We start from the raw sequence: 127,191 nt of genomic DNA on the forward strand, positions 1-127,191 counted from the left end.
AACTATGGTATGTGCAGAAAATGCACTAATGAGTGTTAAATAGCCCTTAAAACGTATCAGACATGATTCTAAGTTTTATACATATATATAAAATATTAACTTGTAGTATATCTATTAACTTGTATCATCCAATAACCACGTGATGTAAGTACTATTGGATTGACCAAAAAGTTCGTTTGGGTTTTTCGTAAGATGTTACGGAAAAACCCGAATGAACTTTTTGGCCAACCCAATATTACTATGCCCACTTTAGAGATGGTAGAATTGGAATATTTTCTGTGATTAAATTATTCAGAGTCAAAGAGCTAGTAAGTGATGAAACCACGATGCAAATTCAGGCAGTATGTCACCCACACCTGTCCCCACACTACTACAATACCTCATTAAGGACAGTGAATGACAGGATGATCCCTTAGGGATAAATTTGGTATTTGAAAACTAATAAGCACCATTTATAGCCAACTCTTGTAAATAAGGTAGGGGATAATCCTTTGGAGTCAAAAGTCAAATATGACTAAATATGAGAATAGAATATTGAGAACGATTTGCTGGTAACTTCAAACCCCATAAATTAACTTCGAAAGCTGTTCCCATAAAGGAGTGGCCAAAGTGTTTTGAGCAATGGCAGTGGCCTTGAAACATGCAAATAAAGAGTCTACCATGGCTAGTTGAGAAGGACCAGGACCCACCAACCTGTGTTGGGCAGGTGCTAGAAGGCAAATCCAGATGCAGTATGGACAAAAGTGTAGTCCAGCAGGCAGTCCACTATCTCTAAGGGATCAACAAGTGGCCATTCAGACAAGCCGTTGGCATTCTTGATCCAGAAAATAGGGTATCCAAGATGGTGAGGCAGCCAACATTGGGTCAGTCTGTCCATAGGTGAAGAACCCAGATCACTGGATAAAGGGACAGATCCACCAGAGCTTTCCACTGGCCAAACCCAAACAGAAGCCAGAGCAACAGGGAGCTATTGATGCAGCCCAAAGAGGCCAGCCTCGCAGGGCACAGGCAGGGTGGGGAAGGTACAGAGTGGATCTGAAGAGGGAAACAAGATGTCCAGCCCCCATGTCTTCATCAAAGCTGGACAGGGTCAAGGACACAGTCCTGAGGTCCAACCAGAGACCTCAGTCTGGTTGACATCTGGTACTCAACTCACTCTGAAACCATTACCAATACTATCTGCCAAGCCATGCTTCACAATTTCAGGCATAAGGATATCAGGGAAAACAAAATGATAGTTTGCTGAGGCAAGATAACTCTGTGTGAGGAGGCTTCTTCTGACCATGTAAGCCTATTTAAACTGGTAATGATTTTAGGAAGGTGAAATGTGTGTTCTGTATCCATCTTGGCTCCCAGTATCATTAAATTTAATTTCCAAATGATTTAAAGGAGATTAAGCTTTAATAAACTCTAGTCTTTTTTATTTCTGTCTTTTATATGTTACTCTTATAAATAGATGCATTGTGTTTAGAAGAGCTGATGATTTGAGTAGGGTTCTTGATGTCCTTTGGATTCCCTAGTAGATGTTTTATGATTGATCTAACTCATGGAAGGGAAACACATTTATAGGCTAGGGAAGGTAGATAAGAATACCTGGGTATTCCTATTCTGTCATCTTTTTTTTTTTTAATGAGAACCATTAATCTCCCAGCCTATGCAGATTGCGTGTGTGTGTGTGTGTGTGTGTGTGCACGTTTGCATGCCCACTACATCCAGGGCATAATCTTGTTTGGCAACCACAGCTTTTGTTATGGAAATTAATAGTCTCAGTGTCATAGACGGCCCCTCCAATGGCTTGGTGGCAGACGTCATGTTGACTGGAACAGTATGTGTGCAGGTGGATTAGGATAGGCTGCAGTCCCAAGAAATAGGACTTGCTTCCAACTCCAGCAGGGCAAGACAAGCAACATTCAGTAAGTCCACAGGAGGTAGTTGTACTACTTTAAATATATGCAAAAATATAAAAACTTATATAAATGGAATCATATTGTTCATTCTAGTTTTCTCAGAGGAGAGAATGGCTAGTACAGACTTTCTTCTTCTTTTCCCACTTCATGTGTTTTCCCTACACCTGCATTACTACCCCACCCCCTCCCCATACTCACACAATACTCTCCAGGTTAATAATCTGGTATCATTCTTTTTGTTCTTTTTTACATTTCATTTTGTCTTCAGTCAGGCCCTTCTAAAACTACTTCTCAATGTGTTAAAAGGAACAGTCTATTGGAAATTGTTATTAATGACTACTTAAGGACAGATCAACCAAAGTAATTATAGCCTCCCCTTCTATTCATGCCAAACCAACAGGAGCCTCAGCTAACATTATGAGCTACCTGGATTCAATTGCTGAATCATGAAATGTTTTATTTCTAAATGGTGCACTGCAGTGGAGTTCCCTCCCTTTGTTCACTTTTTCCAACTCAGCTGTGGAACATTCCAGAACCAGGAGCCAGAAAGCCACCTGGCTTCACCACAACCTGGATTCCCTCACTTCTGCATCCAAGATGCCATAGCACCTCCTTTTCATGTTGTGTGGCTGCTCCTGCAGAGGAGACTCTCTTGCCTGTGTCTTCCAGGTCATCCAGCCTTTTTGTAGAAGAGGAGGGATTTTCCTCAATCAGCTGTAACTCCTCCCTTCTACTTTCCCAGCCTCCGGGGGCACATGGGTCATAATCAAGAACATTGGCTGGATGATGGCACTCCTCTCCTAGGCCTCAGTTCCTAGGATGCTTACGAGCTATGAAATCCAGAACCTATAAGAACACTAGCATTCACATGATTCACAAAGGTGATGCAGTTGTTGTTTTAACTCTAGCTTCTTTTTGTGGCTGGAACCTATTTCTGTTTTGCATTCATCACCAGGTATTATAATCGCCAAAGCTGTCTGCCCTTGAAGGCTGGGATCATGGTTTAGAAACTTGCATCCCCCTTGCCTTGCACAGTGCCTGGTACATATCCAATAAATGCCAACTGGATCAGCGCCCTCAAATGTAGGCAGAGGTTGAATCACTGGAGTTCTTTGGGCGCTTAAAGCATCAGAAGAAGGTGGAGAAGTTTGCAGGGGCAGATGAGGGCAGTAAAGATTCAAGGTGGAAAGAAGAAATGAGTTCTCCAAAGGCTGGGCATGCCAGTGTCCAGAAGGCCCCTGATATTGGGAAGTGGGAAGATAATTATTTTCTTTCTAATCACTAAAAATTTACTGACTACCTACTATGTTCCCTCTGTACTTGGCACTGGGGAATCAAAGATAAATGACATGTCCTCTTTTCTCAAGGACTTCATATTTATAAAGAATTGCTACTCAGAATGACAGGTGCCATAATATGATAGATAGATAGACAGATAGGTAGATAGATAGATAGATAGAAAGGGGCAGCGAGGATGATGGGAGGGGTTAATCAGGCTTTATTACTGCCCTGCTTAAACCCCCCCAGTAGCATACCAGTGCACTTGAAATAACTCTTTACCATGAGGTACCAGGCCCTGCCCTGCTAGCCCCTTCCCAACTTCCCATCCTCATCTCCTACCACATCATCCCTTACTCAGTTCACAAACATTATTTCTGTCTTTGAACACAGCAAGTCCTTTCTCACCTCAAGGCCCTGCTCTCAGATCTTTAGTTGGCTGCCTCTTTCTTTATCATTCAGACCTCAGTGCCCATATCACCTCCTCTGACCACTATAGGAGGCCTTCTCTCCTAGGTCAGTTTCTCTGCCATTACCCTGTTTCATTTTCTTCATAAGACTTTTTGTTCCCTGATGTTATTTTATTTGTGTATTAACATAATTATTGTCTCTTCCCCTCTCCTTTCCCTCCACCCCCATGAGGTACAATGGTGGCTTCCTGAGAACAGAGCAGCCTGTCTGACTTGGCCACTGCTCTGCCTCTATGCCCAGAACATTGCCTGGAGGCTGGCACGTAATAGACATTCATTAGGTATGAACTTGCTTTGGGGAAGATAAGACAGATTTACCAAAGAAAAGTTAGGTGAAAAATATGCTGAGGATAGGGAAGGCAGTTAGGGCCAGTGTCAGGACTCTGGGGTGTTAGAACACAGGGTGGAGGTGAAGCGTGAAGATGAGGCTTGGAGGAGTGATGTGGCCCAAGGGCTCTGTTTGTCAGGAGTAGGACTCAAGCAGCAGAGCCTAGAGGCAGGGGCAGGGGCGGGGGTGGGGTGGGGGGGGGGTGACACCAGTTCCGCCAGCAGGTGTGTGACCTAGGCAATCACCTAACACCACCCGCCTCCATCTCCTCATTTTTAAAAGAGCTGACAATAATCTCTCTAAAGACAATAGAAGAGTATGCTCTTCATAGGATAGTGTGAGTCATTATGTGGCAAATGCCTAGTAATGTCTGGTAGATAGTTCGCTAAGCAGTTGTACTATGTACTGGAGGGAGATCACTGAAGAGTTTGAGAAATAGGGCTACGGGATTCAGATTTGTATTTAGAAAGGTGAGCAGGTTGGCTCATAGTGAGGTGAGGATCGACTGGAGGGGACTGAGAAATTAGTCAAGGAAATTTTGTAGGCGAGAGGGACCGAGACAAGGTAGTGGCAGTGAGGATGATGCGAGAGTTATAAAGACAATGGACTTGGTCCTCAGTCTGGGGAAGGAGGTTAGAGAAAGAGACAACTCAGTAATGATTCCTGGACTGGGGACTTGGTGGTGCCTTTCAGCCATGCAGGAAATACAGGAGGCGGGGCCAGGTTTGGGAGCTGAGATGGGGAGGGAGGATAAGGAGGCATGACTTGTTCAGCTGTGGCAGGTTGAGATTGAGTGCTGTGGGAACTCCAGGTGGAGCTACCCAGCCAGAAAAGCCCCACACCTTCCTGAACTGCAATATGATGCTAACACGCTTATTAGCACTGTACTTATTCGTACTTAATGTTAGCGCTTAGTAGTTAGTGTTTATAATCTTTACTTTTAAAGCAAATACCATGAGAAACATCTTTGTCCACATCTGAGTTTTTCCTTTGAGATTTCTATAAGTAGAGTTACTGGGGCAAAGGTATATTACCTTTTTAAGATTTTAATTCATCTTGCCAAATTGCTTTTCAAAAAGGTGGTACCAATCTCTATACCCACAATAACCTTGGATTCTTTCAAATCAGCCTTAGTGGGGTTTTTAAATAAATATCACCCCCAAAGTTGCCAGGGTACAGGGAACCGTCCTCTCATGTGCTACCGATGGACCGGACCACCAACGTCAGCTCCATCTTTAAAAGTTGGTAGTTGCCTTTGTCCTAGAGAAATCCCTCAAATCGATGTCTGTTATTAATTAACATGCCACAAACACCACAACCCAAACTATATTCTTGAAACCACGGTGGTGAGTGAAATAGAAATACTCCGTGCGTGCGGGAATACTCCTCTGAGGCCGGGGGAGGGGGTATAAGGACAATGCACCCAGTGAATAGAAAGCTCCACTGTACCAAAACTGCATTATTTTGACAGTATTTTTCCCTAAAGAAGTGGTTTCTTGTAACTTTCTTTACCATAACTCAGTGTATGGACATGCATGGAAATCTCATTTCCTTTGGATCAGTGCTCTATGAGACGGCACCATTTGCTGGTCAAATACAATTTTAACCCAGAATAAACTCAGATCTCTTTCTGACTCATATATCAATAGATTTTCATCAAAGTGAAAAGGGAAAGTGCCATTTTCACTGAAGAGTGTTTTGATCAGTTCTGCACATGGTTATCATGAATTCTTGGCTTATTCAGGTGTTTTGGATGGTGGTTGTTGCATTGCTAACACTAACCACACACAGCTGACACACCGCAGGGCAACAGTACCCAGCGAAGTATCTGGCATGTTTGGTATCCCTCCCTGTGAATGCTTTCTTTGTGCTCAGCAGACTTAGATTTGCACATGAGTGTGGTTTTTATCTGTTGTCTTTTCCAGAGAGTCCTTATAAAGGAAACTTGGATAGACTGTTGTTGTCCATGTGTTGTATTGAATTGAATATTTGTTTTGTATTTTGCATGATCCACTGGAGGCCACCTAACCTGGGGGCCCTCAGCACCAGCATTTGCCTCTTCTGTTCAGTGCATTAACCATCCATCTGGTCTGAATGGAGGCTCGTACTTGGAAAACTTTCTTATACCTAGTTCACAGTCACTGTTCTCAGGGGTTAAATGAGAGGAGGCCACAGTTTTTCAAAGAAGACAGGGTCTAATTTGTATGAAGTGGGACTCTTATCAAGGAAGGAAGCAATAAGGATTGATCATCTCTGCTAAACCACAATTGTTTTCTAGTGAGTATTAGTCAGTGGTGGATCCATCAGAGAATGGGAGAAAGATGATACTTCTGCTTTAAGATGAACTTGGTAGCTCCAAAATGGCCTCCTTTACTACTGGGACTGTCATAGTGCCTGAAGGAAATTACTTTCATTGTGGTGGCAGTTGAGTAGAATATAATGCATCAAAACATTAGAGAGTCCATCAGACGTTCCTGGTCCTCCTGGAGCTTTCTGCTATTACATTAAAGAGTTCACTTCCCACTTTTGTCCATTTGTAAGATGAGCTCTCCAAAAGAACACTATGAGAAAACTTTACACATTTTTAAAAAATATTTATTTTATTTATTTAGGTCGTGCCGGGTCTTAGTTGCGGCACACGGGATCTTTAGTTGCAGCATGCGAGATCTTTTTAGTTGCGGCATGTGGGCTCCTTAGTTGTGGCATGCATGTGGGATCTAGTTCCCCGACCAGGGATCGAAACCAGGCCCCCTGCATTGGGAGCTCAGAGTCTTACCCACTGGACCACCAGGGAAGTCCCTAAAAGTTTACACATGTTGAACCTATTTACCATAAATGTCTTGAAATCATAGGGATCCTGCCTGTTTTTGCTGTTCTTTACATCCTTTGTGTTTATTTCCATACACTGTACACAGATTATGCTATAAAGCTATTTTGTGATAAGAAGAATTGAGAGAGGTTGAAACCAAAGCTATCTCTCTAGCTGCAAGTCCCTCTGAAAATATGGAAAGAGACCTAGCCATATTTTAATGAAATAAGCGTGTTATCCAATATCAGCTATAATGCTAATTCATAGAATCAAAGAATTTTAGATCCAGGGTGTATGAGGGAAGTGAGTATTAGAAATTAGCTAGTCTGTATTTCTTTAATGCATTTGTCAGAACACTGGCCTGTAGGAAAAAAGTGTTTCCCAGTCAAACAAGTTTGTGAACCCAGCATCCTGTATCTTCCTCCCCTTGAATATTCACAATGAAAAGTCAACTCGAAGTCAGCATTTCCCAGACTTATTTGACCACGGAGTCTTTTCTTGTCTAGGTAATAGCTGTTAACATCCTGCTGTAGGAAATGAGTCCAGTCTCATGGTGGAGGTCCGGAAAATTGAGCCACTTAACCAGAGGCAACAGAGCCAGCAATGCCAGGACGAGAACCCATTGATGGTTGATAGCCTCCCTCAGAATGGCTGCGAATTTGTGTTGACAGCAATGGATTCAAAACATTCCAAGATTATTTTTTTCCCTTGAAACTTATTTTAAAAATCGTTTCTAGTATAACTTAGATTTATCCCTTAGCAGAATGGAAAATGTGTCAGTTGTCTCATTCAATTTGGTAGTACTCTCTATTCATATGCATCAGAAACAGAACCTGAATAGTAAGCGTGGTAGGGAACTAAAGGCTCAAGAGGCTCTCAGTCTGAGGGGTGGGGAAGGGAGAAAGCCAGTAAGCAATTACACAAGGAGATACGTAATTACAAATTACGACACGTGCTACGAAGAAGATGAACTATGTGCTCTCAGACTGAGCTTAAATTTGCAATCACTTTTTAACTGACCGAGATTCAGATGGGATCAATAACAGCTGTCTTTATGGTTATCTTGGTACTCAGCTCCCGACTACAGTCTGAACCACGTAATAGCCCCTCCCCCTTCTTGTTCTTCCAGCCGGGTGGAGCAGAATGAGAGCGCGGTGAGCCGGCCCAGCCTCTCTCCCAGCCGTCCCCGACGCCCACCATGAACCACTTGGAGGGGGCCGCGGAGGTGGAGGTGACGGACGAGGCGGCAGGCGGGGAGGTGAACGAGTCGGTGGAGGCCGACCTGGAGCACCCGGAGGTGGAGGAGGAGCTGCAGCAGCACTATGCGGGCCGCCCCCCGCGCGGGCGCGCCGTCGAGGACCTCCGCGCCCAGCCCGGGCAGCAACAGCCGCAGCCGGAGGAGGAGGAGCGCGGGGAGTGCCTGGCGCGCTCCGCCAGCACGGAGAGCGGCTTCCACAACCACACGGACACGGCCGAGGGCGACGTGATCGCCGCGGCGCGCGACGGCTACGACGCCGAGCGCGCGCAGGACCCCGAGGACGAGAGCGCGTACGCAGTGCAGTACCGGCCCGAGGCCGAGGAGTACACGGAGCAGGCGGAGGCCGAGCACGCCGAGGCCACGCACCGCCGCGCGCTGCCCAACCACTTGCACTTCCACTCGCTGGAGCACGAGGAGGCCATGAACGCTGCCTACTCGGGCTACGTCTACACGCACCGGCTCTTCCACCGCGGCGAGGACGAGCCCTATGCCGAGCCCTACGCCGACTACGGGGGCCTCCAGGAGCACGTGTACGAGGAAATCGGGGACGCACCCGAGCTGGACGCGCGCGACGGCCTGCGGCTGTACGAGCAGGAGCGAGACGAGGCGGCCGCCTACCGCCAGGAGGCCCTGGGCGCGCGGCTGCACCACTACGACGAGCGCTCCGACGGCGAGTCCGACAGCCCCGAGAAGGAGGCTGAGTTCGCGCCCTACCCGCGCATGGACAGCTACGAGCAGGAAGAGGACATTGACCAGATCGTGGCGGAGGTCAAGCAGAGCATGAGCTCGCAGAGCCTCGACAAGGCGGCCGAGGACATGCCCGAGGCCGAGCAGGACCTGGAGCGCGCCCCCACCCCGGGCGGGGGCCGCCCGTACAGCCCCGGGCTGCAGGCGCCGGTGGGGCAGCAGAGGGCGGCTGGCGGCGAGGCGGTGCAGCGGTACAGCAAGGAGAAGAGGGATGCCATCTCGCTGGCCATCAAGGACATCAAGGAGGCCATCGAGGAGGTGAAAACCAGGACCATACGTTCGCCTTATACCCCCGACGAGCCCAAAGAGCCCATCTGGGTCATGCGCCAGGACATTAGTCCCACCAGGGATTGTGACGACCAGAGGCCGGTGGATGGAGATGTAAGTGTGTGCGGGTTCAGGCCCGCTCAGCTCCACGCGCGGCCAGGAGGGGAGACGGGCGCTCGGTGGCCTCATTTGTCTTTGGGAAATGACTTGATGAGAGAAACGATCTGTGGGGATGCTCAGAAACAGCTTGTGCTTAAGCGCCCCTGAGTGAAACACAGGTGGGAGGGAGTTAAGTGTTGAGAGGTTGCCGTAAATCAGTGGTTCTCAAACTGTTCCTGGAGCACTTGTTCAGAAATTGATTTCCAGGCGCACCGCTTCCCATCCCCTAGTTTCCCACTTAGAAGGTATGGGGCGGGGCCTGAGAATTTGTATTTCTAACGTCAAATAAAAAACAAGTCTGGATTAAGGAGAGACTTTATTGGAAAGGATTATTGCAAAGGGGAAAGGTCCCATTGTAACAGGGGAAGGGGGACTGTTGCAGTAGCAGAACCTCTGTAAGATCTGCAAGCGTCTCTAGAGTTAGGCACAAAGGGGGTTCTTTTGGAGGGAGGAGTAAACAAGGCTTGGAAGAACAAGGTGTGAGGAAGTGGGATGAAGCATGGCTTAAACGCATTGCCCATGATAGAGTGTTTTAACCTGACACCAGCCTATTCCCAGGAGGAGCTGTTGAGTAGGGGTGGTAAGCTGGCCAAAGTTCAGGGACCTGGAAGAAAGCGAGGAGCTTAATCAAAGGCTGGTTAATAAGCATTTTGTCTTGATTAATCAGCAGTTCAACTAACCATTTGTCAGGCAAAGAATGTAAATTTGGAGGGTCTGTGTCTGGCCTTGTCATAGGTAAACAAGAGGGCACCTGTGAGCTACTCAAGTCTTATGGGAAGGTAGGTTCTTTGCCTAAGCCATTTCCAGAACACAAAACGAAGGGAGGGGAGCCCTTAACCTTTGCTGTTTTCCAGGATCTCGGGGCTCAGGTGAAACTCAACGTTGTCGCTAATAAGTTCCCAGGTGATGTTAATGCTGCTGGTCCCAGGACCACAATTTGAGAACCACTGCCTTAAAGCAACCCCTTAAAAGTTTGGGATGGATAGTGTGGCCTCTTTGGAGGAAATCAAGGAAATCCTTCTGGGCCCTTTCCGGGGGTGTCTGCAGTTTTTTCACTGTGACTTTCAGGAAGGGCTTAGTTTTCATCTCTGGTGGTGCCAGAGTGTCCTCACCTCACAAAAGACATGTTTTTGAACTGAAATATACTTTCTTGTGAAGAGCTACAGAAAGCTATTGCTGCCCTGTCTGCATTTTATTTTCCGTTTTTGAAATACCTAAGAAATTTGATAACTCAGCAAGCTTGAGTGTCACAGTCTATTCAAAATAAATCAAGAAGGCTAACCTTTACCCCCACTACCTGGCTCTAAAGATTCTCTTTCTCCTCTGACTCTCACTTTTCCATTCTCTTGAATAATTTTTAAGCACTTTCATTTAAAATGCGAGCTTGGGGTAAAAGAAGGGTCAAGAGGTTAAATTCCATTTCATTTAATTCTGCATTTTATTATTGCGCCAGCCTATTTCTCGGTATATCTTTTGGAGTGAGAAGCAATTATTGGAAGCTGTTTGTTCATTTTACTTAAATAGGTAAAGGGCTATGCAGGTCAGAAAGGTATCATTCGCCTGCTCTTTTAGTAACAAGTCAGCATTGGCTGTTAGCTGATTAAATCGCGGGCACCTTTAAGGCAAGGTTGGGAAGGGATCTGCATCCTCCCAGCCAGGGGGCGGCATTGGGTCAGTTAGTTTAGCATGCTTGGTGTCTCCCTCTGCTTTCCAGCCTTCACAGTCAAACAGTTAAAAATAGGTGCGCTCATGTGCAGAATTCTCGGTGACCTCCCGCTGTCTCCAGGTTCCTTCTTGCTTGGAGGGATGGCGTGCAGCAAGTATTTTGCAAATGTAGTGGAAATGGAGCAGGTTTTTAAAAGTAGGGAGCTGTCAAGAGGCCGGGTTCTACATCCTTTTTAGAAACTTGGAAAGCCATCCGAGAAAAAGATGCAGGAGCATTTGGTCCAGATGCTGGCCTCTTCCTTCAGTTCTCTCACCTGCACCAGCTCCATGAAACTACCGGCTTAACTACCTGGTCCCTGCAGCCTCACGATGAACCCATCACCCAGCCTCCACTAGGGCTGGGGGCTTGCTTTTATCCGTTTGAACTAGGAAAACAGCTTAACCCTCTTGCAAGATGTTTCATTCAGGAGGTAGAATTGATTCCAGAATATTGGGTGATGCATTAGAAACCCATCCAGTCAGAAATTCAACTTGACACTAAGAAATTGGTTAGTAGGGCTTTCTGGGTTATGAATAGTTAATACAAAGCAAACCCCAAAACCTGTGCTTTAAAATATTCCACCAGTTGTCTTTAAGCCATTTGAATTTGTGGGTTACATTTCATCTGTCATGCCACATTTACAGGAAAGACCTTCATTTGCTACCTCTTTGATGGTATCATGGGGGGAAATGCATACATTCTGTGGATTCCTACCTCAGCATCAAAAAATATTTACTGAATGCTCATTCCATGTATACTGTTGTAGAAAATGGAAAAGCACTATTAAAAGCCATGTGGCCTGAAGTCTTTCTGGAAGGTACTTGTTAAAAATACAAATTACTACCTTTCTTTTCCAAACCAGAATACCTAAGATGGGGTCCAGTGATCTGGGGTTTTGTTAATTGGGTTTGTTTTCCTTGTTTGTTTTTGTTTTGTAAATTCTCCCTGTGATTCTTGAGTATGTAAAAAATTAAGAACCACTGATTTAAAGGACAAGTATCATCTGGGTAGTTTCCCCGTGTTAGCTCTATGGATTAGAGACCTAGCTAATTAGAGACCTAGACCTAAACCACAGGTGTGGTTTCGTTGAAGGGGGCTCTCCCACTGTGGTTTTGGTCAACAGGCCTGGAAAAGGGGCGCTGGAATTCTTGTTACAGAAGCAGCACGTTCTCAAAATAGCAACATCAGAAACTACAGTGATGCAAATAGATGGAAATAAAAACCACCTGTACTACTACTTGCCAGAGATATCTGCTGATAGCTAAATCTGCTCTAAACACTACTTTTAATTCACTCGGAACTTTAGCATTTTTCTCATACTTGGAGGAAACTGGCATCTGTTTGCAAGTGAATCCTACAGAATGCGAAAATAGGATTGCTCGTTAGCAAGGACTTATTGAACGTAGACTAGATGCTCAGCAGTGAGTGAATATAATTGTTTTCTGAAAAAAGTACTTATAAATGCTTTGCTTCTAGTAAAGGCTCTTTTCTAGATATATGTTTGAAAACTACCCCCCAGCCCCCTTCTTGAAAAGTATTGTTAATGAATGACCAGTTCTGAAAAGTTCCGCAGCCTACCCGTCTCTCTTTAGGCAACAAACTCACCCTGGGTAGAGAACAGAGCGGGGGTGGAATCAGAGAGATGGATGGGAGCAAGCACACAGCGTGATGGGAGGGTTTTGGGTACTTGGAGTGGTGTGTTGTACGGTTTGAATTGGTCTTTATCACTGGTCCCTCTTAAAGCTACACTAAACATACATACACTAGTATGTATAAAATAGACAACTAATAAGAACCTGCTGTTTAAAAATAAATAAATAAAACAAAATTCGAAAAAAACTACACTAAAATGACAGTAAAATGATAAAAATACGTAAAGCCACAATCACCAGGAGACAGAGGAAACAGCAGCAGATGAGAACAACAAAATTCTGGGACACCATAGTGGTGACTGGCTGTGGTAGACATTAGTGCCCCTCCCCCATATTGCCAGTTGTCCTCTGCTTTCAAGCCCAGGGATGACTGCACTGCACCTCCTCATCCCCTAGGAGCAAGACAAGGCCAGTGAAATGGGAGCAGTGAAATGTGATGTTGCTTCTAGGCAGGAGCAGCTCAGAGCACCTTCTTCCCCTGAAGCCTCAGGTTAAGATGGCGGTGTCACAGGATGGCAGAGCCTCTGTCCGTATGGGTCCCAAGTGACCGTGATGAGCCGGGCTCTCTCCTGCCCCTGTGGACATGTAGTGTGAGAGAGGAAGCAACCTTTGTTGTTTTAAGCCTTGGGGATTTGGGGTGGTTTGTTGCCACAGCACAGCCTGATCAGTTCTCACTCATACACTGATGAGGTTTCTGTGTTCCCTACTCTGCGAAGTGTCTGTGAGGATTTGTGCCGTGGACCCCCAAGAAAGGCTGAGGAATTTGAGACACCAGATACCTCCGATGGCAGGAGTATGGCTGAAAAAGAAAAGAGAATTGTTTGAAGGTGTGTCACAGGAGAAATTAGACTCCAAATCCCTTCTCCAGCCCATGCCACCAAGTTTCCACTTCTCCTCCACCCCCCACAGAAGGTGGGAGGTTTACTGTAAAGAGAGGGTGAACCAGAGAAGTGCTGGAACTGGGGACACTAGCCACAGCTGAAAAAGGGGGTAAGGGGTGCCTTACAGAACACAGGGCCCACTAAGCAGTGAGGCTCTGAGAAGGCCTTGGAATTCTTAGCCATCAGGCTTAGAACCTACCCCCTCCCAGCCCGCAGCCCCAGCCGGAGATTAGAATATTCCTCTCTGAGGAAACAGAAAGACCCAAGAGTAGGTACCTACAGTTACTCATGTTTGGGGCTTTTCCAGCATAAAATCTGGTTCCCTACCTGATCACCACACAATGAAGGTTACTGCTGCTCATGGATCTTCCAACAGGCTTTTGGGGACCCACTGTTAAATTATATGAGTGGATATCCAAGGATCTCCGGACATTTGACGAACATCTCTTAACATGAAAGACAAAGACACAAAAAAAGCAAATGGAAAAGGAACTTGGAGAAATAAAGGCAGTACTCAGAGCAGGAAAAAACTATAAAACACTCATCAATATCCTCAGAAGGGTATGAGAAGATAGGGGAGCCACTAAATTAGAATAGGATGCCATTTTAAAAGAAGAACATTCCAAAAATTTTTAATTAAAAAATGGCAGCAGGAATTTTTTAAATCCTTTAGTAAGAAGGTTAGAAGACAAAGTAGAGGAAATCTTCAAGAAAGTAGAATAATTAAGGCAATGGATAGAAAGAAGTAGGAACATAGATAAAATTGAGAAATTGTGAAAGACTGTTTCCTAGAAGCAAAGGACATGAGAGTTTCCTGATTAATAGATTCCATTGGGTGCCTAGAACAATGAAATAAAAAAGATCCACAGAAATTTCAGAACAGAAGGGAGAAAGAGAACATCCTCCACGCTTTCAGAGAGGTAAAAACAGGTTACAAATGATCAGGAATCAAAATGGTGATGGACTCCTCAAAAGCAACACTGGAAACTGGGAGGCCTACACCCAGTCTAATTTCCAATTAACTGTGAAGGTGGAATAAAGATGTTTTCAGTTACGCAGAGTCCCAGAAAATTTACCTCCCAAGCACCTTTTCTCAGGAAGCTACTAAAGGATTGCTTCCCCAAAATGGGAGTGTAAATCAAACTCAAGAAAGAAGATGGGATCCAGGAAACGGAATCTAACAGGGGAAACAGGCAAAGCAATGCCCAGGGTGATGGGGGAGGAGATGACAACCATGTAGCAGGACAAGGCAGCAGCCAGTCCAGGGTGGACCAGAACTTGGAGGGCTCCAGGTAGGAGGTTTCCAGAAATAGTGGAAATGAGAGATTTCCTAATATTTTTTTTTAATATTTTAAATCTATATTTAATTAGAATTTTTTTATCTTTGAAGGATATATTACTTCTTAAAATTTTTTATTTTATATTGGAGTATAGTTGATTAACAATGTTGTGTTAGTTTCAGGTGTACAGCAAAGTGATTCAGTTATACATATACATGTATCTATTCTTTTTCAAATTCTTTTCCCATTTAGGTTTTTACAGAACATTGAGCAGAGCTCCCTGTGCTGGACAGTAGATCCTTGTTGGTTATCTATTTTGAATATGGCAGTGGGTACATGTCAATCCCAAACTCCTAATCTATCCCTCCCCCACACCCTTCCCCCCTGGTAACCATAAATTCATTCTCTAAGTCTGTGAGTTTTTCTGTTTTGCAAATAATTTCATTTGTGTCATTTTTTTGGATTCCACATATAAGTGATATCATCCGATATTTGTCTTTCTCTGTTTGACTTATTTCACTTACCATCCATGTCACTGCAAATGGCATTATTTCATTCTTTTTAATGGCCGAGTAATATTCCATTGTATATATGTACTACATCTTCTTTATCCATTCATCTGTTGATGGACATTTAGGTTGCTCCCACGGCTTGGCTGTTGTAAATAGCGCTGCAGTGAACATTGGGGTGCATATATCCTTTCCAACCATGTTTTTCATCAGATATATGCCCGGGAGTGGGATTGCTGGTTCATATGGTAGCTCTATTTTTTAGTTTTTTAAGGAACCTCCATATTGTTCTCCATAGAGACTGTACCAATTTACATTCTCACCAACAGTGTAGGAGGGTTCCCTTTTCTCCACACCCTCTCCAGCATTTATTGTTTGTAGACTTTTTGATGATGGCCATTCTGACCGGTGTGAGGTGATACCTCATTGTAGTTTTGATTTGCATTTCTCTAATAATTAGCAATGTTGAGCATCTTTTCATGTGCCTCTTGACCATCTGTATGTCTTCTTTGGAGAAATATGTATTTAGATCTTCTGCCCATTTTTTTGATTGGGTTGTTTGTTTTTTTTTTGATATTGAGCCGCATGAGCTGTTTGTAAATTTTGGAGAGTAATCCTTTGTTGGTCACATCATTTGCAAATATTTTCTCCCATTCTGTGGGTTGTCTTTTTGTTTTGTTCATGGTTTCCTTTGCTGTTCAAAAGCTTTGAAGTTTCATTAGGTCCCATTTGTTTATTTTTGGTTTTATTTTCATAACTCTAGGAGGTGGGTCAAAAAAGATAGTGCTGCAATTTATGTCAGAGTGCTCTGCCTATGTTTCTGTTTAAGAGTTTTTATAGTATCTGGCCTTACATTTAGGTCTTTAATCCATTTTGAGTTTATTTTTGTGTATGGTGTTAAACACTGTTCTAGTTTCATTCTTTTACATGTAGCTGTCCAGTTTTCCCAGCACCACTTATTGAAGAGACTCTTTTCTCCATTGTATATTCTTGCCTCCTTTGTCATAGAGTAATTAACTATAAGTGTGTGGGTTTATTCCTGGGCTTTCTGTCCTTTTCCATTGATCTATATTTATCTTTGTGCCGGTACCATACTGTTTTAATGACTGTAGCTTTGTAGTATAGTCTGAAGTCAGGGAGCCTGATTCCTCCAGCTCCATTTTTCTCTGAAGATTGCTTTGGCTATTCGGAGTCTTTTGTGCTTCCATACAAATTTTAAGATTTTTTGTTCTAGTTCTGTGAAAAATGCCATTGGTAATTTGATAGGGATTTCATTGAATCTGTAGACTGCATTGGGTAGTATAGTCATTTTGACAATATTGATTCTTCCAGTCCAAGAACATGGTATATCTTTCCTTCTGTTTGTGTCATTTTCAATTTCTTTCATCAGCATCTTATATCAATAGTTTTAGGAGTACAGGTTTTTTTGCCTCCTCAGGTAGGTTTATTCCTAGGTGTTTTATTCTTTTTGATGCGATGGTAAATGGGGTTGTTTCTTTACTTTCTCTTTCTGATCTTTTGTTGTTAATGTATAGAAATGCAACAGATTTCTGTGTATTAATTTTGTATCCTGCAACTTTACCAGATTCATTGATGAGCTCTAGTAGTTTTCTGGTAGCATCTTTAGGATTTTCTATGTATAGTATCATGTCATCTGCAAACAGTGACAGTTTTACTTCTTCTTTTCCGATTTGGCTTCCTCTTATTTCTTTTTCTTCTCTGATTGCCATGGCTAACACTTCCAAAACTATGTTGAATAAAAGTGGCAAGAGTGGACATCCTTGTCTTGTTCCTGATCTTAGAGGAAATGCTTTCAGCTTTTTACCATTGAGTGTGATGTTTGCTGTAGGTTTCTCATATATTGCCTTTATTATGTTAAGTTCCCTCTATGCCCACTTTGTGGAGAGTTTTTATCATACATGGGTGTCAAATTTTGTCAGAAGTTTTTTCTGCATCTCTTGAGATGATCATATGGTTTTTATTCTTCAATTTGTTGATGTGGTGTATCACACTGATTGATTTGCAGATATTGAAAAATCCTTACATCCCTGGGATAAATCCCACTTGATCATGGTGTATGATCCTTTTAATGTATTGCTGGATTTGGTTTGTTAGTATTTTGTTGAGGATTTTTGCATCTGGGTTCATCATGATATTGGCCTGTACTTTTCTTTTTGTGTGTGGTATCTTTGTCTGGTTTCAGTATCAAGGTGATGGTGGCCTCACAGAATGAGTTTGGCAGTGTTCCTTCCTCTGCAATATTTTGGAATAGTTTCAGAAGGATAGATGTTAACTCTTCTCTAAATGTTTGATAGAATTTGCCCATGCAGCCATCTGGTCCTGGAGTTTTTTTTTTTTTTTTTTGGAAGTTTTTTTAATCAGTGTCAATTTCAGTACTTGTAATTGGTCTGTTCATATTTTCTGTTTTTTCCTGGTTCAGTCTTGGAAGGTTGTATCTTTCTAAGAATTTGTCCATTTCTTCTATGTTGTCCATTTTATTGGCATATAGTTGCTTGTAGGTAGTCTCTTATGATCCTTTGTATTTCTGTGGTGTCTGTTGTAACTTCTTTTTCATTTATAATTTTATTGATTTGAGCCCTCTCCCTTTTTTTCTTGATGAGTCTCGCTAAAGGTTTATCAACTTTGTTTACCTTTTCAAAGAACCAACTTTTAGTGTCATTGATCTTTGCTATTGTTTTCTTCCTCTCTATTTCATTTATTTCTGCTCTGGTCTTTATGATGTCTTTCCTTCTACTAACTTTTGGTTTTGTTTGTTCTTCTTTAGTTGCTTTAGGTGTAAGGGTAGGTTGTTTGTGATTTTTCCTGTTTCCTGAGGTAAGATTGTATTGCTGTAAACTTCTCTTAGAACTGTTGTTGCTGCACCCTGTAGGTTTTGGACCGTCATGCTTTCATTTTCATTTGTCTCTAGGTATATTTTAATTTCCTCTTTGATTTCTTCAGTGATCCATTGGTTGTTTAGTAGCATATTGTTTAGCCTCCACGTGTTTGTGTTTTTTAGTGTTTTTCTTGTAGTTGATTTCTAATCTCATAGCATTGTGGTCAAAAAATATGCTTGATATGATTTCAATTTTAAATTTACTGAGGCTTGATTTGAGCCCAAGATGTGATCTATCCTGGAGAATGTTCCATGTGCCCTTGAAAAGAATGTGTATTCTGCTGCTTTTGGATGGAATGTTGTATAAATATCAATTAAGTCCATGTGGTCTAATGTGTCATTTAAGGCATGTGTTTCTTTATTGATTTTCTGTCTGGATGATCTGTCCATGGATGAAAGTGGGGTGTTACAGTCCCCCACTATTATTGTGTTACTGTCGATTTCTCCTTTTATGTCTGTTAGTATTTGCCTTATATACTGAGGTGCTCCTATGTTGGGTGCAGATACATTTACAATCGTTATATCTTCTTGGATTGATCCCTTGATCATTATGTAGTGTTCTACTTTGTCTTGTGACAGTCTTTATTTTAAAGTCTATTTTGTCTGATATGAGTATTGCTACTCCAGCTTTCTTTTGATTTCCATTTGCATGGAATACCTTTTTCCATCCCCTCACTTTCAGCCTGCATGCCTCCCTAGATCTGAAGTGGGTCTCTTGTAGACAGCATATACACAGGTCTTGTTTTTGTATCCATTCAGCCAGTCTGTATCTTCTGGTTGGAGCATTTAATCCATTTACATTTAAGGTAATTTTATCAATATGAATGTTCTTACTGCCATTTTGTTAATTGTTTTGGATTTGTTTTTGAAAGTCTTTTTTTCTTCCCTACCTCTTCTGTTCTCTTGTGATTTGGTGGCTAACTTTAGTGTTGTGTTTGGACTGCTTTTTCTTTTTTTGTGTATCTATTGTAGATATTCCATGAGGTTTTGATAAAACAGTCTATATATAAACAAGATTGTTTTAAGTTTCTGGTCTTTTAATTTCAAATGCATTTCCAGTATCCTGCATTTGTGCTCTCCTTTTCTCACAATTGCTAGTTTTGATATCATATTTGTGTGCGAATGATTTCCTGCCTTTATATTTGCCTTTACTGGTGAGGTTTTCCATCCGTAATTTTCTTGTTTCTAGTTGTGGCCTTTTCTTTTCTGCCTAGAGAAGTTCCTTTAGAATTGGTTGCAAAGCTGATCTGGTGGTGCTGAATTCTCTTAGCTTTTGCTTGTCTGTAAAGCTTTTGATTTCTCTGTCAAATCTGAATGAGAGCCTTGCTGGGTAGAGTAATGTTGGTTGTAGGTTTTTCCCTTTCATCACTTTAAATATATCACACCACTCCCTTCTGGCCTGCAGAGTTTCTGCTGAGTTATCAGCTGATAACTTTATGGGAATTCCCTTGTAATTTGTTGCTTTTCCCTTGTTGCTTTTAATATTTTTTGTCTTTGATTTTTGTCAGTTTGATTACTGTTTGTCTCAGTGTGTTCCTCCTTGGATTTATCCTGCCTGGAACTCTCTGCACTTTCTGGACTTGGGTGACTGTTTCCTTTCCCATGTTAGGGAAGTTTTCAGTTATTATCTCTTCAAATATTTTTTCAGGTCTTTCTCTCTCTCTTTTCCTTCTGGGACCCCTATAATTTGAATATTGGTGCATTTAATGTTGTCCCCAGAGGTCTCTTAGACTGTCCTCATTTCTTTTCATTTTTTGTCTTTATTCTGTTCTGTGGCAGTCATTTCCACCATTCTGTTTTCCAGCTCACTTATCCATTTTTCAGCCTCAGTTATTCTGCTATTGATTCCTTGTAGTATATTTTTCATTTCAGTTATTACACTGCTCATCACTGTTTGTTTGTTCTTTAGTTTTCATAGGTCTTTGTTAAACATTTAGATCTGTGCCTCTATTCTTTTTCTGAGATCTTCAATCATCTTTACTATCATTACTCTGAATTCTTTCAGATAGATTGCCTATCTCCGCTTCATTTAGTTGTTCTTCCTGGGGTTTTATCTTGTTCCTTCATCTGGGACATATTCCTCTGCTGTCTCATTTTGTCTTTCTGCGATTGTGGTTTCTGTTCTGCAGGCTGCAGGGTTGTAGTTCTTCTTGCTTCTGCTGTCTGCCCCCTGTTCTAAGAGGCTGTGCAGGCTTCCTGGTGGGAGGAACTGGTTCCTGCCCGCTGGTGGTTGGAGCTGGGTCCTGTCCCTTTGGTGGGCAGGGCTCTGTCAAGCAGTGTGTTTAGCAGGAAGCTGTGTGCTTAGGAAGACTTTAAGCAGCCTGTCTGCTGATGGTTGGGGCTGTGTTCCCACCCTGTTGGTTGTTTGGCCTGAGGTGTCCCAGCACTGGAGCCTACAGGCTGCTGGGTGGGGCCAGGTCTTGGTGAGAAAATGGCGGCCTCCTGGTGGGCTCACACCAATGAGTACTCACTAGAACTATCGCCGCCAGTGTCTTTGTCCCCACGGTGAGCCATAGCTGCACCCTACCTCTGCAGGAAACCCTCCAGTGCTAGCAGGTAGGTCTGGCCCAGTCTCCTGTGAGGTCACTGCTTTTTCCCCTGGGTCCTGGTATGCACGAGACCTTGTGTGTACCCTCCAAGGGTGGAGTTTCTGTTTCCCCCAGTCCTGGGGAATTCCTGTGATCAAACCCCACTGGCCTTCAAAGCCAGATTCTCTGGGGGCTCCTCCTCCCACTGCCAGACCCCCAGGCTGGAGAGCCTGATGTGGGGCTCAGAGTTTTCACTCTTGTCAGAGAACTTCTGTGGTATAATTATTTCCCAGTTTGTGGGTCACCAACCTGGTGGGTATGGGATTTGATTTTATTGTGATTGCGCTCCTCCTAATGTCTTCTTGTGGCTTCTTTGTGTTTGAATGTAGGGTATCTTTTTAGGTAAGTTCTGGGGGGGTTTTTTTGTTGTTGATGTTTGTTCAGCAGTTAGTTGTGATTTTGGTGTTTTTGTAAGAAGAGGTGAGCTCAAGTCCTTTTACTCCATCTTGTCTCCATCTGAGATTTCCTAATATGTTTGTACTGAGAGGAATCTTAGATTGTCTTAGAGAGTTTGGCATAAATTATTGATCAGTATACAGAAAACTAAGCAAATGGAAAAACAATGCAGCTATTTACCTCACTAAAAACAATTGTTATGCAGGCACGAAATGCAATAATATAATGCATGTGTCTCAGGGAATACCACGTGCATGGTCCTCAGCGTGCAAACACTGAGTATTGATTAACCAAAAATGGTAATATTGAGAGGATAAGGGAAGGTATAGTATAAAATGGGTAAATCCTAGTCTTTTATAGTAGAAGCCAAGAAATAATGTCTGCAATTGAAAAATCAAGGAGAGGCAGTGTAAACATGCTATTTATGATGTGGAAGTAAATACCAGAAGAAATGCTAAAAGGGAGTGGGGATAAGTAGGGAAAAGGGCTTCAGTTTTTGCAAATAAGCCATATAGTACTGTTTGACTTTTAAAACTCTATTTCTTTTTTTTTTTTTTCACACACACTGTATTTTATTTTTACAAGAGATAAATAGACTGACACCAAGCATTGTACATGGATGACCACAACAAAATCAACAATGATTGCAATTACCAAACATGAAACACACTCATACTATGTCATAATATTGACATTCAGTCCAGTAATCCTCCACTGTAACAGCTCCTTTACTTTGCAGTGAAAATTGATTTGTATATTCTTTGCCTCTGAGTCCTTGTGGGATTTTTTCTTTTTTTAAATTCAAACAGAAAGTCACAAAAATTATACTCATCCTCATCAGTTCACTCAGTCCCATGTAATTAATTTTTTTTTTCATCTTGATCTTTTGTTAGCACTTTTATGAGCTCATCAGTTTTTCATTAGAGTTCTGAAAATGCTTATTCATTCAGTTCAGCAGTACAGTCCGGTACCAGAAACCTGTACTTGTCAGAGTCTTTTCCATGAATTTCCTGAAGATGAAACCCTTTTATAGGAACATATTTACAAAAGCATCAGAGTACACCGAGAACTGTCTGTAAATGACAAAAGACTTAAAAATGACCACGGTTAAAGATTGGATGAAAGTTCATAATAATGCAGTTGACAAGAAAATTAGTTATTTCTGAGATATACATTTTAAAGTAATAACTAGGATTATGACTTATAACATTATACCAGAACATATAAGATTTTTAGAAATTTCATGTAATGTCTGAAACATTGATATTAACATATTTCCATACAAATAACCCAATGAAAGTTTAGTATTAGTTGTTTTGTTTGTTTATACTGCAGGTTCTTATTAGTCATCAATTTTATACACATCAGTGTATACAAGTCAATCCCAATCGCCCAATTCAGCACACCACCATCCCCACCCCACCACGGTTTTCCCCCCTTGGTGTCCGTATGTCTGTTCTCTACATCTGTGTCTCAACTTCTGCCCTGCAAACCGGCTCATCTGTACCATTTTTCTAGGTTCCACATACATGCGTTAATATACGATATTTGTTTTTCTCTTTCTGACTTACTTCACTCTGTATGACAGTCTCTAGATCCATCCACGTCTCAACAAATGACTCAATTTTGTTCCTTTTTATGGCTGAGTAATATTGCATTGTATATATGTACCACAACTTCTTTATCCATTCGTCTGTTGATGGGCATTTAGGTTGCTTCCATGACCTGGCTATTGTAAATAGTGCTGCAATGAACATTCGGGTGCATGTGTCTTTTTGAATTACGGTTTTCTCTGGGTATATGCCCAGTAGTGGGATTGCTGAGTCATATGGTAATTCTATTTTTAGTTTTTTAAGGAACCTCCATATTGTTCTCCATAGTGGCTGTGTCAATTTACATTCCCACCAACAGTGCAAGAGGGTTCCCTTTTCTCCACACCCTCTCCAGCATTTGTTGTTTGTAGATTTTCTGATGATGCCCATTCTAACTGGTGTGAGGTGATACCTCATTGTAGTTTTGATTTGCATTTCTCTAATAATTAGTGATGTTGAGCATCTTTTCATGTGCTTCGTGGCCGTCTGTACGTCTTCTTTGGAGAAATGTCTATTTAGGTCTTCTGCCCATTTTTGGATTGGGGTGTTTGTTTAATATTGAGCTGAATGAGCTGTTTATATATTTTGGAGATTAATCCTTTGTCCGTTGATTCGTTTGCAAATATTTTCTCCCATTCTGAGGGTTGTCTTTTCGTCTTGTTTATGGTTTCCTTTGCTGTGCAAAAGCTTTGAAGTTTCATTAGGTCACATTTGTTTATTTTTGTTTTTATTTCCATTACTCTAGGAGGTGGATCAAAAAAGATCTTGCTGTGATTTATGTCAAAGAGTGTTCTTCCTATGTTTTCCTCTAAGAGTTTTATAGTGTCCAGTCTTACATTTAGGTCTCTAATCCATTTTGAGTTTATTTTTGTGTATGGTGTTAGGGAGTATTCTAATTTCATTCTTTTACATGTAGCTGTCCAGTTTTCCCAGTGCCACTTATTGAAGAGACTGTCTTTTCTCCATTGTATAGCCTTGCCTCCTTTGTCATAGATTAGTTGACCATAGGTGCGTGGGTTTATCTCTGGGCTTTCTATCATGTTCCATTGATCTATGTTTCTGTTTTTGTGCCAGTACCATATTGTCTTGATTACTGTAGCTTTGTAGTATAGTCTGAAGTCAGGGAGTCTGATTCCTCCAGCTCTGTTTTTTCCCCTCAAGACTGCTTTGGCTATTCGGGGTCTTTTGTGTCTCCATACAAATTTTAAGATGATTTGTTCTAGCTCCATAAAAAATGCCATTGGTAATTTGATAGGGATTGCATTGAATCTGTAGATTGCTTTGGGTAGTATAGTCATTTTCACAATGTTGATTCTTCCAATCCAAGAACATGGTATATCTCTCCATCTGTTGGTATCATCTTTAATTTCTTTCATCAGTGTCTTATAGTTTTCTGCATACAGGTCTTTTGTCTCCCTAGGTAGGTTTATTCCTAGGTATTTTATTCTTTTTGTTGCAATGGTAAATGGGAGTGTTTCCATAATTTCTCTTTCAGATTTTTCATCATTAGTGTATAGGAATGCAAGAGATTTCTGTGCATTAATTTTGTGTCCTGCAACTTTACCATATTAATTAATTAGCTGTAGCAGTTTTCTGGTGGCAGTTTTAGGATTCTCTATGTATAGTATCATGTCATCTGCAAACAGTGACAGTTTTACTTCTTCTTTTCCAATTTGTATTCCTTTTATTTCTTTTTCTTCTCTGATTGCCGTGGCTAGGACTTCCAGAACTATGTTGAATAATAGTGGTGAGAGTGGACATCCTTGTCTCATTCCTGATCTTAGAGGAAATGCTTTCAGTTTTTCACCATTGAGAATGATGTTTGCTGTGGGTTTGTCATATATGGCCTTTATTATGTTGAGGTAGGTTCCCTCTATGCCCACTTTCTGGAGAGTTTTTATCATAAATGGGTGTTGAGTTTTGTCAAAAGCTTTTTCTGCATCTATTGAGATGATCATATGGTTTTTATTCTTCAATTTGTTAATATGGTGTATCACACTGATTGATTTGCATATATTGAAGAATCCTTGCATCCCTGGGATAAATCCCACTTGATCATGGTGTATGATCCTTTTAATGTGTTGTTGGATTCTGTTTGCTAGTATTTTGTTGAGGATTTTTGCATCTATATTCATCAGTGATATTGGTCTGTCATTTTCTTTTTTTGTACTGTCTTTGTCTGGTTTTGGTATCAGGGTGATGGTGGCCTCATAGCATGAGTTTGGGAGTGTTCCTTCCTCTGCAATTTTTTGGAAGAGTTTGAGAAGGATAGGTGTTAGCTCTTCTCTAAATGTTTGATAGAATTCACCTGTGAAGCCATCTGGTCCTGGACTTTTGTTTGTTGGAAGAGTTTTAATCACAGTTTCAATTTCATTACTTGTGATTGGTCTGTTCATATTTTCTGCTTCTTCCTGGTTCAGTCTTGGAAGGTTATACCTTTCTAAGAATTTGTCCATTTCTTCCAGGTTGTCCATTTTATTGGCATAAAGTTGCTTGTAGTAGTCTCTTAGGATGCTTTGTATTTCTGCAGTGTCTGTTGTAACTTCTCCTTTTTTATTTCTGATTTTATTGATTTGAGTCCTCTCCCTCTTTTTCTTGATGAGTCTGGCTAATGGCTTATCAATTTTGTTTATCTTCTCAAAGAACCAGCTTTTAGTTTTATTGATCTTTGCTATTGTTTTCTTTGTTTCTATTTCACTTATTTCCACTCTGATCTTTATGATTTCTTTCCTTCTGCTAACTTTGGGTTTTGTTTGTTCTTCTTTCTCTAGTTTCTTTAGGTGTAAGGTTAGATTATTTACTTGAGATTTTTCTTGTTTCTTTAGGTAGGCTTGTATAGCTATAACCTTCCCTCTTAGAACTGCTTTTGCTGCATCCCATGGGTTTTGGGTTGTCGTGTTTTCATTGTCATTTGTCTCTAGGTATTTTTTGATTTCCTCTTTGATTTCTTCAGTGATCTGTTGGTTATTTAGTAACGTATTGTTTAGCCTCCATGTGTTTGTGTTTTTTACATTTTTTCGCCTGTAATTCATTTCTAATCTCATAGCGTTGTGGTCAGAAAAGTTGCTTGATATGATTTCAATTTTCATAAATTTACTGAGGCTTGATTTGTGACCCAAGATGTGATCTATCCTGGAGAATGTTCCGTGCGCACTTGAGAAGAACGTGTAATCTGCTGTTTTTGGATGGAATGTCCTATAAATATCAATTAAATCTATCTGGTCTATTGTGTCATTTAAAGCTTCTGTTTCCTTATTTATTTTCATTTTGGATGATCTGTCCATTGGTGTAAGTGAGGTGTTAAAGTCCCCCACTACTATTGTGTTACTGTCAATTTCCTCTTTTATAGCTGTTAGCAGTTGCCTTATGTATTGAGGTGCTCCTATGTTGGGTGCATATATATTTATAATTGTTATATCTTCTTCTTGGATTGATCCCTTGATCATTATGTAGTGTCCTTCCTTGTCTCTTATAACATTCTTTATTTTAAAGTCTATTTTATCTGATATGAGTATAGCTACTCCAGCTTTCTTTTGATTTCCATTTGCATGGAATATCTTTTTCCATCCCCTCACTTTCAGTCTGTATGTGTCCCTAGGTCTAAAGTGGGTCTCTTGTAGACAGCATATATATGGGTCTTGTTTTTGTATCCATTCAGCAAGCCTGTGTCTTTTGGTTGGAGCATTTAATCCATTCACGTTTAAGGTAATTATTGATATGTATGTTGCTATGACCATTTTCTTAATTGTTTTGGGTTTGTTTTTGTAGGTCCTTTTCTTTTCTTGTGTTTCCCACTTAGAGAAGTTCCTTTAACATTTGTTGTAGAGCTGGTTTGGTGGTGCTGAATTCTCTTAGCTTTTGCTTGTCTGTAAAGCTTTTGATTTCTCCATCAAATCTAAATGAGATCCTTGCTGGGTAGAGTAATCTTGGTTGTAGGTTCTTCCCTTTCATCACTTTAAGTATATCATGCCACTCCCTTCTGGCTTGTAGAGTTTCTGCTGAGAAATCAGCTGTTAACCTTATGGGAGTTCCCTTGTATGTTATTTGTCGTTTTTCCCTTGCTGCTTTCAATAATTTTTCTTTGTCTTTCATTTTTGCCACTTTGATTACTATGTGTCTCGGCGTGCTTCTCCTTGGGTTTATCCTGTATGGGACTCTCTGCGCTTCCTGGACTTGGGTGGCTATTTCCTTTCCCATGTTAGGGAAGTTTTCGACTATAATCTCTTCAAATATTTTCTCTGGTCCTTTCTCTCTCTCTTCTCCTTCTGGGACCCCTATAATGCGAATGTTGTTGTGTTTAATGTTGTCCCAGAGGTCTCTTAGGCTGTCTTCATTTCTTTTCATTCTTTTTTCTTTAGTCTGTTCCGCAGCAGTGAATTCCACCATTCTGTCTTCCAGGTCACTTATCCGTTCTTCTGCCTCAGTTATTCTACTATTGATTCCTTCTAGTGTAGTTTTCATTTCAGTTATTGTATTGGTCATCTCTGTTTCTTTGTTCTTTAATTTTTCTAGGTCTTTGTTAATCATTTCTTGCATCTTCTCAATCTTTGCCTCCATTCTTATTCCAAGGTCCTGGATCATCTTCACTATCATTATTCTGAATTCTTTTTCTGGAAGGTTGCCTATCTCCACTTCATTTAGTTGTTTTTCTGGGGTTTTTTCTTGTTCCTTCATCTGGTATATAGCCCTCTGCCTTTTCATCTTGTCTATCTTTCTGTAAATGTGGTTTCTGTTCCACAGGCTGCAGGACTGTAGTTTTTCTTGCTTCTGCTGTCTGCCCTCTGGTGGTTGAGGCTATCTAAGAGGCTTGATGGGAGGCTCTGGAGGTGGGTAGAGCTGACTGTTGCTGTGGTGGTCAGAGCTCCGTAAAACTTTAATCCACTTGACTGTTGCTGGGTGGGGCTGGGTTCCCTCCCTGTTGGTTGTTTTGCCTGAGGCAACCCAACACTGGAGCCTACCCAGGCTCTTTGGTGGGGCTAATGGCAGACTCTGGGAGGGCTCACGCCAAGGAGTACTTCCCAGAACCTCCGCTGCCAGTGTCCTTGTCCCCACGGTGAAACAGAGCCAGCCCCCGCCTCTGCAGGAGACCCCCCAACACCAGCAGTTATGTCTGGTTCAGTCTCCCCCAGGGTCACTGCTCCTTCCCCTGGGTCCCGATGCACACACTATTTTGTGTGCGCCCTCCAAGAGTGGGGTCTCTGTTTCCCCCAGTCCTGTCGAAGTCCTGCAATCAATTCCCACTAGGCTTCAAAGTCTGATTCTCTATGAATTCCTCCTCCCGTTGCCGGACCCCCAGGTTGGGAAGCCTGACGTGGGGCTCAGAACCTTCACTCCAGTGGGTGGACTTCTGTGGTATAAGTGCTCGCCAGTCTGTGAGTCACCCACCCAGCAGTTATGGGATTTGATTTTACTCTGATTGCGCCCCTCCTACCGTCTCACTGTGGCTTCTCCTCTGTCCTTGGACGTGGGGTATCCTTCTTGTTGAAGTCCAGTGTCTTCCTGTCAATGATTGTCCAGCAGCCAGTTGTGATTCTGGTGCTCTCGCAAGAGGGAGTGAGAGCACGTCCTTCTACTCCGCCATCTTGGTTAAATCTAAAACTCTATTGCTCTATCTCTTTGCCTTATTAAAAAAACAAGAGTTGGAATCGTTATTCAGAGATCACTAACTGTACAAAGGGATTGTCTCAATGTTATCGTCCATTTTCTTGAAAAAACAGAGAAAGGCGAACACTTCTGTATATTATGTGCACAATTTGTAGAAAGTGACTGCTTTATTAACTGTTACATGGTGAGCTGAGTGTTCTGAGTTTTTCATTTTAATTCCATGCTGTGTTTGTGTATGTACTAAGCACACACACTTGCATTTGGCTTATATTACACACATAAGAGTAAGGAGGTAAAAAGTAGGTCAAGGATAGGGCTGTACTGCTTAAGGTGAAGAACCCTTATTGGTAAGTGGATTTGCATCTTGACAGTGAATAACCTGAAGAGTTCAGGAACGGTGGGTTTGATAATGGGCTTAGAGTTTAGAAACTGCTGAACATACATGGGAAGGATGGCAGCCAGAATACGAATAGCTGCAGTGAGAATGATGTTTGCTGAGGTCAAAGTGGATGCATTGATTTCTCCTCAGGTTTATATACTCACTTAGGTTAATGGTCTGTACTTTAAAAATGAAATGTTTTCAAGGTGCCATAAGCCATGGTAGGGTACATATAACGGCCCATTCTGCAACTTAGGGTCAGCAGTAAATGGCCATATCCTTGGCAATGGGGAGTAATGCTCTAAATAACAGAACTGTGCTGTCAATTAAAAAAATTCACTTTTCTGTGAACCGTGAGGACCTGATGTGACCAGGGTAATGTTTTTAAACATGTGATAATCTTGCTGTTACAACTTGGAAATGAAAAGGCTTGACCTGGAAGTCCCTATCAGAGAGCAAATATGTAATTTATTTCAATCATGAAAAAGCCAAAGGAGGTAGGAGAATGTGTGCTTTTGCTCTCTCCTCCTGGATTTGAAGTATTCCTGATTATTTTAACTCAACTTTTGAGTATTACCTGTCAGTTCAGCTCCAGACCAGCCCTGTTTACAGGGCAAGGCAGGTATCTCCCCACTGTCATCAGACCATCACCATATTGGAATCACCAGCACAAACCAGTCTGATAATCTGCACAGCAGAACGCGAGGTCTCCAATTCTCTGTGCTCCGTGGAATGAAGATACGTGATGGGAAAGATTGATTTTTTTTAACCCCCAGGATCCAGTTTTTTCTCTTGACCTGACCCCACTCCCAAGAGGAATCTTTCTCAACTTTTTAATGGATTGTCTCACTAGTCAGTGTGTATGTGAAGCTGTGCCAAGAAATTTGGGGAGAACCACAGGGAAGGAACTGCATGATTTTGCCAGAGAGCATTTTGTTATCACTTTCCAGGTAGAAACGCAGCACGCAGCGCCACGGTTTGGGTGTCTCACATGCTCGCTTAGTAAGTTGGAGCTCAGGAAACTTCCCAGGAGTCTTTAGAAATCATTGTGTCAGTTCTTCCAACTGTACGCTCTGGGTATTTTCTGTCAGTGGACTGGGGCTGGACAGGGGAGGAGGGAAGGTGCAGGGAGGGGAGCAGACAGATCATAGATAATTGAATTCCATATGTAGCCCAGTTAAATCCTGGGCCCATGGAATTATGAAATGCGATTTATCTGTAAATGTGATCATCTTCAAAATGGGAAATGCTCCCATTACAGGTGTAACTGACAACATGTTCTTAATACAAAGATGTAGCTTGTCAATCCACTTTCTTTGAAACACAGTTTTTCACTGGAGAGCAGCCATGGCGAGGATGTTGTTTTCTTTTGACAAAGGCCACCTCACTCTCCTGAAGAGTCCCACTGGCAATTTGTCTCTCCTGCTGTTTTGCACAGTAAGACAACGGGCACTCAGCTGCCCACTTGGTGTGCCTGGTTGACCTCTTTAGTTGGTCACATCCTGCCAGTGGGACACCAAAAACGGACGAAGTCTGGGAATGGATTGAAGGAGGTTTGGAGCCAGGCTGGGCATTTTGGCCTCAGTTTCCCTAGACAGAATAGCTGAAAATAGCTGGGTTATGTGACCCAGCAGCCTTGACCTACCAGTCATGGTCTTTGACACATTTCACAGCTTTAGAGGGCAAATTATCCCAGATGTCTACACCCTTTGTCTTGGGCAAAGACAGATTCCTCCAGGCAGTAATTTCCTCATGTGATTTCAGGTATGACTAGGCAGACCCCACTGGACCGAGACCAGATGGCGCCTTTGGTGTGAAAGGACCCCCCCGACTGCGACCCCGCCCTGCATTGGCTTACTCATTTCCTTGTACTTACAAATTCTACATCTGCTTCTGTTTATGCAGACTTGCCTCCATACCCCACTCCTTACCACACTGGCTCTCACTTCTGACCAGATCACATTCGTATTCAGTGCAGTCAGGGCCCCAGTCTTTGAATGGATAGATTCCAGATTCCAAACTTCCTGATTAAAATCTCTGGAGGTCGGGTCTTATCATCAGTATTTCTGAGGCCCAGTCAAAATTGGTAACCACCAACTTAAACTGCAAACTACAGTTTAAAACTTGATTCTTTACTGTCTGTCTTTCTACTTGTCTCACGTGCATTAGCCTGTTGCCTCTGTAAGTCACTGTCAAGTCTATTGAAGGCATAGTGTCTTTTCCTCCTCTTGTAACTCAGAGGAAGTCACACAACGCTGATGCTCAGTAAGCATTCATTATACGTAAATCTTAGCCCTATCGTTGACCTGCTGCAGCTACGTTGAGTTGGTCACCTCCTTTCTTCCTCAGATTCAGTTTCCTCATCAGTAAAATAAGTTATCAGATTTATTTCCCAGAATGGCTGAGCGAAAATGGTTTTTCAGATATTGAGTCCTCCGTGGAAATGTGAAATCAGAATTACAAGTTTGGTGTATTAGTTGCCTTAGTAGGTCAAAACTCACTTAACATTTAGGGTTGGTCAGTGGCAAACTGAATTAGAGGAGTTGGCTGTTAGCACCCCTTCCTCACTTTCTCCAGCCTGGTGTTGCCCTTCTGCTTCCCCCAGCACTCACATCCCTCCTGTGCCCTCACGGTGCTGCCCATCTGGTCAGGCACTCTGAATAACCTAGGGTCTCCAGTTCCACTTTGAGCGACACTGTAGTGTCAGCTTTTATTTTGCAGGGCTGGTCTGATTAAGTCAAACTAAACTGCTAATTAGTGATAATGGCAGTATGCACCACCCCCTGAACATAACATTTACCTTTTATTGGCATCCCCAGTTCCAGAGACCAATTGGTGAAAGTATTTTGAGGGAGGAAACCATTTCGGCACTAACACTTCTTAGTCAGAAACCAGCCACTTTCCTGCTGAGAGGGAGATATTGCTAAAATCCTGGGAAGTGAGGGCTTGATGTTAACACCTGCCCTGATCATGTGCACTTTTGTGCCCACCTTCTTTTTTTTATTTTTTTATTTTTTATTTTTTTTTGGAGAAAGATGATGTAATGAGGGTGGAGAAGCATCCTGGCTTCATCTGGGCCTTGGTTTCCTTGACATCACCTACCCCCATCCTCTCTCCCTTTCCCTCTATTCTAAATTCAACATCAGCCTACGTGGATTTTTGTTGTTGTTGCTAGGAAACTATTGACCAAGGTCAAGTATACATGCTAATTCATTAAGGCTTGTTGGCAGCATCTTATCCTGTCATGGTTGTGTTGTCAAGCTTACAAGGGTGAGTGAAAAGAATCGTTTTTGACAAAAAAAAAAAAAAAATGTTTTTGCTGCTGAAGGATTCTGTTTTCATGAAGGATTCTTGTTAAGGTATCCTTCTCTGAGAGGTCCTTTTGCCAATCCACACTCCTTAGGGAGCTCTGGCCAGCCGTGGTTTTTCCAGGATCTGAATAGCAAAGGATGGAGTTGAAATGAGATCTGCAGTCAAGCAGACAGACTTTAGAATGAATATGTATTCTGTTGAGGCCTGATTTCCCTGAGTAGATCAGTTCCTAGTTGGAATGTGATGTATTCTTGGCAGGTGGGGGGCATGGAGGAGAGTTTTCCTAGGATAGTCAGCTCCATTCTGTGTCCTTTTGTGGCTTGAAAAGGACTAGACCCCAAGCATCCTTAACTCAGAGTGTTCTCCTGGCCTGCTATGGAAGAGTATACCAGTATCCCAGTATTGGCTCTAAAACCAACTTTGTTCTGTTAATATGGTTCATACTGTTTAGAAAAGGGGGGCTGGCAGACCCTCTAGGTTAACATCCCAGAAACTTATCCAGAAGCAAAAGTTTAGAACCAAAGGATCTGCTGTCAGGACAGCAAAAATGGGCCCCAGGATATTTTGCTAAATAGAACTCAGAAACCAATAGGAAACCTCGTCTTAGACAAATGAATGATATTAGAGGAATAAATGTGCTCTCAACCATCTGCCATGCAAATTGCTGTAAAGTGATTGGGTTGAGCTGTTACAGTTGTTCCCCTGCTAACACTTTTGGGTTTAATAGAGTACAAGCTACATAGAGGACACTGTCCATGAGTAAGAAATAGGGCCTGGCCACATAGCCACACTATTCTTAGTTTTGTCAGTGAACCAAAGAGAGTTGTGACTACTTCATCTCATCACAAATTGAAAGTCTATCTCTCAACTTATCATCCACTCGTTTAACAAATACTTTCGAGTTCCTTCTATAGCTCAGGCGCCATGCAAGACACCAGGGATACAGCAGCCACGGAGATGCAGGCTCTGGCTAAAACAGACACAGGGCCTGCCTGTGCAGAGTTTATGATCTGTTCGAGGCTAGTTCTTTATTGAGCCCTCAGCCAGACCTCAGATCTTCTCTGTTCTTGAGGCTTTCCTCTGAAGCCGCCTTTAGTGTCTTAGCTGTGTAAAATCTGCTGCTGTGTAAAAAATTGCCCCAAAACTTAGTGGCATAAAACAAGCCATGTTGATTATCTTACAGTTTCTTTGGTCGAGAATCTGGCATGGCTTAACTGGTCCTCTGCTTTGGGGCCTCTCAGAGACTGCAGTCAAGGTGTCAGGGGCCTGTAGTCACCTTAAGGCTCACCTGGGGAAAGCCCTGTTCCCAAGCTCTTGCACTTGCTGGCAGGATTCAGCTCTTCATGGGCTGTTGGACTGAGGACCTCAGTTCCCAAATGACTCTTGGCCACAGGCCTCCTAGGTTCTTTGCCACTTGGGCGCTCTCCTCCATGGCAGCTTGTGTTAATAAAGTGTGCCGGATGAGAAGGCTGAGTCTGATAGCAAGAAGGGTTACAAAAGATTGTGACTTCCCATCACAAAATGACATCCCATCGCCTTTGCTGTATTTTATTGTTGCTTAGAGTAAGTCACTAGCCCACACTCCCTCCCCAGGAAGGGGATTACACAAGGGTCTGAATACCAGAAGCTGGGGGTCACAGGGGCCACTCGAGAAGTCCACCTACCACATTTGGTGTCTTGTCATTACCTTGTGCCGGCAAAGAGCTGCTGGGCTTAAAGCCTGAGGACACAGCAGCTGCTGGCCTCCTCCTCCCCCCAGCCGACCTTGTCAGCCATTCCCAGCTCCTAGGCTGTATGAATTTTGTTGTCTGGCTGGGAATGGGCAGATCTGCAGATCCTGACATGACTGACAGAGAATGAAGCCAAAGTGGTGAAAAAGGGAATCGGGATGTGAGCCAGCACAGAGGTGAGGCGGGCGGCTATGTCAGAGAAAGTTAGGGCTCAGGAGGGCCTGTGGAAGTGGGAAAGAGGAAGGATTTTGTCCTGAAGGAACACGCATGACCACATGGATTCTTAAGTAGAAGGATTTTAACTTTATTCTCAAGGGACTTCTAGAGCCCAAAGAATTTTCTGTAAAGAGTCCTTCATAAGCTAAGGCGGAACTTTCAACCACTGTGCCGATGATCCCCCTGGATTTTGGACACAGGGGCGACCTGGGCCACCGGCTATGTTGCCTTCAACTCCGGCAGCTTCACTTGGGGCTCCAGACCCTCTCCAGGTGACCCAGCGTGCTGTCCCAATGCTGTCATCTCTCTGTATGCCATGGCGCAAAAGGAGGTAGAGAGGCACCAAGTTAAGGGGTCTTGCCGGTGCTGAGAGAACAGGCCTTGAGGCTGGCTGGCATCCTGGTGCCTTGACTTCTCCCTCAGCTGTGGGGTGTGCCTCCCGTTCTCTATGCTCCCATCTCAACTGCTGTCTTGCTGTGGGGGGGGGAAAGCAGTTTTCGGTTGCAGGTGTTATCCATTATGGATGAGGCATGGAGAAGGCCGTGGTGAATAATTAAGCAGGTTTCAGGTGCAGATTGAACATTAAAAGGAAGGAAAGAATGAAGAGAGCCAGGGGAAGAATTCTGGATTCTGTTGCACAGACAGAACACTGTGTGTAGATGCTTTCTGTAACTTTCCAGAAGGTCTGTTTTCTTTGCAGTCTCTCTGGTGATTTTCAGTCTTATGTGTGATGGTGGTTCTCTGGTTAACAACTGAAAAAATTACAAGCTTTCCACAGCAGCAGTGAAGATTCTGATGGCTTCAGTCTGGCCTGAGTGGCTCATGAATCCAAACCAAAGCAATTTTTAAGAGTGATAATGGAGAAAATGGCTTCACACATGAGCCAGGGAGAGTTCAGTGGTAGGGGCTATTTGATTTGGACACTTGAGAGTCAACACCCAGAGGCTTTCTATCTTTTAACTAATTCATGGAAAGAAGACAGTGTTTTGAGAGATGCCCAGTGCTGTAAATTCAGAAGAAATACCTCCTGCACTGCTCACCATTTTGAAAAAGCTTCCTTGAATGGGGCTGACAGCCACAGGAATTGCATCAGACTGACCCAGATTATAGTAGGTACAATCTGGCTGCACACAGAGTGGTCAGAAACACAAGAACAAGAGAGGAGGGACAGAGAAGTGCCCGAGGACCCCCTCTCTCTGGTCTGGCCTGCAGAGTTGTCCACAGCACAGGAAACTGTCACTTAGCATGGGTGGGTTTTCCAGCTGTGGATTGTTCAGGTCCTTTGCTTCTCTTTTTTCTACCTTTTGAGTCTATTACAATTCATCAGGTAGACTCAGGGAGAGAGACCTGTCAGCATGTCTCATGAAGAGTTAGGTGAGAAAGAAGGCCGAAGCCGTCCGTTACAACAAGTGTCTTGAGTGTTCTGTGCCTTTCATGTCTCATGCACCCACGTGCTCCCCCATTGCCATGGCTGGTTAAGAGGTACATTGGCTCTGGGAGGTCTCTCTGTTTCCTGTCGTCAGGCTTCAGAACTACCCTGCCCACCTCTGTTTCCATTAGTTCCCTCCAGCTCAGTTCCACCCATATTTGTCTTGACTTTTCTGAGAACCACAGACCTGGTCCAGCTCTCAAACCCAGTTTGGGATTACCTATTGGTTTGGGTCAAACCATGCCGACCCTGGGGACAGCTTCTTTTTGTGTTTGTGTATCTGGCTTGCCATTTCCCCTTCTTCAGATTGCAGTGCAAGGACGTTAGAGCACAAGAATGTTCAGCAAATGTGAAGAGGTAGGGAGGGTCCACTTTCAGCATCCTGTGCCCCCAGAGCCCCAGGCCCTGGCTGGCCACATGCCCAGGTGCATTCTGACGCAGGTTTTAAGAGAGCCTCTTTTTCCCAATTACCGCTCCTTCCATCCACACGAACTAGATGCTTTTTTTCACAGGTTCTATAAACGTAGCAGAGTTTATAGAGTGTGTGAAAGTTTCTGGTAGCACCTCAGAGCCGAGTTTATTTTCCCCAGAAATAGGAGGCATCACTGCCAGCAGGGGTAGGTCTGCCCCTTTTCAGAAACGTCAGGTGATGATGCCCCACCAGTGGCGCACGACTGCCAGGGCCATTGGGCACCCAGGGGTTAATGCAGCTGGGTCAGACACCCCGGGATGTGGGCACATCTCCTGTTACAAGTTGCATTATTGACTAGGGAACATCTAACACCACTAGAAACAATCCATCAGACACACACTGAGGTCAGGAGTTAGCCTCAGCTCACAAGTGGACCCACAAGAGCTGGCCCTTCTACCCAAAGAACACCAGTAAAGATGGAGAATTTTTGGATGTACCAATTTGAGCGTCACGAAGACGAGGTAGGTGGATCCTCGGGCTTCAAAATTATGTTTGCTGCTTTGCTCTTGGTTTTCTTCTCCTAGTCCTGTCACATTGTGAGTTCTCCGCATTTCCCTTGATAGTAGGAGTAAGTGAACAGAGCTGGAATAGGAATAGGACGGGAAGAAATGTAATCAGGTTTGCCTGTTGCTCACAAGTCCAAGATGACCTGAAAAGAGAAAAGGCTGTTTGATCACTTAGAAAGATGTGCACTTTGCTTCCTCTCCATCAGCGTGGCATTGTTATTTGCTGTGAAAATGAGTTCCTTTGGGCACTGTAGCCTCTAATTCTGGGCTCTATGTTGTGTCTTTTGCTTCCGTGATGCTAATGAAACTGAATGGAGATTAGTGCCTTGCACATTAGGAACTGTTTTGCTAATAAATGAACTAATGGCATAATGAACCCTGTACAGTGCCTGGCACATAGTAATCCATCTGCAAATGGTAGCTATTATTGTTCTTAGCAGATAATGTGTTATTACAGCAAATAGTGTGCTCTTAGCTGCATCTCTTAATGCAAACTAAAAGTCACTTTGGTTTTCCTCTCACCGTTCAATGTGGCCTGAGGATGCCAGTGTAGGAGAACCATCAGGGAATATGGACCTAGATGGAGAAATGAATAGCAGGCTTCCTCCATAAATGAGTCCATCACAAGTTGTAATACCTTTCCAATAAATACAGTGAGGCTATTTTTGGGAAAAGATAACATCGGCTTATAGATCAACTTTATCAGATAAGTTATCCCACCTTGCAGGGATGACTCTAGTTAACAGTTAACTAGTCAGTTTTGTGGGGTTTTTTTTTTTCTTTTTTGCCTTTAAGAACATGGTTTCAGAAGCTTGGAGCCCTTTAGGTGGTGATAAAATGAGTGATCTGTGTGGTCCCTCCAAGATGAAAGCAGCCTCTCTCTGAGGAGATTGCTGCAGTGCAAGGTTCTCTCCGAGCTACGAGGTGGGCCGGATCTTCACACTACAGCCTTGCCATGGGTTTAACAGACTTGGAGATGGGAATGGGAGCATTTTCCCTGTGGGAAAAGAGGATGGAAGTAGAATATTCTGACAATTATCTCAAAATGTTCCATTGGTATTAATTGAATCCATTATAAATGTGTATATAAAACACTTCATTAGGCCCAGGCTATTATCATTTTAATGACATAATTATGCCCCTACAATGCCTATGCTAACTTTCCTGCTTCACCACATTAAGGAAATACAAACGTGCGTTGATAATATAGTTTGAATTGAGAGTGAATAATTATGGGTTTCTTCAGCAGTTTCAATTTTCAGAAGCACAAACATATCTTGGAGCAAGGAGAAACTAATCATATATTTGTTTTTTTTAAATAATTGTAACATGGAATAGGTTAATTTAAAACACCTTAGATCAGTGAGGAAAACAATGTACATTTACTTGAGAAAAAGGATTACTCTGGTTAAACCAATATGCATAGTGAAAAAGCTATGTGAGGACACTGGAAGCACAGAAGCTCCATACAGCCCCCGAAACGGAAGTTTCCTAGGAAAACTAGAGCATGTACTGTGGCCTGCCCTGGGTAATGCCCCCACCTTTGAAAGTCCATATAGAAAAGGGAATGGAACCAGAATGTTCAGGCTGGACAGGACTTGAATGACCAAATGCTTGATTACAGTCTATGAAATACCACCTTTGAGCACACTTGTTCCTGCTGTGTCTGCAAGACTATTCTAATCATCTGAGGGTGCAGATGTGCAAGCAGAATCTGCCGAAGAAGGGAGACAGACTGTGATCAAGAATTAGTAAAGGTGAGGCATCACCTCACACCAGTCAGAATGGCCATCATCAGAAAGTCCACAAACAACAAATGCTGGAGAGGGTGTGGAGAAAAGGAAACCCTCCTACACTGTTGGTGGTAATGTAAATTGATACAGCCATTATGGAGAACAGTATGGAGCTTCCTTAAAAAACTTAAAATACAGCTACCATATGACCCAGCAATCCCACTACTGGGCATATACCCTGAGAAAAGCATAATTCAAAAAGAGTCATGTACCACAATGTTCATTGCAGCACTATTTACAATAGCCAGGACATGGAAGCAACCTAAGTGTCCATCGACAGATGAATGAATAAAGAAGATGTGGCACATATATACAATGGAATATTACTCAGCCATAAAAAGAAACGAAATTGAGTTATTTGTAGTGAGGTGGATGGACCTAGAGTCTGTCATACAGAGTGAAGTAAGTCAGAAAGAGAAAAACAAATACCGTATGCTAACACATATATATGGAATCTAAAAAAAAAAAAAAAAACTGGTTATGAAGAACCTAGGGGCAGGACAGGAATTAAGACACAGACGTAGAGAATGGACTTAAGGACATGGGGAGGGGGAAGGGTAAGCTGGGACGAAGTGAGAGAGTGGCATGGACATATATATACTACCAAATGTAAAATAGGTAGCTAGTGGGAAGCAGCCACATAGCACAGGGAGATAAGCTCGGTGCTTTGTGTACACTTAGAGGGGTAGGATAGGGAGGGTGGGAGGGAGACGCAAGAGGGAGGGGATGTGGGGATATATGTATATGTATAGCTGATTCACTTTGTTATACAGCAAAAACTAACACAACATTGTAAAGCAATTATACTACAATGAAGATGTTAAAAATAAAATAAAATAAAATCAGCCTTTAAAAAAAAAAAGAGTAAAGAGCAGACATAGAGAACAGACTTGTGGATGATGAGGGGTAGGAAGGTGGGGGGAGGGATGAATTGGGAGTTTGGGATTAGCAGATGCAAACTTATGTATAGGGTGGACAAACAACAAACTCCTACTGTATAGCATGGGGAACTGTATTCAGTATCCTGTGATAAATGATAATGGAAAAGAATATGAAAAAGAATTATATATGTATAACTGAATCACTTTGCTATACAGCAGAAATTAACACAGCATTGTAAATCAACTGTACTTCAGTAAAATTTAAAAAATTATATGGACAAGAACGCTGAGCTATATGTGGGTACAAGCTTCCACATGAGCACATAAGTGCAATGCTGCATGTGTCCAGAACCTACTGTGTATATAAACCTGTTTCCTTTTTGTGTTTCCTTTTTCCTCTGATACTAGAGGATTGGTGTCCATGCATCCTTCCGTGTATTCAACACACTTATTGAACTCCTGTTGTATATTTTATGGGGAATCCCATATTAAGCACTTGAAGAAGAAAATGTAAATTAATCATAAATCCTGCCTCATGGTGCTTATTAAAATATTGTAATTAAAATATTAGTCAATAGTATTAGAATTTTATAAAATATAAGGGAGAAAGTGATGCACCATAAGAATGGCACAGATAAAATACAAGCAGCTCTCTTAGGAGATTCCTTTCACCTAAGAGAATTGGAAAGACTTCATGAAAGAGTTAACATTTGAAATGGGCCTTTGGTGTGTCGTGGACATGTGGAGTTCAGACAAGAGCATCAACAAAGGCTCTGAGCAGAAACTCACAGGTTATATACAGGGAACAGAAAGGAGTTCAGTTTGGCTTGACGACAGAGAATAGGAACTGGAAGGGTAGAAAATGGTAAAGAAATTAAGGCCAAACCTTGGATTCCTTGAGTGCCAAGGTAAAGAGTCTAAGATTTATTCTTTAAGCAAAAAGGAACCACTAAAGTTTTTGAATTGAGGAGTGAATTGCTCAGAGCTTGTTAAACCTGTCTTTAAAAATGGGAGTAAATAGGTGCCTAGTGAGAAGCCTCTGGATGTCTTAGTTTGGGCTGCTGTAACAAGATACCGTAGAAGCAGTGACTTAACAGAAATTTATTACCCACAGTTCTGGAGTCTGGGAAGTCTGAGATCAGGGTACCAGCATGGTCAGCTTCTGGTGAGGGTTCTCTTCCTGGTTTGCAGATGGCTGTCTTCTTGCTGTGTACTCACAGGGTGGAGAGCAGGGAAAGAGGAAGCACGTTCTCTTGTCTCTCTTATAAAGGCACTAATCACTTTCATGAGGGCCCCACCCTCATGACCTAATTACCTCCCAGAGGCCCCACCTCCTAATACCATCCCACTGGGGACTAGGGTTTCAACATATATGTTTGAGGGGGACACAGTCCGTAACGCTGGTGAAGAAGGTTCATGAGTTCTTAGTGTTTGGGTCACATGTAGTATGTCGACTGCTTGGTGACCTTAAACAAAACCTTATTTTCAGGTTCTGTGAGTTGCTCCATATCTAGCCTTCGTTGCAGTGAAATTTTTGTCACTGAGTTCCCTTGGAGGGAATGTGTACTTAGATCCACGGGTACTGAGACTTGTTAAACTTGGCTAGAGCTGGCTGGGGTCTTTCACCAGGTGTCCTAAACAGTGGAGTATCTCGGTGTGTCATGGTTATACATAAGCAGTGTTCTCAATTAACACTAGAGCAATGCATATGCACACGATTCTCTTTTGTAAATCAATCACCATAATAGCATCATGCTCAGCCCTCATATTCCAACGTGCTACCTTGAATGGGAGACTGTGGGCATGTCAGAAATTGCATACAGCCATCATGTATACCCCCCAGCCATAGCCAGTAATGAGCTATTCTTGCCAGCATACCAGTAAGAGTCTTGGGGCTTATAAATTAACTTAAAGTCTTTGTGGTATGATTTTTATAGAGCCTTCTGTGTGCTTTTTAATTTTATTCATGAATAAAATGTTAATAAGGAAGGAAATGAGATGAAGAAAACATCCCCATGGGTATGTGTTGTCCTTGTGAACACTCTCCCATAGGGGTGAAATCATTTTTGTTACTGTTGGAATCTTAAAAGACTTATCAAATATTGATTGAGTGCATTGTGTGTGCCCAGGCACTGAGCTGACCCTCTGTGTGCTTTGTCACCAATTAATCCTCACCTCAATCCCGAGAGGCAGGTAATTACTGTTTTCCTCAATTGTCAGGAGAATCAGAGAGGTTGGGAACCTGCTCAGGGTCTCAGCTGTGAGTGGTAAAGTCAGAATTCACACTCAGCTCTGCCAGATGCTAGGGCTTGAGCACTTAACCCCTTCAGTATCCTGAAACCTCAGTTGCAATTTTACTTGTTCTGCCACAATACAAAACAAAACACCAGTCTTTTTCAAAGGAGAAATGTTAACTTGTGTTCCCTGTAATCACCTATACTTTTGAAAATAGACCCTAATATTGGAAAGCCAGATCATGGTGGCTTTGAAGACTAGACCCAGTGTCTTAGGAATGATTTTTTTTTCTTTTTTTACTTCTGCCAACCAACAGGCTTTGTTCAGGGCTTTCCAAGTCCCAGACACTGTGGCAGGAAAGGCTGTGTCTTCTCCACTGGAAGCCTTCTTTGACCCAGATGGTCTCTCCTCCCTCCTGCTCTTGCCTCTTATGGCAGCTGTCATGTCACATTTTAACCACCATAGGAGAGGGAGGGCTGTCCCTAAGGATCCCTATGTAAGTATACCTTCAAAGGCCTACTTAAAATTAATTCACTTACAACAAAGACCAAAGTTTCAAGTAAGAATGGGGAGAAAGGGATTTGATTAGAACTTTACCTTGAAAGACAGTACTAAAAAATTACAAACATAAGCTTAGTTTATCTTTTGACTAACAACATGTTGGTTATAATTTCATCTATATGTGAATTCTTAGAGAAGAAGTATTTTTTCATTTATTTTATTGAAGTATAGTTGATTTACAACGTGTTAATTTCTGCTGCACTGAAAAGTGATTTTTATGCATATATATTCTTTTTCATATTCTCTTCCATTATGGTTTATTACAGGATATTGAATAATAGGTTCCCTGTCCCTGATCCCAGTAGGACCTTGTTGTTTGTCCATCCTATATATAATAGTTTGCATCTGCTAATCCCAAACTCCCAATCCATCCCTCCCTCCCTCTCTCTCCCTCTTGGCAACCACAAGTCTGTTTTCTATGTCGGTAAGTCTGTTTCTGTTTTGTAGATAAGTTCATTTGAGTCATATTTTACATTCCACATATGTGATATCATATGATATTTATCTTTCTCTTTCTGACTTACTTCACTTAGTATGATCATCTCTAGGTCCATCCATGTTACTGCAAATGGCATTATTTCATTCTTTTTTGTGGCTGAGTAGTATTCCATGTACATGGAATGGTATGGTACATACCACATATAGGTACCACATCTTCTTTATCCATTTATCTGTCAGTGGACATTCAGGTTGTTTGCATGTCTTGGCTATGGTGAATATTGCTGCTATGAACATAAGGGTGCATGTATCTTTTTGAATTATAGTTTTGTCTGGATATATGCCCAGAAGTGGGATTGCTGGATCATATGGTAGCTCTATATTTATTTTTTTAAGGAACCTCCATACTGTTTTCCATGGTGACTGCACCAATTTACATTCCCACAAACAGTGTAGGAGGGTTTCCTTTTCTCCACACCCTATTCAGCATTTGTTATTTGTAGAGTTTTTAATGATGGTGGCACCTCACAGTAGTTTTGATTTGCACTTCTCTAATAATTAGTGATGATGAGGATCTTTTCATGTGCCTGTTGGCCATCTGTATGTCTTCTTTGGAGAAATGTCTATTTAGATTTTCTACCCATTTTTCAGTTGGGTTGTTTGTTTTTTTGTTATTGAGTTGTATGAGCTTAGAAGAGAAGTATTGACTTGGGGAGTTGTAATTTTTCTCAAAAAAAGTCATTGAATCATGCAATAGAAGAACTGCCTTCAATTCACACGTGACTTGCACAGCATGATCAGAAACAGTCCTTTCGACCATAAAGAGGACCATTTCAGCAAAAATATTTAAAGACTGTTTTCCCAAGGGCCTCTCCTTATTATCAGATGTTCTGATCATGCTCTTTTAAAGCACCTGTAACATTGTCATCCCTCCATTTTTCTCTTAATTGTTAACTGGTGTAACTCCACCAACTTTTCAATGGTCCATAGTGGGTTTGAGCAGTTCTCCAACTTTGCCACCTTCAACTTTCTGAGATTCTGCTTTTTCTTTATTTATTTTTGCAGTATTTGCACTTCTACTCTGCAGTGCAGTTGCTGTTTTGTTTTGGTTTTGCCTAGAAATGCCAGATGGTCCCAACAGTCAACAGAGAGCAGCTGACAAAGACGTGGACCAGGTAGATGCTAGTGTTTTGGAGGGAGGCTGTTAAGGTGGACACTAGCCTTGCGAGTAGTCGGCTCCTTAGTGGCTGTTTTTATGTTATGGTGACTTATTTTTCTCAGGGACTCAGAGACGTTGCTACGGAGGACACACTGCATTTGTTTGTGGGTCTGTCTGCCCTGCTAGATCAGGAGCTCCTTGGGCACAGTCAGGGATCTGGGCTCCCCCGACACTGTCTGCACTTCATGTTAAATAAATGAGTGAATGGCCCGGGTCAGACTCACTTTTTTGTGTCTTTTGACTGGAATTCCTCCAGAAGTCTTTCAAGATCCCTGGACACCTCTCCAGATCACAGCTTTGCTCTCAGTCCTGCCTCAGTCCTTAGGCCTTTCTGAAAAGAACGCTGCCCGTTTGGAAAGAGCCAGGGGCCCTTTACCCATGGTTTTGGGGTGTTCCTATTACCATCCTGTCAGCTTTTCTGGGTGGTAATCTTCTCTTCATGCTGATGTCCAAGGATGAAAGAGGATTAAGGGACAGGGAAGAGCAAACCCCTCAACCCTCTAGATTTTCCACCTTAATTCAGGAAATAGTTATTGAAGTGCCTACATTGTGCTTCTTCCATGAGGACAATAATAGGCCAGTGGCTCACAAAGAAAATACCCTGTGGGCAGAGAGTAGGCAGTTTGTCACCAAGTGGGGCTCCAGTGACTGGTCCCTGCTGTTCAGCTCTTCTCTCCCTTCCCTGCAGAGCTGTGCTTCCCTCCCTGCCTCTGTTTCTAGTACCTTCCACCTCTTCCCTATCCCATCCCATCCCATCCTGCTGCATGAATACCATCCAGTTTTCAGGATTCAGCTGAAGCAATTCTTTCCCAATGTAGCATTGCTGATAGACACCCCTCCCCTTCTGCAGAGAGACACCCTCCCAACCCTGTGTCTTTATGTATGGATTCATATTCTAGCCACCTGCCACGACGCTGACTTTACGTGTCTCCTCCCACTACCTGGAAAGGGGTGGGGGACAGAACCACAACATCGCTTTCCTCTTTGTTTCCCTGGCCCAGTACTAGGAACACAAGGAGGCACTGAAATGTCTGTTGCAGGAATAAATTAATAGTGATTATTTGTGCACTGTTTTTCTCCCCTTCGTGCATAGCCTGAAAGTTCCAGGAACTATTTGTCTCTCACCTCTACCACCAGCAGTTAGTTTCCCCAAGGAGATGTCCAGTTGGAATGAAAATGAATGATTGGCTTTCCCTTGGGATGCTATTGCATCCTTAGGCCTAAGATCGGGACTGTCCATCTCTTGTCCTGGCATTGAAGAGCCTAAGTCTTAAGACTGACAGCTCTGCTTTGTGGAACCCCAGAGTTGTGGGAAATCTGCTGGAACATAATCTGCAGAAGACATATTGTTGAGCTTAAGGAGACCTCCTGTTGAGCTTAAGGAGACCAACACAGGGAATTGTTGAGTCATCTTTGAACACTACCCCCCTAGAGACACTACCCCCCTAGAGACACCCTGTGTGGCACTTACCTTTGTGAATTTCCAAGCCCACATTTGCTTCCCAACCTTGGTCTCATTTGCCTAAAATTGAATATCTGTTCAGTAACCCAGAAGGCATGAGACTCCAGACAGAAATATGTAATGATAGTTTTTACTTTTTGCATCATGTTGGTGGTTAAATTTTGCCTCCAGTACATCTTTGAAATATAAAAAGTATTATCCAATTTCTGGTTTTCTCTCCACTCTTGAGCATATAACAAGGCAGAAGTTGAATTGATGTTAACACCTTTGTTTCAGCTCTATGGAGCCTGTGTCTGCTCTGAAGGTGTTTGTCCACCTTGACTTTGTCAGCAATGGTGTGGTGGGAAGTAGGCTTCTACCAGGTAGGGTACTCTCTTGTTTGGGGACAGTTTTTGCCTTAAAGGAGCTTAGCTGGAGCTAAGGTCGGAGTCTTCAGAGGCAAAGGCCACTTCTCTAGTTCAAAATGCAGATGTAACATTCCACACATAACAGCGTAGAGGTCTTATATCAGAAAGAGGCTTACCACTGATCACTAAAAATAATGCAAGAGAATAGTGGTTGACTGCTTTCTGTGCAAGGTGGAAAACATGGTAAGGCTGGAAACCACATTGACATCAGTTATTCAGTAAATGTTTACTGGGTGCCTACTGTTTACAAGACCCAAGGCTAGGAACTTGGATTATAAAGATGAATAAGACGAGCCCTCGGGAGAGTTCTTGGGAGAGTGGAGGCAGACACATAAACAGATAATTACAAAACCCGAAACATGCCATCAGGGGAGAATGGTACCTTGAATAGAGTCTGAGAAAGCTTCAGCAAGATGAGTGCTTTCGAAGGAGAGAACGAGGGAGAACTCTCTAGGTGGAGGTCAGTAACGGCACATGCAAACAGAAGGAAGCACAAGGGGTCTCATTTGCATGCAGAAGGCTAGGGCGTGAGCGTCTGAGGGGAAGTGCCTCCTGATAAAGGCTGGTGTGGGTCCCCTGAGAACCTCGGTGAGAACAGTGCCCACCAAAGTCACATTTGTGCCTCTTCTCCGGTGTCCCATGGTGGACGCCTGGCACTGGTCATCGAGCCTTACTGTGGGGTCTGACCTGCCTCTTCTGCATCCCAGCCTGCTCTCCAGATAATCTGTCTTCTCACATCATTCGGTGATGACCTGGCGCTCACAACATTGCAAAGACTCCATTTTCAGAAGATTTGCAACAGAAAATAATTAGAGAAATAGGCGCTGTGGGATACTTTAGGAGCATTTTTTTAAAAAACGAAGGTGGTATACATGGCTCTCAAACCAAGCAATTAAAGAAAAAGCAGCTGCTCTAGCTTCCCCAGGGACTAGACCTTTAAAATTTTTGTGACAGAGAAAATTACTTGGGGAAAAATAGACATAAATATCTAAGGAAGCTCTTCAAATTTGAAAAACTGGGAAAATTTAAAGGCATTAAATTCTCATGAAAACTTTACTACATTAATTTTGAGTAGGCCAGACATGGAGCTGACTCAGCAAGTCCCCACCAACTCTCTTGGGTGCCGAATGAAAAATTCTGTGTGTTCTTTTTAAAGGCACACAGGGCACCTTTCTTGTGTCCAGGGACCATGGGGCTTGGGTACTTTGTGTCTGATGTTACCCTAATGCTCGTCCTCTTGACTTAACTGCGGAGCAGCTGATTTCTGCATGTGAGTGTAGAAGAGGCTCATTGGTCCTCACCTCCCTGCTCAGAATCAGGTATATCGGCTCATGGGAAACAAATCCAGGCTTCACAGCAATAGACTGGGATGGTACCACATCTGTGTGCATAATACTGCATTTCACCACATCATGCTTCAGTTCATTTGGTGTCTCCTGTAATTAAGACTCTTTGGAAAGGATTTATTGTTTTTATGATTTCACACAGTGCTTGCTGGGGTCCCCCTTGTATGTGAACGTGCCCCCTCCCTTCCTGAGCACCACTGCTCTGTGGAACATTCTCCCTTCCCACGCAGAGGTGTATTACTGATGTCTCTGTGCCTCCGCTTCCCCGTGAGGTTCAGTCTCCAGCGGTCAGAAGCAGGTTCAAGCTACTGCTCGTGTGATCTTGCTTTCTTAACCCAGAACCTACCTCTCCTCACTCACAGCCCCTATTCCTCAGAGAATAGGTCCTTGACTGGGTTCGGTTTTATGCCTTCTATCAGACATCACCAGCGGACTGTGAAGCTGCATGTTCTTCCTCTCAGAGGACCATGGCTACAGAATTCTTAAGCATCCCTGTGGCTCACCTGAAGGTTCTCTTCATCCCCTCCCAGATTTCAGGAGCGTGCAGAAATGTTTGGGAATCAGCTGGGGAGGGTTTTCAGCACCTGCACTATTTCCATCCCCGTGCTTGTTTTCTTTCTTTGGTCATTCAATCAGCAGGGCTTTAAGGGCGCTGGCCTGGAGCTTCAAATCCATTCAAGCAGGACCTGCACAGGGAGCCTGAACCCATCCCCTGGCTGGGGACTGTGCTTTCCAAACCTTTTCTGTGCCTTATTTTTTTTTTTTTTTAATTTAATTTTATTTATTTATTTATGGCTGTGTTGGGTCTTCGTCTCTGTGCGAGGGCTTTCTCTAGTTGTGGCAAGCGGGGGCCACTCTTCATCGCGGTGTGCGGGCCGCTCACTATCGCGGCCTCTCTTGTTGCGGAGCACAGGCTCCAGACGCGCAGGCTCAGTAGTTGTGGCTCACGGGCCCAGTTGCTCCGCGGCATGTGGGATCTTCCCAGACCAGGGCTCGAACCCGTGTCCCCTGCATTGGCAGGCAGGTTCTCAACCACTGCGCCACCAGGGAAGCCCTGTGCCTTATTTTTAAACATACCATTTAACAAAGAATTCTTTAACTCTTCTAAGAGTATCCAAGGTAATGTTTTTTGGATGCCAAAATATCTCTGTGTTTTCAGTGGCCTCTGGATTATATCAGACAAAATATTTCACAGGTGGTGTGGTTTCCAGTCATTGAAATCAGTCCCAGCTGCCTCTTTAAAAATTCATGTTTTAATTTTTCCTTTTCCTTTCAGGTAATCTTGGGCAGGTGATTTTATAAGACGTTTAACACCCAAAGTCTTTGTTTCCTTCAGTAAGAAAAATGTTTTAAAAACGGAAACATTTGAGTATCACTATTAGCTTTATTCACCTAGGGCTTTAAGTTTGATATTCAACTTTTGCGATGTTTAAACACTTGGCCTAAGGTGAGGGGCCGGGTGAGGCTGAACTGTAAGGGCTCCTTTGAAAACAGGGCAGGAATTTTAACGAAAGCTTGACAAATCCAAGCCTTCTATGTCCATTTGGCAGTTCCTTTCCAAGGAAGTTTTCTCACTGCTGAAATGTTCTTCAGCTGCGTGTGCCTCTCTCTCCCGCAAGGCTGGGCGGTTCACCCAGTTCCTCACTATGTGATGCTCACTGTGTTTTCCTCTGCTGTCTGTGTTCCAGTCCCCGTCTCCTGGCAGTTCCTCACCCCTGGGTGCAGAGTCTTCGAGCACACCCCTTCATCCCAGTGACCCCACGGAAGCCTCCACAAATAAAGAGGTAGGGTACCATTTTGTTTCAAAAGCCATCAGCCCGTTATGTCTTATTCTGTTTCTGGTTTGCGCTTTCTCCAGCCTCCAACAGAGCTGCTGACCCAGATTACCCTGCGGAGAAAAATTCTCATCTCTCCAGCGTGGAATTCGGTGATAAAGCCATGCCATCCAATTTGACAGCCTCTAGCCACAGGTGTCTATTTTAATTCATAAATAAAATGAAAAAGTCACTTCCTCAGGCACACTAGCCACATTTCAAGGGCTCAGTAGCCACACGTGACTAGTGGCTATTGTATTGGAAGCAGAGATTACTGAACATTGCCATGATTGCAGAAAGTTCCCTTGGACATGGGACATCAAAAGCTCTGTTTAGCAGCATCCTTCCTAGAGGTGTTATGAGCCTCAGTGCCATGGCATTACAGTTGCTGTGTGGTTTGGGAAATGGGCTGGTTTCTTAAATACTAATTTATTTCAGGCCCAAGTGAAATATCTTTCATGACAACAGGATGACTGCTTGTCCTGGCTTACCTGGGGAGGTTCCGGCTCACACCTGTTGTCCCAGCAGTACACCTGGTGAGCACCCCTTCTCACTTTTTAAAGCAGCAGCGCTGTCCAGGAGAACTTTCTGTGATGCAGGGAATGTTTTACTTCTGGACTGTCCCATATGGTAGACACTGCCACATGTGCCTAGCAAGCGCTTGAGGTGTGGCTAGTGGCACTGAGGAAATGAATTTTGCATTTTATTCCATTTAAATTAAGTTAAATAGCTGTGTGTGGCTAGGGGCTGCTGGACAGTGCAGCCTTAAAGTGTCCCTTTGGACAGCAAATCGTATGGTCACCCTGCTGATGGAGGCCATGCTGAGCTCTGGCAGAGAATATTTAAGAGAGAAGATGCTGCTTGCTCCCACTAAGGGTTCCGGGGCTAGAAACGGGCAGGTGTTTTCCCCCTGAGAGGGAGCCATTGCCCTCTCCAGCACCTGTTGTCCTTTTACACCTGACTAACTGCTACCCTCACCTACTTAGGAACTAGCATCAGGTAAACACTGGCCTGCACCATCATCTGTGTGTGGGCTCAGCTCATTCTAAATATAGATGCTGCCTAATCAACACTGAGGACATGCGTTAAAGAGCTAAACCACGTAATGAATGATTGTCTCATTTTTCCTTCCTTTTGCTAATAATTTTCCATTAAATTCAATGGAAGAAAGCGATCTCCATTTTAACCTGAGTGGCAGATCGCTTCTAAAAGGAGTCTTAGTTAAAATTTACCCTTAAAATATCATTGAATTCACATGCATTTGCCATTAAATATTCATGCAGGGGAGAAGTATTTTTTTTCATTAATCTATTTATATTAAACCAAACAAACATAAGGAGACCTTCTCTGAAATGGCACCAACATTAGAATTTAGATTTGAAATATGCTTTGTCCTTCTCTGGTCTTCATCAGGCCACAGGAACAGGAGTAATGGGCTTACAGTTTCTGCTGGCCCTGCATCCTACAACGTCACCTTGTACTTTATTCATAGCACACGAATAGGTAAGAACAAATGGCAAGAAGAAAAGCCACAGTGATAATAACAGTAATGAGAGTTACCATTTCTTGAGCATTTATGGCATTCAGGCACCAGACCAAGCAAGTCACATAGTATCTCATTTAATCCTTAAAATACTTCTGCGAGGTAGGAATTAATGTCCTCATTTGTTAGTGGAGGAAGCTGAGAGGTTAAGTAACTTACCTGAGGTCCCAGATCTCACATGTGGTAGGGCCAGGTTTTGAATCCAGAGCTCCAGAGAGCCCAGGCTCTTAACACCAGAATCTGCTATCCCTGCGATGAAGAGTACTTGCAGGTCACACACTGAATGGACAGGGTAGCTTGTATGTTATTATTGCAGTTTTCAAGCCTCCAGGCTCTACACATGGTTTATGTGACCTCCTGGAACATCCCAAAGATTTGGCCTTTAACTTCTTGAATGTGGCTTTATTAATTCTTGAATGTTAAGGATCAACTAATGTTCATCTCTGTCCACATGTGGGAAAACACAGGGCTAATCAGACATCTGAATATTCAGCGTTTGATTATCCATCAGATATAATAAGCAAGTTTCTCATTTGGCACATGTTTCTGCATATCTTTAGAAATAATGATGAAAATCCTCTTTGTGTGCAATGATTAGAGACTCTTCCGTTTCACAGAACTCTTTAAAAAAAAATTTACTACCCCAGAGACTAAAGAAAGCCAGTCATGAGTTCATGAATAGAGAATAAGTGAATGTACCAAATGCCCTCCGTTGTGACTCTAAATAAAACAGCAGCTTTTAGAGCCATAGACTAAAGCAATTCTTTTGTAGCATCTGCTAAAATCTAAATCTAATAGCCCAAGAAAATATAAATATAAATTGGCTTCTTGGTTGTACCTGGAGGCTAAACCATTTTGATTAGATGAAGTAAAGCCCTCATTGCCCCTAGATGCTGAGGGCAAGGACAGGGAAATGGTTGGGGAATAATAATCTAAAAGTCTTTGGCTCTTATGAAGAAACTAGCTTTCATCTGCATACCATGAAGTTACGGATTTTTTTCCTTAAAGCAACAGAGTTTAAGCCAACAGGCACTCTGCTGGGCCTATCTTCTCACTTGAGTAAATGGAAAGAAAAATTAATGTGAAGCACCATTGAAATTGGAGTCCTCTTTTCTCTATCCACATAATCTTGGCTTTCACTAGGTGTGCATCTTTCCATAAATGCATTAGCAGCCGGTAACTTTTCGTTCCTGGTGATCTTGTGTCCTTAGTTTCTTTAAAGGTGATCCTTTCTGAAACCAGAAACCCACCCTCTTTGGTGTGAGGAACCATTTCATCCCAGTGAGCACATCTACAGCAGGTTTACTGAGATTGATCTGCATTGTGTATTGTGTGATTAGTGTTGAATTCTTGTCATTGTCCTGGATTGAGTTTAGAGTCTTAAAATGGTTTCTTTGACTGCCTCCAATTTTTCACATAACAATTAACACTAATATTTTTTAGAATGTTGTGCAAATATTAACTAATTAATCATTCCTTAGCCATTCCCATCTTCCAAGTGAAGAGCACTGTATAAAGTGCTGTGATAGGGAGTTGTTTCCCATGATATCCCAGCCATCATCCAGGGCCCTTCGGTCTTCAAGTCCACTAGGCACCTCAGAGTATACCATCAATTCAAGTCAACCTACTGAGCAGCTATGTTGTACTAGATAGTCTTGTTCTGAAATGATCACCTAACACCTGGTAGATTCTTAGCAATGAAAATCTTTAGGTTTTCTAAAGATAACCCTTGGCCATGCAAACCCTGATTTTGCCCATTTTAGGGACTCTTGTCTTTTACATTAGCTCTCCACTCTGCTGTAATGCTCTCATCACCCTGCCCTAGACATACCAGCTGCAAATTCTGTCACTGGTTGGAGCAGGAATTAATTACCTATTCTTATTCCACTGAGAGTTAACTCTAGGACATCTGCTTGTGAAAGGAACCAAGTGGTAAGTACTGCTCCTCTGAGAGCTAGCATTGAAACTGCCATCCAATCAGGTTCTAGAAGGTTTCTAGTTGATTATATCCACTTCCAAGGATGCTTTGGGAGACTGACCTTTGCTATGAGGTTTTACTTAGTATAAGAAATTCCAGGGTTTTTAAATTACCTCTTTGTTTATTGGGTTCTTATTTTAAGGTAACACAATAATAACTTATATAATGGATTTTTTAAACTAAAATACATCAGTAAGGGATGAAAGGAAGAGATAAAAACTGTAGCAATCATTTTTAGCACAGTTAGAGATCAGTGCAGCAAAGACATAAAGTGGAATAAAATTCTCAAAGGGAATTCTTAATTTTAGCATATAATCATTTCACTGGTGCCTTTACTAATCGGCAGTTTCTCACTTAGACACCCAGATTCTTAAGAATACAAATTGAGTCCTTTTTATTGCTATTACTGATTATGAATTTTGGTCCATGGGTTATTTTTTAAGATGACAGACATCTCTCTGATTGTAGAATGTAGGATTTTTAGATTATCTAAAATATGAATCGGTGGTTCTGGGCTTTGGGTAACCTTTAATAATAAATGCATATGTTTATTCACACTTCACTTTTTGTAGCCAAAAATGGTTGACAACTGGTTAATATCTGTCATTGGTGATGTATTTATTTTTCATGTTGCACGGATGGCTGTGTTAATGCATTTTTCATCATGCTTTGCCCTTTTTGAAACCTCTTTGTCTTAATTACAGTCAAGAAAAAGCTTGGCTTCATTCCCAACCTACGTCGAAGGTAAGAACTGAGAAGGAAATATTGAACACCGAGTCATTCATGAATCTTCTAGCATTTTAGGTATTGGAAGCCCTGGGCTGTAAGACGACAGTGGGGAAAAAAGAGCACAAAGTCACCTATTCTCAGTCTTAATTCTTAGAATCTTAGACTAAAACAGCAGTAGCCGTGAACCTCTCAAAGACCCTCCTCCCTGCCTTTGCTGATTCTGTCCAGGAGACTCTGAGGCGGGGGTGAGGCTGGGGGCTTTGCCCAGCCTAGAACTGGCCATATTGGATCCAAAACCCAAGTCTCCTTATCTCTAGTCCAGTATACCTCTTGCATCCATCAAGGCCCATTCAAATGGGAATGATGTTTAACTAAGGGAGAAATTTTGCTCTTCATTTAAAAAATAAATAAATAATAAGACCTTCCCAGTAATTCCCGTCTCTTGCTTGGATGAGCTAGTGATACTAACATTTATCAAGCTCTTTCTTACTGCCTGCCAGGTACTGTTCTAAGCACTTTCTATGTAATAACTAATTGAATCCTCACGTTGATCTTGTGAAGTGGGTTTTATCATTATCCCCATGTTATGCATGAGAGAACTGAGTCATGCAGGGGGTGAGCAACCTTCCCAAGATCCCACAGTTAGAGTAGCAGAGACAGGCTGGGAACCAGAAGTCTGACTCCACCATTCTCCCTGTAATCAATATCCGATGCAGTGCCTTTGTTTTCTGCCACAAAAATGTTGATATTATGCAGGTCCTATGGATTCTGGCAATTTGCTTGTAGTTTGGTGTTCCTGGCAATATCTTGTCACCTAGTTTTGTTGTAAATATATTCCAATGGTTTTTGGTTTCCCTATCTAGTTTCTTTGTTTTAGGTGGTGATTAAGAGAGAATAAAAAACTATACTACTACTACCATCTTCTTAGAATCCTCCAAAGTAATTTTTTAACGCTAAACAAATTATGTAAATTTTTGTCTAACACCCTCCTCTGACTTCTCAATTCATTTATAATAAAATTACAATTTATTAACCTAAAAAAAAAAATATCTGATGCAGGACTGCCACACATGGTTGTGCAGGTTGTTCACTGCACAAATGTATCCTGTCAACAGGCCTGGTGGGGCCAAAACTCAATCCAGGCTAGACATCCCAGCTTGAGGTCAGGCCACACCACTGGAGCGTGCTACTGATCCTCTACCAGGGAGGATAGCAGATGATTTGGGGGGCAGGGTAGATTGTCATTTCCTTGAAGGAGGATTTTCTGGGGGCCAGAGGATGCCCAGACATCGTATCTGGCCTTTGGATCCTGTGCATGAACAGTTGGTGTGTTCCACTGCCCAAGAATGAATTACCTGGATTCAGAAACCTACCTGAACCCTTGGGCCTGAAGCCCAGGACAAGCTCATAGGTTTGGTTGTTACTCAGGTTTCTTTCTTGAGTAACTTGGAAATTATTTCCACCATCTTTGCAAAGCTCCAAAACTCCACAAGAGTACCTCGGGGAGTTTTCAGAAGTTGACTATTTCAGAATAGTCAAAACTATTCTTCATATCCATTCCTCTAGGCCTAGAGATTTTCAAGCTTGGCATTAACATGAGTGTGAAGATATAACGTGTGTGCTCGTTCACCTACAGAGCAACATAAAGGCATCGCTGAAAAGGAAAACCTGCAATTCTTTGACTTAGGACCATTATAACTTTAATTTTTTTAACTTTTAAAAAATACACTAGCACTAAGCCTAAAATGAACTTATGAAATTCGGGCTGTTTTTTGTGAGTATAATACCGTGACATTTGATTCTAGTCAGTTTCCCCAGAGGATAATTGACATAAGATCATATCTCAAATATATATTTGTTTAGGTCCAAAATTTTGTCTCTTGGCTGCCTGACATTTATACAGTCACTTAAATATTATCTGGATTGCTCTTAAACATATCTGCATATCCATACTCATTATGGTTAAAGAAGGACCCTTTTCAGTAAATAGAGCTAAATCCACTGATGAATATATGATATTGGAAGTCCCATAGAGAAGATGTTGCATTTTTGTTTTCCTTTTAACATTCATTATTTTCACAAAATAAATGGAAGCTTTTTAAAAGTTGCTATTCCAGGTGAGACCTTTTTTTCCTCAATACCAGGTTGTCAAAAATGATTATGTTTATATAACATTATAAATCTAATCACTGGAATTTATGAGAGAAGACTGATAATCTCTTACTTTTTACAAGGCATAGTGTGGATCCAAACTTGTCCATGTATTATTTTAGTTTGACAGTGCTTCCCTGCTGTATACCTAAAGTTGTACATTGTAAATAACCTGCATCCTTCTCACAGCTATAAAAGCTTCAGGGTAGGAAGGGTGTAGCTGTTGAGAAGCATGTAAGTGACTGGTATGTGGTGGAGGCAGCTTTGGCTGTGTACCACTCAGTGTTTATCCAGAGTCTTTCTCAGAAAGATTGAGAATCAGAAAACTAACAGGTTTCCTGGTTTAATTACTACACACACGCTTTGTGAAGGCCTTTCCTAAAACATTGTTAAATTTCTTTTTTTCCACCACCAACTTGGTTTTAGGAAAATGAATAGATTACTTTAAGGCTGTATCCTGATAAGTAGCTTATCGTGGGAAGCAGCTGTTTAAGCTCAAGATGAGCTGGATGTGTAAGGATAAAGATAAAAACCATTTCAGATTAGCTCTCCAAGAGGAAAAAGCAAATTGTTTCCATTTCAAGTTATCTAATTTAAGACCCTGAGGTTTTAACAGTGGGTTAAAAAGTATATTTTAGTCTTTCCAAATATGGCATTCAAGCGAAAGAAAATACATATGTTTTCATTGCAGAATTAAAACGCCTTTCTTAGCGCATCTGTTGTAAAGTTATATATTATTCCGAAACATGTTTTAATTTCCAGTAGGGTTTACAGGTGATTGTGGTTAGAATCAGATGCCCCCATTTTAAATATTTAAAACTAAGGTTTGATTTAAAAGGCTGGTGAATGAGAACAGAAAATTCCAATTTTCCTTGGAATTGATATGTATGTGGACGCAGGCCGGGAACATTATAGCCTGTAAGTCAGCAAGGTTAGCAGCATGAGACCATGGCTTTAGGGTAATGTTACCTCTCTTGCAGATTTCAGGTTAGAGGCTATTTTGGGAATCTAAACATTTGGCAACAAATACTCATTTTTCTGATTTATAAAATTTGTTTCCCCCATTACGGATAAAATAGAAGGGGGCGATACGCATGTGTGGCGAGTAAAGGAACTGCTGTAAAATGAGTTTTTCTAATAAGACGGTCTTCTGCTCACCTAACCATTTGTCCAGCAAACATTTATTTGATACCCACTGGGTGACAGACACTGACTAGACACAGGAGAGCTAGAGATGACTGTGACGTGCTCTTTGTCCCAAAGAGCTCGCAGTCTAACAGGCAAAACAACATCCTTTATCACTGAATTTTATGTTTCATGTTTAAATAAATATTCACATTGTTTCTCACAATAAATGGACTGGGTGAAATAAGCTACTCTAAGAAGAAATTGTTCCTTCTATTTGCAAATGAGGGCTGAGTGAAGGTAGACCAGAGAGATGCTCTAGACTCGCAGGTTGATGTACCTGCTCAGGGGTCTCTGGAGCTGGCCCACCTGTGCTGGAGGTGAGCAGTGGGGGAGATGTGGTGTGATCGGGGGTTTAGCGTGGCTTCACTCACCACTGTGGCTCTGTGTGTTACAGTTCCTGGACCTTGTGACCCTGAGGACTTGATCGATGGAATCATTTTTGCTGCCAATTACCTTGGCTCCACCCAGCTTCTCTCAGACAAAACCCCCTCCAAAAACGTGCGCATGATGCAGGCCCAGGAAGCAGTAAGCAGGATCAAGGTGAGGGGGTGCCGTGTGCTCCGAGGGGGGCGGTGGGCAGATGTGGGCACCTGAGCCGTCCATAGTGGTCACCCCACACCTCATGTCCCGAGCTTAGAGGAGAGAAGATTGAGGTGACATGGCAGGCAGTGCTTATACATGTACCTGCCAACCGTTCTAAATGGAAAAAAGATTTCCAAAGTACGCTGGAGTCCTGATGTATAAATGCTATATAATTTGGTTGTTCTTAATGGCCAGTCTTGAGGAAAAAGTGATAAGCTTTGAAAAGTTGAAAAGATGAGGAAGGATAACATTTTAAGTATTATATTTCCAATATAATATGTGAGAGCTGTATCACTGTATTTCCACGTACAGCTGGAGACCAGTGACTAAAACATCCGTGATACAGTGTGGTTCAAACTAGCTGTCATTGCATTTGAACCGGTTGATCCTGTTCAAGCTAGATTGAACTGGCTTGCTTCACCTAAAACGAGCCATTTGATCAGATCTACCCTGGCTAGTCTGAACCAAGTCAGTGCAAGGGTAACTCAGTGCAAACCACTCATAACCTGTTTGAATCTGTCTTATCAAGATTTAAAAGGAGCGAGCCTATTTGATCCCTGAAGAAGCCTTTTGTCTAGTTTAAATCATTCACAACTAGTTTGAACCAGCCAGAACTGGTTTGATCCCATGGAAATGCAGAGCTCTAGAATCTCCACCACGATGCTAGTGCCACCTAGAACCATGGACAAGCCAAGGGCGACAGGGACCCTCACAGTGCCATCATGTAATTCAAGTGCCATTAAGTGCCACCAGCACCTAGAACCCCTGAGGCTGTTTCCATGTAGAGCCACAGGCATCGCATCACCATTGAAATCAGAGCTGGGTGTTTCGAGTGAGTTGGAATATAGGTTATGACTTCCCAGATTTGGTTCTGTCTGGTGTCCATTGGTCAGAATCAACTCCCTCGTCAAGGGACCAGTCCCTTTTTCATGTCTTCTCTCTCACACATCCCCAAGTTCCATCCTGGGCTTTGTGTGGCGTGTGGAATGAGAAGCGCAAGTAGAAGGCCGTACGTGAGAGTCCTTACTCTCTCCATCAAGGGAAAAATGTTTCTTGAGCACTTATGTGTGCAAGGCTGTGCAAGGTCTCAGGGAGGGAAAATAGTGATTTATAAAGTGAGATCCTTACCCTCAAGCTCAGCAGCACAAATGAGAAGTGAATCAAGCCAGCGCATGTGCAGGGGGTGCCAGAGGAGGAGAGAGGGGTGTCAGGTACTAAGGGCCACAGGAGTGCAGAGAGACCTTGAGAGATGAGATGCTGCCTGAAAGCCCAAGGGAAGGGAGAGCAACAACCACGGAGGTCACAGAGGTCACACAGCAGGGGCCGTGCTTCTGGTCCTCCGGTCGGGGCTGATTCCCATCTTATTCACATGCCCAGGCTGTGCCATGCCCTGAGTATTAAACAAGGTCAGCGCTGGCCCTTCCCTTCACTACCCATCACAGCACAGTAAGCCCACACTGCAACTTTTGATAATATTATCGACATTTTAGGAATTAGGATGTATAAGCCAGAGAGTAATTTATAGCTACATCTTACCCCCAGAGACGCATCTTATCCTGCGACTCCCAACAAGACAACTCCCTGACAATGTATCAAGCTGACCTTCCTGCCCTCCGCATCTTTCAGACTCAGTAATGCTGCTGGTAGAACATCAGGTTCCTGTTGAGCTGCCCATTCAAGCTTGGCCTGATTCTTTTTCACTGTCTCCGTTATCATAAAGAGGTGACATTAATACCCACAGATGTCCCCACAGCCTTCTCCATCTTAATTTAGTACCTCCCAGGCACAGCGTTCAGAACAAGAACGCACAAACCTCTCTGAGAGAACAAGCTGCTTTTCAGGCATTGTCCTGCCTTCTTTCATACAGAGCAGAGAACTTCAAAAACATAGTCTTTAGGGACGCACTTCTGACCCCTCCTATCCCACAGTTTCCGAACATGTTATGATTTTGTTACATTAACATTTGCTAAGTAAACCCCCAGGGTGCCAGATGGTGAGCAAAACACCACAAGAGAAATTGAGATAGAGAAGTTTATGACTCACAGGTCCTGGAGGAAGTACCTGCACACCTGGAGGGGCCACGTGGGGAGGTCAAGGCAGGACCTGGGCACAAGCCTTTCTTGATTGGGGTCTGTGGGTGGAATGCTTTGAGGTTCCCAGACTAAGGCCGGATTGTTCACTTCAAACCAAAATGGGGTTTTTGTGAGCTCCATGGGGGTCTTACCTAAGGGGCACCAACGGGGAAGGTCCTGGGAGGCAGGGGGAGACTCGTTCACAAGGGCCATTGAGGGGGTCCTTTCAGGAGCTTACATTTGCATGTGACTCTGCGGGCTGCTCTCCACAGCATTTGCTTGCACGAAGGAGCCAATGTCATTTTAAGGCCCACGCAAGCTGCTTGGCCAAACCGAATGGATGTTGAGGCAGTAATACCGTGGAGTAACTTAGCTGAACTGAACTCTTAACCCAGCACTTAGTTTCCCAGGTTAACGGTACTGTTAGCTCCCCCAGGGTCAGTGGGCGTGCAGGGACCCGGCGTGGTTCTCTGACAGACGGGGACCCCCTGTCAGAGAACCATGTGTTTGGAAATGGGGTGGTGCTTTTGGTTGTCACAGTGTCTGGGACATTTATATTGGCATTAGTGGCCAGAACCAGAGGTACTGGATACCCTGTAATGTCCAAAACGGAGCCACATGACAAAGATTTATCTCCTCCAGAATGCCAGAGCACTTCCCTGTCAAGGAACACTACCAGGGCCTGTTCAGATGAATCCTCCAGAAGAAAGCAACAGTCCACCCCCAAATAGTACTGAAGACCCCTGAGACCAAAGACTGCATGTTGCTTTTAGATGAGTTTTTCCTAGGTTCTGTTTACTGGCCTCCTGACAGGTCCCCTTGACTCCTACAGCTAGAGTCTGTCTTTCCCCTGCCCCGTGACACGTATGTGTACTCAGTGACCTTGAGGGGAGAGCAGGCACAGACACGTCACCTGAACACAGAGCAGCGCTTAGGAAAGATGCCGCATCCCAGTACCAGATCCTGCCCAGTGCCGAGTGTTCTGTGCATTTTCTGATTTCCACAATGGTTTCTGACAGTGTTTTTTTCCCTTCTTTAAAGTGCAGCTCCCTAATGAAAGCTTACTTTGAATCGTCAAAGGATTGGTATCCAGAAGTTCCACAGGTCATTTGAACAAAAAATTAGATGGCTTTGTCGATCAGAACAGGCAAGACAGAGGCTCTCTGATTATAAATCCATTTTAGACCTGCCTAGAGCAGAGAAGGCATTTGGAAAACGTGTATTTATTTTTACAGCGAATTACTCTAGTGTGAGGAATTCATTATAGAGTAGTAAGATTAAATGGTTGCGTTTCATTTATAAGTATCGTTTCACAATGTGCTTCTTGCATCTGAAGGAACTGTTGCCTAACATTATTTTCTGCCTCATGTTCCTTTTACATCCATTTAAATGCCTGTCAGATTGTTTGCCTTTATACCCAGCCTGACGCTTTTTCAAATTGTAAGTGGAGAAGGCTGCGTCTAGAACCCATGGTTTATCTCCACACCCCATAGAAAGTTACCGTCAGGATCGTGCACAGAGACTGCATTGCGTGCACAGGGAACCGAGGGGCCAAGAGCATTTCTCCAGATCACTCGGGTGGTCTCAAGGGGAGCGTGCACTGTGGTGCCCACACAAGCTCCCTTCTCTGAGGGAGGTGGTGCCACGCTTTTTCCTAAAGAGAGGCTGCCCTTTCAGGAATGAGTTACTCTGGGCCACCTCTAGAGAGATGCAGAACAGAATGAGGCTACAGAGTTTATAGGCACGTCCATCCAGGAAGGAAGGGGGAAAAATGCTCTGTGGATTTACTTGGAAATCCATTCAGTAATAACCTCACCACAAACTGATGAGTAATTCCTGGCTTGGTGCTCTCACCTGCACAGAGACGGAGGAGTTTCCTCCTTTTTCCGATTCCTTCCTCCCTTCCTCCCCGCAGGGATCCCATCTTGCCCCTCTCTTTCCTCTGCCTGCGTTGTTTGTTTGACCTGATGTGGATGCCAGTGAGACCAACCTCACCAGGAGTCCAGCTGTGGCTGTGTGTTCTTGGTGCTTTCTTTCTGAGCAAGCACTGAACCTGACGTTTGAGTTTCCATTTCAAAGCAGGCTTTAATTTCTGGTCTTTCCGTCAATTACATGGTGCCTGTCACTCACATAGCACCAACCGTGGACTGGAATTGAATAATGATACTGAATTTACACTTGGAGTCTTAAGAATTATGATTTTCCTAATTTAACAAAGAATTTATAGGTTTATTTGCCAAAATGGGAGGCGAATTTGGAGTTGTGGTTTGGCTAGATATGAATTTGGCTCAAAAAGCAAACTGTCCCTATGCAGGATCCTGTGATAGGCATCTTAGGAGATAAAAATCAACCAATTCCTTGACCTTGAGAAACATGCATTTTAATAAGGGAGCCAAGAAGAGTGTTTAGGTAACAGTAATACAAGACAGGCTGAGGAATCTGAAATTAAAAGACATTTCCATCTACCAAAATGTAAGAAATAAGGTGCATCTGAATGCAATAGCAGAATTACAGGACATCTGCCATTTTTTTAAAGTTTTTTTTTTCATCTTTGCACCCTCCCTAATATATTCTTTCTGCCTTTGTTCCTAATTTTTGAGAAGTAGTAATATCCTTCCAGGAAGCTTCCCATATGATTTAGAAATGCATTAGAGCAATGGTCCTCAAAGTGGGACCTGGGAATTTGTTAGAAATGCAGATTCTCAGGCCCCACCCCAGTCAGAAACTCATGGGGGTAGAGACCAGGAATCTGTTTTCATAAGCCCTCCAGGAGACTGTGATGTATGCTATAGTTTGGGAGCCACTACCTGAGAGAAGGGTGGATCATCCAGCCTGAAGGAGCCTCTGTTCTCCAGCTGTGCTCTGCACGTTCCGGTCAAGCCGAGTGCTTCTCGCTGCTGGGGTTCCATTGGCAAATAAGCGCAAGAAACGCTGCCAAACAGATCTTTTTTGGGTATTGGCCACATGTGTTTTCCTATTAAAGGCTCTGAGAAGTCCTGTACTGAGGAAATTTAATTCAGTTTGTTTAACCAGAAGCTTCCACAATTACTTGAACGCGGAATACATTATCGCTGTGGTGGTACCTGATAGTCTTGTTGCTAGGATTCTTTTAAACATGTTTTAGGGAAAACTTCTGGAGAGAGCTTTGCCCTACATGCTGTCAGTATCAAAAGTGCCCTATGCAGAGACAGCCCCCCGCCCCAGCCCAGGGTGGGAATCCTGCCTTAACGCTACCTAGAGAACCAAATGGGAAGCCAGTGCAGCTAGCTCACTCGCCTCCCTTCCTCTCACTACATCTCCGTGCTTCGTTCCACCCTCATTCCCACTTCATTCTCTGCTCCTCAGCCAGAAGACGGGGTGATGTGCTAGATTCTGCCTGAGCCGTAGAAACTGCTTCATGTCCATGCAGAGTGTGGTGTGTTTGTCTCCATTTTCTTTCTCCATTTGTGAAGCTCACAAATGGCGTTTTGATATTTTTTGGTCCATGCATTTTTGTAAGAAGCATGCATTATCAAATATTTTTCTGTCTTTACTAGCCTGCCCCAAAAGATCAGATTTTTCCATTCTTTTATAGAGAGATTTTCTTTAAGCGTTAAAAATTATGATTTAATTGTAGAATGAAAATTTCTATCAGTGTAGCGTTGTCTAAGCCATCTGATTTCCCATCTGACTTGAAGTCTGTGGTTGATAAAGACGATATTGACACTGGTAGCAGACCCTTCACGTACATTATCTCATTTACTCCTCCAAATGGAGGGGGTGGGGAATCCTGTGAGGTAGGTATCATTAACCCCATTTTACAGACAGCCTTAGAAGTTTATAGATGAGAAACTTGTCCAGATGGCACAGTAGCAATTTGGAATATGGAGTGAGATACCCAGGGTTTGAATATCTCTTCTGCCACTTAATAGCTGTGTGACCTTGGGCAAGTTAATTAGCCTCTCTGTGCCTCAGTTTCCTCTCCTGAAAGATGAGGATAATGTAGTGCCTACCTCACAGGGTTGTTGTAAGCTTTTACATTGGTACACATGAAATGCTTAGAAGGATACTGGCATATACCAAGTGCTCAGTAAATGTCAGCTGGGGAAAGAAAAGCTAGAATAGCCAGGAGGATCCCCGGCATAACTAAACTTGAAGAGTCTTAACAACAGCAGATACCCAGTACACATTGCAGATCGAGTGATAGGATGGACGGTGCTGCAGTATGTCCTGTGCACCACAGCCTGCTGGTGGTAAGCCATAATCAGTCTCATGAAACACAAGGATTTAAATGGATGTTGTCACTCCCTGCTTCAAGATGCATGCTGGCCTTAAGGCTCTCTTAGACCTTTCTCTGCTGTTCCAGCTTCTCATTCTGACCCCAACCCCATCATCATTTCCAATGTTATGTCTAAATTTTTAATTTGTTTCAGGGCACTTGAATATCATAAGCGATTTAAAGGTGGTATCACTCTAAGTGCATAAAATATTTTTAACTTCATAAAAATTGTCTCAGAATGCCTTTCATGAAACTCAGTTTGCCTTTTGGATTCTCTTCCTCGTCACCCATTCCAGTAAAAAAACAGAATGTGGGCATTCCATTGGTGGCAGACTTACTTTCCTTTGAAAAGGGCCCTTTCAGATCACTCTTCCTGAGAGTGAAGAATTTTGACCAATAGCTATTAGGTTTTGGTATCAAAAATAATGGAAATTTATATATTACTGCCGTATCATTCAGGGGAGGTAGTAGAAGACAAACAGGTGTTAGGATCTCACAGCAGTTGTTTATCTTGAGGATTATAACTGGTGCAGATCAGAGCATCCCTGGCAGAACTCTAAGATTCCACCCAGTAATCTCTGTGGCACAGCATCAGCACAGGGCCACTCCTCAGATGTGCAAGTATTTCCACCGTCATGTACAGTGGGTTAGGATGATACTTGCAGTTGCTGCCTTCAGACTCTTCCAGAGTAGGCTGTTCACCATGAACTCATGACCACCAGTACAAGCTGTGGGGTGACTCTGTGGGAGTGGGGCTGCCCTAGTCTCCTGGGTGCACCAAGATTAGCTATTTGGTGTTTGGATAGCTGACTCATCCAGTTTCTCCCCGATGAGGTAGTACAGACAACACATTTAGTCACTAATGAAATAGTGACATGCTGCCGAGAGCAAGAGCTTTCCCACCAGGTGAGTACCAAGGATGTGAGGGAGCAGCTCTTCCTGTACCCCACCCCCATCCCCACAGCAGTTACATGCTTTGGCCATTGACTCACCATCGTTTGAGCAAGTTCTGTGTATATGTACCAAGCCCTACCAAAGCCAAGAGGTTGCACCCTGACGTAGGCAGATTATAATCATCTAACATCATAATCATATAAGAGCAAACACAAATAGAGTGCTTATAAGGCACCAGGCACTGTTCTGAGAGCATTGTATATACAGTTGACCCTTGAACAGCACAGGTCCACTTATATGCAGATTTTTTTCAGTAGTAAATACTACAGTACTATATGTTCCAAGACTGGTTGAATCTGTGATTGGTTGAATCCGAGGATGTGGAACTGTAGATACAGAGGAACCGAACTGCATATACAGAGGGCCAACTGACTGTAAGTTATATGCAGATTTTTGACCCTGCGGTGGTTTTGGCACCCCTAACGCACACATTGTTCTCAAGAGTCAACTGTATTCGTTTTATCCTCAAAACAGCCTTATGAAGTACATACTGTTTTTACCCTCATTTTACAGTTGAGGAAACTGAAGCACAGAGACATTAAGTGGCTTGTTCCAAGTCACACAACTAGTAGGTAGCAGAGCCAGAATTCAGTTTTAGACAGTCTGGCCTCAGAGTTTCTATTTTTATCAACTATTCTATCTTGAATAAATATTACATCCGTTTCTAGTTAGGTATAGGCTCTATTAATGTTACACAAATTTAAGGCAAGAAGTATTACTAGAGATAAAGAGGGAGAACAATTCAGAAACCAGTAACAAAAAGATAACTAGGAAATCTTCAAATATATTAAAATTAAGAACACAGTTCTAAATAATGTTCAAAGAAGAAATCACAGTGGAAATTAGAAAGTGTTTTGAATGAAATGATAATTAAATTGCAACATCAAAATTTGTGGGATATTGCTAAAGCAGAGATTAGAGGAGGCTCATAGTTTTATATAAATATATCAGGAACGAAAAAAGTTTGAAAATCCATACTTTAAGTTTTCATCTTAAGCTAGGAAAAAAATTGGCAAACTAAACCCAAAGAAAGAAGAAGGGATAAAGATACAGGCTGAAATCAGTGAAATAGAACACAGGCATACAATAAAGGAAATCAACAGAATCAAAAGTTGGTTCTTTGAAAACATCAATTGCAGTGAAGTATAAGAAGCACCTCAATTACATGTCCTTCCTACTGCTGCCCCCGGCAGCTACTAATATTCTGATTTAGGAAATCAATAATAGAGTGGGATTTTTTTAAGCCAGTCCTCCTCCCACAGAAACGCTTTATACCACTGTCAATATTAGTTTGTTGATTCCCTTTTCAACTGAGTCTCTGCAAATTCTTTTCTAACTGTTCTCCTGTCTCTGTTTGTTCCATGCTAAGCAGATGGCCCAGAAATTAGCCAAAAGCAGGAAGAAGGTGCAGTACAAACAACTTCATCAGCTTGGTGTTATGCCTGTTTTGTTTTGTTTTTTTCATTTATTTACGTTTCGCCTTTTTTCTTATTTCGCGTTTTTGTTTTCTGCATCCAGCAAGTTTTTGTTCAGATTTCTTTTTGAACCGCCCCATAAGCCAACGTTTCTCAAAACTCAGTTGCCCAAAGTGGCTGTTTTCTGTTGCTTATTAGTCATCTCACTCCAGAGGAATGACAGGGAGCAGATTGGGGATGCTGAAGGGATCCTGCAGGCGTGTGCAAGTGCCCACCATTCAGGAGCATTCACGTGGCAGGGACCTGGGTCTGCTCAATTCTAGGCATGTTTGTTTTGTGGATTTGTCAGATTGCTGGATGCAAAAAAGAAAACTCGCTAATAACCACACGTGTGCAGAGTCAAGCCCTAAGTGAATCAGACTAATGTGCTTTTTTGGTTGTGAAGCTTCCAGGTGCTTCTAAGCTACCCATGGGACACTGAGGCATTGGGGCTCGCTCTTACTGGGGTGGCTTCAGGAGTGGGTACTGCTTCTGTGGTGTGTGGTGTGTGGGAACACGAAGACCCTCTTACCACAACTGCCTTGTTTGCACCTGCTGTAAGCATTGTCCCCCATCACTTGAGCAGGAGCAAACTCTGACTTCTCCAGGGTCCTGGGGGTATGAGTCAGTTGCCCTTGTTCCTTCAATCTGTTGGGCTCTGAAACCCTTGCAGACAGTGCCATTCACGATCATTGTTCATGGAGTCAGATCTACTACAGTTACTGCTTCCATGGCGGAAGAAGCAAGGAGGAGTCCACATTTCTCCCTGTAACCTGGAGATGCTCACTCCCATCCCCGTGTCATCCTCTGTGTGGTCCCTTCAGCTTTGGCAGTCTAGTTCTGAAGTCTGCATCGCTGTTCTGGTGACCGTGTCTCAATGCCTCTGTGTATGAGCTAACCTTGCTCGCACGCACCTGGGTCAGAGTAACGTATTGAGCTTTCCCTTGGTGCATTTTCCTTCTCAGGCTCCTGAAGGTGAGTCTCAGCCAATGACTGAAGTGGATCTCTTCATTTCTACCCAGAGAATCAAAGTATTGAACGCCGACACACAGGTATTAACTGGCTCCCACCTTCCTCGTGGGTGAAGCTTAGCATGACAACTAGGAGGCTGTGCCCTTGTCTGTAGAGCAGCTGTCCCCAGATGCTGCCTTGCACACAAGCTAGAAGGTTGTGTATGCAGTGCCTGCTGCCGGGCTGGGGGGTGGGGGATGGGAAGGGACTTGGTAGGGAGGATTGGGGCTATTAAAGATCAAAGGAACAAATAAGCCTTGGATATTGTTTGCTAATAATTCTCATAAGTTTTTATCAGAAGATTCATGAACAAACTAGCCTTTTAAGAAATTTTGTTTAAAATCACACACACACACACACAATACAATCATCCAATCATCACATGCAGATTTTTTATTTTTTAGCTTCCCCACCAGAGATTCGACTGGTTGTAAAATGATTGAAATTCCTTTTCACATACTGCAGACCACTTCCTGCTCTGGGTTATCACAAGCCAAGGGAATTGCTCCCAGGCCTGGGTGGGTGCATGTAAATCTGCCTACAGGGTGTTTGCAGCGAGCTCCCACGTGTGGACCGCACTTGGCTGGGCTGTGGGGTGGCAGGCTGTCTCATGGGTCATTAGATGCCGCACTGGACATACCATCCTCTCCCTGCTGCCTTCCAGGAGACGATGATGGACCACCCTCTGAGGACCATTTCCTACATTGCAGACATCGGGAACATCGTTGTGCTGATGGCCCGCAGGCGGATGCCCCGCTCCAACTCCCAGGAGAACGTGGAAGCCTCCCACCCATCCCAGGATGGAAAAAGGCAGTACAAGATGATCTGCCACGTCTTTGAATCTGAGGACGTAAGGGCGGCATCCCTTCCATGTGATCTGGGCTGCCCTTGGGTGGCCAGGTTCTCTCTAGTTCTCAGAACCTTAATCATATGTGAGACAAATACTTACTGAGCACTTATTATGTGTCAAGCACTGTTCTAGTGCTAGGGATATAAGGCTGAGTAAAATAGACAAGATACTCATTGTAAAGGTTGTAGAGAGACAGAAAATAAATAGATAAATATACTTAATATAAAGTTAGGTAGTGGAAGGTTTGATAAGGAAAAACTAGGTCAAGGGATAGAGGGGCCAGGGGCTATTTCAGGTAGAGTGATGAACAAATTCCTTTCTGAGGTGACATTTGAGCAGAGACCTGAGTAGAGTTGAGAGTGAGGAGAGAGCAGGTGCAAAGGCCCTGAGACAGGGGCCTGCTGATAGAGGTTGAGGAAAGGCAAGGAGGCAAGCCACTAGAGAGGCCAGAAGGGTGGGAAGAATTCAGCCAGACCCATAGGGGCCCGAACAGGTCTCACCTGGCCACTAGGGCATTTGGGGAGGACAGTTCTCGGATGTGCAGGACTGCCCTTTCCTAACAGGAAAGTTAGCATCCCTGACCCTACCCACCAAATGGCAAGAGCACCAGCCACCCACTCCTTAGCAAAACCAGCTGTTCCTCCGGTCACAAAGCCAGTGATCCCTAACGCCCATCTCTCCAGGTGATAAAGTCAACAGAGGAAATCAGTGTACAACAGACGTGGGGCCCATTCTTCCATTCAGCTGTCCTACCCAGTTGTCCCTAGAACTGCCGGCAAGAACACCAGGCTTCAAGCTGTGTTAGCATCATGCTTCTCCCAAAGCTCAACAGGGCTTGGAAACTCCCTCTGGGCCTTGTTTTTTTTTTCTGGCCAAGCCATGAGACTTGCGGGATCTTAATTCCCCGACCAGGGATTGAACCTGGGCCCTCGGCAGTGAAAGCACAGAGTCCTAACCACTGGACCACCAGGGAATTCCCCCCACGATGGTTTTGAACTACAGAGCCTGCCCCAGAGGGCCATGTTGGTGCCGTTGACTGGTCTAACTTTTCCTCCTGCCACAGTGGAATAAGCTGTATTTCTCATATTGAGCAGGGAGCCCTTATATACTTAAAGAAAATTGCCTACAGTAGCCTTGGCTCCTCAGAAGGGGCCATTTTTCTCCAGAAGAGTGTTCATCCAGCTGCTTTGAATGGCCTTCCTCTGAGAAGTTAGGAATCTGAGGCGAGCTGCTTTTCTCCAGGGAAACAGAGCTGATATGGCTGTAGCCACAGACAGGAGGAGACGCTTACACTTTTGTACCATCTTTTACTTTTCTGGTTTTCTAGAAAGCAGCCCCAGGAACACGGTCACTGAGAAGGCAGAGAGCTTGAAGCACCTGTCCTGGCCATTCTCCCCGCTTTTCCTTTAAAACTGAGGCCAAACCTGCAAACTGGGAGAAAATGAGTTTAGAAGGTTCTCGGAAAGTTCCAGAGGAGTTGCATTTGGAATCTTAAGTTTCATGTGTCCTGCAGGCCCATGAAAAGGTGGAGTTAGCTCTGCTCACCAGACATGAGGGTCCCGGTACGACCCTCTGCCACCTCCCCCTGGCTTGGTGCTCCTAAGGAGGGCTTTCTTTCCCCTGGGGCTCCTTTGGGTCTGTAGGGGGAGATGATGAAGGGGAAGAATGAGGAAGCAAGAGTGGACCTGGGAATCTCACTGCTTTGCTTCCAAAGCCCAGGACAAAGGGGGAGAGCGTGGGCTGCAGAACTGGGAGAACTGGATGTGGATCCCGTCTCCCGCTCTACAGAAGCTCAGGCTGTGCAGCTGCTGAGCTTCTGTAGAACGGGCTGCCGTGCGGCTCAGGTGGACACGGCAGAGATATCAGTAGCCTGCGTGTGTTCGCCCGGTGCATCCACTCGTGACGGTCGGGAGGTCCACGGGCCGTGTTCTCAGACTCTTTTTTTAGTTCGTCTGTTCACACAAGCCTCTGATGCCCACGGTGATGCCTCGGCAGGAGGCAGCATGGTGGTCCTTGATGTGACTTGTGGCATGTGACGTCACCAGATTCTCAGAGTGAGAAAAGTTGAGCATTTCTTTCCCCACTGCCAGCCACACAGAAATTTCTGATATCGCTTTGAAAGCAATTCTGCTTTCAGCAAAAATTACCAAAGGTAGGGAAAGGAGGAGTGGAGATTAGAGTTGTGTGTGTTTGAAACATTGCCCTAGAGCTTTTTGTTGTTTTGCGGGCTTTCTACCCACTATTATTAGACAGAGCAGCAGTCCCAGTGGTGGGCAGGAGGTGGGCTCCGGAATCAGGCTGCCAGGATTCTCAGCCCCCATCCCCACCCCAGCTTAAGCTCTCAACCTCTTTTTCCTGATCTGCCCAATGGGAGCAAATAAAACAGATCCGAAGTCTAAGAGCTCTGAGAAACAAAAGGGATTTTTGTACTCAGTTGGCTGATAAACCTGCTTTGAGCTGCCATGAGACATTTTATAGGATTTGTCCAGCTTACCGTGAATCTTACACGTGTTGCAGGAATATTACTGTGTTTAGGCACTTCTCCAGGCTCTGATGGGGTTTTTACACAATGTATGATAAATGCACCCTGTTACCTTTCTAAAATGTGAACATTTCTGAATCCTGAAACACTGCCTTCAGAGCTTAGGATGAGGGCTTATGGACCAGTCATACTTACGTCTTCGACTTGCTATGAGGATTTATGTGACGGTGCTTCTACAGCATTTAACACAGCACAGGCTCAGTTGCTGGTGTCTCTCCCAGGTTGTAATGTTGGTTAATTAATGCAGGGAAAGGTTATCAAAGCCCAGTGCAGGAGAAAGAACAATAGAAGCAGAGTGAGTGGTGTGACCTTGAACAGGTTCCTTCACGTCTCTGGCCGCAATCTCCTCACCTGGAAAATGCATAATAAATATTCTGTAATGTCCCATCCATAGATAATATGAATGAAATGAAATTCATAGATAATATAACCTCCCTTTTTGAAAAATTTTTCACAAAATAACCGGAGTATTGCCATAAATATAACACAAAGGAGAAATAAAAGGAAAGCAAGCTAAAATAAAATAGGTTGATAGACACACACTCACACACACATGCAGAACCACCATACTCTACGGCCCGTGTGCAGGCTGATGGGAATGTGATTTATTGGCAACCCACATCCCACGAATAGCATTGATGCTGATGATTTTCCAAAGTCATGAAGCTTACTCGTGGTAAAGTGTTGGACAAAACAAAATACCATCTTCTCTCAATTTACAGAATAGTTGTATTCTTGGAATGTTCAGTGTGTACTAGAGTGTGCAATTAAAGTCTTGTGTTTTTATATAAATTAGAGTTGAGTCCCAGCCTTTAGACACAGGTGTTATATGTACATGAATGTCCAGTGGGATATTTGAAAATTGTGCAGGATGTAAAACAACTCGTCCTGTGTAGGACTGTCCTTTGCATGGCAGTAGGTCCAGCATCTCTGACTCCTGTCCATCAAATGCCAGGAGCTCCATCAGGATCATTGTCATAGACAAAATTGTCCCCACTAATTTTGAAAATGCCCTCTAGCAGGCACTGCTGCCCCGTGGCGACCCACTGGGCTAGCTGCTGCCTAGGGCTCTGTAGTCCTGAGGGACCCAGGTCGCCCACCAGCAGTGCTGCCCTGTTGACCCCGTCTCCCCTTTCCGGCTCCTCTCCAGGCTCAGCTGATTGCACAGTCCATCGGGCAGGCATTCAGCGTGGCATACCAGGAGTTCCTCAGGGCCAACGGGATTAACCCCGAAGATCTCAGCCAGAAGGAGTATAGTGACCTGCTCAACACCCAGGACATGTACAACGACGACCTGATCCACTTCTCCAAGTCGGAAAACTGCAAAGATGTAGGTACTTGCCAGAAGCTGTTCTCTGAGCTGGGCCAGCCGGGCCCACCCGCGGTAGAAGTGAAGGCAGAGTGGCCGGGTTGAAGAGTGCGCTCAGGCCCGTCTCTGGCTCCCCTCGCATGAGGCCTGATAAAGACTGCAGCCGAGGGCCGTGGCCAGTGAGACAGGGCATCGTCTGCTCCCTGCAATCCAGAGCTGACTTTGGGGTGGGTTCCAGAGGCAGACAGGACCTGAATCCTGCCCTTTACCAAGCCCACAGTCTAGGGAAGGGCACAGAAGATTTTAAATGATGGTGCTGGTACAGGCACTGGTCAGAGACAGCTGTACTTGGCAGATTGGAGCCAATCTCGGCTCTCAGGTCTCAGATGATAAGTGCTGTTGCTCCCCCAGGGACCGAGCTCTAGAGGAGTGTCTGGAGGAAAACGGGACCGTCTGATCTGGTCTGAGGTCTGGGTATTCTTTGGAAAGTGTAGAGGAGTGCAGAGGGCTGAGCCAAAGTAACAGAAGCATGAGGGTCCGAAAGCTCAGGAATTGTCTGGGGAGCCATGAATGAGGCAGCCAGGCTGCAGCAGGGATTGTGTGTAGGAGAGGATGTGAAGAGGCCAGTACGGGGTTTGGGTCAGAACTGGAGGGCTTGAGAGTCCAGCTGTGGTGAGGGGCCTGAACTTTATCCACTAGGTGTGAGAAAGTGATCTTTTTATCCACTAATGAATGTTAAGTGTCCTAGGCTCCCTGGAAGCAGAGCCTGAGATGGGAATTCTTGTTCATGGGATTTGGGGGAAGGGTGCACTCAGGAAAAAGTGAGTGTGGGCAGCAGGGTGGTGGGGATGCCAGGGAGGAATGTGGCCTCACTGGAGATGAGCATCATTTGGATCCAAAGGGAAGCTCCAGCTCACACATCGCAGGACAGACCTTGTCCCACCTAGAGCCAAAAGAGCTGGCAGGCCTTTGTAGCCTGTGCTAATCAATCATTGACACCAGGGTCAGACGGAGGCGTGTTAGTGTGCTTGGGCTGCCGTAACAAAGTTCCCCAGACAGGGGGGTCTTCAACAACAGAAATGTATTGTGTCACAGTTCTGGAGGCTTTAAGCCCGAGATCAAGGTGTCCGCAGGGTTGGTTCCTTCTGAGGGGGAAGATCCATTCCAGGCCTCTTATTTGCTTGTAGATGGTCATCTTCTCCCTGTGTCTTCACTCTGTGCATGTCTCTGTGTCCAAATTTCCCCCTTTTGTAAAGATACCAATCATATTGAACTAGGACCCACCCTAATTATTTTATTTTAACTTGACTGCCTGTGAAAAGATCCTATCTCCAAACAAGGTAATATATGCCATGGAATATAAAGAGGACAGGACGCGTTTGGGTTGGAGTCATCAGGGAAATGTCTGTCATGTTTAGTCAAGACAGGAATAGGGAAAATGCTTCGATTTCTGTCGCTACCCTGGATGGTTGCTGATTCAGGCTTTCTACATGTTTTCCTCCTTTCAGGTCTTCATAGAGAAGCAGAAAGGGGAAATCCTAGGTGTGGTGATTGTGGAGTCTGGCTGGGGATCCATCTTGCCAACCGTGATCATAGCCAACATGATGCACGGAGGCCCAGCGGAGAAATCGGGGAAGCTGAATATTGGGGACCAGATCATGTCCATAAATGGCACCAGCCTGGTGGGCCTGCCTCTGTCGACCTGCCAGAGCATTATTAAGGTAACTGGAGATGGGAAAAATCAACCTCTCTTGTAGATCTGAAGTGACATGAAGTCATCAACATTTGAGCGTATTCTAAGTGTCAGACACTGAGAAGGACACAAATACAAAAGGCGTGGACTTGCACTTGGGTTGTTTACCATCAAGTTGCTATTTACCGATTCCTCCCTGAAATTGTTTTTTCAGGGATGGTATATCTGGCTCACATAGCACCACTCACTAACACCATGCCCTCGCAGACATCACTGATCAATCACAGCATTCTGTCCCATTAAGCCCCCACTCAGCCTCAACAGAATTTTCCTCAGCTCAGTAATCAAGACAGTCACTTATAGTCAGCTGGGTGTACTTGAGGTGACTTGCCATCCCTGTTACAAATCATGGAAATGCTTCAGATCCCAGGGCACTTTCCTTCACTGTGATCCAGGTGAGTGTATCCTCCCCAGAGCCTGCGTAACATGATCCACACATGCCAGGTAGAAGGAAGGAAACTGGTACAGTCTGTATACTCCTTCTAAAACCTGAACATAATTACTTCTTGTTCAGCCTGAATTGATACTGTTGCATGAGGCTGAGAAGAGCTACTTAAAGGAAAATTGAATATGAGTATTTGAGGGCAAGAAATTAGATTTTCTTAGAAATGAAGTATCCATGTGTAGTCTCTTGAGCGCATTGGAACTTGCTGATTGCATGGGAAGTAGGAACAAGTATATTTTTCCTTCACTACAATATCTGTAGACCCTGCCAGCTCTGTACCAAGCAGTGTGGAACAGGCAGACTAGGATCCTATGACTTTCTTTGGTTCCTTGGGGTTTCCTGAAAGACTGTTAACTAGAATATAGCTCTGTATGTGTGTGTGTGAGAAAGAGAGAGAGACAATAAATGTGAATTTATAGAATAGTTATTCTAAGCAGAAGAAAATCACAAAAGACAACATTCTTGGCCAAGGGCCCTGGGATGGAGCGGAGGTCAAGGTGAGTGTATAGGCCAGACATGTCTACCTCTTTGCGTTGTTTGTTTTTTATGTTATATAGGAATTCATCTTTTTTTCTTTCTTTTTCCTGCTTTTTTTATCAATATTTTTTATTGAAGTATGGTTGATTTATAATGTGTTAATTTCTGCTGTGCAGCAAAGTAATTCAGTTATACATATATATATATACATTCTTTTTTTAATATGTTCTTTTCCATTATGGTTTATCATAGGATATTGAATATAGTTCCCTGTGCTATACTGTAAGACCTTGTTGTTTATCCATTCTCTGTATAATAGCTTACATCTGCTAACCCCAACCTCCCACTCCATCCCTCCCCCAACCCCCTCCCCCTTGGCAACCACCAGTCTGTTCTCTATGTCCATGATTCTGTTTCTGTTTCATAGATAGGTTCATTTGTGTCACATTTTAGATTCCACATATAAGTGATATCATATTGTATTTGTCTTTCTCTTTCTGACTTACTTCACTTAGTACGATAATCTCTACTTGCATCCATGTTGCTGCAAATGGCATTATTTTGTTCTTTTTTATGGCTGAGTAGTATTCCATTGTGTATATGTACCACATCTTTATCCATTCATCTGTCGATGGACACTTAGGTTGTTTCTATGTCTTGGCTATAGTGAATAGTGCTTCTATGAACATAGGGGTGCATTATCTTTTTGAATTATAGTTTTGTTGGGATATATGCCCAGGCGTAGGATTGCTGGATCATACGGTAATTCTATATATTTTTAGTTTTCTGAGGAACCTCCATACTGTTTGCCACAGTGGCTATCCAGCCAGCAGTGTAGGAGGGTTCCCTTTTCTCCACACCCTCTCCAGAATTTGTTGTTTGTAGACTTTTTTAATGATGGCCAACCTGACTGGTATGAGGTGGTACCTCATTGTAGTTGTTTTTTTTTTAATAAACTTATTTATTTAATTTTATTTTTGGCTGCGTTGGGTCTTCGTTGCTGCGCACAGGCTTTCTCCAGTTGCGGTGAGCTGGGGCTACTCTTCGTTGTGGTGCACAGGCTTCTCATTGCGGTGGCTTCTCCTGTTGTGGAGCACAGGCTCTAGGTGCGCGGGCTTCAGTAGTTGTGGCTCGTGGGCTCTAGAGTGCAGGCTCAGTAGTTGTGGCACACGGGGCTTAGTTGCTCCATGGCATGTGGGATCTTCCCGGACCAGGGCTCGAACCCGTGTCCCCTGCATTAGCAGGCGGATTCTTAACGACTGCGCCACCAGGGAGGCCCCCTCATTGTAGTTTTGATTGCATTTCTCTAATAATTAGCAATGTTGAATCTCTCTTCATGTGCCTATTGGCCATCTGTATTTCTTCTTTAGAGAAATGTCTATTTAGGTCTTCTGCCCATTTTTCGATTGGGTTTTTTTGTTGTTGAGCTGTGTGAGCTATTTGTATATTTTGGAAATTAAGCCCTTGTCAGTCATATCGTTTGCAAATATTTTCTCCCATTCTGTAGGTTGTCTTTTCATTTTGTTTTGCCTGTTTATTTTTAATGAAACAAATCTAAATCCTCATAAGATAATCACGCCCAGAAAGAAAGTCCTTTTTGGGCTCATTTCTTTTTGTTATAAATAAATTCTACCTCTTGCTTAACATACATTAAAGATAAGATTAAAGGTCCTAGTTTGAACATGTATATTCATTCAAACATGTTTAATTGGGCTTCTGTTAGCCTGAGCTGAACTGTGAAGAAGCCAGAATGAAAAATAAAAATAAATATAAAATAAAAATTTTTTAAAAAGCCAGAATGACAGTATGCACATGGAGGATAATTTATAATTGAAAGGGTTCAGTGGGCCCTAATGGCAACATAGAGGTGAAATGCTAAGAGCCTTTGGAGTGGGGGAGCGGAGAATCTTACCTGATTTTTAAGGTGGGCCTTGAAGGGGGAGTTAGACTCAGGTGGATAGCAGAAAGGAAAGTGGCCTTTGGGAGTTTCTTCTGGAATTGATGGATGGTGGACTGGCTTTGTGTTGGGAGAGACAGGTCTGAGCCAGCCTGAGAAGGCTGATCTGATGGTGTGATAATGTGGAGAAGCCAGGGAGGGCCAGGAGTAGGGAGAAAGGACCCACCCACGTATGGCTTCTCACTCACACATGCCAAGGTTCACAAATGCCCTCTCACACCAGGGAGCAAGTTACTTATTAAACACCCATGCATGTGTGAGAACTGCCGAGGGGCCATGGGAACCAGAGATGCCTCAGACACAATCCGCACCCTAAGGAGCTTGGCCTCGATGGGGAGAAGTGAATGAAAGGACTGATAATAACAGTGACTGAGTGCTGTGCGCCTGGACCATTCTGAGAATGTGTATGTTCACTCGCAGAACCCTACGGCAGCCTTCTGTAGGGTAGGTACTATTGTGCAAGTTAGGAAACAGGCGCAGAAAGATGATACACTCATTTGAGGTCACACAGTGTGTCAGTAGTGCAGCCAGATCACTCGGCCACCCTAATATCGTTCCAGCGGTGTCTGTGGTCAGCCCCTGGGGCAGTGGTTCTCAACCTGGGGGATCTTGACCCCCCGGGGGTCATTTGGCAATGTCTGAAGACAGTTAGGGTTGTCACGACTAGGGAGAAGGAGATGCTACTGGCATCCAGTGGGTGGAGGTCAGGGATGCTGCCGGATATCCTACAATGCACAGGACAGTCCCCACAGCTAAGGATTATCCAGCCCAAATGTCAATAGGTTGAGAAAGCTTGCCTGCGGGAGATAGTTCAGGTGTGGGAGAGAAATCTGGAGAAAGGGAGGTCGGTGAGGGAGGGAGGGTGGGGAGTTGATCTACGTCTGGAAAGGTCTGGGGAGGAGGAGCCAGAAGAGAGGATAACTTGAGCGCAGGTGGGGCTGGGGCCTGGGTGGGAATAAGCAGACCTTCCTGAGGACTGGCAAGGCTGCATGCCTGAGCCCATTTACACACCTGCCCAGCAGTGCCCAGCCCTTGGCACTGGTCACCTCCCTTCCTCTTCATAAAAAACAGCCCGTGAGGGAGGGTGATGGCAAATGCCCGGTTCACAGATGAGTCATCAGCTACTTAGAAGGTGCAGACAGCACGCCCAGGACACCCCAGCTGACGGAGTCCAGGTCCCCGTCCACCCCTCCCTGCCTCTGCACGAAGGAGGCAGACGAGGTGAGGGAGGCTGTGAGACCCATGGCCTGCCTTCCCCTGGTACCACACGGGGACTGGTCTTCTGTCCAGTGCATCACACATCAAGGTGGAAACAGACTAGCGCAGGGCGCAATTGGCGCACTGTCTGAGCAGTTTCCTAAGGGGAAAAGGTTTGTTTGCACGAGTAGCTGACCTTTGATGTCTATAAATGGAGTCTCTCTGGAATCGGAAAATTAAAAGGCCATGTGGTGATGAAAGAGATGTAACTGAGGAAGATGGAGAGAAAGAAAGCCAGCACCTCTGTGGCCACCCTTGGCAGAGAAGTACTTAGCAGGCAGGCCCCAGCTAGGACACAGCTGCCCTTTCTCGGCGCTGCAGCATGCACTGCCTTGTCAAATAGAAAAGGGTGATTGGCCCTGTCCCCCTCTCCCCCCACCCCGAGAATCTTCCTACTGATTTCAGCTAGAATTGCCAGTACCAAAGAAGACGTTTAATGGGTTGTCTCCTTAAGTTCTGTAAAAACACATCTTTTTTGCCTCCCCCTGAGCAGGTACTCACACTGCCCCACCCTCACCCCTAGGCCCCCGCAGGGGAGCATTCTGGGCTTCTTCAAGGCTTCCCATTAGTATCGCTTGTTTCAGTGTTACGTCAGTGCTCCTTGCGATGAATTTAACGAGCAGCTCTCATCCTGGAAAATCAGTGCTTAGCAAACTTTGATTGAATCACCCAGGGATCTTGTTAAACTGCAGGTTCTGATTCGGCAGGTCTGGGGTGGGATTTTTGCATTTTCAACAAACTCCCCGGTGATGAGATCGCCAATAATGGGCTTCGAGTGTTCTGCATCTTGCCACTTTAATGCATGTTGACCTTTTCTCTCCCCTGGTTATAGGGAATAGAGTACATTTCTAGAATAGATTACAGGTATTGAATTATTTTCTGTACTTTCTTCCCTAGCTCTTATTTTTCCTGTCATAGTTCCTAAAGCATAATTATTGGTAGGCAAAGCATGTTAGCAGACCGCCTGTTCATGCCATCGCCTCCACGGTCCTGCCCTCCAGATTTGTTTTCTTTTTGAAACTAGAGCACCGCTTCCTTACCTTCCACAGGATCATCACGGGTCTGCTTTCCCGTTGCTATAGAGACCATTCTGGCTTCTCTCCTCTCCCGTTCCCTCTTCCCTACTCTTCCCTCCCACCATATTTCTTAATTTGCTACGCCATTCCACTGTTGTCATGGGGACGAAATGACCACTTATTTAATTGGCACCTCCAATAAAGTGGCAGCTGAGAAATCCGAGTTAATGGGACCCAACTTGAAGCATTGATGAGGAACAGCAGAGCAAGTGCGTGGTCTGGTTGTTTCAGATTGCCATCTCTCTGGGCTTCGTCTTGCAGCAAATATCCCCAGTCTAGAAATTCTTTCACTCAGGGACAAATCAGCATCTTAAATCAGTGTACACAAAAGAACCCACCGGAGCGATGTGGACTTTTTAGGTAACATCGAGAAAAGAGAGTCCTTCTCTTGCTTTTCAGGAGCTCTCTAAGGTTTTCCTGTACCTCACAGACATACCTGAACAACCCCAGTGTTTCACAGGTGTAAACGTTTAAAGCAGGTAGCTCCGTCTGGAGGGTTGTGTCTCTGACAGCGTGCTCCTCGTTTGCATCATCCTTTGCTCTTGTTTCCTACACACTCCTGGTCTCGTAGTTTGTGATGTGGAGAGAGAGAGGGGAATGGACTCTGGCTGCCCTGCCTGCGCCCGCAGCCCTCCCCTGAGCTGCCGGAGGCCTGGCTCCACCAACTCCCAGCGCCTAACACATGTCTTGGCACATTGCAGGTGATCCATACATATCTACTGATTGAGTGATCAAGAGGAGGCACTCAAGGGAAAAAGAAATATATGCACGAATGGTATCTGAGCAACACCCCCAAAAGAGAAGCCGATTTGTAATGTTTGTTAGAAATAGCTGTTTCTGAGCATGATGGTTGAGATGTGGTGTTGTCAGCAGACATGCTTAGGAAAGAATAAAAATGCATAACAAGGACTGAAATCTTAGCAATTAGAAGTGGAAGAGCCCTTAGTAGGTTTCAGCATTTGTTTTGAAGATGTGGAGACGGAGGTAGAAGGTGGAATAGAGGGTCTGAGACCCCCCCGGGCTGTGGTGGAGGAAACACAGCTGCAGCCCAGGTCTCCTGACACAGCAGAGGCCTCTGTTAGGGGAAGAATTCCAGCACATCCCCGTGGGCATGGGTGACGGGACCTGCTGCTGTGCGGGAGGCCCAGATCTCTGCAGACTTCCTTTACCCTGGGAGAATCGCCCTCAGCACATTCTGTTGCTCTCGTTTGAAAACATTTCTTGAACCGGAGAAGTTTCCTAGAGCTGTTCCAGAAACCACGGAGAGATGCTGGTAACAGCTGCCTACGAGTGCACAAACATCACCACAAGCCAAATCACAGCCGCCGGGAGGCTCCAGTCCTGCAGAAAACAGCAACTCAGGAGACTGAGGAAACAGCTGGGGGTGGGGAATTAAACTGACCTCCTCAAAACTCACACATTGAGAGGACAAGCTGGAATCACCCAAAGGAAGTGGGGCAGCCAGGGAGCAGGAGCCCTGAAGTCTCGCCAGGTAGGCGAGTAAACTAAAAACACAGCCCCGTGCAAGGCTGGGCTAAAAGGTTGTGGGCACAGGTTCATCCTTCTGTCACTCTCCCTGGCTTCTCTGTTGAGCAGGCCTTACTCATGAATAACACACACCCTCCCATTGTCTATATGGGGAATCACGGTGTAGGAGAAAATGCTCTGGGTTTGAATACAGATAGACCTGGGACAGAATCTTGCTGTGGGTGAACTTGGGTGAGTGGTGAAGCCGCAGTTTCCTCCTCTATAAAATGGGCATAATTAGAGCTGCCAGTTTGTCAAGGAGATTGGAGGAGACAGCTCCTGTGACTCCAGGTCGGTGCCTGGCAGGAGTCAGCGTGCAGTGACAGGTGGTTTGGCTAGTTTCGTCATCAGGATGGGTTTTGATGGACAGTGACCTTAGTGGTGCTCACACACATGGGGGTGGCTGACTGGGCACCAGGCCAACTGGCTCTCTGTCACCCTCGCCCTGGCGTGGCTGGTCCATGCTCTCACGGAGCATGCTGGCCACAGGTGTGAGTAGTAAACTGACATCTTTGACTCTGATCATCCCTGAGTGCACGTGAGTTCACTGTTCTGCGGCAGTGGTCTGTACCAGTTGTTCTCAAAAATTGAGTGTATCGCCAGGAAGTGTGTATCAAGTCACCGGGAAGACTCATTAACACACAGATTGTTGAGACCCATCCCTGGAGTTTCTGATTCTGTAGGTCTGGGTGGACCCCAGACTCTTGCTTTTTTTTTTTATTGAAGTATAGTTGATTTGCAATATTGTGTTAGTTTTAGGTGTACAGCACAGTGATTCATTTATCCGTGTGTGTGTGTGTGTGTGTGTATATACACACACACACACACACACACACACACACACACACATTCCTTTTCGGATTCTTTTCCCTTATAGGTTATTACAAAATATTGGGTATAGTTCCCTGTGCTATACAGTAGGTCCTTGTTGGTTATCTATGTTATGTATATAGTAGCATGTATATGTTAATCCCAGCCTCCTAATTTATCCCTCCCCCCACCCTGCATTTCTAACAAAAGCATCCGGGTGCTGCTGGTGTGGGGTGTCCCCACTTTGAGGACCTGTTGGCCGAGCATAGGGGCCAAAAAAGCCCCTATCCATCCCTCAGTCTAGAGCGTATCTTCATTACTTAGAAGTAGAAGGTGTGTGGGTCCCTCCTGCCACTCAGAGGGGCAAGTTATACCCTTGCCACAAATTCTGTTGGCACCGAAGTCATCTAACACCACGTTCACCTCTCTGCTTGGCAAGGTGCTTGTGAGGAAGGCAGAGGCTCCATTATCCCCGTCCTGACCCCACTGAGCCTCAGACGAGGCAGGTTTAATGTCCGTGTCTGCGTCCTCACCCGTAAAATGTGAAGCAGAAGTCCTGACCTCCCACAGAGAGAGTTTGCAGACTGGTCGGAGGGTGACTGTTGGCAGCAGCGGCTGTGGAATTTACAGATTTCTGTTTATAGAATCAGAGGCGATCACCCTTCGGGCTGAAATGGATTTGTCATTGTCCTCCCAGGCCTCTCTTTCCACTTCGCCGATAGAGGGCACACACTGGACCCATCTGTGAATTGATGGGGCAGGGGGGTGAGGGGGGCGTCTCCAGGGGATACGGCGGACTTGGTGGAATAGAGCCTACCTTTGCCTGTCCCTCCTCTGCTGGCGGAGAGGCTGTCCACTCACCCCACAGTACCATCTTTTAGGAAGAACTTCTCCCCTCAGCTCTGGCCCTTTGGAGGAGTGGACCTTGGCAGGCCTGGCGCCATTTCCCAATCAGCTGGCCTCGCAAGCTGGGAGTGCAGTGAGGCAGGCATCAGACGGGAGTGCTGAGTCCTCCCCGCCTCAACTCTCAAAGCAGGGCCTCCAGCCACAAGCGGTGTGGTCTCTCTACCCTGGCCCTTCCCCTGTGTGCCATGACGGAAGCGGGTTGGAAAGCACCTGCTGTTGGCCATTTGGTCTGGAACATCTGGCAAGTGGGAGTTGCCTGAGGCAGAGCTCGCAGGCTGGGGAGATGTTGGGGGGCGGGGGCCAGAGTTCATTTCAGGACTGAATTACTTTTGTCTGGCACCTTCCTCTTGGGTGAGGCTCACAAGTCGGTGGTGGGACCAGCTGGAGCAGAACCTTCCCACCGCCTGAATGAGGGAAAGCGTAGCTTTGTGATGATTTTCTAGGGGTTCTCCTGTGCATGCCCGGGCTCTGGTCCCTGCTGAGCGTGTGTTCAAGGGGCAGGAAGACAGGCCTGAGCTCAGCTTGGATCAGAGTGGGGTGGAGGAAGCTCTCTAAATAGGCTCAGAAACCAGATGGAGTCCCTCTTTATCTTTAAAAACCGATTTTGCCTCTATACTCCATTCCAATTTAGAGGGAGGGACGAGTTACCAGGCAGCGTGAAATCGGAGATGACCATTAAGCCCTATTTCCTCCTACTTCCCTCTCCACCAGCACTGGTCCTACCACCCTATTCATTCTCCTAAGGAGGCCTTCACTGACTGCAGTCCTGCCTCTGTGCCCTGCTTCTCCCCAGATGCTCGTGGGAGTGTTGATAAACTGTAAAATCTCTAACAGGCAGAGAGAATGGGGAAGCAGGAGCATCAGGGGCGAGAGACAGCAAGCCCTGATGAATTGGGCTGTTGTGTGAATTAGTTGTCCTTTGTTAGAAAAGGAGGAATTGCTACGAGTATGCCTTTCAGAGAAAAAGTTCCTTTCGTGCTTGTCTCCCACCGGACCAGGAGAGAGATTGTGCATCCTTCATCTTTCAAGCCAAAATGCACATGTGGCAGTTTTCCTCTTAGCTGCACAGACGATCGCTTTTTTCAGATGCCTTGAATGCAGTCCGTTTCCCAAAATGAAGACATTGCCCACAGAAACTGGTCTCGGCATGGGCTGAAAGGGTTCCATGTAAACCTAATGGTTTTCTCCCCTAGGTTGACAGAATCTAGCTTGGACTGTCCGACTCAAGCGCTGTCAGGCTGGATGCGGGGCACTGGAGTCAACGAAGAAACCGAGGCTCAGTGCAGCATCTTTTGCCTTTGGTGCCGTCTGCATTTATCTCTTGTTGGCATCAATGGTCATCGAATTCCCTGTGCTTTATTCACATTTCAGGGCTTGAAGAATCAGGCCCGGGTCAAGCTGAATATCGTGAGGTGTCCCCCAGTGACCACCGTGTTGATCAGGAGACCAGACCTTCGCTACCAGCTGGGGTTCAGTGTCCAGAACGGAATCGTAAGTACAACCCCACACCTTTTCCAAAAGTCTGACACACGAAACCGCGGCCCGGGATTCGGGTTTTGGGGCTATTCTTGAAAGCTGGTCATTTTCCGGAAAGAATCCAGCAAGGAAGGGACGAATGGGTGAAGGCAGACTCACTTCCTCCATGGGCAGAGAATTCTGTGCCTCCTGTGGGGGAAGAGAGGGACCCTCCCAGATCCATGTGCCCCAGAGCCCAGCAACTCTGTGACGTGCAGGGTGACCCTACCAGCTGCCAGCTTGAGATAGTTTGAGGTACCCACCTTCCCAACCCCCCCAGCCAGCAGCTTCCCAGGGCGGGGGGCGAAGAGCCCTGGGGGCTGGGCTTCCAAACCCTTGGTGATACCAGCGCAGCCCAGGCTGAGAACCCAGCCCTGTAGGGGTTATGCCTGAATGATCTCTGCCTTGCCTTTTTAACCTGAATTTGGCACTTGGGAGATAAAGAGTACTTTCATCGCCTGGATGTCTGCCTTCAAATACTTCTTTTTTTTTCCCCCCTTTATTGTGATAAAACATACACAACATTAATTTTGCCATTTAAATCATTTTTAAGCATACAGTTCAGTGCCTTTAAGTACATTCAAAAAGTGGTTGTGTCCATCAGTGCTATTTCCAGAACTTTTTCTTCATCCCAAACAGAAACTCCATACTCAGTACTACTCCCTTTTTGTCCTGGTTTGCCTTGTTCTGGACTCATAGTAGTTCTGGGCTTTGGTGACAAATCCATAACCTTCTTGATATTATAGATTTTGGATGTGCCCTCCCTCTCTCTGCATTCATCTTTGCAGATAGAAAAACCTATTCTTTTTCCTCCCTTAATTTTTTTTTTTATAAATTTATTTATTTATTTTTGGCTGTATTGGGTCTTCGTTGCTGCGCACGGGCTTTCTCTAGCTGCAGCTAGCGGGGGCTACTCTTCGCTGTGGTACGCGGGCTTCTCATTGCAGTGGCTTCTCTTATTGTGGAGCATGGGCTCTAGGTGCGTGGGCTTCAGTAGTTGTGGCTCGCGGGCTCTAGAGCGCAGGCTCAGCAGTTGTGGCACACGGGCTTAGTTGCTCCGCGGCATGTGGGATCTTCCCGGACCAGGGATCGAACCTGTGTCCCTGCATTGGCAGGCGGGTTCTTAACCACTGCGCCACCAGGGAAGTCCCCTGCATAGGCTTTTAAAGAAAGTTGCACAGTCAGGAGTGAAAAGTCAACTCTGTAAATTCAAACCATGTTCTTTTGGGAAATTCCGATTGCTTTGTGTGTGAGGTAGGGGTGGCTATATCCTGCAGCGCTGAGCCCAGAGCCCTCCCCCAGCCTGCAGCCTCTGCCCACCGCAGTGCCTGGCTGCACTGAGACGAAAACCAGCCACGTTATCATTTCTGCCAGAAGGGATGTTTGAACAAGAACCACTGAGTTGGGACAGCCAAAGGGAGCTTCTGCCTTCCAGCTGGCCACACTTTGGAACACAAAGTGGGGTTCTAGCAGGTTCTAGCCCCATTTTAACTCAGGTAACTGTGACCCTAAAAAGTGGGCTGCTAGCATTACACAGTTCAGTGTTTGAGTCCCAGATAATACTAAACTGGGTTACACAGGCTGACAGTTTGAAAACATTGGCAGCTCTGTGACAGGCCCAAATAGCTCTTTTTACCAAGATCGAGCTGAGATGAAAAGTACTCAGAATTCACTGTGCCGCAAAATCCAGTGACGTGCTGCGTCCCCGGTGCAGAGTGCGAGAACAAGGGGGCCATCTGGGCATCCAGAGTCCTATCTCTTATAAAAAGAAACAAAGAGATGTAAATGTCCACAGCCTGACCATGGCAGCTCCTCAGAGCTGAGAGTGCTGGGGATGGGGGATTCTAGAAAAGACAGTCTCCCACCCCCACCCAGTTCCCTAGCAGGCGGTGCCGGCCAGGGTGGGTAACTTGGCCTTTGACTCTGATAGATCTGCAGCCTCATGCGAGGGGGAATAGCGGAGAGAGGAGGCGTCCGCGTGGGACATCGCATCATTGAAATCAACGGGCAGAGCGTGGTCGCCACCCCACACGAGAAGATCGTGCACATCCTCTCCAATGCTGTTGGGGAGGTAAGGGAGAGTCGGGGGCTGGGGGTCCCCTGGTGCCCTCGCCCCCTCCACGAAGCCCTCCTGAGCGTCCTTCCCTGTCCTCAGCACACCTCCACAACTGAACAGTCTGCCTCGGACCAGAATTTAAACCTGGTAACGAGTGGTTATCTTAGAAAATCCCGTCACGTCACCCTCAGCCTTCTCCCCTGGCATCACTTGCCCACCTCCTCTTTTTAGTTCTCAGATCTGGGCATCTTCTCGCCATAGCTGCCCAAGTTCTCTCCATTTTTCCCAGCTAATCCCGCCAACTGTGCCTGGAAGATTTTAAGTCTTAGATTCAAGTCTAATCAGCAGCTCCCCAGAGCCAGTTCCCTGGTATGGCTGGGCAGGGGTCAGAACAGCTGTTCTGGGGCTGACTTCCTGCCGGCGGAGGGAGGGAGGCAGAAGCAGCCAAAACCCCACAGTGGCCCTCCTTCTGTTTTAAGGGTTTTCTCCTTTTTTAAAAAAAAAGGCCTGGTGAGAGCAAGAGCTTTTGGGAAATAAACCACCTTACCTGGTTTTCATTGTTCACTCTCTATCACCCCTAACTTTTTAGAAGCCCATGGATTCCACACTTCCTGGAGGCCACCTGGGTCAGGCCCCTGTTAGGAATGGTGGGGGGACGAGGGGTGTACCTTCAAAGGCGTCCCATGGCAAGAGGTGCCGCCTCTCCCGCCAGCCCTGGGGCAGTGCCCACACAGCTCCCGCAGCCTCAGTACCCCCGCTAAAGTGTGTTTCTGCCCTCAGATTCACATGAAGACGATGCCGGCTGCCATGTACAGACTGCTGACGGCCCAGGAACAGCCCGTCTACATCTGAGGCCACGCCCCCCCCGGGCAGCATGCATGGAGGACTCTCCTCACTTGTGGTTGTGTTTCTCGTGCTGCATCTGTGTGCCCACTGAGACATTCCCCTCTCATACCCAGCACTCGGTTTGACACAGGAGGAAAAGAATCCACAGAGACCTCCTTCTCTGTTCTCTGTCTCTCTCTAGTTTGCTTCTTTTTAACACCAGGGAAGTTTTGTATGCACTCCCTTGAGGCTGGAGAGCACCCAATATCCACCCAGAATCTGCCCAGGACCATCCTGAAGGGCCCTTGGGGGTCCTGAGGAGGGTTGTCACCTCTCAGGAAGAATCTTCCCTTCCCAAGAGGTGCAGACCTCTTAGAAGGAACTCCTAGGGGTGGTGAAGAAGCCGATTCAGCAGTGCCTACGATCCAACCGCTGATCTCTGCTCTCCTCCAGTCAATTTACGGGAATATGGTAGTAACAGGGAGGACCAGCCCGTGTCTTTACGGATATGCCTGCCCACTGTGTACGTGGGGCATCATACATTATTTGTGCCCAGAATTTCTGAGCCAACCTTACGCCTCTTCTATAGCTAGTTTTAGTTTCAACATAATTGTGTTTTCTAATGCGAACCTTTTCACCCAGGATAGAAGGGGAACTGCCGTGGACAAGAGTACCTTCGTGTTGCAGAGAACTGGGCAATTCCCAGGGCATCTGTGGCTTCCCAAGGTTACCAACCATTAGCTAAACACAGGCAGGTGCTTCCTGCCTCCTTCTACATCACACGTACGTACAGAGTCTCACTTGCATATATTTCAGCCTTCCCTCCTCCCTGCCGCCAGTGAGGCACCCAGAGCCCCTGGAAAACCCACGTCACCTCCCTGTGAGGCCCCTTCCCCCAGCAGGTGAGGCCTGCAGGGACTGGTGAGCCCTGTCTGGAGAGAGCCGCCCCTCTGAGGCTGAGGCCCGGCCCTGCCAGCACTGCCTTGGCTAGAAGTGTTCTGGTGGACTCTCCTCACGCCTCCACCCAGACACACACATCCCACACTGGGAGTCTGGGAGCGATGGACTCTTCCCCTTGAAGATGAGGCCGGGTGGAATCGTGTTATGCTTCCTGGCCCAAGGTGGGACCAGCCTTGTTCTCCGCTCAGGACCATGAGGCAGGATGTGACATTTGAGAGGCCAGAACAGTATATAAACCACAAAACTAAGGGGACAATCATGACCTCAAGCGATGCCCCAAATGTGTTCCAGAAACATCTTGCTGCCTCGTGGGCCTGAAAAAGCTTTTATATGGTGTGGAACGTTACGTGTTTTATCAGGTGCCTCATGTCCATGGGTTTTGTCTCAGTTTGGTGCAGATGTTTTAGTCATATGATTCTGAGCCAGTTTTCACTTCCTCTTGGTCCAAAGAGCATTTTGTTTCCATGTGGGTGGGGTGTGGCTTGGTTTGGTTTTTGTTTTGTTTTGCTCGTGACCTCTGCAAAGACGGGGAGGAGAAACTAATATATTTTGTGATATTAATATAGTCCCTGTTCTCAACATCTGCGTTATTTATGTTGCGTCCGTGGAAATAGGAACCCGGTGAGCACGTGTTGGATAGTATGGATTTATACATCGAATGGAGGGATTTCAGGGAGGGAGAAAGTGAATATGAAAAGATTGGGAACAAGATACTTGCGCCAGAGAGCTGTGTGGTCAGTGCCCCTGGGATCTCTGTGCCGTCTTGAGTTTTTTGCTTAGAGTCAGGAAAGCCGGTTGTTTCAGCGGCGTCAGTGGCTGGACTCCCAGTGTGACCGTGGGACAGGCCCTGCTGAAGAGTGGCTGTGCTGCCTGCATGTCTCCTTTAGGAAGGGGCTGCCCCTTCTCCAAGGGTCCAGGCTGGGCAGTCTGGGACCCGTGGATGACTTTTGAGGACACTTAGCTGAATGCTGCTGGGAGACCAGCCCCAAGGCTGACCCACTGCAAACGTGAGGAGCCGGGAACCTCAGCTCCATTTACCAAAGCGTAGTGTCTGATGACGTATAATTAAATACTAAAGAGTCCTAAGTTCATCTTTCCTTTGCCAGAAGGAGCGAGTAAAACAGGAATGAAGCATTCTGGGTGGTATTTTTCAGGCATGAGGAGCCTTGGGAAATCACTGGAGAGAGGCTCATGCCATCTGCTTCCAGGGTGATCACTTGAGCCGCCTGCCCGAGGGCCCGTTCAGAGCCCCCGCAATCGGCCAGGGGACGGGAACCCCACCAGCACGTCCCTGGGCAGCCTCCCACATAGTTACTTAAGGCTCTTCATCCAAAGGAGAGAAGAGACAGAATATACTTTCTATTGCTACTGCACAAAAATCTTGGGAAGTTTGACAGGTGCTGAAAAGGCCAGTTTGGTAAACTCTCCTAGAAGGCTAACATTTTAGCATAAGATTATCCGCCACATACCTTTGTGTTCGTATAAGTGGCTCCTCACGCCCAGATAGCGAATGTTTCTGTAGTTTGGTCCAGGTTCAGCGGGCTGGAGTGTATTCGTTTCCCTGGTCCCACTGGATGGAGGGAATCAGCCCACCTTCGGAAGTTAACCAAGGAGGCAGAATCTTAATAATAGTAACTCTGTTTTTGAAAGTCCCACGGGAAGTGGTGGTCTGTTTCCCTTCTGACATCCCAGTATATATAGTTACATATGTAAATATCTGAAACCCCGTGTAATGGGGAAGACTATGTACAGAACAGCCTTCCCAAACGTGGCCCCGGGCAGAAAGCCACTCTTGCCGCTTGGCTAGGACATCCTGGTGACTCAGCTTTGGGGACAGATTCCTAGATCCGTCTACCCTTCCTGGTCCAGCCAGGATGCACCAGAACCCACCCTGCCTCTGCCTTCTCAAATGTGAGCATTTCAGGGAGCCACCATCAGCCTTGGGTTCACAAGAGGATGAAGCCCCCAGAGACCAATGCCTGGAGCCTGCTTCCCTCACCAGAGCGGCTCCTCCAGGCCTGGAGCCCATCACAGGGCGCCGGACTCCGAGTCCCTGCAGCCGGCTCTGCTTTCTGAACACTGCCCGTCAGCACCGGCCTCAGAGAGTCCCAGAGTAACCTACTACCTCCCCATCACTCCCACCACCCCTTTTCACACCCGCCACCCCGTCCGCACGCAGATGAGACCCACCCACAAGCCCTCCTTGGGTCCCTCAGCCCAGCGGTGAGGCTGTTAACAATGTTTACAACCAAGGGCACCTCCTCTTAGGTGTGTTTACTCTCCCACTGACAAGGCCACTTGCTGGTTTGAGTTTCATGTCTGTCTGCTCCTTCCCTGGTTGACTCCGACTTGAGCACACAACCCTGATCTTACGTCCCGACCCTCCATCAAGGCAGTCGTGAGGACCGTGTGGGAAGGAAATTCCGTGTACATATTCAGCAGTCCCTAGAGTATGAACTTGTACTATTGTTCTGTAAAGAGGGTGAAATAGAGCTTATTGTAAAGCGCTGGGAGAAGTATAGTATTGTATTTGTAACAATATGGTTCTTTGTATACACAAAACTCAATGATCTCTATATATAAATATAAATAAATATATAAATAAGATCTATATACACGTGAGCCTGGAATGTTGATGCCGCACACCCACTGAATGTACTTCCTCTGACAGTCTGGTCACCGGGCTGGCCCGCCCTCCCCTCCTCCATACCGTTTTGGGGGTTGTGATGTATTTAATGTGTTCTCTTCCTTTATTTAACTGAACGCTAATGTCTGTAAGAGTTGCCACAACAATAAACAAGAACTTCACCTCTTGGCCCGGGCTGAGTGTCTTACTGTTTCGGGGGAGGGACAAGACTGAAAGTGGGGGAAAGATGTCATCGTCCCAAAAGGCCACCTCCTACCCATCCCGTAGGACCTGCTCACTGCCCACAAACCATTTCCTAAACAGGCAGGTTCTGTGAAACCAACTCAGCTGTAAAACACAATAGGCTGTATCTTTTTGAATTATGGTTTTCTCAGGGTATATGCCCAGCAGTGGGATTGCTGGGTTGTATGGTAGTTCTATTTTTAGTTTTTTAAGGAACCTCCATACTGTTCTCCATAGTGGCTGTATCAATTTACATTCCCACCAACAGTGTAAGAGGGTTCCCTTTTCTCCACACCGTCTCCAGCATTTATTGTTTGTAGATTTTCTGATGATGACCATTCTAACCGGTGTGAGGTGATACCTCATTGCAGTTTTGATTTGCATTTCTCTAATAATAAGTGATGTTGAGCATCTTTTCACATACCTCTTGGCCATCTGTATGTCTTCTTTGGAGAAATGTCTATTTAGGTCTTCTGCCCATTTTTTGATTGGGTTGTTTGTTTTTCTGATATTGAGCTGCATGAGCTGTTTGTATATTTTAGAGATTAATCCTTTGTCCGTTGATTCATTTGCAAATATTTTCTCCCATTCTGAGGGTTGTCTTTTCGTCTCGTTTATAGTTTCCTTTGCTGTGCAAAAGCTTTTAAGTTTCATTAGGTCCCATTTGTTTATTTTTGTTTTTATTTCTATTTCTCTAGGAGGTGGGTCAAAAAAGATCTTGCTGCGATTTATGTCAAAGAGTATTCTGCATATATTTTCCTCTAAGAGTTTTATGGTGTCTGGCCTTATATTTAGGTCCTTAATCCATTTGGGGTTTATTTTTGTGTGTGGTGTTAGGGAGTGTTCTAATTTCATTCTTTTACATGTAGCTGTCCAGTTTTCCCAGCACCACTTATTGAAGAGGCTGTCTTTTCTCCATTGTATATCCTTGCCTCCTTTGTCATAGGTTAGTTGACAATAGGTGCGTGGGTTTATCTCTGGGCTTTCTATCCTGTTCCATTGATCTATATTTCTGTTTTTGCACCAGTATCATACTGTCTTGATTGCTGTAGCGTTGTAGTATAGTCTGAAGTCAGGGAGTCTGACTCCTCCAGCTCCATTTTTTTTTTTCCTCAAGATTGCTTTGGCCATTCAGGGTCTTTTGTGTCTCCATACGAATTTTAAGATTTTTTGTTCTAGTTCTGTGGAAAATGCCATTGGTAATTTGATAGGGAGTGCATTGAATCTGTACATTGCTTTGGGTAGTATAGTCATTTGCACAATATTGATTCTTCCAATCCAAGAATGTGGTGTATCTCTCCACCTGTTTGTGTCTTCTTTGATTTCTTTCATCAGTGTCTTATAGTTTTCTGAGTATAGGTCTTTTACCTCCTTAGGTAGGTTTATTCCTAGGCATTTTTGTTCTTTTTTGTTGCAATGGTGAATGGGATTGTTTCCTTAATTTCTGTTTCTGATCTTTCATTGTTAGTGTATAGGAATGCAAGAGATTTCTGTGCATTAATTTTGTATCCTGCAACTTTGCCAAATTCATTGATTAGCTCTAGTAGTTTTCTGGTGGCTGTGTACAGTATCATGTCATCTGCAAACAGTGACAGTTTTACTTCTTCTTTTGCAATTTGTATTCCTTTTTTTTCTTTTTCTTCTCTGATGGCCGTGGCTAGGACTTCCAAAACTATGTTGAGTAATAGTGGCATATACCCAGAGAAAACCATAATTCAAAAAGACACATGCACCCCAATGTCTATTGCAACACTATTTACAATAGGCAGGTTATGAAAGCAACCTAAATGTCCATCGACAGATGAATGGATAAAGAAGATGTGGTACATATATACAATGGAATATTACTCAGCCATAAAAAGGAACGAAATTGGGTCATTTGTAGAGACGTGGATGGACCTAGAGACTGTCATACAGAGTGAAGCAAGTCAGAAAGAGAAAAACAAATATGTATATTAACGCATATATGTGGAATCTAGAAAAATGGTACAGGTGAACTGGTTTGCAAGGCAGAAATAGAGACACAGATGTAGAGGACAAACGTATGACACCAAGGGGTGAAAGGGGGGCATGGGATGAACTGGGAGATTGGGATTAACATATATACACTAATATGTATAAAATAGATAACTAATGAGAACCTGCTGTATAGAAACTAACACAACATTGTAAAAGAACTATACCCCAATTAAAAAAAATAAATTCATCTGTATACCACAACTCAGAAAACTTACCAATAAGAGAAAAAAAAAACAATAGGCTGTGTCACCTGTTAAAGCCGATAATCCAGTCTTGTCGGCCTCCTTGGAGTACACTGAATGGGAGAGAGGAACCCTCTGGACTTCTAAGGGAAGGAAGAGAAATAGAAATTAATTACCTCCCTCAAGAAATGTCCAATGAGGGGAGGTAGCCTTGGTTAAGTAGATAGTGGAAGGGAAGCTCTGCCCTGTCCCGTCTCCCCCACTTGGCCTGGCTGAAGGCTCTTCTGGTGCTCTTTACAATTCTGCTTTTTAAGCTTGCTGGGCATGACTTCCCTGCTGCCAGTGATGGGCTGGGGGCACCCAGTTCCCCAACACAGAGTATCTAGCCATATTTCTAAAGCAAAATGCCCTTAATGCTTCTCCTCTGTGGACACCACTGCCCAGTCTTCCCCCTACAAAACCTAGTCCCTGCTCTTGAGGGTCCATGAGTTAGAGCTGCTGAAGGCCTTTGGGGCCAGAATGTGGCCATTCTGGCTGTCCTGCAGCCTGGCCCCAGGGGCTCCCTCCCCACCTTTCTCCCCTCTCACAGAAGGCAGATCTCACCACATAGAGATGTCTGCTGTCAAGGAAATCAGAAAGAAAACACATCTTACTGATGTGTGGAGAAGTTACAACTTGGAAAATGACCAACAGCCTCTCTTTCAGTACCTTCTATGTGCCAGGCACTGTTCCAGCACTTTACACAGATTAACTCAGTTAATCCTCACAGCACCTCAAAGAGGTAGATGCCACTAGTATGCCCATTTTGTAGATGAGGAAACTGAGGCACAGAGAATTCAAGGACTTATGTTTATTTTTCCAACAGCTCCCAGCTGTGCTAGGACTTCCCGTTCTATCACAGCTGATGAACTCAGCATTATACTTTTTGGTCTCTTGGTTCTTACACTCTTTTCTTTCCAGGTTCCTATCTTTTGCAAACCTCAATTCCTATTCAAAGCTGCCCCACCTCTTAAAGACTTAAACGTAAGACATGACACTGTAAAACTCCTAGAAGAGAGCATAGGCAAAACATTCTCTGATGTAAATCGTACCAATGTGCTCTTAAGTTGGTCACCCAAGGCAATAGAAGTGAGAATAAACAAATGGGACCTAATCAAACTTACAAGTTTTTGCACGGCAAAGGAAACCATAAACAAAACAAAAAACCTACAGAATGGGAGAAAATACTTGCAAACAATGAGACCAACAAGGTCTTAATTTCCAAAATATACAAACAGCTCATACAACTCAACAACAAAAAACCAAACAACCCTGTCCAAAAATGGGCTGAAGACCTAAACAGACATTTCTCCAAAGAAGCAATACAGATGGCCAATAGGCTCATGAAAAGATGCTCAACGTCTCTAATTATTAGAGAAATGCAAATCAAAACTACAGTGAGGTACCACCTCACACCAGTCAGAATGGCCATCATTAAAAAGTCTACAAACAACAAATGCTGGAGAGGGTGTGGAGAAAAGGGAGCCCTCCTAACTGCTAGTGGGAATGTAAGTTGGTGCAGCCACTGTGGAAAACAGTATGGAGGTTCCTCAGAAAACTAAAAATAGAATTACCATATGATCCAGCAATCCCACTCCTGGGCATATATCCAGACACAACTATAATTCAAAAAGATACATGCACCCCTATGTTCATAGCAGCACTATTCACAATAGCGTAGACATGGAAACAACTTAAATGGCCATCAACAGATGAATGGATAAAGATGTGGTATATGTATACAATGGAATACTACTCAGCCATAAAAAAGAAGAAAATGGGGCTTCCCTGGTGGCTCAGTGGTTAAGAATCCACCTGCCAATGTGGGGGTCATGGGTTCGAGCCCTGGTCCAGGAAGATCCCACATGTCGTGGAGCAACTAAGCCCGTGCGCCACAACTACTGAGCCTGCACTCTAGAGCCCGCGAGCCACAACTACTAAAGCTCGCCCGACTAGAGCCCGTGCTCCGCAACAAGAGAAGCCACCGCAATGAGAAGCCCACGCACCACAACGAAGAGTAGTCCCCGCTCACCGCAACCAGAGAAAAGCCTGCATGCAGCAATGAAGACCCAAAGCAGCCAAAAAATAAAATAAAATAAAATAATTTATTTTAAAAAAAGAACAAAATAATGCCATTTGCAGCAACATGGATGCAACTAGAGATTGTCATACTAAGTGAAGTAAGTCAGAAAGAGAAAGACAAATACCATATGCTATCACTTCTACATGGAATCTAAAATATGACACAAATGAACCTATCAATGAAACAGAAATAGAATCATGGACATAGAGAACAGACTGGTGGTTGCCAAGCGGGAGGGGGTTGGGGAAGGATGGAGTGGGAGGTTGGGGTTAGCAGACGTAAGCTATTATATATAGAATGGATAAAGAACAAGATCCTACTGTAGAGCACAGAGAACTATATTCAGTATCCTATGATAAACCATAATGGAAAAGAATATTTTTAAAATGTATATATATGTATAATGGAATCACTTTGCTGTACAGTAGTAATTATCACAACACTGTAAATCAACTATACTTCAGTTAAAAAAAAGAAAAGAGCTGCCCCACCTCCAGGCTAGACTTTGGCTCCAGGTGCTAGGGGCGGGGCTTAGCTTTCCTCCTGTCTCCCTCCCTCTCTGCATGACCCCTTTAAGGAAAGGTCATGGGTGGGAGCTGGGCAGAGATCTCCCAACTTTAGATGTTGGGCTTGGAAAGGTCACAGGCCTCTCCCTGTCTGGGTCCTTCTGCTGATCCAGTTCATTGACTAGGGGCTCCACGTAGACAAACGGTGAGCAGCCCCCAGGCACTGGGGGTCCCTCCAGCCCTCGGCCCCATCCTCCCACTGGCCCCTCAGGCCACAGTTCTCTAAAGTGTACACATCCTCAACCCAAGCTGTGTCCCCAGCAAGTCTGCAGCCCCCAGGCCCACCAGCCAGCAAGCTCATGTGACATCCATTTCCCTCATCCCCCAGAGGAGACGAGGCTGGGGACCCTTGACGTCTCTCACTTGGCCATCCCATGAACCATGTCTCCACCAACAATGCTTTCCACCAGCCGGTCCCTCAGATAAGATGGTCACCAGTGTGGGGGGAGGGCTGGGGCACCCAAACTTCACAAGTGATTCTCTTGGGGTTCCCCTCCCTTGGCTTGGGGCAGGAGAAATACTTCTTTCCTCACCCCATGGGAAGAAGGGGTGTAAAGAGCTCCTTTCCTACATTCTGCTCTCCCCCACATGGCAGCACCCTGCCGCGATCCTCATGTCGCCAGGATGACGTGGGAGCGGCAGCTGGTGATGGACCCTCTTCTTTGGCACCTCTCAGCAAGCCCCCTGGAGGTGTGCTGTCCCCTGCGGGTGGTGTCTGCCCCCATGCGTGCAGCTGCCTCTACCACAGATAAGACCTCATGCTTTCCCCTCTCAGCTTTTATCTCTGCTGCAACTGCTGAAGAGAGAAAAAATCCACCCAACCATTGCAATGCACACAGAACCATTCATTGAGAACCATCACAGAACTTTCACTTTAGTCTTTCGTTTCTAATTTCCCCTTATACCATGATCTCAGTTACTTAACCCCTCGGAGCTTGTTTCCTCATCTGCAAAATGGCATCTACCTCGTGGGGACTGTGTGAGGATCAGGGGCCCCAGAGATCCAGGTCTTCACAAGCTCCCCCAGGATTTGCATGTCCCCGGACTGTACAAGCAGTGGCCACGACTCAGGAGGGCCCCCAACCCTGTGAGTGTATATGCTGTTGGTGTCTCCACTTAGTTCAGGGGACACCAGCACACCTGCAGCCCCAGCCTGGCTTGCTTGCAGAGCACTATGAACTACTAATTCATTTAATTTTCCACAAATGCAGATTTTAGTTCCTAGTAAAAACTTCTGGAATGTCAATGCATACATTTTTAAAAGTCAAAAATCTGACTCTCAAGTGCAAATCAAAACTACATTGAGGTACTACCTCACACTGGTCAGAATGGCCATCATTAAAAGCTCTATAAATAACAAATGCTGGAGAGAGAAAAGGGAACCCTCCTGCACTGTTGGTGCAGCCACTGTGGAAAACAGTATGGAGGTTCCTCAGAAAACTAAAAATATTGATAGAACTAACATATGATCTAGCAATCCCATTCCTGGGCATATATGCAAACAAAACTCTAATCCAAAAAGATACATGCACCCCTATGTTCATAGCATCACTATTCACAATAGCCAAGACATGGAAACAACCTAAATGTCCATCAACAGATGAATGGATAAAGACAATGTGGTATATATACAATGGAATACTACTCAGCCATAAAAAAGAAAGAAATAATGTTATTTGCAGCAACATGCATGCAACTACAGATTATCATACAAAGTCAGAAAGAGAGAAACAAATACCATATGATATCACTTATATGTGGAATCTAAAATATGACACAAATGAACCTAACTATGAAAGAGAAACAGAATCATGGACATAGAGAACAGGCTGGTGGTTGCCAAGGGGGAGGGGGTTGGGGGAGGGATGGAGTGCGAGGTTGGGGTTAGCAGATGTAAGCTATTATATATAGAATGGATAAACAACAAGGTCCTACTGTATAGCACAGAGAACTCTATTCAGTGTCCTATGATAAACCATAATGGAAAAGAATATTAAAAAAGAATGTATCTATATCTATATATCTATATATATCTATATCTATATATATATGTATAACTGAATCACTTTGCTGTACAGCAGAAATTAACACAACATTGTAAACCAACTATACTTCAATAAATAATTAATTAAAAAACAAAAATCTAACTCTCATACAAATATAGAATGAACACATCAAAGATTTATTAACTCATTAATGATGAAACAAGTAAGATGGTAAAGCTGGTCAAAACAGTACTTTGAAGAACTAAGTATTTACAGATTTTTTAAAAAGGAATTAGAATGAAATTACTAGGTTAGATATAATTGGTTAATGTCCTTTAAGTACCTACAACTATAAATTTGGGATTATCTTTTCTAAGCAAAAATCATTTGCATCTCTAGTTGGGGGTAGAGGGAGAACTGTTGGATGATAATAAATGCTATACAGAAAAATAAAGCACAGAAAAAGAACTGAAAGCAGGGACTCAAACAGATACTTGGGCACCCATGTTCATAGCAGCATTATATACAATAGTCAGAGTGGAAGCAACCCAAGTACCTATCAAAGGGTTAATGAATAAACAATGTGGTATATATACAAAATGGAATATGATACAGCCTTAAAAAGGAAGCAAAGTCTGATACATGCTACAACATGGATGAAGCCTGAATACAACTATGCCAAGTGAAATAAGCCAGTCACAAAGGGACAAACACTTCATGACCTCACTTTAATGAGATACCTAGAGAAGACAAACTCATAGAGACAGAAAGAAGAATGGTAGTTGCTAGGGGCTGGGGGAGGGCAGAATGGGGAGTTATTGTTTAATGGGTACGGAATTCCCATTTGAGAAGATGGGAAAAGTCCTGAAGACGGGTGGTGGTTATGGCTGCACAACAGTGGGAATGTACTTAATGCCACAGAACTTTACACTTAAAAATGGTTAGATCTAGGAGCTTCAAGATGGCGGAAGAGTAAGATGTGGAGATCACCTTTCTCCCCCAAATACATCAGAAATACATCTACATGTGGAACAATTCCTACAGAACACCTACTGAACGCTGGCAGAAGACCTCAGACCTCCCAAAAGGCAAGAAACTCCCCACGTACATGGGTAGGGCAAAAGAAAAAAGAAAAAAGAAAAAAGAGAGACAAAAGAATAGGGACAGGACCTGCACCAGTGGGAGGGAGCTGTGAAGGAGGAAAGGTTTCCACACACTAGGAAGCCTCTTCGTGGGCGGAGAAGGGGGGTGGTGGAGGGGGGAAGCTTCGGGGCCACGGAGGAGAGCGCAGCAACAGGGGTGCGGAGGGCAAAGCGGAGAGATTCCCGCACAGAGGATCGGTGCCGACCAGCACTCACCAGCCCGAGAGGCTTGTCTGCTCACCCGCCGGGGCGGGCGGGGACTGGGAGCTGAGGCTCGGGCTTCGGTCGGATCCCAGGGAGAGGACTGGGGTTGGCTGCGTGAACACAGCCTGAAGGAGGCTAGTGCGCCACGGCTAGCCGGGAGGGAGTCCGGGAAAACGTCTGGAACTGCCTAAGAGGCAAGAGACCATTGTTTCCTGGTGCGCGAGGAAAGGGGATTAAGAGCGCTGCCTAAACGAGCTCCACAGACAGGCGCGAGGCGCGGCTATCAGCGCGGACCCCAGAGACGGGCATGAGTCGCTAAGGCTGCTGCTGCTGCCACCAAGAAGCCTGTGTGCAAGCACAGGTCACTCTCCACACTTCCCCTCCTGGGAGCCTGTGCAGCCCGCCACTGCCAGGGTCCCGTGATCCAGGGACAACTTCCCCGGGAAAACACACGGCGCGCCTCAGGCTGGTGCAACATCACGCCGGCCTCTGCCGCCGCAGGCTCACCCCGCATCCGTACCCCTCCCTCCCCCCGGCCTGAGTGAGCCAGAGCCCCCGAATCAGCTGCTCCTTTAACCACGTCCTGTCTGAGGGAAGAACAGACGCCCTCAGGCGACCTACACGCAGAGGCGAGGCCAAATCCAAAGCTGAACCCCAGGAGCTGTGCGAAAAAAGAAGAGAAAGGGAAATTTCTCCCAGCAGCCTCAGGAGCAGCGGATTAAATCTCCACAATCAACTTGATGTACCCTGCATCTGTGGAATGCCTGAATAGACAAAGAATCATCCCAAATTGAGGAGGTGAACTTTGGGAGCAACGATATATATATATTTTTTCCCTCTTTCTCTTTTTCTGAGTGTGTATGTGTATGCTTCTGTGTGTGATTTTCTCTGTATAGCTTTGCTTTTACCATTTGTCCTAGGGTTCCATCTGTCCGTTTTTTTTTTGTTGTTGTTGTTGTTTTTAGTACAGTTTTTAGCGCTTGTTATCATTGGTGGATTTGTTTTTTGGTTTGGTTGCTCTCTTCTTTCTTTCTTTTTTTATTACTTTTTAAATTTTGTTAATAATTTTTTTAATTTTTATTTTAATAACTTTTATTTTATTTTATCATCTTTCTTTCTTTCTTTTTTTCTCCCTTTTATTCTGAGCTGTGTGGATGACAAGCTCTTGGTGCTTCAGCCAGGCATCAGGGCTGTGCCTCTGAGGTGGGAGAGCCAAGTTCAGGACACTGGTCCACCACAGACCTCCCAGCTCCACGTAATATCAAATGGCGAAAACCTCCCAGAGATCTCCATCAACGCGAGGACCCAGCGCCACTCAACGACGAGCAAGCTACAGTGCTGGACACCCCATGCCAAACAACTAGCAAGACAGGAACACAGCCCCATCAATTAGCAGAGAGGCTGCCTAAAATCATAATAAGGTCACAGACACACCAAAACACACCACCAGACGTGGACCTGCCCACCAGAAAGACAAGATCCAGCCTCATCCACCAGAACACAGGCACTAGTCCCCTCCACCAGGAAGCCTACACAACCCACTGAACCAACCTTAGCCACTGGGCGCAGACACCAAAAACAACGGGAACTACAAACCTGCAGCCGGCGAAAAGGAGACCGCAAACACAGTAAGTTAAGCAAAATGAGAAGACAGAAACACACAGCAGATGAAGCAGGAAGGTAAAAACCCACCAGACCTAACAAATGAAGAGGAAATACGCACTCTACCTGAAAAAGAATTCAGAATAAAGATAGTAAATATGATCCAATATCTTGGAAATACAATGGAGAAAATACAAGAAACGTTTAACAAGGACCCAGAAGAACTAAAGAGCAAAGAAACAGTGATGAACAACACAAAAAATGACATTAAAAATTCTCTAGAAGGGATCAATAGCAGAATAACTGAGGCAGAAGAACGGATAAGTGACCTGGAAGATAAAAGAGTGGAAATAACTACTGCAGAGCAGAATAAAGAAAAAAGAATGAAAAGAATTGAGGACAGTCTCAGAGACCTCTGGGACAATATTAAACACACCAACATTCGAATTATAGGGGTCCCAGAAGAAGAAGAGAAAAAGAAAGGGACTGAGAAAATATTTGAAGAGATTATAGTTGAAAACTTCCCTAATATGGGAAAGGAAATAGTTAATGAAGTTCAGGAAGCACAGAGAGTCCCATACAGGATAAATCCAAGGAGAAACACGCCAAGACACATATTAATCAAACTATCAAAAATTAAATACAAAGAAAAAATATTAAAAGCAGCAAGGGAAAAACAACAAATAACATACTAGGGAATCCCCATAAGGTTAACACCTGATCTTTCAGCAGAAACTCGGCAAGCCAGAAGGGAGTGGCAGGACATATTTAAAGTGTTGAAAGAGAAAAACCCACAACCAAGATTACTCTACCCAGCCAGGATCTCATTCAGATTTGACGGAGAAATTAAAAGCTTTACAGCCAAGCAAAAGCTAAGAGAATACAGCACCACCAAACCAGCTCTACAACAAATGCTAAAGGAACTTATCTAGGCAGGAAACAAAGAGAAGGAAAAGACCTACAATAACAAACTCAAAACAATTAAGAAAACGGGAACAGGAACATACATATCGATAATTACCTTAAATGTAAATGAATTAAATGCTCCAACCAAAAGACATAGACTGGCTGAATGGATACAAAAACAACACCCGTATATATGCTGTCAACAGGAGACCCACTTCAGACCTAGGGACACATACAGACTGAAAGTGAAGGGATGGAAAAAGATATTCCATGCAAATGGAAATCAAAAGAAAGCTGGACTAGCAATTCTCATATCAGACAAAATAGATTTTAAAACAAAGACTATTACAAGAGACAAAGAAGGCCACTACATAAAGATCAAGGGATCAATCCAAGAAGAAGATATAACAATTGTAAATAATTGCATATTTAAATATAAATAATGCACCCAACATAGGAGCACCTCAATACATAAGGCAAATACTAACAGCCATAAAAGGGGAAATGGACAGTAACACAATCATATTAGGGGACTTTAACACCCCACTTTCACCAATGGACAGATCATCCAAAATGAAAATAAATAAGGAAACACAAGCTTTAAATGACACATTAAACAAGATGGACTCTGCTAATTGATATTTCTAGGACCTTCCATCCAAAAACAACAGAATACACATTCTTCTCAAGTGCTCATGGAACATTCTCCAGGATAGATCATATCTTGGGTCACAAATCAAGCTGTGGTAAATTTAAGAAAATTGAAATCGTATCAAGTATCTTTTCCGACCACAACACTATGAGACTAGATATCAATTACAGGAAAAAATCTGTATGAAATACAAACACATGGAGGCTAAACTACACACTACTTAATAACCAAGAGATCACTGAAGAAATCAAAGAGGAAATCAAAAAATACCTAGAAACAAATGACAATGAAAACACGACGACCAAAAACCTATGGGATGCAGCAAAAGCAGTTCTAACAGGGAAGTTTATAGCTATACACGCCTACCTTAAGAAACAAGAAACATCTCAAATAAACAACCTAACCTTACACCTAAAACAATTAAAGAAAGAAGAACAAAAACACCCTGAAGTTGGCAGAAGGAAAGAAATCATAAAGATCAGATCAGAAATAAATGAAAAAGAAATGAAGGAAACGATAGCAAAGATCAATAAAACTAAAAGCTGGTTCTTTGAGAAGATAAACAAAATTGATAAAGCATTAGCCAGACTTATCAAGAAAAAAACGGAGAAGACTCAAATCAATAGAATTAGAAATGAAAAAGGAGAAGTAACAACTGACACGGCAGAAATACAAAGGATCATGAGAGATTACTACAAGCAACTCTATGCCAATAAAATGGACAACCTGGAATAAATGGACAGATTCTTAGAAATGCACAACCTTCTGAGACTGAACCAGGAAGAAATAGAAAATATGAACAGACAAATCACAAGCACTGCAATTGAAACTGTGATTAAAAATCTTCCAACAAACAAAAGCCCAGGACCAGATGGCTTCACAGGGGAATTCTATCAAACATTTGGAGAAGAGCTAACACCTATCCCTCTCAAACTCTTCCAAAATAAAGCAGAGGAAGGAACACTCCCAAACTCATTCTATGAGGCCACCATCACTCTGATACCAAAACCAGACAAAGATGTCACAAAGACAGAAAACTACAGGCCAGTATCACTGATGAGCATAGATGCAAAAATCCTCAACAAAATACTAGCAAACAGAATCCAACAGCACATTAAAAGGATCATACATTATGATATAGTGGGGTTTATCCCAGGAATGCAAGGATTCTTCAATATATGCAAATCAATCAACGTGATACACCATATTAAAAAATTGAAGGAGAAAAACCATATGATCATCTCAATAGATGCAGAGAAAACGTTCGAGAAAATTCAAGACCCATTTATCATAAAAACCCTCCAGAAAGTAGGCATAGAGGGAACTTTCCTGAACATAATAAAGGCCATATATGACAAACCCACAGCCAACATCGTCCTCAATGGTGAAAAACTGAAACCATTTCCACTAAGATCAGGAACAAGACAAGGTTGCCCACTCTCACCACTATTATTCAACACAGTTTTGGAAGTTTTATCCACAGCAATCAGAGAAGAAAAAGAAATAAAAGGAATCCTAATTGGAAAAGAAGAAGTAAAGCTGTCACTGTTTGCAGATGACATGATACTATACATAGAGAATCCTAAAGATGCTACCAGAAAACTACTAGAGCTAATCAATGAATTTGGTAAAGTAGCAGGATACAAAATTAATGCACAGAAATCTCTTGCATTCCTACACACTAATGATGAAAAATATGAAAGTGAAATTAAGAAAACACTCTCATTTACCATTGCAACAAAAAGAATAAAATATCTAGCAATAAACCTACTTAAGGAGACAAAAGACCTGTATGCAGAAAATTATAAGACACTGATGAAATAAATTAAAGATGATACAAATAGATGGAGAGATATACCATGTTCTTGGATTGGAAGAATCAACATTGTGAAAATGATTCTACTACCCAAAGCAATCTACAGATTCAATGCAATCCCTATCAAACTACCACTGGCATTTTTCACAGAACTAGAACAAAAAATTTCACAATTTATATGGAAACACAGAAGACCCCAAATACCCAAAGCAATCTTGAGAAAGAAAAACGGAGCTGCAGGAATCAGGCTCCCTGACTTCAGACTCTACTACAAAGCTACAGTAATCAAGACAGTATGGTACTGGCACAAAAACAGAAATATAGATCAATGGAACAGGATAGAAAGCCCAGAGATAAACCCATGCACATATGGTCACCTTATCTTTGATAAAGGAGGCAAGAATATACAGTGGAGAAAAGACAGCCTCTTCAATAAGTGGTGCTGGGAAAACTGGACAGCTACATGTAAAAGAATGAAATTACAACACTCCCTAACACCATACACAAAAATAAACTGAAAATGGGGCTTCCCTGGTGGCACAGTGGTGGAGAATCTGCCTGCTAACGCAGGGGACACAGGTTCGAGCCCTGGTCTGGGAGGATCCAACATGCTGCGGAGCAACTGGGCCTGTAAGCCACAACTACTGAGCCTGCGCATCTGGAGCCTGTGCTCCACAACAAGAGAGGCCACGATAGTGAGAGGCCCGCGCACCGTGATGAAGAGTGGCCCCCGCTTGCCACAACTAGAGAAAGCCCTCGCACAGAAACGAAGACCCAACACAGCCAAAAATAAATAAATAAATAAATAAATTTTTAAAAATAAATAAATAAATAAACTGAAAATGGATTAAAGACCTAAATGTAAGGCCAGACACCATCAAACTCTTAGAGGAAAACATAGGCAGAACACTCTATGACATAAATCACAGCAAGATCCTTTTTGACGCACCTCCTAGCGAAATGGAAATAAAAACAAAAATAACCAAATGGGACCTAATGAAACTTAAAAGCTTTTGCACAGCAAAGGAAACCATAAACAAGACAAAAAGACAACCCTCAGAATGGGAGAAAATATTTGCAAATGAAGCAACTGACAAAGGATTAATCTCCAAAACATACAAGCAACTCATGCAGCTCAATATCAAAAAAACAAACAACCCAATCCAAAAATGGGCAGAAGACCTAAATAGAAATTTCTCCAGAGAAGATATACAGATTGCCGACAAACACGTGAAAGAATGCTCAACATCATTATTCATTAGAGAAATGCAAATCAAAACTACAATGAGATATCATCTCACACCGGTCAGAATGGCCATCATCAAAAAATCTACAAACAATAAATGATGGAGAGGGTGTGGAGAAAAGGGAACCCTCTTGCACTGTTGGTGGGAATGTAGATGGATACAGCCACTATGGAGAACAGTATGGAGGTTCCTTAAAAAACTACAAATAGAACTACCATACGACCCAGCAATCCCACTACTGGGCATATACCCTGAGAAAACCATAATTCAAAAAGAGTCATGTACCAAAATGTTCATTGCAGCTCTATTTACAATAGCCAGGGCATGGAAGCAACCTAAGTGTCCATCAGCGGATGAATGGATAAAGAAGATGTGGTACATATATACAATGGAATATTACTCAGCCATAAAAAGAAATGAAATGGAGGTATTTGTTATGAGGTGGATGGAGTTAGAGTCTGTCATACAGAGTGAAGTAAGTCAGAAAGAGAAAAACAAATACAGTATGCTAACACATATATATGGAATCTAAGGAAAAAAAAAAAAAGGTCATGAAGAACCTAGTGGCAAGACGGGAATAAAGACACAGACCTACTAGAGAATGGACTTGAGGATATGGGGAGGGGGAGGGGTAAGATGTGACAGGGTGAGAGAGTGGCATGGACATATATACACTACCAAATGTAAAATAGATAGCTAGTGGGAAGCAGCCGCATAGCACAGGGAGATCTGCTCGGTGCTTTGTGACCACCTAGAGGGGTGGGATAGGGAGGGTGGGAGGGAGGGAGACGCAAGAGGGAAGAGATATGGGGACATATGTATATGTATAACTGATTCACTTTGTTATAAAGCAGAAACTAACACACCATTGTAAAGCAATTATACTCCAATAAAGATGTTAAAAAAAAAAAAAAGAAAAAGGAAAAAGAATGATCAGAAGAACCTAGGGGCAAGACGGGAATAAAGACGCAGACCTACTAGAGAAGGGACTTGAGGACACGGGGAGGGGGAAGGGTAAGCTGGGACAAAGTGAGAGAGTGGCATGGACATATATACACTACCAAACGTAAAACAGATAGCTAGTGGGAAGCAGCCGCATAGCAGAGGGAGGTCAGCTGGGTGCTTTGTGACCACCTAGAGGGGTGGGATAGGGAGGGTGGGAGGGAGGGAGGGAGATGAAAGAGGGAAGACATATGGGGACATATGTATATGTATAACTGATTGACTTTGTTATAAAGCAGAAACAGACACACCATTGTAAAGCAATTATACTCTAATAAAGATATTAAAAAAAAAAAGATGTGGCAAATATATACAATGGAATATTACTCAGCCATAAAAAGAAACGAAATTGAGTTATTTGTAGTGAGGTGGATGGACCTAGAGTCTGTCATACAGAGTGAAGTAAGTCAGAAAGAGAAAAACAAATATCATATATTAACGCATATATGTGGAATCTAGAAAAAAAAAATGGTCATGAAGAACCTAGGGGCAACATGGGAATAAAGACACAGACCTACTAGAGAAGGGACTTGAGGACACGGGGAGGGGGAAGGGTAAGCTGGGACAAAGTGAGAGAGTGGCATGGACATATATACACTACCAAATGTAAAACCGCTAGCTAGTGGGAAGCAGCCGCATAGCACAGGGAGATCAGCTCGATGCTCTGTGACTACCTAGAGGGTGGGAGGGAGGGAAACGCAAGAGGAAAGAGATATGGGGATATATGTATATGTATAACTGATTCACTTTGTTATAAAGCAGAAACTAACACACCATTGTAAAGCAATTATACTCCAATAAAGATGTTAAAAAATTAAAAAATTAAAAATTAAAAAATAATCTAAATAAAAATGGTTAAAATGGTAAATTTTATATTACGTATATTTTACCAAAATTTTTAAGATAAAAATACACAAGGATGGAAAGAGCTTGGAGGTAGTATTTTATATGGAATGGCTAGAGAAGGCCTCACTGAGAGGAAGTAAGGTGGGGCCCTGTGGGTGTCTAGGGGATGAGGGTTCCAAAGAAGGGACAGCACACACAAAGGCCCTGAGGCCCCCTCTTGCAGGGAGGGCTGTAGGCCAGTGCAGCTGGAGCAGAGAGGGAGGCAGCAAGTGGTTGGAGATTAACTCACTCCACTGGGGTAAAGTGCCATAGTGGTGAATGTAGGTGAGGGCAAGATCTTTGGTGCCACACGAGCACACGTGCACAAACATACACACACACACTCCCCTGATCGTTTCCACACAAACCCCCTCACTCCATCACACTCAGCTCACACTCCTCATCACCTCCTCTGTGCTGCCATCACTAGCAGGAGCTAGGAATTGGCACCCTCCGGTGACGTAACATTGGAAATGCCAAATCCAGATGACAACCTGGATCCCAGATGGTGATTGAGTGAATGAGGAATCTTAGCCACCCATTGCAGGCCCCTTGCTTCCAAATAAGGAAACAAAAGTCCCTGGGAATTCCCTGGCGGTCCAGCAGTTAGGACTCTGCACCTTCACTGCCAAGAGCGCGAGTTCGGTCCCTGGTCGGGGAGCTAAGATCCCGCATGCCACAACACGGAAACAGAAGTCCTAAATAGGAACAGGAATCACCCGAAGCCACACAGTGAGTAGTCAGCTAGAACCCCACTCCCTGGCTCCCAGGCTACTGCTCCTTTGTGTAATCCCAGCTGCTGACCAATGGGGTGGGGGGAGGCTCATCTTCCTATTGGCCAGGCTGGGAGCTGCCTAGGGCAGGCTGAGCACACTGCCGTGACCTCAGCCTTGGGCCACCTCCAGGGTCTTTGTGAGAGCTGGGCAGAAAAGCACAGAAAACTGCTGGTACCCCATCACTTCTGCTAGGCTGGGAGAAGCCACTCCAGGAGGGCTGAGGGTGACAGTGTGAGAGGCAGCAGGTGGGACTCACAGCCTCATCGCTACTCTGCACCCCCTTCCCCAGAGCCCACTCCACACTCTGCTCCTATTGGCCACCTTACCAGCTGCCTAACTATATGACAGCTCTCTTTCCCCTCCACTAAATAGAGTTTCTTATGGGTAGGGACCAAATTTTTCTCAACTTTGTAGTCATGGTGGGTTATAATTAGAAGAAGAGTCATAGACAGGGATTTGAATTATAGCTCAGCTTTTATATTAATTATATTCTCACTGTGTGACCCTGGGCAAGTTAATTAACTACTCTGAGCAACTATGTCTTCATCTGTAAAATAGGCACAGCTTGGCTCAGTTCTTAAGATTAGAGATTCTGTCCTTGAAGCATTAACATGTGCAATAGAGGCAGGCATTATGTACAGAGTACAGAACTGGTCCTGGAGGGAAAGTGTCAGGGAACTCTTTTCTGAGGAGGTGATATCTCTGCAGGGTTTTGAAGGTGCTATAGGAGTTTGCCAGGTACAATGGCTGGGGAGAACAGTCCATGCCGAGGCATAGAGGCCTGGAAGAATGTGGTAAGAGGATCCAAAAGCACTTGGTACTATGAAAGCGTGGCGTGGTGACTTTCCACCGTTGTCAACTTAGCTAAGCTGGAACTTGGTTTTCCAGACTTCCCTTCCCTGTGTGATTCCAAATTAGGGTTGTCCACAAGAGAATGAGTGAGACTTGGACGGCAGATATGAAGCATCAGCCAAAATGCACTGAAAATGTAGCAGAGAGCTGGATGCTGCTGCAGCACACACACAGTGTCCCTGGGCTACTGGTTCCCTCAGTTGGCTCAGGGCGAAGACTGTCCAGCGGCTCCTCTAGATCCTCTTCTAGCCTCTCTGAGTCCTGGGCTAGGTGTGTATTTACAATACATATGTACATACGTGTGTATATATGTGTGCACACACACACATATTCCCTCCAGAGAGCCGGTTGTTAAACCCTTACCAGCACACCTGCTCCAGTCCAGCTTCTCCAGTTGGCTTGGACCATCTCCAAGCTTACTTGTGGGGAGTTAGCTTGCAAATCTTTATTCATAAAATAAACAATAATTTTTTTATGGCCCATGTGAGAGCAAAGTATCAACAAATCTTGGTGAGTCTTGGTCACAGCACTAGGTGGGCAGGCTCTGTGGGGTCCCCAGAGCCTGCCTTGGCAAGATGAGAAGAGAGATGCATTCTGGGTGATATATGAGGGTCCCTTGGGTGCATTGGCCTCAGAGCAAAACAAAATGCTTGCCACTCACCAGGGTTTAATAAATTCTAACCAGCCCCACTAACAGTCATAATGAGAACTTGCATTCTTTGACCACCTCTAAGATGCCAGGCAGATGAGTTGCATGTATGTTACATCATTTCATTGCACAGCAATATCACAAAGCAGATACTGATGAAGAATCTGAACTCAGATGTGGTAGGTTAAGTTGCCCAAAGTACCAGAGTGATGATTTCAACTCAATCCTGGCTATGCAGTGCCGCTCACTCTTCCTGCAGGAGCATGTGGTCAGGGGCGTGGCCTGCAGGTACGCAGGTACCTGGACTGCCAAGCAGGATGCTCATCACAAGATGTCACCTACAGGGGGCTTGGTGGTAGGGGGATTGGATGGGGGGTAAGGGCAGAGGGCCAGGGAGATAGATATGCAGCCACCTTAGAATAGGGGGGTAAATTGATACAGCCACTATGGAGAACAGTATGGAGGTTCCTTAAAAAACTAAAAATAGAACTACCATATGAACCAGCAATCCCACTACTGGGCATATACCCTGAGAAAACCATAATTTAAAAAGAGTCATGTACCAAAATGTTCATTGCAGCTCTATTTACAATAACCAGGACATGGAAGCAACCTAGGTGTCCATCATTGGATGAATGGATAAAGAAGATGTGGCACATATATACAATGGAATATTACTCAGCCATAAAAAGAAACGAAATGGAGTTATTTGGAGTGAGGTGGATGGACCTAGAGTCTGTCATACAGAGTGAAGTAAGTCAGAAAGAGAAAAACAAATACAGTATGCTAACACATATATATGGAATCTAAGGAAAAGAAAAAAAGTCATGAAGAACCTAGTGGCAAGACGGGAATAAAGACACAGACCTACTAGAGAATGGACTTGAGGATATGGGGAGGGGGAAGGGTAAGCTGTGACAAAGTGAGAGAGTGGCACGGACATATATACACTACCAAACGTAAAATAGATAGCTAGTGGGAAGCAACCGCATAGCACAGGGAGATCAGCTCGGTGCTTTGTGACCACCTAGAGGGGTGGGATAGGGAGGGTGGGAGGGAGGGAGATGCAAGAGGGAAGAGATATGGGAACATATGTATATGTATAACTGATTCACTTTGTTATAAAGCAGAAACTAACACACCATTGTAAAGCAATTATACTCCAATAAAGATGTTAAAAAAAAAAAGAATGGGGGTAAGAACAGGATGTTTGGGGCCACAGGGAGCACAGTCAAGTCACAGTGTGTCAGGAAAGGTTGGCTACACTTAGGTTTTGAGGCCCATGCAGTCCAGACAGGAGCAAGTCCATTTGCAACTTCATGGCATTTCATTTATTTCACTCTTCACTAAAGAAGAGCTCTGGGGGAGGGCACACGCGAATTCTACCTGTGCTGTTATTTGCCAGCTTCCATTCTCACACCCGAGACTTCCTTAGTCCATTTCTTCAACTTCTGAGCTTGGTGCCAACCACTGTGCTGGGAACTGAGGATGCACGGCTGGACCAGAGCCACCATCTGTGCCCGGGGGCTCACAGCAAGGGCCCAGCATCAGCTGTGTGGCTGGAGGGTGGGTAAGTGCGTGGTGAGTTCTGGTTCCTTTACTACCTGGGCCCTCTCCAGCACGGAGGCATTTGGTAAGTTACTTCATCTCATTGTGCTTCAGTATCCTCATCTGAGAAATGGGACATGCTAGCAGTGCTTACCACTGAGGGTGTCTCTGAAGTGTAAATGAGATAAACAGATGAGGGACTTGGAATGGTGCCTGGCTGTAGTAAGCACTCCGTGGGTGTCACCAATGATTGTCCCAGGAGAGTCTCAGTGGCCGGCATCCTCATCTGGGGTCCCCATTAAGATACTCAGAATCACCCCATCTGGAGGTGAGCCAGGCATCTCTGTGGTGTCCCTGGCTCTCCTGGCCTCCTGCAATTGCTGGGCTGATCTGTGATATTCTACAGCCCCCTGGTGGACCTTATGGGAGTATAGCAACTAATTCAATAAACTCCATGATTCTGATTCTAGAGGGAACTAAGTCTGAGGGCTGGCATGGTCTAGATTTCACTCCCTATGCATTGCTCAGGGCCTACGTTATCCTCATTTCTCTTTAGTAAAAGAGAAAGTAGTCAGCTGCTATTCCCTTGGCTTATCCATAGCGGGTGAAGACAGGGCACGGAATAAACCCTTCCTGTTCTACTGCTTTGCTCAAGTTACTTCCATGCAAAAATAGATTAGGTGGAGAGGAAACATCTGGCTGGAACCAGGAGGCAGGGGAGGGGTCTCCCCCAACCCCACCCTGAGTTCCAGAACCTTCCATCCAGCGCAGTGGCTCTCGTTGGCCAGGGTTGCAGGGGTCCCAGCCAATCCAGTGGGGGGTGGGGGCACTCTGCAGCTTTGGACACCAGAGCAAGGGACGCCTAGGGAGCCAGAAGCACAGCTCATCCGTGGATGTGTTGACAACCGCCTGGAGCTGCCTTCCCAGCGGATGTGGATATGAGATGCCCAGAAACCCCCTAAGCGGAAACCACCGACACCACCTTTGGACTTGTGCTTCCCCAACCAGACCAGTCCCGCAACTGCTACCAGAGCGTCCAGGGCACCGCGCTGGATCCAGCACATCAAGGATGGCACTTTCACACACTCTCGGAGGGATCAGCCCTGGCAAACCCCAGCCTCCCTTCTGCCAGGGTCCCCGCCTCAGTTACCCACCTCCACCCCCAATCTCTAAGCTACAAATAGAGTCATGTTATTTCTGCAAACACAGAAACCAACAAATCACGTGGGAATAGAACACTTTAAAGTGGATTCTAGGGCTTCCCTGGTGGCGCAGTGGTTGAGAATCTGCCTGCCAATGCAGGGGACACGGGTTCGAGCCCTGGTCTGGGAAGATCCCACATGCCGTGGAGCAACTAGGCCCGTGAGCCACAACTACCAAGCCTGCGCGTCTGGAGCTTGTGCACCGCAACAAGAGAGGCCGCGACAGTGAGTGGCCGGCGCACCGCGATGAAGAGTAGCCCCCGCTTGCCGCAACTAGAGAAAGCCCTCGCACAGAAACGAAGAACCAACACAGCCAAAAATAAATAAATAAATAAATTAATTAATTAATTAAAAAAAAAGTGGATTCTAAATGCACCAAGAAGTCTAGCCATCTAATGGCATTTACTAAACAATAGTAAATCTGATGGTCTTTTGGTGGTGAATGAAATGTTTGGGTTCTTTGTTCAGATTATGGTCAATTCAATTAGCATTTATTTAGGGTTAATTCTGTGCCAGGAACTGGGGACACCACAGTGAACAATACAGACAAAATCCCTGCTCTCCTGCAATTTGTGTTCTAGCGGAAGAGACAAAAATAAAAAGTAAGTAAAATATATAGTTATTTGAAGTCGTGATATGGGCTAGGGAGTAAAATTAAGCAGGGAAACCATAGGAGTGCCAGAGGGCTCCAGTTTTGGAGGCTGGGGGGTGGGAGGAGGCAGAAAAGGCTTCACTGATAAGGGGACGTTTGAGTTAAGGCTGATGGAGGTGAGGGGGCAAGTGATCAGAAAGCATTCCAGGCAGGGAGAGGGCAAGTACAAAGGCCCTGAGGTAGGAACACGTGGACATGTTTAGAAATAGGGAGGAAGTCGGAGCAGCCTGAGCAGAGGGAAAGGGTAAGAGAAGACCAAGCCAGAGATAATCCCAGGGTAGGGTGGGAACTTTACGTGGGGCCTTGTAAGTGACTCCAGGGTTCTGGCTTTTATTCTGAGCCAGGTGGGAGCCACTGGAGTGTTCTGACCAGAGGAATGTTTTAACAGGACTGCTCTGGCTCCTTCGTGGAGAAGGGATCGAAAGAGGTGATGCTTTAGTCCTTTTATACTCTTCCTCCCACACCCTATCTGCTAGCAAGTTCTCCCAATTCTGCTTCCAAAGTATGTAGTCCTCTAAATCAGGTTCCTATGGCCAGGCTTTTCAATTATATTAAGTCCCTATTTTATTTTTTAATTTTTATTTATAACCAATTTTTCTGATTACAAAACATGCATATTCATCTAAAATTTTTCAAAAATTTAGAAAACTGAGAAAAAAATGGCAATCACGTGTAGTCTCAGTACCCAGAGAGAATCATTAGGAACTTTTTGGTATGTTTCCTTTCAGACTGTATTGTGTGTTGTGCTGTGTTCCTAGATCCTACTTCTTTTGTTTAACATTCTATCATAAACTCTTCCCCAGGTCAGTAAGAATTCTTTGAAACCATATTTAATGGCAATATGCCATTCTATCACATATATAATTTTTTTAAATTTTAATGCAGAATATTTTAACTAATCTTCTTGCTGGACAGTAGGCCTAATTCAATTTCCTATTTCAATTTTTTTTCTTGGTATTTCAAACTGTGCTGCAATCATTCTCTTTGTTCTGAAATCCTAAACCTTTCCTAACGGTATTAGCAATAACATTTCAACAGGGGTTCATATTTCCAGTTTTTTCCACTCTAACCTGTGCTCCCTGCTGCCTCTGGGCTCTGTTAGGGGCTCCCATATGCCTCCAGTATAAAGTCTAATCGCCTTAGCAAGGCATTCCAGGGCCTTTACAAGCCTGGTTCTAACACTTCATCCTGCCTCTTCTGCAACTCCTCACTGCTTCTGGATACTATCTTTTCTCCACGTACAGCTTTTCCCATTGCCACTTCATTCTCTGCCTGTAACGCCCTTGCTGCCTGCGGAAACCCTCTTTAATCTTCTGTGGCCCCTTTCAGGACAACTTGCTTGCTGTTGTGTGATGCCTTGAGTACTTTTTACAGCATTTATTACACGGTGCTGTAATGTATCTTCAATCCACCGCTCTTCCCTGCTCCTCTATGAGTGCCTTGTGGGTGGGGACTGTGTCTGTCTTGCTCACTTCTTTACCCATTACACCTAGCAGAGTGCCTGGCACATGGTATAGAACACAGGTACTTGTTCAAAGAATGGTCACCAATTGGCTAGGAGTTTACCAACATGGCAGAAACTTCATTGTCTTATGTTAGTAGCACCACCTCCTGGACGTAAGTGGTTGTGGCAGGAGCCACATCTGAATCCGACCATGTTACTCATGACCTCCACTGCGCCCTCCTTAGAACAAGCCACTGCCATCATTACCTGGATTAATGCAGCAGCCTCCTAACTGATCTCCCATTTACTCTCTTCTCTCCACCTCCCCTTCCAACAGTAGGCAGAATGAACCCGTTAACATGGCGAAAGCATGTTAACCCCCTGCTCAAATCCTTCCAACTGGGTCTCATCACACGTAGGCTAAAACCAAGGGCCATAGATCCCTCCTACACTGCTGGTGCGAATGTAAACTGGTGCAGCCACTGTGGAAAACAGTATGGAGGCTTCTCAAAAAACTAAAAATAGAACTACCATATGACCCAGCAAGTCCACTTCTGAGTATATAGCTGAAAAAAACAAAAACACTAATTCAAAAAGATACATGTACCCCTAATGTGCATAGTAGCATTATTTACAATAGCCAAGATAAGAAGGCAACCTAAGTGTCCATTAACAGATGAATGAAGAAGATATGGTGTGTGTGTGTGTGTGTGTGTGTATATATATATATATATATATATACCATATCTTCTTTATATATATACCTTCTTTATATATATACCATATCTTCTTTTTTCATTCATCTGTTAATGAATATGTATCTATATGTATACACACACACACACACACACACACACACACACACAATGGAATGCTACTCAGCCATAAAAAAAGAACGAAATTTTGCATTTGCATTTGCAAAGAACGAAATTTTGCATTTGCAGCAATATGGATGGACTTGGAAGGCATTATGCTAAGTGAAATAAGAAAGAGAAAGACAAATAATATGTGGTATCACTTACATGTGGAATCTAAAAAATAAAACAAACTAGTGAATATAACAAAAAAGAAGCTCACTCATAGATATAGAGAACAAACTAGTGGTTACCAGAGGGGAGAGGGAAGGGGGGAGGGGCAAAATAGGGGTAGAGGATTAAGAGGTACAAACTATTATGTATAAACTACAAACATACATTGTACAACACAGGGAATATAGCCAATATTTTATAATAATTATAAATGGAGTAAAACCTTTAGAAATTGTGAATCATTATATTGTACACTAGTAATTTATATAATACTGTACATCAACTATACTTCAATAGAAAATAAATAAAATAAACCCAAGAGCCTTACAACAGCCGATATGACCTGGTCCCTGGCTACCTCTCTGATCTCATTTCCTATCAATCTTTTTTTTTTTTTTTTGCTAACTCCATTCCATTCACAATACTCCTTGAACACACACCAAGAGCACTCCTACCTCAGGGCCTTTGCCCTTCCTCTCCCTGCTCCCAAGTGGCTCATTCTCATTTCATCCAGATTCCTGCTGAAATGTCACCTCAACAAAGAGGATTTCCCTGAGCACTTCCTCTAGTGCAGCAGGGCCTAACCTGGTAACTCTGTCTGAAGCAGCAATGCTCATCAGCTCCTATCCTTTATCATGCTTTATTTTTCTTAATAGTTCTTACTATCATTGCTGTTATTTTAATTTTTTTTAATCTGGCTCCTTTCACTCAATTATAATTTGTTTTAGGAAGCAAATATAACACTGATACCTAAACCAATATACAGAAATATACAGACAAGTATTGTTCATAAATATCATTGTTAACTTTCTAAATAAAATATTAGCAAACACAATGAATCTAAAACCACATTCAGAAAATAGTACACCATGAATAAGAGGGATTTTTCAATAATGCAAAGTGACTCACTATTAGAAATCCATTAACATCATAGTCCACATTAAAACAAAATCTAAAGGGAAAAATCATGATTATCCCTATCAAGGCCAAGAAAAATTTAACACCCCTTCATGAAAAAAACAAAAACAAAAAAACAAACAAGAAAAATACACAAGAACTTAGGAACTGAGGTATAAGTATACCTCAACATGATAGAATGTATATACTTTCATCCTAAATCTCTTATTTAATGAGGAAGCATCAGAGGCATTTCCTCTAAGATCAGGAACAAAGCAAGGATGTCAATGATCTCTACTACTCTCCAACACTGTACTAGAGATATCAGCCAATGCAATTAGACAAGAGAAATCAAGTCAAGTTATAAGAACTAGTTGTTGGGCTGCACCAAGCTATAAGAACTGGTTGTAGGCCTACAAGGCCTGTACTCAGCCAGCTTCAAGACCAAAGAAAGAGTCATCAACAGACATCAAAGGTTTAATGGATAGGGGGAGCTTACATGCCTGAAGCAAGGTCCTGGAGTGACACTTCACCATGGGTGGTGGATGGCAGGCAGGGCATGGGGGCAGGCTTCACTACTGGGGAGAAGGGTAGATTGCCATTTGTAGAGGAAACTGACCTCAGGTTGACTTGTTGGTTACCAGGGAAACTAGCAGAGAGTCACATCCTTCACTGCCCTCTTGATAAGAACAGTCACTGGCTGGGGCCTGAGGCTAGTATGTAGGAAGGTCAGACATGTGAGTAGGGTATAGGTGAAGCAAGCACTGGTTGAGCAGGGGATGTACAGAGAGTAAAAGAACAGCCACGTTCTTGAGTGCAGGAGCACCACAAAACTAGGGGAAACAGAGACTCCACTCTTGGGGGGTGCACACAAGGTTTCACATACACTGGGACCCAGCACAAAGCAGTAACTCCATAGGAGTCTGGGCTGGAACTACCTATGAGTCTTGGAGGGTCTCCTGGGGAGGGGGGGGTCAGCTATGGCTTACTGTGGGGGGCAAGGACACTGGTGGCAGAGGTCACAGAAAATATTGATTGGTGTGAGCTCTCCCAGAGGTTGCCATTTTGGCATCAAGACCTGGCCCTACCCAACAGCCTACAGGCTCCAGCGCTGTAATGCCTCAGGCCAAACAACCAGCAGGATAGAAACACAGACCCACCCATCAGCAGACAGGGTGCCTAAAGCCATACTGAGCTCACAGTCACCTATAAACACACCTCTTGACACAGCTCTGCCCACCAGAAGGACAAGACCCAGCTCCACCCACCAGTAGGCAGGCACCAGTCCCTCCCACCAAGAAGCCTGCACAAGCCTCAGGACCAATTACACCCACCAGAGGGCAGACACCAGAAGAAAGAAGAGCTACAATCCTCTAGCTAGTGGAAAGGAGACCACAAACACAGAAAGTTAGACAAAATGAGGTGGCAGAGAAATATGTTTTAGATGAAGGAACAAGATAAAAACCCATAAGAACAGCTAAATGAAAAGGAGATAGGCAACCTACCTGAAAAAGAATTTAGAGTAATGGTAGTAAAGATGATCCAAGATCTCGGAAAAAGATCTCGGAAAGAGAGGCACAGACCGAGAAGTTACAAGAGATGTTTATCAAAGAGCTAGAATATTTAAAGAACAAACAAATGGAGATGAACAATACAATAACTGGAATGAAAAATATACTAGAAAGAATCAATAGCAGAATAACTGAGGCAGAAGAACGAATAAGTGAGCTGGAAGACAGAATGGTGAAAATCACTGCCTTGGAATAGAATAAGGAAAAAAAAAGAAAAGAAAAGAAATGAGGACAGTCTCAGAGATCTCTGGGAAACATTAAATGCAGCAACATTCACAATATAGCGGTCCCAAAAGAAGAGAGAGAGAAAGGGCCTGAGAAAAATTTGAAGAGATTACAGTTGAAAACTTCCCTAACATGAGAAAGGAAATACTCACTCAACTCCAGGAAATGCAGAGAGTCCCATACAAGATAAAACCAAGGAGGAACACGCTGAGACACATATTAATCAAACTGAACAAAATTAAAGACAAAGAAAAAATATTAAAAGCAACAGGGAAAAGCAACAAATAATATACAAGGGAATCCCCATAAGGTTATCAGCTGATTTTTCAGCAGAAACTCTGCAGGCCAGAAGGGAGTGGCATGATATATTTAAAGTGATGAAAGGGAAAAACCTACAACCAAGTATACACTACCCAGCAAGGCTCTTGTTCAGATTCAACGGAGAAATCAAAAGTTTTCCAGACAAGCTAAGAGAATTCAGCACCACCAAACCAGCATTCCAACAAATCCTAAAGGAATTTCTCTAGGTGGAATAGAAAAGGCCACAACTAGAGTCAAGAAAATTTCGAATGAGGAGGCTCACCAGTAAAGACAAGCATAAAGTAAAGGTAGGAAATCATCCACTCACAAATATGATATCAAAACCAGCAATCAAGAGAAGAGGAGAGTACAAATGCAGGATATTGGAAATTCATTTGAAATTAAGAGATCACCAACTTAAAACAATCTTGTACACATATAGACTGCTATATCAAAACCTCATGGGAGGGCTTCCCTGATAGCGCAGTGGTTGAGAATCTGCCTGCCTCAAATCAAGCCTCAGTAAATTTAAGAAAACTGAAGTCATATCAAGCATCTTTCCTGACCACAATGCTATGAGATTAGAAATCACTTACAGGAAAAAAAAACTGTAAAAAACACAAACACATGGAGGCTAAACAATATGTTACTAAACAACCAATGGATCACTGAGGAAATCAAAAAATACCTAGAGATAAATGACAATGAAAACACAACAGTCCAAAACCTTTGGGTTGCAGCAAAAGCAGTACTAAGAGGGAAGTTTATAGCAATACAATCTTACCTCACGAAACAAGAAAAATCTCAAATAAACAACATAACATTACACCTAAAGCAACCAGAGAAAGAAGAACAAACAAAACCCAAAGTTAGTAGAAGGAAAGATATCATAAAGATCAGAGCAGGAATAAATGAAATAGAGAGGAAGAAAACAATAGCAAAGATCAATGAAACTAAAAGCTGGTTCTTTGAGAAGATAAACAAAATTGATAAACCATTAGCCAGACTCACCAAGAAAAAAAGAGAGAGGACTCAAATCAATAAAATTAGAAATTTGCAAAATTTTTCTGTAAAATTTGCCTGTGCTCCGCAACAAGAGAGGCCGCGACAGTGAGAGGCCCACGCACTGCGATGAAGAGTGGCCCCCGCTCGCCGCAACTAGAGAAAGCCCTCGCACAGAAACGAAGACCCAACACAGCCAAAAATAAATAAATTTAAAAAAAAAGAAAATTACAGGCCAATATCACTGATGAACATAGATGCAAAAATCCTCAAATCCTCAACAAAATACTAGCAAACCAAATCCAACAATACATTAAAAGGATCATACACCATGATCAAGTGGGATTTATCCCAGTGATGCAAGGATTCTTCAACATCCACAAATCAATCAATGTGGTACACCACATTAACAACCTGAAGAATAAAAACTGTATGATCATCTCAATAGATGCAGAAAAAGCTTTTGACAAAATTCAAGACCCATTTATGATGGGTCTCTAGAAAGTGGGAATAGAGGGAACTTACCTCAACATAATAAAGGCCACAGATGACAAACCCACAGCTAACATCATTCTCAACAGTGAAAAACTGAAAGCATTCCCTCTAAGATCAGGAACAAGGCAAGGATGTCCACTCTCACCACTTTTATTCAACATAGTTTTGGAAGCCCTAGTCATGGCAATCAGAGAAGAAGAAGAAATAAAAGGAATCTAAATTGGAAAAGAAGAAGTAAAACTGTCACTGTTTGCAGATGACATGATACTATACATAGAAAATCCTAAAGATGCTACCAGAAAACTACTAGAGCTCATCAATGAATTTGGTAAAGTTGCAGATACAAAATTAATACACAGAAATCTGTTGCATTTCTATACACTAACAACAAAAGATCTGAAAGAGAAATTAAGGAAACAATCCCATTTACCATCTCATCAAAAAGAATAAAATACCAAGGAATAAACCTATCTAAGGAGGCAAAAGACCTGTACTCTGAAAACTATAATACACAGATGAAAGAAATTGAAGATGACACAAACAGATGGAGAGATATACCATGTTCTTGGATTGGAAGAAGCAATATTCTGAAAATGACTATACTACCCAAGGCAATCTACAGATTCAATACAATTCCTATCAAATTACCAATGGCATTTTTCACAGAACTAGAACAAAAAATTTTTTAATTTGTATGTACAAAAGACCCCGAATAGCCAAAGCAACCCTGAGAAAGACAAATGGAGCTGGAGGAATCAGGCTCCCTGAACTTGAGACTATACTACAAAGCTACAGTAATCAAGACAGTATGGTACTGGCACAAAAACAGAAATATAGATCAATGGAACAGTATAGAAAGCCCAGAGATAAACCCACACACATATGGTCACCTTATCTTTGGTAAAGGAGGCAAGAATATACAATGGCGAAAAGACAGCCTCTTCAATAAGTGGTGCTGGGAAAACTGGACAGCTACATGTAAAAGAATGAAATTATAACATTCTCTAACATCACACAAAAAATAAACTCAAAATGGATCAAAGACCTAAATATAAGGTCAGACACGATAAAACTCTTAGAGGAAAACATAGGCAGAACAGTCTTTGATATAAATTGCAGCAATATCTTTTTGGATCCACCTCCTAGAGTAATGAAAATAAAAACAAAAATAAACAAATGGGACCTAATTAAACTTAAAAGCCTCTGCACAGCAAAGGAAACCATCAACAAAATGAAAAGACAACCCACAGAATGGGAGAAAATATTTGCAAATTATGCGACCAACAAGGGATTAATCTCCAAAATTTACAAACAGCTCACGTAGCTCTATGTCAAAAAAGAAAAAAAAGCAACCCAATCAAAAATGGGCAGATCTAAATAGACATTTCTCCAAAGAAGACATACAGATGGTTAAAAAGCACATAAAAAGATGCTCAACATCACTAATTATCAGAGAAATGCAAATCAAAACTTCAATGAGGTATCACCTCACACCACTCAGAATGGCCATCATCAAAAAATCTACAAATAATAAATGCTGGAGAGGGTGTGGAGAAAAGAAAATCCTCCTACACTGTTGGTGGGAATGTAAACTGGTGCAGCCACTATGGAGAACGGTATGGAGGTTCCTTAGAAAACTAAAAATAGAACTACCATATGACCCAGCAATCCCATTCCTGGGCATATATCCAGAGAAAACCATAATCCGAAAGGATACATGCACCCCAATGTTCATTGTAGCACTATTTACAATAGCCAATATATGGAAGCAACCTAAATGTCCATTAACAGAGAAATGGATAAAGAAGATGTGGTACATATATACAATGGAATATTACTCAGCCATAAAAAAAAATGAAATAATGCCATCTGCAGCAACATGGATGGACCTAGAGATCATCACAGTAAGTGAAGTAAGTCAGGCAGAGAAAGACAAATATCACATGATAACACTCATATGTGAAATCTAAAAAAAATGATACAGGGCTTCCCTGCGGCGCAGTGGTTAAGAATCTGCTTGCCAATGCAGGGGACATGGGTTCGAGCCCTGATCAGGGAACTAAGATCCCACATGCTGCGGGGCAACACAGCTACTGAAGCCCGCGCACCTAGAGCCCGTGCTCCACAACAAGAGAAGCCACCGCAAGGAGAAGCCAGAGCACCACAAAGAAGAGTAACCCCCACTCGCCACAACTAGAGAAAGCCTGCGCACAGCAACGAAAACCCAACACAGCCAAAACTAAATAAAATTAAATCTTAAAAAAAAAAAATGATACAAATGAACTTATTTATAAAACAGAAACAGACTTACAGATATTGGGAACAAACTTACGGTTACCAAAGCCGAAATGTGGAGGGGAGGGATAATTCAGGAGCTTGGGATGAACACACAGGCACTACTATGTATAAGATGGATAACCAACAAGGACCTACTGTATAGCTCAGGGAACTCTACTCAAAATTCTGTGATAACCTATATAAGAATCTAAAAAAAATGTATATATGTATAACCGAATCACTTTGCTGTACACCTGAAACTAACACAACATTGTAAATTATAAGTCAATTTAAAAAAAAAAAACAACTTAGTTTCAAGTTTCCAAAATCTGGAGAGATTATTTTAGATAGGCATTCCCAAAACATAATTATTCCTGTAGAGTTTACCTAAAAGCTCTTTTTTCCCCTTCACTCTTAGAGATCACACATGATTAAAGTTCCTGAGAGCCCAGGTAAGTCATTTGCATCTCAAAGGCACAAGAAGAGAAATACCAGTTTCTTCTAGAGAGGAGCCAATTACTTAAACCAATTACAAAAGGCTCACTTGGATGCAATAGCAGAGCCATTAGGGGCCATTGTTCTCCAGATCTCTTGGCAGCCCCCATTCCGCAAGGAGAGCCACCACAAGCCCCACATACTAGTGGACGGCCACCCTGGGACGTCCCCCGCAACTTTCAGGATCACCCCTGGAACTTCTGGGCCACATGAGTTAGTGGACGGCCCTTGCAACAACATTCCATTCCCCGTCCTGTATTTCCCGACATCTCAGCGCTCACAGGAGCTTCCTCGGTCTCCTGGCTGCTCCTCCAATTAATGGGCTGCACCCCGCAGGCCTACAAGGCCTGTACTCGCCCAGCTTCAAGACCGAAGAAAGAGCCCGGGGTCAGCGACAGAGACATCAATGGTTTAACCGACGGGGGAGCTTACTTGTCTGGAGCAAGGTCCTGGAGCAACACCCCACCGTGTGCGGCCAACACTGAGCAGGACGGAAGCAGACTGCGCTCCCGGACGGGGAGGGAGATTGCTAGTTATAGGGGAACTGACAGCAGGTGCGCTCATTGGTTACCAGGGAAACCGGCAGAGGGCACGCCCCTCACTGCCCCCTTGATAAGAACAATCCCCAGCTGGGGCCTGGGGCGAGTATGTAAAAAGGTCAGTCAGGTGAGTAGAGTATAGGTGAAGCAGGCACTGGGCAAGCAGGGGTTATGCAGAGAGCAAGAGAACAGCCATCTTGGGTGGCCTGACCATACACTGGTGAATTATGAAGATTATTGTGAAGATTACCTGCTAGTAAGATAGCTCTGGAAGGGCTCATAATAAATGTTAGTCATGATTACTATTTTGCAGTGATACACTGGTGTTAATGTTTCAATTCCCGTGGGTTGCAGTGGTGTTTCCTTTACCTTCCCATAGTTCTGCAGACAAAAAAAAAAAAATGTTGCCTGCCATTTCAGCAAACAATGTTGCCCGCCGTCAAGCCATCAGTCACTGCAGCTGCCCCTAATTGTGAGCACTGAGGAGAATTCAGGGTGGAGGAAAACAGGATACTAGCTCTAGATAGTTAAGATGCATATCTAAGGAATACTGTCAACAAGCCCAGAACTTTGCATCTTCTCACACATAGAAAAACACTAAAATCATTACCTTGAGATGTCTGTTTTTTTGTGATCAGTCACTAGTAATCTTTTGATGTTGTACTACATGTTTTTTTCAACAAAAACTCGTATATACCCTGGCCCCTCCCTTACCTCTTTAGAACAGTCCCTCAGAGCTATCAGAAGCAGTCAGGAGAAATGTAACTTTGCATTTATTATTATTATTATTGGTCTGTCCCCCTCTCACCACTCAGCATTCTCTCCTCAGCACCTGGCTCACTGCCTGCTACTCCGTAGCTCAATAAATACCAGCTGAATGAATGACAGGATGAAAGCTCCTGCAGAGAGAGAGAAATGGAAGAAATGTGGTACCTTCTGGCCCCAGACTTGGCTTCCCTTGCAGAACCCCAGAGATGAAAACCATGTAAACAAAGATGCCCTTGTCCAGGCCCCTAGCCTCACCCCCCCTTCGTTGATCTCTTCTGCATCCAGCATGCCTGGGGGGAGGTGGAGATGCATTCCTTTATTCTGCTTCCCCAATTCCTCTCCTGCTGGGTGGAGGCAACAGCTGCCCCTTTCCTCTGCCAGTTCTTCCTAATCCTGAGGGATTCACCAAAGCCTGAGACCTTCTCGGTGTGGGCTTCTCTGTGAGGGGAGCCTTAGCTGTCAGGCACCCTTGGAGACACTTGGGTGCAGAGGGAAGGGTGTCTTCCTGCCCTCCCCTTCCCAGTCCATTAATCCCTCCCCCTCCATCAATGTCCACACAGAATCACACAGAACTGGGAAACTCAGGCTAGAGTGAGAACCCCAACCAGAACCACTCAAGTGTGGGCTGCACATGAGCCAAGAACTGTTTGTTCCTGGTCCCTAACAAGAGCAAGTTCAGAGTGAGGGTGTTTTGAAATGTTAACTGGGTAGAGTTCTATTATGACTGTTGACTCTAATAATTTAATAATGGGGTTGAATGAGCCACTGAGCCACCGAAAGATATGGAGGAAACTAATGCATATAGACTAAGTGCAAGAAGCCAATCGGAAGAAGCTCTCTGCTGTGTGCTCCAACTATATGACATTTTGGAAAAGGCAAAACTATGGAGGCAGTAAAAGGACGAGTGGTTGCCAGGGGTTGCAGGGAGGGAGGGATGAATTGCGGGAGCACTGAGGATGTTTAGGGCAGAGAAACTATTCTGTATTATATTATAATGGTAGATACATGTCATTATTCATTTGTTAAAACCCACAGAATATACAACACCGAGAGTGAACCCTTGTGTAAACTATGGATTTGGGGTGATAATGACGCATCAGTGTAGGTTGGATTATGACGCATGTACCACTCTGGTGAGGGATGTTGACTGTGGAGGAGACTGTGCTTGTGTGGGGGCAGGAGGTCTATGAGAACACTCAATTTGGCTGTGAACCTAAAACTGCTCTTAAAAATAAAGTTTATTTAATACAAGGTTGGGGTGGGTTGTATTTTGTATGTCTTTTTTTATATTACGGTTATTTCTTTTTCCTGGCAAATCAGTGCTATGGACTGAATGTTTATGTCCCCTGAAAATCCATATGTTGAAGCCCTAATCCCCAGTGTGACGGTTTTTGAATGTGGGACCTTTGGCAAATGACTGGGTTTAGATGAGGTCATGAGGGTGAAGCTCCCATGATGGAATTAGTGCCCTTTAAGAAGATGAAGAGACCAGAGCCCTCTCTCTCCACCACGTGAGGACACAGCAAGAAGGTGGCTGTCTGCAAGCCAGGAAGGTGACTGTTCTCACCAGATGCTGAATCTTCCAGCACTTTGATCTTGTACTTCCCAGCTTCCAGTACTGTGAGAAATAAATAATTCTGTTGTTTAAGCCACCCAGTCTACAGTATGCTGTTTAGCAGCTTGAGCTAAGATAGCTTTTAGTCAGTTTGTTATAGTTTACAAAAGTTTTTGGTCTGTGACAGATTGGAGGGGAAAAAACTGATTCTTCATCCCAAATAGTTTGAGAAGCTCTGACCTGCACCAACAGCCCTAGTCCAGGAGCCGGAAGCACTGGTCTCCTGCTGCTGCTCTGTATTTAGCTCTCTGCCTCAGTTTCCCCATCTGCAAACTGAAGGGGTAGAGTGACCAGACCTAGCAAATGTGGCTGTTCAGCAAATGCTGGTTCTTTCGGTAAATATGGGCAACCTCAGGCAGTTAGGGGCCATGGACCCCTTCCCTACCCCTCACCGTTCGTTGGGACGTTCCAGAGAAAGTAAGTCTTGGGGAAATTCTGCCATCCAGACACAAACGCTCACTGGCAAGTCTGCACGGAACAGCTTGTAAACTTGGGCAAGCCTTGCTATGTCTGAGGACACTGGGACACACAACTTGCGTGAAAGGTTGAGGCAGAGGCATCAGCATTCTGGAGGAGCAGCCTGTGTCCTGCTCCATGCCATGACAGTCTCCTGAAGTGGGGACCAGCCTCTCACTCTGCACCAGTGCAGAGGTAACACTGACTGTCCAGCGCTTCTAGCTAGCAAGATCTTGAACATCACTTACTTCCCCAGTGAAAACGTATTCCAAACACCTCTCATGCCAATTAATCAACCTTCTGGTGTAATTTTGATAAGTACCTTTGAGATGTTTTGTTACCACGTCTGGACTGGATTCTTAAGGTGCTCTAAGTGCAAAAGAGCTGCCCTCCCTGGTACATTCAGTTATACACACACATAAATAGCACATTATTAATGCCTATGTATTCTACAGTATATTACAGGGAACTATACTATTTTATAATAACCTAAAAGGGAAAAGAATCTAAAAAAGAATAAATAAATAAACAAATAAATAAATAAAAGGGACTTCCCTGGCGGTCCAGTAGTTAAGACTTCACCTTCCAGTGCAGGGGGTGTAGGTTCAATCCCTGGTCGGGGAGCTAAGATCCCACATGCCTCGTGGCCAAAAAACCGAAACATAAAACAGAAGCAATATTGTAACAGATTCAACAAAGACTTTAAAAATGGTCCACAACAGAAAAAAATCTTAAAAAAAAAAAAAAACTATAACAACCGTTTTTCTATACACCTGAAATTAACACATTGTAACTCAACTATACTTCAATAAAAAAGTAAAATTAAAAAATTTTTTAAAATTAAAAATAAATAAGAATAAAAATAAAATAAATAATTTTTTGAAGTATATTACACCCAGCAAACTAATAGGGAGATGAATTGTGTGGCCTCTAAGTTCCCTCCCAGGGCAAATATATATTGTAATATATATTTTTTACTTTAATATTCCTTGAAGACAAAAGTCAGTTATCTGAGTTCACCAATACCTTCAGACCATGGAAATACATGGGACTATCCCCAGGCTGAGGGGCAATTCTTCAAAGCTGAGATAGGTCTTCACTTCCTGCTGATAGGCATCAGGTGATGCCCTCAGTCTCTGTGTCCCCCTTTCCTCTTCTGGTTGTTGCTGGCCATTCCCCTTTCTTCAGGATGGCAGGGACCACCCCTGTGATTGTTCCCCTAAGGCTATAAGCAGACACTGTCCATACGGGCAGCCCTCACCTACCTTCCCTGAGCCTTCAAGGTATATGGGGAGGTCGATGATGGCAGGCAGAGGTGAGTGGTAAGGACTTCAGAAAGAAGATAGAAAGGGGTGTTCTCCCGAAGTGGGAAAAACACATAAGCCTAGAAAGGTGAGAAAGGCCAGCCACGCTGAGAGGGGTAAGGCAGTCCTTCTCTCGTTGGCCGTGGGGGAGCAGCAAATCGGTGGCTGAGCACTCCTGGGCCACACCTGGAGACACTAGGTTGGGGAAAGTAAACAGCAGTAAAGGAGGAGAGCAACCAGACAGCTACATGGGCAGTCTACAGCGACAGCGAGCCTGGGGAGGCATGGGGCTTGCAACACAGCGGAGACCCTCAAAGAGGGCAGGGGTTGCCCCAGGGAAGTGGGCCAGGCCCCAGTGGGCAGCTATGGTGCTGACAGCGAGGGCTTCTAGGAAAGACTGCTCACTTGCATGGGGAGTTCAGTGCCTGGGCACAAGCCGATGGGAACGGAGAAACTGTCATTCTGGGAAGCCTCTATAAACCTCCTTCATAAACACAGCCCACCCCAGGAAACTGGGCCAGACCCCAGCCTGTTCACAGCCCCCCATCTCTCCCTCATTTCCAGCTCTACTTCCACAGCTCACTTTGCACCCCAGCTCCGTGCCTCCGGTCTTTCCCTTCTTCTTTACTCAGTGCCCTGACCTCACCCCAATTCCCACTCTGGCCTTGTTTGTTGTCTTGGCGCTGGGGAAGTCTGTGCTTCCACGAACCAAGCTAGAAGTCTCAGCAACCACTTTCTCACAGAAACATGAAATGGCCAACTGCTACTATTTGGGAGGTCGAGGAATGGAGTGCTTTCTGGAGACGGGCGGCTTGGGTGAGAATGGCATCTCTAGCGCTTAACTTGCGAGTGATCTTGGGCAAGTCACTGAACCTCATTTTCCTCATCTTTAAAATGGGGACAATCACAGCTTCCACCTCTTAGGCTGTTGTGAGGGTGACATGAGACTGTCAAGCCCCCAGCACAGTACCCAGAGCCCAGGCGGTACCCGACAAGGACAGCCAGCCTCTTTGTTTAGCACCTCACTGCCACTTTATCCCATATCCTGACCTAAACTAGTCCCCACGTGGCATCGTGATCATCTGAAACATAATTAAATCTGCACTCTTCTGTTGCAAACTCTTCCATCATATCTCATTGTTAGCAAAAAAATCCAGTCTGAGGCTCCTCTCACCTCTCCCCTCGC

General features: G+C 44.0%; 1 protein-coding gene across 2 annotated transcripts; it reads left to right on the forward strand.

Annotated features, from left to right (window-relative positions):
* Window positions 1–7,974: 7,974 nt before the first annotated feature.
* On the forward strand, window positions 7,975–87,278 carry APBA1 (amyloid beta precursor protein binding family A member 1). 2 transcript variants are annotated; one of them, XM_061201207.1, is made up of 12 exons: window positions 7,975–9,178; window positions 48,401–48,496; window positions 52,752–52,791; window positions 56,510–56,655; window positions 65,354–65,386; window positions 66,401–66,487; window positions 67,111–67,296; window positions 70,989–71,168; window positions 72,656–72,868; window positions 82,727–82,846; window positions 84,801–84,941; window positions 85,707–87,278. In XM_061201207.1, the coding sequence occupies exons 1-12, from the start codon at window positions 7,991–7,993 to the stop codon at window positions 85,776–85,778; spliced, it is 2,502 nt and encodes an 833-aa protein (XP_061057190.1). In that variant the 5' UTR covers window positions 7,975–7,990; the 3' UTR covers window positions 85,779–87,278. The 2 variants fall into 2 exon arrangements, with proteins under 2 accessions (XP_061057190.1, XP_061057189.1); XM_061201206.1 differs by lacking the exon at window positions 65,354–65,386.
* The last annotated feature ends 39,913 nt before the right edge of the window (window positions 87,279–127,191 follow it).

Source organism: Eubalaena glacialis, chromosome 9, assembly GCF_028564815.1.
Source record: "Eubalaena glacialis isolate mEubGla1 chromosome 9, mEubGla1.1.hap2.+ XY, whole genome shotgun sequence".
NCBI classification, from domain to species: Eukaryota; Metazoa; Chordata; class Mammalia; order Artiodactyla; family Balaenidae; genus Eubalaena; species Eubalaena glacialis.

Bases quoted from the DNA above. Each gene is read 5' to 3' on its own strand.
- APBA1 (XM_061201207.1), top strand. From the start codon at position 7,991: ATGAACCACTTGGAGGGGGCCGCGGAGGTGGAGGTGACGGACGAGGCG. The intron at 52,792-56,509 runs GTAAGAACTGAG...TGTGTGTTACAG, and splicing joins ATTCCCAACCTACGTCGAAG to TTCCTGGACCTTGTGACCCT. The intron at 67,297-70,988 runs GTAAGGGCGGCA...GCTCCTCTCCAG, and splicing joins ACGTCTTTGAATCTGAGGAC to GCTCAGCTGATTGCACAGTC.